The sequence below is a fragment of the Eleutherodactylus coqui genome, chromosome 10 (assembly GCF_035609145.1).
Source record: "Eleutherodactylus coqui strain aEleCoq1 chromosome 10, aEleCoq1.hap1, whole genome shotgun sequence".
NCBI lineage: Eukaryota > Metazoa > Chordata > Amphibia > Anura > Eleutherodactylidae > Eleutherodactylus > Eleutherodactylus coqui.
Window position 1 is genome coordinate 143335237 of NC_089846.1, and position 141398 is coordinate 143476634.

Consider the following 141398-nt stretch of genomic DNA (forward strand, 5'->3'; position numbering starts at 1 on the left):
GGCCAAGCTCCTGATCCAGGTGTATCGCAGCCGACTGCTGCGGGATTAGGAGAGAGGCATGTTTCTGGCGTCCCCACATTCATCTCACAATTAATGGGTCCACGCGGTAGACCTTTATTAGAAAATGAGCAATGTGAGCAGGTCCTGTCGTGGATGGCAGAAAGTGCATCCAGCAATCTATCGTCCACCCAGAGTTCAGCGCCGTCCACTGCTGCAACTCTGAATCCTCTGGCTGCTGCTCCTCCTTCCTCCCAGCCTCCTCATTCCATTACAATGACACATTCTGAGGAGCAGGCAGACTCCTAGGAACTGTTCCCAGGCCCCTGCCCAGAATGGCCAGCAATGGTTCCTCTCCCACCGGAGGAGTTTGTCGTGACCGATGCCCAACCTTTTGAAAGTTCCCGGGGTCCGGAAGATGAGGCTGGGGACTTCTGGCAACTGTCTCAAGACCTTTCAGTGGGTGAGGAGGACAATGACGATGAGACACAGTTGTCTATCACTCAGGTAGTAGTAATTGGAGTAAGTCTGAGGGAGGAGCGCACAGAGGATTCGGAGGAAGAGCAGCAGGACGATGAGGTGACTGACCCCACCTGGTTTGCTACGCCTACTGAGGACAGGTCTTCAGAGGGGGAGGAAAGGGCAGCAGCAGGGCAGGTTGCAAGAGGCAGTGCGGTGGCCATGGGTAGAGGCAGGGCCAGACCGAATAATCCACCAACTGTTTCCCAAAGCGCCCCCTCGCGCCATGCCACCCTGCAGAGGCCGAGGTGCTCAAAGGTCTGGCAGTTTTTCACTGAGAGTGCAGACGACCGACGAACAGTGGTGTGCAACCTTTGTCGCGCCAAGATCAGCCGGGGAGCCACTACCACCAGCCTCACCACCACCAGCATGCGCAGACATATGATGGCCAAGCACCCCACAAGGTGGGACGAAGGCCGTTCACCGCCTACGGTTTGCACCGCTGCCTCTCCCCCTGTGCCCCAACCTGCCACTGAGATCCAACCCCCCTCTCAGGGCACAGGCACTACCGTCTCCTGGCCTGCACCCACACCCTCACCTCCGCTGTCCTCGGCCCCATCCACCAATGTCTGTCAGCGCAGCCGTCGCTAGCGCAAGTGTTGAAGCGCAAGCGCAAGTACGCCGCCACACACCCGCACGCTCAAGCGTTAAACGTGCACATAGCCAAATTTATCAGCCTGGAGATGCTGCCGTACAGGGTTGTGGAAACAGAGGCTTTCAAAAGTATGATGGCGGCGGCGGCCCCGCGCTACTCAGTTCCCAGTCGCCACTACTTTTCCCGATGTGCCGTCTCAGCCCTGCACGACCACGTCTCCCGCAACATTGTACGCGCCCTCACCAACGCGGTTACTGCCAAGATCCACTTAACAACGGACACGTGGACAAGCACAGGCGGGCAGGGCCACTATATCTCCCTGACGGCACATTGGGTGAATTTAGTGGAGGCTGGGACCGAGTCAGAGCCTGGGACCGCTCACGTCCTACCCACCCCCAGAATTGCGGGCCCCAGCTCGGTGGTGGTATCTGCGGCGGTGTATGCTTCCTCCACTAAACCACCCTCCTCCTCCTCCTACGCAACCTCTGTCTCGCAATCAAGATGTGTCAGCAGCAGCACCTCTCCAGCAGTCAGTGTCGCGCGGCACGGCAGCACAGCGGTGGGCAAGCGTCAGCAGGCCGTGCTGAAACTACTCAGCTTAGGAGATAAGAGGCACACGGCCCACGAACTGCTGCAGGGTCTGACAGAGCAGACCGACCGCTGGCTTGCGCCGCTGAGCCTCCAACCGGGCATGGTCGTGTGTGACAACGGCCGTAACCTGGTGGCGGCTCTGCAGCTCGGCAGCCTCACGCACGTGCCATGCCTGGCCCATGTCTTTAATTTGGTGGTTCAGCGCTTTCTGAAAAGCTACCCACGCTTGTCAGACCTGCTCGGAAAGGTGCGCCGGCTCTGCGCACATTTCCGCAAGTCCCACACGGATGCTGCCACCCTGCGCACCCTGCAACTTCGGTTTAATCTGCCAGTGCACCGACTGCTGTGAGACGTGCCCACACGGTGGAACTCTATGCTCCACATGTTGGCCAGGCTCTATGAGCAGCGTAGAGCTATAGTGAATACCAACTCCAACATGGGCGGCGCAGTGGGAGTCAGCCTCCTCAATTCTTTACAGAAGAGTGGGCCTGGTTGGCAGACATCTGCCAGGTCCTTGGAAACTTTGAGGAGTCTACCCAGATGGTGAGCGGCGATGCTACAATCATTAGCGTCACCATTCCTCTGCTATGCCTCTTGAGAAGTTCCCTGCAAAGCATAAAGGCAGACGCTTTGCGCTCGGAAACAGAGCCGGGGGAAGACAGAATGTCGCTGGATAGTCAGAGCACCCTACTGTCTATATCTCAGCGCATTGAGGAGGAGGGGGAGGAGCATGAGGAGGATGAGGAGGAGGGGGAAGAGACAGCTTGGCCCACTGCTGAGGGTACCCATGCTGCTTGCCTGTCATCCTTTCAGCGTGTATGGCCTGAGGAGGAGGAGGAGGATCCTGAAAGTGATCTTCCTAGTGAGGACAGCCATGTGTTGCCTACAGGTACCCTGGCACACATGGCTGACTTCATGTTAGGATGCCTTTCTCGTGACCCTCGCGTTACACGCATTCTGGCCACTACGGATTACTGGGTGTACACACTGCTCGACCCACGGTATAAGGAGAACCTTTCCACTCTCATACCCGAAGAGGAAAGGGGTTCGAGAGTGATGCTATACCACAGGACCCTGGCGGACAAACTGATGGTAAAATTCCCATCCGACAACGCTAGTGGCCGAAGGCGCAGTTCCGAGGGCCAGGTAGCAGGGGAGGCGCAGAGATCAGGCAGCATGTACAGCACAGGCAGGGGAACACTCTCTAAGGCCTTTGACAGCTTTCTGGCTCCCCAGCAAGACTGTGTCACCGCTCCCCAGTCAAGGCTGAGTCGGCGGGAGCACTGTAAAAGGATGGTGAGGGAGTACGTAGCCGATCGCACGACCGTCCTCCGTGACGCCTCTGCCCCCTACAACTACTGGGTGTCGAAGCTGGACACGTGGCCTGAACTCGCGCTGTATGCCCTGGAGGTGCTTGCTTGTCCTGCGGCTAGCGTCTTGTCAGAGAGGGTGTTTAATGCGGCTGGGGGAATCATCACAGATAAGCGTACCCACTGTCAACCGACAGTGCCGACAGGCTTACACTCATCAAGATGAACAAAGCCTGGATTTCCCCAGACTTCTCTTCTCCACCAGCGGACAGCAGCGATACCTAAACTATACGTATGCTGCACCCGCGGATGGAAGCATCGGTCTCTATCACCATCAAAAACGTGGACCTTTAAGCTTCATCAATCTGTGTATAATATTCATCCTCCTCCTCCTGCTCCTCCTCCTGAAACCTGACATAATCACGCCGAACGGGCAATTTTTCTTAGGCCCACAAGGCTCAGTCATATAATTTTTGTAAACAATTTTTATACGTTTCCATGCTCATTAAAGCGTTGAAACTTTCACTTGAACCAATTTTTATTTTAACTGGGCTGCCTCCAGGCCTAGTTACCAATTAAGCCACATTAACCAAAGCGATTAATGGGTTTCACCTGCCCTCTTGGTTGGGCATGGGCAATTTTTCTGACGTACATTAGTACTGTTGGTACACCAATTTTTTGGGGCCCTCGCCTACAGTGTAATCCAATTAATTTTTTGCCCACCTGCATAAAAGCTGACGTTACATCAGCTGTGTTGGGCACTGCAATGGGATATATTTATGTACCGCCGGTGGGTTCCAGGGAGCCACCCATGCTGTCGGTCCTCACGGAGTTGTAACTGCATGTGTCCACTTCTAAAGAGCCCCAGTCTGACTGGGGCATGCAGTGTGGGCCGAAGCCCACTTGCATTAAACATGACATTACCTCAGCTGTGATGGGCAATGCAATGGGATATATTTATGTACCACCGGTGGCTTCCTGGCACCCACCCATGCTGTGGGTCCACACGGAGTTGTAACTGCATGTGTCCACTTCTAAAAAACCCCAGTCTGACTGGGGCATGTAGTGTGGGCCGAAGCCCACTTGCATTAAATATGACATTACCTCAGCTGTGATGGGCAATGCAATGGGATATATTTATGTACCGTCGGTGGCTTCCTGGCACCCACCCATGCTGTGGGTCCACACGGAGTTGTAACTGCATGTGTCCACTTCTAAAGAACCCCAGTCTGACTGGGGCATGCAGTGTGGGCCGAAGCCCACCTGCATTTAATCGGACGTTACCTCAGCTGTGATGGGCACTGCAATGGGATACATTAATGTACAGCCGGTGTGTTCCAGGGAGCCACCCATGCTGTGGGTGCACACGGAATTCCCATTGCGGAGTTGTACCTGTGTAGTGGAAACCCAATATTTCTATATTTTGGACTTTGAGCCTTTGGTAGTGGACATTTGTGAATTTAACATTCTGGATAACCAAATGTCATGTTTGCCTTCTGTCCTTACATTTACGCAATATGCAATACATCCTCTTATGAAACTTCTGTTCTCAAAACGCTGACAAGATAATATATAGTATAAACACGTTACATTTTCCATCTGTTTTGCAACTTTGGAAGACAGTATAACTCAGACATGGACAACCGCAGTCTGAAACAGCTACCGCAATAATTACTCAAGCAATTTTACTGGAAACGTATGCAAATAACATGGGAGGTCTATGCTATTACTAACTCATGATGTAACAGCCAACATTAAAGTTAGAATTGAGGAAGCTATACATGCTGAACCTTGTGTCAGTGTGAAAACTTCTTATGCGCATATAATCAATTCAGAATTAATATGGAAGGGTGTAAACATTCCAAATTGAGTAAGCCGTGGTTCCACAAAGGAATTCCACGTCAGTGGCACCCCAGATGGGACCGTGATCGATAGGCTCCAAAGAGTTCAGACACAAGGCACGGACATAGACAACCTTGGACTTAGTGGGCCCACTAAATCATCAGAACACGGTAAGATAAATTAATTATCTATACCTGTGTGGCTAACTCCGGGCTTGCCTATGTGCCGTGCCAGGCCGATAGATTTGGAACCGCACGACGACAGGTATTTATAAGTCTCGATCACGTGATAAGAACCTGTCATAAGATATAAAGGAATGTTTACATGCCTGTTGTTTTGAGAGTTCTGGTCGAGTGGCGAGGTCAAAAAGCTGCCTTAAGGGGGGGGGGGGGACCCTGCGCAGGCATCCCTACTTGGTCACAGGTTTGGTTACAGAAACCTAAGAGTAAGGGACCTGTCAGGGGGTTTGACTAGGTGTTCCTGCTCTGGTCCGGTTTGGTTACAAAGCCTAAGGGTCAGGAAGCCGTCAAACGTCTGGGCAGGTATCGCTACTTCGGTAAAGTCTGGTAAAAGGCTTCCGAAGAAAGGGAACTGACAGACCGGATCCCGAGGGGCAGTGAGACTAAAACCAGCCGTACCGGTACTCTGTCTATTTGTTTGTTTAGTTGTGTGGGTATACCACACATGTCTTGCCCAAATTGCCAAAAAGGATTGATATTGACGATAAGTACCCTCGGATGGGAGATCTGTAGTCAGAATAATCCCTACCCCGCCCACCGCTGTGGTTACGGTCCACTGTTTGAGGATGATGGTCCGCAAATATTTGTTTATCGTTTAAACGTGCACGAGTAGGTCCCTCCGTCTGAGGGTAGATCAATAAACTGTGTAGTGACAGAAATGCTAGAGACTCTAAGGCGGGACATACTGTGTTCTTACACCCTCCAGGAAAGTGTGGACGGGGTGGAGAGTCAAGTTACCATTGATTAATCAAGCAATCTTCCTGTGTGCTCAAAACGTCCTACCTGTCAGTTTTATAAAGTTAGTGTGCTTGTCTGTTGTGTAGACCTAATCCTGCTGAGTTGTTATATAGAAATAGTCTGTTTGTCTGTTATATAGAATTAGTATCAGTCCTGCTCAACTGTAAGAAGGGATTGTTAGCAATGAGAATGCATTGACTGGGTTATAGCCAAGATTAATGCACCGTACACAGCGGCGCGCTGTGGGTTTGGACTTTGTAGGTTGCATGTTCATTATTGGATCCCTTCTAGTAAGGCAGATTACTAGACTGTGTTGCTGTTGAATTGTTAAACGTTGAAAGTATAGGCTTGTGCCTGTAAGTGAATGTATAAAAAGGGTTAACTGAATGTGTTTAGAGGAGAAAAAAAAAAGGCTGCTAACTTCATTTAAAAAGAGGAAGTGCTGTAACTCTTAATAGAAGTGAAGCAATTCATGTGCTGTAATAAATAACTACTGTTGAATGTTAAAACTACTGCGGATGGCTTGTTATGTAATCTAATCCTTGTTATACATCCGTCAGACAAATGTAAAAAGTTATATGCCACCCACATCCTGAGGGGGCTCTTAAGAATACAAACTGTAACAAACTGCGTAGCCCACCATGCCCACAAGAAAATACATCTATGTTTGCCAAGTCCCCAATTCAATTGTAACCACATACAATGTTAGGTGGTCACCGCTGTGAACATAACATTTATGCATTAGACGTTAGAATTTCCCTGAGTGTCAGAAAGAGGAAGAGAAGGTGGGCTGAAATGGCATCTGTATCAGCACATGCCAAAGACACCAGCGTTCAATATAACAGTTTAGTAAATAGGAAGAATTGCAGAACATTACCAATCAGATGGAGATGCCTGGCATCTAAGACTGCATCTGCCCGGTCGCCGGAAGTCTGGGACAAAAACTGTTGTAAAAGTAAAAATTAGCCACGCTCTCCCTTGCAATCCTGTCGCTGGGCTGTCACGAGAGCGAGAGATTCTGAAAAGAGGAAGTTACTAGCCCTGACAACGTCCCAGCACCAGTAAAGTACATTCGCAGACAATATAAAATAAATAAATAAACTACAGGGAGTAAGAGAAACTGCAGAGAAGCCAAGGAATAGGAAACAAGCAGGTAACGATAAGGCCAGGTATCCACAGGAGGAACGGGGCAGATTGACCCGTAATTTGTAAAATGTAAATTGTGTGATGCATAAGACTTTATCTTTATTGGGTTGTGATGTGTATCCAAGGACTGCCAACCTTGAATGAGAGAATAAGGAAGTAAGGGATTAGCCTGATTCAGAGGGGTGGAGCTAGATGATGCAAGAACATGTCTCTTATCCAAGGAGGGGGTAAGAATCATAGATAGCCAGAAGAAAAAGTTTTGTTTTTTCCTCCTGTCTCAAACTCAGCTTTCCACGGTTCCTGACAGCTACAAGACAGACGTAGGGAAATTGAATGTACCGACCATGATAATATATACGAGACCCAGATACACATATATAAAAAAAAGTGGAAACCCAATATTTCTATATTTTGGACTTTGAGCCTTTGGTAGTGGACATTTGTGAATTTAACATTCTGGATAACCAAATGTCATGTTTGCCTTCTGTCCTTACATTTACGCAATATGCAATACATCCTCTTATGAAACTTCTGTTCTCAAAACGCTGACAAGATAATATATAGTATAAACACGTTACATTTTCCATCTGTTTTGCAACTTTGGAAGACAGTATAACTCAGACATGGACAACCGCAGTCTGAAACAGCTACCGCAATAATTACTCAAGCAATTTTACTGGAAACGTATGCAAATAACATGGGAGGTCTATGCTATTACTAACTCATGATGTAACAGCCAATTATATCGAAGGAACCACACGTGGGCCTAAGACAACCCAGTCATTTCATCCACCACCTGATGGCCAATCACAGATGACCGGAGGATGGAAGAATTGCAAGATGCTTATCCAATAATTAAACAATACGTTGTATCTATGTATCTATGTAATCTTTTGACCTGCCCAGATGTTAAACTCTTAAAAGAGGCTACACGCCCAACATTAAAGTTAGAATTGAGGAAGCTATACATGCTGAACCTTGTGTCAGTGTGAAAACTTCTTATGCGCATATAATCAATTCAGAATTAATATGGAAGGGTGTAAACATTCCAAATTGAGTAAGCCATGGTTCCACAAAGGAATTCCACGTCACCTGCCTGTGACTATAAAAAACCGCGGTCTGACTGGGGCATGCAGACACCTTGACAGAATGAATAGTGTGTGGCACATAGGTTCCCCATTGCTATGCCCACGTGTGCAGCTCCTGATGGCGGTGGCACAGGATTATATTTCTCATTGCTTCTGTACAGCATTGTTTAATATAAAAAGAAAAAAACTTTTCTATTCACTGCGCTACACTCCCAACCCAAATCGTCCTGTGGGAATAAGCTACTAAAAACTAATTTTATTCCCCATATTCCACATGACAGATATATTAAAAGCAACGCGTTTCTGCATCCACTGATAAGGGCTTGATAAAGGCGTCAGTGGACGCAGAAACGCGTTGCTTTTAATATATCTGTCATGTGGAATATGGGGAATAAAATTATAGCTTACAATTGACGTATGTTTTTAGTAGCTTATTCCCACAGGACGATTTGGGTTGGGAGTGTAGCGCAGTGAATAGAAAAGTTTTTTTCTTTTTATATTAATCTTTATTTCCCAATTTGTTCTTTGAAACTTTTTGGGGTACTTTTTGAGCTGCTGCTCTCTAGATCAGCTGAGTAGAACTATTAGATTTTATAGTTTTAGCCATTCTGGATTAAACTCCACCCATCGGCAAAGAAACCTTCTAAAGGTGAACTGGGATTCCCGGTGCAGGTGGGACACAAACTTATGTTTGTTGCCCCGCCTGACACCCGGTAAGTAGAATCCGATTTGGTTATTAATTTTTTCATTTTTGTGATGGCGCTCTCCCTAACTTTCGTTTCTGTACAGCATTGTGGGCTATTGCCCCGCCCTTTTTAAAGAGGGTCGCTGCCTAGCCGTGGCAACCCTCTGCAGTGTGTGCCTGCGGTTCCTCTGGCAGATGCACTTATAAATAGACATGAGGGTGGTGTGGCATGAGTGCAGCTGAAGGCTGCGCAGGGACACTTAGGTGTGCGCTGCGGACACTGCGTCGTGCGGGGGGGGGGGGGGGGGGGGGTTGGGCAGCATGTAACCCAGGAGAAGTGGCAGCGGAGTGTCATGCAGGCAGTGATTGTGCTTTGTTGGAGGTAGTGTGGTGCTTAGCTAAGGTATGCATTGCTAATGAGGGCTTTTCAGAAGTAAAAATTGTTGGGTGGGGGGGGGCGCCCACTCTTGCCACTATTGTGGCTTAATAGTGGGACCTGGGAACTTGAGATGCAGCCCAACATGTCGCCCCTCGCCTGCCCTATCCGTTGCTGTGTCGTTTCCATCACTTTCTTGAATTGCCCCGATTTTCACAAATGGAAACCTTAGCGAGCATCGGCGATATACAAAAATGCTCGGGTCGCCCATTGACTTCAATGGGGTTCGTTACTTGAAACGAACCCTCGAGCATCGCAATAATTTCGTCCCGAGTAACGAGCACCCGAGCATTTTGGTACTCGCTCATCTCTAGTATTCTACAAGATTTCTACCTGAATAAACCCTGGAATCTTCTCACATGCCTCTGCAGTGGAGTTGGATGCTGTCTGACAACATATACCTGCTGTGAGTACTGGTCCATAACTACAAGAGCCGTTACCTCAGCTGATACGCCTGCAGCCATGTTATTGAGTCAGAATAGCCCCACCAACTAACACTTATAAAGAAAGAGAGGGGGGAAGGTAGCTCTCTAGCCCCTGCCTTCATCCCCCAACCCAATTTGCTGACTCCCCAGGACCCTTTCCTTTTACGCTGCCATGACAATCCAAACTATCCCCCAAAATAGAAGGGTGGGCCGGTGGGACTCTTCACTCTTCTCCAAGTTCTCCGTCTTCTCCCTCTGGAAGATGGCTCCAACTGCCCAGACACGTGAAATTTTTCCTGAAGTCTCCACCCCTTCTCCCCTCCCTCCTTCCAGTAAAATCTCCCCCTGCTTAACCCTTTCATTCCCTGTTAACCCTGTCATGCCTGCCTACTTCTATTGCATTCCCGACTCCCGCTCCAGCATTCCTTGACATGCGTATAACAGAGTCCTTGTCGCTGTGACCTTACTCCCCCCTTACCAATAAAATGCCAACACACCATCTTGGATTAAATTGGCCACAGCAGACATTAAAAAAACAAAAAACAAAATATAACATTACAATAAAAACCTTGGGAGACCCACACCCACCAACTGGCCTCTAGTCACCTACCTCCCTACACTGAGGCCTGCTAGCCCTGCCCAGGCTAGCGACTCCACCCATCTTTGCAGGGCACCACCCTGTCAAAACCATGAGGCAACTGCTCCACCAACTAACACTTATAAAGAAAGAGAGGGGGAAGGTAGCTCTCTAGCCCCTGCCTTCACCCCCAACCCAATTTGCTGACTCTCCAGGAGCCTTCCTTTTATGCCACAACTAGCACGGCTTGACCCCCTCAAGCCTGTGCCACACCCCACAACACCAGGGCCCACTCTATACCCTCCTGAATTCCTTCCAACCAGAAATTTGTTCCAATGGCATTCAAATGTACCCCATCTGTTCTCCAATAGTTCCCCTCGCCTGACTCCAGATCTCTGTGCCTAACTGCCACACCACCATGCTTTCCCACAAAACGTGACACCTCTCTATTCAATTTAATTTGAGCTTTGTCCAGCCCTATAACGAACATGGCAAAGCACCAAATTTTCTGGGGTACTATCTTCGACCAAACAATAATTAAACCATTATATGACATCAGCAAACGTAAAATCTCATACCGAATATCTCGGGAAAGATCCTTAAAATGCCTTCTCCCAAGACTGTTACCTCCAAGGTGCAACAATAAAATGTCCGGTACCCTGTCAAGACTCACTAGCCTTTCCACTTCCTGCACCTTACACCATGACATTCCTCTCTTTCCTAATCCATTGTATCACCACCAAGTTCCTGTCAAAGTGCAACTGCCACCCTTCCTTTTTCACACTTCACCTTCCAGCCCCCCAATAAACAAACGAATGCCCCAATATCTAAGCTAACGCTAGTCTTTGCTCTGTAATATAAAACAAAACATGCAGTAAGTCCCGCCCATTTAACACTGGAACACATCACCCTCTACAATAACTGCGGTCTGACATATAACTTGTAACACCCCGACTCCCATCTTCCTATTCTCTTGACGCCTCATCTTTCATGCCATGCACCGCCACCTCAGTGGCTGCCCCAACTCTAAAAGAGTGCCTCCCGAACCTCACACTATCCAACCTGCCTTCTCTAATATCTTCTTAAATACCGCATGAAACTGGTAGCGAGATAAAAACTTATCATCAGCATGCCTCAACAACGGCTGGACTCCCACCCCCGAAACAGCAATACGTCTCCGCCACACCCTCACCAGGCACATCTCAGCTCTGGATACCTCACCTATACTACCCGCTGACCATGGCCCATCTGGTCAGTCTTAGACCTTCTCACATAAAACTCCACATTCCCATCCACCATCTAAAAATCCTCAGCCTGCAATCCTCCCCCTATCTTGCTACTAGGTGACACCAACTCCCCCACTCTTAACGCCCCAAAAAAGGCCAGCAAAAAAGCTGCCTTAAAAAGCAACTGCTCAAAATGTTCCCCACAAATACCCTCCAACGCTACTCCCAACTTTTCCAGTAAACGAAAGGAAACTGTCCTCCACACATCTCTCCTGCCTTTCCCCCCTTCTAAAACCTTTCAGCGCTTGTTTTACTAAAAAATTCTTAGTAATATTGCACTACCCCCTCAACTTACAATTGAAGGCCAAGCCAGCTATAAAACTATTCACCCGTCCTATCGTAAACCCCTGTTGCGACCCCTTTGCCCAACCAACTCAGTAACACTGCCACTCTGTCCTCCTCTAACACTCCAACCCCAAAATGTCCTAACCTCCCATTCCCACCATACCACTAAAGAAGATGCCCTAGTCCTCTGAGTCAGTGACCCTCAATTAAGTGTTTCACTGCTCGCTTAGCAAGCTCCAAAGCTGAACCAGACACATCTTCCCGTCTTCATCCGCTCCTGGAGCCAGACTCTTGGGGCCAGAGCATCCGCAATTGAGTTATCGACCCCTGGCAAATGTACTGCTACCAACCAGACATTTAGCAACAAAACTTCCAATACCAGGTAACGCACCAGATTCACTACCGGTGGTAAGGAAGTCGTCAGCGAGTTGATGACCTGAACCACTCCCATGTTATCACACAAGAACTTAACTTTCTTGTTCCTAAAACGGTCACTCCATAGCACCACTGCCACGACTATCGGAAACTATTCCAACAGTACCAGGTTCCGAACTGATCCGTTCTCCTTCCATGCCTCTGGCCAACTCCCCATGCACCACTGGCCCTGAAAGTAGGCCCCAAAAACCAAACTACCTGCCGCATCTGTAAACAGTTCCAAGTCCACATTTTCGCGTGCCTCCTCCATCACTACCGACCGCCCATTATATTTTTTCAAAAAGGAGGACCAGACCGCCAAATCGCCTTTATGGCTCCTTCCTAGATGAATAAAATGATGTGGTGCGTTCACTCCCGCCATAGCTGCTGCCAGCCTCCAGCAAAAAAGTTTCCTTATCTGCATTATTTGGCTAACAAAATTGAGCTTCCCTAATAATGACTTCAAATCACGTAGCGTGATTTTTGGCAATCCCCTGGCCTTCACATCCTCCGCTTTCAAAACCTTCAGTTTCTCATCTGGCAACCTGTATTTCATCGACTCTGTGTCGATGGTAATGCCCAGAAAACTCAGACATGTCATAGGACCTTCCATCTTCTCAGGGGCCAATGCCACCCCAAATCGACGAGCGACCCACTGCAACGTCCCTAATGAATCAACCAAAACTTATTCAGTTTTTTGGGGGGCACTACCCCTAGTGGTGAAATGGGATGGACTGCTTTTCCCTGTTCATCATAGCGCAGCTAGGTTTGCCCCCCATACACCCTATAGGCCTCCCCAATACAATCTAAATAGCAATTCTCCAGCGCTTTTCCCCGATCATGCTCGCCAAAATGGCAAATGCCTGAAACCATTTGGTGAATGTCTGCAGAATGAATCACCACCTCCGTTTTTCTTTCTTTTCTAATTTATACTCCATCCTTTTCCCCTTATCTAAACTGAACTTTTTCAGTGGGAGCAGGGAAAATATCTCCACGTATTCATCACCACAGATTTTTTACCTCACCTCCTTTTTCAAGTGTGCCCCTAAAGGCTCCTCAAAGCACACATATACCTCGCCCTAGGCTTTATCATCTAATCGCAACCCATCACCATCTTTCTTGGTCTGTAGGAAGACCACTACCCCCGACTGTTCTGTCCCAGTCACCCCAGTCACGTCCTGCTTGGACGCTCTCACTGCTAGTAGACGCTCATGACGGTGTGGTCCATGCTGACACCGGCGACAGACCCCCTCCTGACTCTGACAAAAATCCCACAGTTGGCTAATAAAATTCTGTGAAATTGCCACCCCCACCCCTCTTTTCTTACCACCAACTCTTCCCCCAGTTCGCTAACAAAACTCCCTCTCACAGGCACAAACTGCCCCTCTAAGGTTGACACAAAGCGAAAAAAAAGAGGTTAACTCACTCGGCTTCATAGGGGCTATAAACCCACCAGCCGCTGGTCCGTCTTCAAGTCGCTCAGGCTCATCTGCTCCCATGCCTCTCATCTGAACTGTCTACTCCCATACCGCTGTGGCTGCAGCCACTGCTGCTCCTCCTGGGTCTCCACCTCTTCTTTCCCTCTCAGGGCCAGCTGAATGCTGCCTCCTCACTTCACCCCTATGGTCATGTCTCCTGGGGCTCCCATTATTGATTTAACTCTATCCCTCTTCGCTGACCTGCTGCTGCTGCAGGGCTGCTCCCCGCACAGCCCCTCACTGGGTGAGCAGCCCCCACCTCTGCATTCTGTACTCATCTAGGCCCCGTCCCCGGCGGCACAGGGCCTAGCGCCGGATGCGGAACCGCGCTGCCTGATGGGAGTTCTCCCAGGCCTTTCTCCCCCTCTCTGCTCAGAGGAGGACATGCCCGGATCGACCGGAGATGGGCTCCTTATGTAGCAGCTGTGTGCAGGACCCTGCTCAGGGCTGAGGCGTGCAGGGGCACACGGCCTCCTGTCTCTTACTGCTCTGGCCACTGGCACCGATTCCTCCTCGTGCAGTTTTGGACATCTCCAGCCACTGCAGGCCCCTCTTGTCCACCGCCGCTCTGATCTTCTGCAGCAAGGCCTCCATCTCTGGTAAGTCTTGGGGCTTCTATCTTCCCCCGTCACACTGCCGTCCTCGGTCTTCTTACTGCAGTCTTGGGACTTCTCACTGCCACCTACAGACTACTTTCTTCCCTCTTCAGGCTGGTATCTTCAGGCTTTTTCTTTACTCTTCACTTTTCTCCAGGTTTACCGTCTTCTCCCTCTGGAAGATGACTCCAACTGCCCAGACACGTGACCTTTTTCCTGAAGTCTTCACCACTTCTCCCCTCCCTCCTTCCAGAAAAATCAACTCCCCTCCACCCCCCACTTAACCCTTTCATTCGCCATTAACCCTGTCATTCCTGCTTCCTCCTATTGCCTTCCAGGCTCTGGCTTCAGCATTGCTGTTACTGGCATAAATTATATGTAGATCTGTCGGCTGGGGCAGCCCCACACCTCCGAGTAGCCTATGCCAACTTTTAAAAAAAGCATCGTAAATTTAAAAAAAAAAAAAAATCACAATTTTTTTGTACAAGCAAGGATTGCACCAAAAATTGTTTGCGGCACTTTTATATGTCAGTTACAGCATGTTAAGTCCCCCCATATCTTTATAGAGTACATAGATCCTATGAAAAATGGCATCGGACATACGGTAGAGCAGTGTTTTGCAGTCTGTGGCACTCCAGCTTTCACCCAAATGTCTCAATTGTAGTCACGGTACTAAATGCTCAAAGTATATGGGAGCAGGGGTTTGAGTAGATGTTAATTATATCTTTTTGCAAAACCAAATGAAAACATAACGTGGTTCCTAGTTGGATGTAATTGTACTTCGATGAATAAATAACATTCATACTTGTGCGTACTCCTTTATTTATTCGCACTCATGTGTATTCATATTCTCATTATTTATTCACTCTTTATTCAATGCGTTTCCCCACTCATGTCGTAGTTCATCAGGAACATATAATGAGTTTAAGAACAGGATAGGTGTCCACCAGTGGGGTGTGAAGAAGCTGCGGTTACTAGAGGGTTTGAGAAGGGAGCTGTGTGTAGGTTATAGCAGAGAGCATCAGAACTGGCAGGACTGAATTATTAAGAATCCCTGAGTATTGCAGGTCTAAAGTGTCTGATAATGATATTCAGTACACTGTTTGAAAATGGGGAGAGATACCCCTTTGTGAGGTGGCGCAATAGGGCTAGGCCGCCTGCAGGCAGCCGGGTCGGATCCGGCAGCGAGAATTCTCGCCGCGGCACCCGACCCAAGCACCTGCAGAGAGCAGCGCGTACTCACCCGCGCCCCGCAGCTCCGGATCTTTTACGTGCTGGCTGCTGGGCAGCCGGCGCATGCGCAGCCCGGAGCAGGCGACCGATGAGTGACGGACAAACCGCAGACAAACTGCAGCCGTCTGCCTAGGATTGCGTTTGCTAACGCAATCCTATGGCAGCTTCCAAGGGCGGAAATCCCGCCGCGGAATTTCCGCCTGTCTGCAAGCGGCCTTACTGATACAAAAACTAGTGTGGAGACAGTGTTGGTGGTCAACAAAATAGTTTGTCGCCAGCTCACTATACCCCAGAATTAGTATCCCTAAAGTTTGCTTAGCGTACCCCACTCAACAATATCCAGTCAAGGTAGAGTTAACACTGCCAGTTCCTATGCTAGAAACCTATTAGTTCTCTACTTCTTCCCTCAGACAGCACAGTTGCTTATCTCTGACCAGTCATCAGATATGTTAAAATGACTATTCCTAGTCTGGATGAGATCTGATCCCTCCATTGTGGCAGCACAATCGCTTCCCTCTAGCTTTCTCATAAGTAACACACAAAATAACAAATGGAGACCCAACCCTGGTCAAGCCCTGCTTATATGTGCTTGTAATGACGCCCATTAGCGGGGTAACAAGACCAATAACTTTGCTTGTTGGGAGGTGCTGGCCAGTTGATTTAACCCCTTAGTGACTGGCGAAGCCTGTTTGCACCTTAGTGATGGAGCCAAATTTTTGGCATCTGACATTATAACTCCGTAAAGGTTTTGCATATCCAAGTGATTCTGACATTGTTTTTTCGCCACATGTTGTACTTCATTTAGGTGGTAAAAATATACCATTAGAACTTGTGTATATTTATTAAAAGTGCCAATATTGTGAAAATTTTGAAAAAATTTTCATTTTTTCACATTTTCAACTGTAATATCTCAAATATGTGCAAACATACTATACACATTTTTGCTAAGATATATATTTCTATCTGTTTACTTTAGGGCTCAGTCACACGGGCGTTTTTTTGCGTGATTTGCGGATGCGTATGCGATCTGTATATATATAGACCCAATGCTTTGCAATGGGAGCGGTCACATGTCCGTTTTTCATGCGGATGGGTGAAAAATTATATGACACAATGATTCGCAGAATGCGCCTATCTGCGTTTAATTGTGTGCACAAACAATTTTTCTCTGGTGAGCACGCCGCACTGTACTCCCGTCATCTGCGCGAGTGCATAGTCTTCTAGGAAGTGAATACTTGAATGAAATGGCAAAGGCTGACAAGGTGGTCGTAATATGGGGGCAGCAGGTTATCTAAACAAATCTTTGCAAATGTGTATTTGAAATGTACAAAATGTTAGAGCCGCTACTTTAGCTCACAATAGAAGATAAATAGCGTGTAACAACCCGGCCAAACCCGTCTGACCTGAGTGTGATCGCTTAGTGTTTTAACTTTTTTTTTTGGAGGGGGGGGGGGGGGGGGTATTTCAGAAGTTGCCCAAAAAGCATGGGAGTTATAATGCTCGTCGTGCATGTAATCATGCTGCAGCCCACTGCAAGGAGATATAAATTGCTACTGTGATAAGTAAAAATGCTTATTTGTCCCTTTTGCCACAGCAAACATACATGTACCCCAAATAAAATCACTTATTCACATTAAGGGCTATTTCAGACGACCGTATATGAGCTTGGTTTTCATGCCGAGCCGATATATGGTGTCCTTGTCTGGAGGGGAAGGAGGATGGAAGAGCCAGGAGCAGGAACTGAGCTCCCGCCCCTTGCCACTATTTGCAATAGGAGGGGGCGAGATGGGGGGGAGCTAAGTAATAGTGCTTAGCTCCGCCCCCGTCCCGTCCCTCCCATTGCAAATAGTGGGAAGGGACGGGAGCTCAGTTCCTGCTCCTGGCTCTTCCCTCCTCCCCCCCCTGCAGACAAGGACACCGTATATAGGCTCGGCGTAAAAACCGAACCGATATACAGTCGTCTAAATAAGCCCTTAAACATACTTGGGTTTCAAAAGGAGAATGGAAGTTCGCCTGCTGAATGCTGCAATCGTCTGTAATTATGTTGGAACTGGATTCATGTGTTTCACACCTGATGATGACGCTCCCCTTTGGTCAGGATTATGTAAATGCAGTCGATAGCATTCGCCAAAAGATCTGTCCTTCTAAGTTTCCACAACTGTTGGTGATTAATTAGGGGTGTATGTTCTCCGCCTCTAGCCCTTATAAAAATCTGCTTGTGGCGTGGGTGAAGTACGGCTGAATTTAACAATGGATAAGCGAGTCTTAATTGCCGCTGCTGCGGCACGTCCCGCCCCGCGCTGTGGGACACGCGCACCAGCGCTGCATAGGCAAAGCCAGGTTATGGCGTGAAGTTGCGCTGGAGACATTCCGCCGGAGCAGGCGGTCTTGGAGCGAAGGAACCAAGGATAATAAGAGTGAGTAGACTTTAGATTCCTGAATGCTCATACTATGTGATTGTGTATGTTCCAAACCTTTTGGGGTGAAAAATCGCTTTTAAAAGAATATTCGCCACACTATGCTTAATGAAAGTTGTATTCTGGCATTCCATGTATTTCATGTTTTGTGTGACTGGACTTGAGAAAGGTACCGAGGAGGTACTGAAACGCGTTGTCCGCTCTTCACGTGTGTGTTATACACATACGGTATCTGTGTTTGTCCGCCCCACACGTGTGTGTTGCACACATACGGTATCTGTGTTTGGAGGAGGAGAATAAACCTTTGAAGAATCTTTCTTATCCATTGGTCGTAAGAGGATTGGTTTGATCATTTGGAGTCTTCACTACAAGGAGGGGGATTCTGCATCACATACCCCCCTCCTATAGAGTAAGTGTTTGTTTACCACCTTACCTATGAAATAGAGGCAAATAATCTTTTTATGCTCACCATCTCTGGCAGCGCAGAGTGTTTTTAACAGTTCATTGTTTTTTAAATCAGCCTAGCGGGAGAGAAAGACCGCCAAAAGGGGTTGACAAGCCATTGACAAGCTCAGACTCAGAGCAGTCGCTAGGCAAGCTCTCAGAGGGGCAAATTATTTGACACCCCCCCCACCCCCCACCCCCCCGAGGCTAAAGATGAGAGCAAAAAATATTTTTTTTACGTCAGGTGATCTCGACAAGCTTCTAAAAGCGGTGAGACACCAGGAAAGTCGAGGATACGGTCGAGCCAAGGTCTGTCCAGGACGACATGTTTGGCAGACTACGGACAAGAAACAGGACCATTTTTCCAGTAAACACTACCTTGAAGAAAGTAATCTCTGATGAATGGGCCTGCGTGGACAAACACGTGTATCTGCCCCGAGAATATAAAGAGAGACGTGCGGGATTATGAGAACGTGCCGAAGGTAGATGCCCAGGTAGCCAGGATGGCTAGAAAAATGGGGCTTCCTTTGAGGACTCCTCCCACCCAAACGACTCCATGGACAATAAGGTCGATGTCCTCATGAAGCGGGCGTGGCAAGCATCAGCCTATACCCTAGAGTCGAACATCGCAGCCTCGTCCGTGGCAAGGTCTATGTTCCTTTGGCTGGGGGAATTGGAAGACCAAGTCAAGCAGAGAGCGTCCAGAGAGAAGATCCAAGAATGTATACCCCTGCTAAGGCTAGCAACAGCCTTTCTGGCGGATGCCTCCACCGAGTCAATCAGACTAGCGGTCAGAAATACGCCACTGTCCAATATGGCTAGGCGGGCGATCTGGCTGAAGACCTGGAAGGCGGACGCTACGTCTAAAAATAGCCTGTGCAACATCCCCTTTTACGGTCAATATATCTTCGGGGCGGATCTGGATGAAATCCTGAAAAAAGTGGCAGACAAGATGCAAGGTTTTCCAGACCAGGGGAGGACCCCGCTATCCTTCAAGCAGGGGCTACCTTCAGACCTTATCGGGGAAAAGGGAAAACGGGCCGCTGGTCTTACCCCAAAGGTGGCAGGGGTAAGATGGGGAAATTGCTACCCCAGTAGAGGATTCCCAGGTAGGGGGTAGATTGCTGAGGTTTAGTCAAGAGTGGCAGGGCGTCACAGAAAACCCGTGGGTTCTCCAGTTAGTGTCCCAGGGGTACAGAATAGAGTTTTTCGTCTGGCCTCCCAATAGATTCGCAGTTACTCCCACGCAATCCCCGGCCCTCCAAAAAGTTTTTAAAAATGAGATTGCTAACTTGCTACACATGGGGGCTATAGTGGAGCTCCCCGCGGTAGAGCAGGGATTGGGGTATTACTCTCCCCTCTTTCTTATAAAAAAAAAACAAATGGGTCGCACCAGATGATCTTTAACCTGAAAGGTTTAAACAAATATATTATCTATAAAAAGTTCAAGATGGAGTCCATCAGATCAGCAGTAACCCTAGTCAATAGGGGGGGATTACATGTGCACAATTGACTTGAAGGATGCGTACTATCATGTCTCGATTCTTCCAGAACATCATGAATATCTGTGTGTAGAAATTAGCAACTGCCTGTATCATTTCCAGTTCCAGTGCTTACAATTCGGCATAGCTACCGCGCCAAGAGTCTTCTCGAAGATCGTGGTCGAGATGGTAGTGCACCTTCATACATCAGGTATTAATATCGTTCCCTATCTGGACGATTTTCTACTGATGGGTCCCTCGGCAAAAGCCCTGAAGGAAGATACTGCTCGATCAATCACCCTATTCAAGAGACTGGGGTGGATCGTGAACTTCCAGAAGTCTAGTGTTCTTTCGGAAACACAGAAGATATTCCTGGGGGTTCAGATAGAGTCCCAGACCCTATCCTTGCCACCACCCAGGAAGGAGAGTTTAGGACAGACAGTCCGTAAATACACAGGGAAGAAACAGATATCGGTGAGAAAAGGAATGAGACTGTTGAGCCTTATGACATCATGTATCCAGATTATTCCATGGGCCCAGGCGCATTCAAGAACATTGCAAAGGGCTGTTCTGGGCAATTGTGATGGAGCGGCGACCTCATTAGATGCCAAGATGCCTCTGTCATCAACAGTCGCCCGGTCTCTTCGCTGGTGGCTGTTGGCGTGCAATCTAAACACAGAATCCCAGTGGGTTCCCGAACCCTTCATTATCGTAGTCACAGATGCTAGCCAACTTGGTTGGGGAGCACAGGTAGGACAGCATCTATTGCAAGGGAAATGGGGCCCAGAAATTAGAAGCCAGACCTCAAACTTCAGGGAGCTTATGGCCATCTGGAAAGCGCTGTGCAGGTCACAAGGCACCCTAAGACAAACACGTTAAGGTCTTCTCAGATAACATGACTGCGGTCTCCCTTGTTAATCATCAGGGAGGTACCAGGAACTTCCATCTCCTGAAACTGACAGCCCGAATCTACCAGTGGGCCGAAGTTATTGTTACCTGTGCTACTGGGATCTGTAGTTCTAGGCTTCCTAGCAGCACAGCTCCACAGGAGGGGGAGGGTTAACTGATTGAGCTGGCTGGGTGCGGTACTTCCTGCTAGCCAATCTCCTGGGTCTGTGCTCACATATAAACCCAGCTCTTGGTCAGTCTGTGTCTGGAGTTCAAGGTGAGCAGGAGTGAAAGTGTCATGAATCCTTGGCTGGTGACATTTGCAGTGTGATCTGGTTCATGTCCGTTTGTACGTTTAAATTCTGTCAGTTTTGTGTTAGTTTGCTGTGTGACCTGCAGTCTGTGTAATGTCCTGTTGCAGCATGTGGTGAACTGTGTCCGGTTCTGCTGGACTCCTGGCTAGTGTAGGGACTAGCAGTATAACCAGGAGCCGTGAAGTGGCCTGCTAGCTTTCAACATCTTGTACAAAATGTCAACCAATACCTGGTATTTATATTCCGCTTCCAATCTGTTACTAGAGGTTGCATGTTGTATGCGGTGTATTCTGGGTCTGTCATGTGGCATGTGAATGCATCCTGTTCTGGTGCGTGGCTCCTACGATCAGCTAGGGCCCAGATCCAAAGACCGCTGGGCTGCCCTTATTGGTGCAATGTCCCCGCTTAGGTAGGGCCACGTCTACCTCCTTATAGCCAGGGCCAGTTGCCTGAAACCACTGTGTATCCCGTGTGACCCTGGTGAAATCTATATGCATATTGAGTCCCTTTGGTCATGATCGTGTGGGCCCTGTGCTTTGTTAGATGCCCACACGATCGTAACATAATGCCCCCCCCCCCCCACTTACAAAAGGGGGTGCACGCTATGTTCAGGTGTGGATTATGTTCAGGTGTGGATAGTCATGTTCTGAGGATGTTGTGTGTGTGAACAGTGACAGGTCCAGTGTCTGTGCAGGTGGCCAGACATCAGGTGAGGATAGTCCTGTTCTGAGGATGTTGGTGTTCATATGTATGGTAGACATTCTGTGTTGTAGTGTCTGTTGCATGCGGTTGTTGGAGCAAGTTTCCCCGTACTTCCCAGCAGATGGTTTGGACACCTGCTGTTCCTTCCCTTCCTGGCGTTCTGGGGTGGTGCACTCAGTAGGTGTGGTACGGTGACCGCGCAAGTGCAGCCACTCACAGGTTTCTCCTTTCCCTTGGCAGGTGCGGCCTCCGAACATCTGATTTTGTGTGCGTAGAGCAAGCTGGTGACGCTGGCCATGATTTTCCTTATAGCCAGATAGGCGTTCTGGCGGTCCTTCCCCTTGTACGGTGGGTGTGGTGGCTCCATACAGCTTTGGTGGCATGCATGTTGTGCCTGAGTTCCATCTCAGTCTGTATTCCTGTTCCGGGTCCGTTTTGCGGCGAGGTGCGCCCTGCGGACATAATTTGCTGTAGACCCCTATTTGGTATGTACCTTATCCTTTTCCCTTCTCCTGCTGACTGGCTGGCGTCTGCACTAGGCCTATGGATAAGTCCTGTGCACGCTATGTCAGTAGAGTGGGTTGCCCTACTCTCTCCCATTTTGCCATCTTTGCCTTGGTGTCAGGTCCTTTTAAGATAAATCCTGTACACGTGCGCGGTTTGGAGGAGTTGCATAATTTTTTTTTTTATGTTATGCTTAAAGGGTCCAGGGGCCCCTTTTTTAAAGGGGAGGTACTGTTACATGTGCTGCTGGGATCTGTAGTTCTAGGCTTCCTAGCAGCCCAGCTCCACAGGAGGGGGAGGGTTAATTGATTGAGCTGGCTGGGTGCGGTACTTCCTGCTAGCCAATCTCCTGGGTCTGTGCTCACATATAAACCCAGCTCGTGGTCAGTCTGTGTCTGGGGTTCAAGGTGAGCAGGAGTGAAAGCGTCATGAATCCTTGTCTGGTGAAGTTTGCAGTGTGATCTGGTTCATGTCCGTTTGTACGTTTAAATTCTGTCAGTTTATTAGCTTGCTGTGTGACTTGCTATCTGTGTCCTGTCCTGTTGCAGCGTGTGGTTAACTGTGTCAGGTTCTGCTGGACTCCTGGTTAGTGTAGGGACTAGCAGTATAACCAGGAGCCATGAAGTGGCCTGCTAGCTTTCAACATCTTGTACAAAATGTCAACCAATACCTGGTATTTATATTCAGCTTCCAATCTGTTACTAGAGGTTGCATGTTGTATGCGGTGTATTCTGGGTCTGTCATGTGGCATGTGAATGCATCCTATTCTGGTGCGTGGCTCCAACGATCAGCTAGGGCCCAGATCCGAAGACTGCTGGTTAGCACAGGGTCAGTTGCATGAATCCCGTGTGTGTCCCCTTTGGTCACGATCGTAACAGTTATGTTGCGGTCCCTAACAGCAGTCCACCTCAGAGGATCTCAGAACGTGACGGCAGACTACCTCAGCTGAAGACGCCTGGACCCAGGAGAGTGGTCCCTGAACCAAGAAGAGATTTCCGACGCATCGTGGACATCTGGGGCAGGCCACAAGTGGACCTGTTTGTGAGCGGGTCAAACGCAAAATGCCCGAAATACTTCTCCCTCAATCCAAGAGACAGCGCCGAGGGGATGGACGCTTTTCTCAGACCTGGTACATGGGTCTGGCCTACGCCTTCCCTCCCATTCCCCTTATCTCAAGGGTCTTGCAGAAGATCCGGAGGAGTCATGTGACCGTCATTCTAGTCGTCCCGTACTGGGAAAAGCGCACATGGTTTCCCCTTCTTCTAAACCTGGCTATCGCGGATCCAATCCAGCTCTCAGCCAGAGATCTCCTGTCACAGGGCCCAGTTCTGTGTCCCAACGTGCAGAAGCTTAAACTAACAGCCTGGGTGTTGAGGAATAGATGTTGCTAAGGCAAGGTCTGTCCGCCAGGGTAGTATCGACGCTGTGTCAGAGCTGCAAGCCGGTAACCACCGCCATTTATAATAGGATATGGAAGAAGTTTACTTCCTGGAGGAAGGCGGAAGTTTCCGACTTCGACACCTCAGTGACGGAGATTTTGGACTTCCTGGACAAAAATCTAAGCCCAGGGACCCTTAAAGTCCAGATCTCAGCCCTCTCGTGCTTTCTGGATCAGCCATTAGCCGAGCACAAATTAATCCGCAGGTTTATGAAGGCGGCGAAGAGGGTAAGGCCAGTAGTCCGTAGCACAGTACCCCCATGGGACTTAAACCTAGTGCTTAAAAGCCTCTGTAGGCCCCCTTTGAACCTATAGAACAATCGTCGATTAAAACACTAACCCTTAAAACGATAGGGTTCAACCATGTTTTCATACCTACAGGCCAGTTTAAGTTAACATTTTTGCTGTCCAATTTCCAAAAAAGTGGGCTATGAAATGCCCATACAAGGAAATAAATACTTACACTAGTAACACACACAGTATGCTCCTAGACAACTCATGGATATAACTTTTAAATCTTGCGTGACCACTTATCCCTTCTCTTGGAAGGTACAAAGGCTCAACCAGAGATCCATAGTTAGAGGCTGCGTTGAGTGGTTTTTATTAAGTGGCACGGACAGCATTTCAACCCTCAATAGTCATTTTCAACACCTTACACAGTGGGCCAGGCGACAATAGTTAGCCAAATCCCAAAGTTAGGTGTTTGTAGTCTCTAATCTTCACATTGGGAAGTGAGCACAGTGTCCTACACAGGCTGCATACATAGGGCTCCTGATGTTTGACTTGTCTTAGCATCTGAAAAGCTAGTTAAGGGGCCACAAACATTCTGGCTACTAGGAACACATTTGCAGCCTCAGTCCCCGTCCCCCCGTCCCCACAAGGAAGCACAAATAATCAAAATTTAAAAAAAAAAAAAAGGTAAAGGGGTTCCCTTGGCTAAGGGCCCCAAACGAGGTATTGGTTTACTACATTGCCCACCTTGACCGAACTGTTTTAAAGAGTGCCTCAATTTGAAAGGGCGTTTCCTATATGGAGCTCAAGGTGGGCAAGGTAGTACAAGCTCGCAATCCACATCAAGGATCCTCGTTATTTGCGAGTCCCTAACTAAGAGAATGTGCCAATAATAATCTAATTACAAAAAAAAAGGGCACAGCCAGTTTAAAATAAAATTACAATCTTGAGAAACCAGCTCATCGGCCTCCTCGAGCATGTTACAACTGCCACAGAAGTGCTCCCTGTGGAGATAGGAAATACTCCGTGAAGAGGTCCCTGACTAGGATAGCAGATTGTGCTGGCCTATCATACTGCACAGCCTCCTCCAAAACTTCGCCCCCAAAAGCAGTGGGTAAAGGATGCGCAACATTCAAAACTGTATCATGTTGCCGACAGAAATTATGTAGAATCGCACAGGCCCTAATTACCGCAGCCACATTGTCAGAAGCCAGCTGAATGGTACTTAGTAAGACTCACCAACGATTAGCGAGAATACCAAATGCACACTCCACATAAGGCCGGGCACGTGTGAGGCGGCAATTAAACACCTGCCTCCTGGTGCTAATGTTCCTGCGAGCAAAGGGCCGCATGACATTATTAGACAGGCCAAATGCCTCATCCGCCACAAAGACAAATGGGGCTTCTGTACCGGACGAGTCAGGAAGGGCCTGGGGCGCAGGAATAGAAAGCTGCTGTTCCCTCAACCGCCTACCCATTCTGGAAGTGCTGAAAATGCAAGCATCAGCAGCACTTCCAAAGGATCCAATATCAACCAGCAGGAATCGATAGTTACTGTCAGCAACAGCAAGGAGGACCACCGAAAAGAGCTGCCGATAGTTGAAATATTCGAGTTGCTTTGAGAAAGTCCCGCAGCACACCTTAGAAATGCACAGCTCGTGCAGAGGTTCAACAAAGGAAATGCCAAGCCACCTGTGGGACCACAGACCTCCAGTCCCAAGTAAACTCCAAATGAAGCGGCAGCATCAATGGTGTAGAAAACATATCAATAAATTTATTGCTCCATAAAAAATGGCGACGTTTCGACTAGAAGAGTCTTTTTCAAGATAGTTGAAATATTGAGACCCCGAGTTAGGTGGCTTCTGGACACGAATATGCTTCCCGTCGAACGCCTCAATGCAGTTTGGGAACTGTGCAGCGCTCATAAATCCCTCTGTGACGTCCAGCCAATCTTGACGAGAGGGAGGAGCCATCACCAAAGGTACAAGACACTGCCAAAGGACGTCACAGGTCTCCCTGACGATTCCACCAAGGGTAGAGCGGCCAATCAAGAAAGTCACATGCTGCGAAGCATACGGATTCCCAGTAGCCAAAAATCTGTGGGAGGAGAAAACAAAAATTACTAAGAAGGTAATAACTTTGAAACATGAAAGTAACTTTCCATATATCGAACTGCATCATTAGCAAACATACTAAACATATACTCAGACGATTGGAAAACATTGTACATTTGCGCCCTGGCTTTTCGTATACCTCTTCGTTTGATCGAAAAACATGTTCACAATATTAACCATCTGTCCAAGGTAAGCTGATGGTCTGACAAAACAACTTAGGCGCAACATAAAGTATTTACCCAACACAAGGAGGTTTGATGCCCCCCCCCCCCTCCTCCCACACACACACACACACACAAAAAGGTGACAGAACAATGGTCGCACAGAAATGCCAAAAAAAAAAAAAAACACATACATTGTAACTGGAGATGAGCGAGCACCAAAATGCTCGGGTGCTCGTTACTCGGGACGAAATTATCGCGATGCTCGAGGGTTCGTTTCGAGTAACGAACTCCATTGAAGTCAATGGGCGACCCGAGCATTTTTGTATATCGCCGATGCTCGCTAAGGTTTTCATTTGTGAAAATCTGGGCAATTCAAGAAAGTGATGGGAACGACACAGAAACGGATAGGGCAGGCGAGGGGCTACATGTTGGGCTGCATATCAAGTTCCCAGGTCCCACTATTAAGCCACAATAGCGGCAAGAGTGGGAAACAACTTTTACTTCTGAAAAGCCCTCATTAGCAATGCATACCTTAGCTAAGCACCACACTACCTCCAACAAAGCACAATCACTGCCTGCATGACACTCTGCTGCCACTTCTCCTGGGTTACATGCTGCCCCCCCCCCCCCCCCCCCCCGCACGACCCAGTGTCCACAGCGCACACCAAACTGTCCCTGCCCAGCCTTCAGCTGCCCTCATGCCACGCCACCCTCATGTCTATTTATAAGTGCGTCTGCCAGAGGAAAAGCAGGCACACACTGCAGAGGGTTGGCACGGCTAGGCAGCGACCCTCTTTAAAAGGGGCGGGGCGATAGTCCATAATGCTGTACAGAAGCAATGAGAAATCCAATCCTGTGCCACCTCCATCTGGAGCTGCACACGTGGGCATAGCAATGGGGAAGCTATGTGCCACACACTATTCATTCTGTCAAGGTGTCTGCATGCCCCAGTCAGACCGCGTTTTTTTATAAATAGTCACAGGCAGGTACAACTCCGCAATGGGAATTCCATGTGCACCCACAGCATGGGTGGCTCCCTGGAACCCTCCGGCGGTACATAAATGTATCCCATTGCATTGCCCATGACAGCTGAGGTAACGTCGTGCTTAATGCAGGTGGGCTTCGGCCCACACTGCATGCCCCAGTCAGACTGGGGTTCTTTAGAAGTGGACACATGCAGTTACAACTCCGTGTGGACCGAAGCATGGGTGGGTGCCAGGAAGCCACCGGCGATACATAAATATATCCCATTGCAGTGCCCAACACAGCTGAGGTAATGTCGTGCTTAATGCAGGTGGGCTTCGGCCCACACTGCATGCCCCAGTCAAACTGGGGTTCTTTAGAAGTAGACACATGCAGTTACAACTCCCTGTGGACCCACAGCATGGGTGGCTCCCTGGAACCCACCGGCGGTACATAAATATATCCCATTGCAGTGCCCAACACAGCTGATGTAACGTCAGCTGTAATGCAGGTGGGCAAAAAATTAATTGGATTACACTGTAGGCGAGGCCCCCAAAAACTGGTGTACCAACAGTACTAATGTACCTCAGAAAAATTGCCCATGCCCAACCAAGAGGGCAGGTGAAATCCATTAATCGCTTTGGTTAATGTGGCTTAATTGGTAACTAGGCCTGGAGGCAGCCCAGTTAAAATAAAAATTGGTTGAGGTGAAAGTTTCAACGCTTTAATGAGCATTGAAATGTATAAAAATTGTTTAGAAAAATTATATGACTGAGCCTTGTGGGCCTAAGAAAAATTGCCCGTTCGGCGGGATTACGTGAGGTTTCAGGAGGAGGAGCAGGAGGAATATTATACACAGATTGATGAAGCAAAAAGGTCCCCGTTTTTGATGGTGATAGAGAACGATGCTTCCATCCGCGGGTGCAGCCTACGTATTGCTTAGGTATCGCTGCTGTCCGCTGGTGAAGAAGAGAAGTCTGGGGAAATCCAGGCTTTGTTCATCTTGATGAGTGTAAGCCTGTCGGCACTGTCGGTTGACAGGTGGGTATGCTTATCCGTGATGATTCCCCCAGCCACACTAAACACACTCTCTGACAAGATGCTAGCCGCAGGACAAGCAAGCACCTCCAGGGCATACAGCGCGAGTTCAGGCCACGTGTCCAGCTTCGACACCCAGTAGTTGTAGGGGGCAGAGGCGTCACCAAGGACGGTCGTGCGATCGGCTACGTACTCCCTCACCATCCTTTTATAGTGCTCCCGCCTATTCAGCCTTGACTGGGGACCGGTGACAGTCTTGCTGGGGAGCCAGAAAGCTGGCAAAGGCCTTGGAGAATGGTCCCCTGCCTGTGCTGTACATGCTGCCTGATCTCTGCGCCTCCCCTGCTACCTGGCCCTCGGAACTGCGCCTTCGGCCACTAGCGCTGTCGGATGGGACGTTTACCATCAGTTTGTCCACCAGCGCCCTGTGGTATAGCATCATTCTCGAACCCCTTTCCTCTTCGGGAATGAGAGTGGAAAGGTTCTCCTTATACCGTGGGTCGAGCAGTGTGTACACCCAATAATCCGTAGTGGCCAGAATGCGTGTAACGCGAGGCTCACGAGAAAGGCATCCTAACATGAAGTCAGCCATGTGTGCCAGGGTACCTGTACGCAACACATGGCTGTCCTCACTAGGAAGATCACTTGCAGGATCCTCCTCCTCCTCCTCCGGCCATACACGCTGAAAGGATGACAGGCAAGCAGCATGTGTACCCTCAGCAGTGGGCCAAGCTGTCTTTTCCCCCTTCTCCTCATGCTCCTCCCCCTCCTCCTCCTCCTCAACGTGCTGAGATATAGACATGAGGGTGCTCTGACTATCCAGCGACATACTGTCTTCCCCCGCCTCCGTTTCCGAGTGCAAAGCGTCTGCCTTTATGCTTTGCAGGGAACTTCTCAAGAGGCATAGCAGAGGAATGGTGACGCTAATGATTGCAGCATCCCCGCTCAGCATCTGGGTAGACTCCTCGAAGTTTCCAAGGACCTGGCAGATGGCTGCCAACCAGGCCCATTCTTCTGTAAATAATTGAGGAGGCTGACTCCCACTACGCCGCCCATGTTGGAGTTGGTATTCACTATAGCTCTACGCTGCTCATAGAGTCTGGCCAACATGTGGAGCGTAGAGTTCCACTGTGTGGGCACGTCGCTCAGCAATCGGTGCACTGGCAGATGAAACCGATGTTGCAGGGTCCGCAGGGTGGCAGCGTCCGTCTTGGAGTTGCGGAAATGTGCGCTGACCCGGCGCACCTTTCCGAGCAGGTATGACAAGTGTGGGTAGCTTTTCAGAAAGCGCTGAACCACCAAATTAAAGACATGGGCCAGGCATGGCTCGTGCGTGAGGCTGCCGAGCTGCAGAGCCGCCACCAGGTTACGGCCGTTGTCACACACAACCATGCCCGGTTGGAGGCTCAGCGGCGCAAGCCTGCGGTCGGTCTGCTCTGTCAGACCCTGCAGCAGTTCGTGGGCCGTCTGCCTCTTCTCTCCTAAGCTGAGTAGTTTCAGCACAGCCTGCTGACGCTTGCCCACCGCTGTGCTGCCATGCCGCGCCACACCGACTGCTGGCGATGTGCTGATGCCGATACATCTTGATTGCGAGACAGAGATTGCGTAGGAGGAGGAGGAGGGTGGTTTAGTGGAGGAAGCATACACCGCCGAAGATACCACCACCGAGCTGGGGCACGCAATTCTGGGGGTGGGTAGGACGTGAGCGGTCCCAGGCTCTGACTCTGTCCCAGCCTCCACTAAATTCACCCAATGTGCCGTCAGGGAGATATAGTGGCCCTGCCCGCCTGTGCTTGTCCACGTGTCTGTTGTTAAGTGGACCTTGGCAGTAACCGCGTTGGTGAGGGCGCGTACAATGTTGCGGGAGACGTGGTCGTGCAGGGCTGGGACGGCACATCGGGAAAAGTAGTGGCGACTGGGAACTGAGTAGCGCGGGGCCGCCGCCGCCATCATGCTTTTGAAAGCCTCAGTTTCCGCAAGCCTTTACGGCAGCATCTCCAGGCTGATCAATTTGGCAATGTGCACGTTTAACGCTTGAGCGTGCGGGTGCCTGGCTGCGTACTTGCGCTCGCGCTCAAACAGTGGCGCTAGCGACGTCTGGACGCTGCGCTGAGAGACATTGCTGGATGGGGCCGAGGACAGCGGAGGTGAGGGTGTGGGTGCAGGCCAGGAGACGGTAGTGCCTGTGTCCTCAGAGGGGGGTTGGATCTCAGTGGCAGGTTGGGGCACAGGGGGAGAGGCAGTGGTGCAAACCGGAGGCGGTGAACGGCCTTCGTCCCACCTTGTGGGGTGCTTGGCCATCATATGCCTGCGCATGCTGGTGGTGGTGGCTCCCCAACTGATCTTGGCGCGACAAAGGTTGCACACCACTGTTCGTCAGTCGTCAGGCGTCTCTGTGAAAAACTGCCACACCGTTGAGCACCTTGACCTCTGCAGGGTGCCATGGCGCGAGGGGGCGCTTTGGGAAACAGTTGGTGGATTATTCGGTCTGGCCCTGCCTCTACCCCTGGCCACCGCACTGGCTCGGCCTGTGCCCACACCCTGACTTGGGCCTCCGCGTCCTCGCCCGCGTCCACGTCCTCTAGGCCTACCCCTACCCCTCAGCATGGTGTATTACCAGTAGTGCAGGAACAGAACGCTGTAATTAAATGTGCCGCTTATTGGCCTGTGGTTGGAGGCTGACTTCGCTTACGGAACGCCAGGAAATAATTTTGCACAAGCCTGCTGTAACACTTAGCTGGCTGCGTATGAATTTGGAGAACTACTACACCCAGCAGAGACCCAGAACACTGAGGACAGTCACAGGCAGCCCAAATAGATTTTTTTCCCCAAATGTTTTTGCAAAGGCCCACTGCCTATATTCAATCAATATGTCTTCTGTCCCTGCCTAACCACCACTTCTGGCCCTGGAGTATTACTGCAGGGCGCAATGCTCTGCACGGCCGATATACCAAAAAAAAAATGTGCAACAGTGCAAAATGCAGCCTCCACACTACTGCACACGGTTAGATGTGGCCCTAAGAAGGACCGTTGGGGTTCTTGAAGCCTAAAATACTCCTAACACTCTCCCTATAGCAGCTCCACCAAGATAGCACTTTCCCTCCTCTATGTCAGAATGCATCTGTGGCGAGCCGCGGGAGGGGCCGATTTATATACTCGGGTGACACCTGATCTCCCCAGCCACTCACTGCAGGGGGGTGGTATAGGGCTTGAACGTCGCAGGGGGAAGTTGTAATGCCTTCCCTGTCTTTCTATTGGCCAGAAAAGCGCGCTAACGTCTCAGAGATGAAAGTGAAAGTAACCCGAACATCGCGTGGTACTCGTCACGAGTAACGAGCATCTCGAACACGCTAATACTCGAACGAGTATCAAGCTCGGACGAGTACGTTCGCTCATCTCTAATTGTAACTAAACAAAACCCGGTTGTATTACTGCTGTAAGATCGTGCAATTATCGCGAAGCCATCAACGCACTATTAATATTTGATGCATGGTCACAGATCCACCATCACTTTATGAGGAGCTCACAGCGGAACACAGATGAGACTATTTATTCTGCTGCATCACGCTCCCTTGATACAGACTACATCAAGTGCTGTCACACACCGCAGCAAGATGTGGCAAACAAAGGACACCAATACTAAAAAAGGCATCAGGAAGGGGTGGGGCCGCTGCAATGACCAAGGGCCTTCGCTAATAAAGGTGGCTTATAATTGGACTTTCAGGGCATTTCCAACAAAGATGAAAGCAGGTAGACATTTTGCGTTGGTAATGAAGGAAAGGCCAAACCAGATGTGCCCTCGCTATGGAGCTTGTGATGATGTATCAACTGTAGATACTAAGGTTTGCTAATGTGCAGGTACATCAAAGACGCAGACTAAGGGCAAACATGTATAGACAAAGCTACAAAGGCTACACAGGGGACTTACTGCTGAGTGACCAGGAGTCTTTCCTCAGCAGAGATACTGTCACGCATGTTGGTATCTGTGTGTGTGTAATCCCGGCACGCACCACCTCCAGAAGTTCATCGAACATGGTGACCGACAAACAACAAAAGGCAATGAACTTGTCCAGGTACTGCCTCAGGTACGCATACAGGGAGTGAAACAGCCCAATACGTTCACGCTGCTCCACCATCGGATGCACCCAGTACCTACTAGTCCTCCTCCTCCTCCTGACCTGCCCAGGACTATCGCTAGCCCTAGGATGGTCACTAGCAAGGTAGCCAAACACATCCTCTGGCAGGCAAGCAGTAAGCCTACATACATGCAACATCAACCAGGTAAAGAAAATATCATCATTCGACGACATCTCTCCAACTCCAGTAATGCCACGCACATCCAGGTCTAACCAGAAGCAGAATGAAGAACAGGCCTCATTAGCAGCTATTTATAACACCTTGGAGTGGGCTGCAGCATGATTACATGCACCACGCAAAAGTTCCGAAAAAGTTCCGGCCGATCAAAGATTCATGCGCATTTTGATTCGCACGGCGATTTTACTCAGGTCAGACGGACGTTTTGCTGATAAACGCTGCTAGGTGCAGATTTTTCGACAAAACGCAGGCCTCGGTCACGCGATTTTTTTGGAGCGCATCCGCAAATCGCGCAAAAAAAGCCCATGTGACTGAGCCCTTATACTGAATGCATGTTTGAAAAACTTTAATTTTTTTTAACCATTTAGGAGACGTACAAATTTAACATTACTTTTCCGCTATCCATCGGATAGCGCCAATTGCATTGCCGGGGGGGGGGAGGGGGGGGGGGACTTCCCGCTGCCCAAGATGACAGCTCCATGCTGTCGGCTACCTGCAGGCAACAACAGCATGGAGCTGTCACATCCTCAGCCAAGAGGGCTTTAATTCAAAGAGGATGTATGTTTTTATGTCCTTCAGGATTAAAGCCCACTTAGCTAGGATGTAAAAAGGCAATGGGGCCGTCACTAAGGGGTTAATTTGTTCACCAGTCGTATTTAGTGATTGGGCCATGATGTGTATGGTATATGTGGAGTTTGTAGTACTCCCAATGAAAAGACATCGTTCATATTAATCTGCCCAGAATAGTAGTTCAATATTACCCGCCTGCTTACCCAGCGGCATGCACGCCACCCGGTAACCACCGTGTGTCACATAGCTGTGACAGCATCAGGGGGCGTGTCACCGGGTGGAGTCACACTGTCCTCCTTGTGAGTGACATCTTCTTCACCTAATGGAGCACAGTTATATGCAATGGATGCCGTGCTGTGGACCCACAGGTGTCCCCACAGCAGCATATTGTTCACGCCGAGTGCACCAGTTCTGGATGTGCATTGCCTGTATTCAGCCAACCATGGTTGCGTCCCTGTATCCTGGCAACCAACATGTATCACATGATGGTAGCGGTAGCAGGAACGTGCGCTGCGGGCAGAGTCCACCACACCTCCGTGTGGACTTAGTGACCATTATTCCATTATGCAGGGGGCGTATCTAGGATAGTATGACTCCGTTGTGGATAAACATCCACCACTGGAGACCCTGGAATCTCATTTGTAACTCATACGGGAGATATCTGAGGCAATACATAGATCATGATCAGTAATACATCAGTGGTGGATAGAACGGATTCCCGTGGATCACCCTGTGCTTGGCACCTGTCCACGAGCAGAGAATCATTGCGATTCTCCACTCGCGGTGGGCAATTCGCAGCATGCTGCGAATTTCCCTGATTCTCCGTGGTCAGCCTATCTATTAGATAGGGCTGACCGGCGGAGATTCGCTCCTGCTCCGGAATACTGCATCGCTCGTGGACAGTCGGCCTAAGAGTCACTCAGTATCACCCCTTCTGATATTTGTTTTAATCAGCTCAATACCCTGGAAGCATATGGCCTCGGGATTGCTTCCACGTTTGTCTCATATGTGATCCGCAACAGGGGTAGTCTCCTTTCTTCGGATATTTCCAATATGGCCGAGTATGCGCCGTCGTAGTTGTTTTCTCGTCTTTCCCACGTAATTGCATGGGCAAGAGCAAGTTGTGGGGTATACCACATTCGTCGTGCGGCAATTGATAAAATCTCTGATTTGGAAATTTTCTCCCGTTGTTGCACTGGTAAATCTCAACCCTTTCAGTAGAAATATGCATGCTGCACAGCCTGAGCACTTAAAAGTTCCAGGGGGTTTCTTAAAGTTCAACCACGTAATTGTTTTATAATGACAAGCCAGTCTCGTCTTATTAGGCACTCACTCATGGCAGCTCTGGGAGCCTTTAGAAGGTCCGAGGCTACATAACACCTAGGTGGTACTTTAGGATCTCATTGCAGGAGGGCCGTTAGGGGAATTTTAAGGTTAACGGCCACAATCTGAGTTATCTCCATCTATGGCTGTTGTGGACAGGTGTCAGCTGTCAAAGATGGCTGAACCCACTGTCGGCTCGGCTCCCCAACCTGCTCGATACAGGCACCTGATGTGTACCGTATATGTACACATCTGGTGGGTTGGAAGAGTTGGGAACAGTTTAATGGGGTTTATCCAGGACTAGAATAAAAGGTCTCCTGTTTTCCCAGAAACAGATGTGATTGTTCTCAGTGTGAAAAACCAAGTAATCTTGTAGATATGATACCTTTTAATTGCTCTACTGGCTAAAACAGTAGCAAACCTTTTTAGTTTTTCCCAGAAACAGAGCCACATCTATCCATAAGATTGAATGAGATGCAGTACCACACACTGCCCGTGGATAGATGTGGCACTATTTCTGGAAAAATAGCAGACCCACTTTTTTTAGTCCTGTTTCATGAAGATAACCCCTTTTAATATGACCTGTTGAGGTAATTAGGACATATGCAGATCATGGACGGGGTCCTATGTTCAGGACCCTCTGTATGAGCCCAAGCAGCACCCTGGCTGGTCCAACCTGTCCATGTATGGCAAGGTCGGTCGGCCATCCATTAGAATATTTGGCATATAATACCACAAGGGAAGCATATATGACTGGCTGCAGCTTCCCGTGGCAGACCAGCATTAACCCCTTAAAGAACCCTTCCTGAGTATTCCCCTATATTAGTAGAACATCAAATAAGTGTTTCTCCAAATCCTTTTAGTCCAATTCCTCCAAGAAGTAAAGTAAGAATGACACGATGGCCATGAAGTAGGTCAGTCCTCCCTGGAGGTGGTGTGTGTGGGGTAACTGTAGCATGTTTCGGGGGGAATACACAGAAGTCTGCAGAACTACTGCGAATCGCTGAGTCTCAGCAGGGGGATGTATATTTTCTGATAGGACGCAAGTGGGATTAAGAGATCAGTCACATTGCTGCATCCCTGCGCTGCCCCCCTCTCCCATCTGTCTGTCTCTGTCTCTCATGGAAGATCTGATCGGAGATGGATTCGTCCCCCCTACACCAAGGCTACCTCAAGAAATATGGTGAGTGGGGTGGTGAGCAGACAATGGGGTAACGGTAGGGACAGACATCACATCGCTTCGTAGAATACAAGGAGATCAGGTTTCTGGAGCAGATGTTATATAACACAACATCTGGAGGATGGTGTCACAGTACAGGGGATTGTCAGTGTATATCTGTTAGAGAGGATGTATAGTCCTCCCGCGGGTATAAGTGTATCATATGGCTACATTTTCAAGAGCGGTTCGGAGGGGAGGATTGCCTGTTCCTAATGCTGGGAGTTGTAGTATTGCAGGGAGACTGTCTTTAGTTATATTCATATAGCAGTCTCCAGGGGAATGCTGGACCGATACCTTGCATTCGCACCTTTTACCGGTGGATATATTGCATAAAGGGCCTCTTTTAAGGGTTAAAATTTTGATTGCTGACATTAAATGCAACATATTATGTAACAGAGGAAATGTACTAATTTTAAGAGATTTCATCACGGCGTATGGGACTATGAAGCTGCGCAGAATTTCTGCAGAGAGAAGCACTGGACTTGTAGGAAATATATGTCAGAGCAACCTATGTTTCAACGCATTTACGCCAGAAATTTATTATTTTTATATTTTATTTTAAATTAGGCTTAGTTGCAATACCAGACACAACCTATGGACGAGAATGGCACTGTTTCTGGAGAAAAGCAGCCATTTTCTAATCTCATACAACCCATTTAATGTATCATGTTATTTTGTCTGCAAACATTACAGCGTATGTAGATAGATAGATAGTGCCCATAATTACTGCACAAATGCCAGCCTTAGGTTAGATGGCACCCAGTGTGAAATGCTTTTTGGTTATTATATATATTGCACGCATTTGCAGTCTGCCTTTTTTCTGCTTGGGCAGAAAGCAGCAAGATAAAGCATAACTATAACACAGCTAAGTGAATACTATACCAGAACCAATCTCACAACATAACTATAGCACCAGAACCAAGCTCATAACATAAGACCCCAACAAAGTTTATAACATAGATACAACAACAAAGCCAGGATTGGTACAGAAATATAGAACCAGAACCAAGTTAAAACATAAATACAACAGCAGAACTTAGTGATTGTGTTGGAGGGCAGCAATAGGCTGACAATGTCACCTCAGAACATCAGAGGAGGATGATTCATGTACCTCCACAAGACGCTGTCATATAGAGGAAGATCACCTCAGCCTACATAAGTCTAATGCCCCCCACCACGAGGTGAAGGCCCGTGTTCTGTGCGAACGCATAGGACGCATAAAGCTAAGGCAGCTGTGGTCATAATTTGCAAGTATCCTAACTACTTATTATTTAGAGGTAGGACATTAGTAGTCATATGTATAATATGATGAACTGGTACAGTATATGTTAGGCCCCCCTCACAGTAGCATATTTGTGGCCCTATGCTGTCTATGGCCCCAGGCCCCAGGGCTATGAGGACATACACATTGAAAAAACTCATTGCATGTCCTATTCCTGTCCGTATCATGGATAACCAATAGAACATGCCAATGTGATGTGTGCTTGTAAATCAGAGAGCACATAGACGGGTGTTTCTGTGCTGTCTAGGGATGAGCGAGTATACTCGCTAAGGCACTACTCGCTCGAGTAATGTGCCTTAGCAGAGTATCTCCCCGCTCGTCCCGAAAGATTCGGGTGCCGCCGCGGGGCGGGGAGCTGCGGGGGAGAGCAGGGAGGAACAGAGGGGAGATCTCTCTCTCCCTCTCTCCCGCCCGCTCTCCCCTGCTCCCCGCCGCAACTCACCTGTCAGCCGCAGCGGCACCCGAATCTTTAGAGACGAGCGGGGAGATACTCGTCTAAGGCACATTACTCGAGCGAGTAGTGCCTTAGCGAGTATACTCGCTCATCTCTAGTGCTGTCCCATGCGAGTTGCACTCAAGCCTCTCAAGTGCGACGTGCATTCACAGCTAGTGTGCACCTAACCTTGCACAAGTGATGCATGACTTAAAGGGCTGGTGCCAAGTTTTACACTTATCGCCTATTGACAGTGTAGGGAATAAGTGTCTGATCAGTGTGGGTCCAAATAGTGGGACCCCAGCTGACGATAAGAACAGGACTGCCATGTTTTCCCCTGTGTGAATGGAGCAGTGACCAAGCATGTCCGCTGCCACTTCATTAATCTCCATGGGACTAAGGGAGATTGATCAGTGTAGGGCAATTGAACACCTGCTGCCAAGTTTCCCTGTAGATTACATCTGATTGCTGTGGGTCTTAGCAACCAATGATAATCTTATGCGAGAAGGAACCTTTTAACAAAAAAGAGTTTTCAAAGTGGACAACCCCTTTAAATTCTCTGCTCTGTGACATACAGCAAGCAAGTTAAAATGTTCTGGACATTATGGTTGAATATTGCAGATAATATAAGATATTACTCTCCATTAAGTTTTAGAGACTCCTCAGAAGCTGCTGAGAAGGTTTAGAATGGTGGTGGTACGTGCCATTCAGAATGTCACCCCTTGCGACCACTCTATGGGTACATGGCATATAATCCGGTTTCGCCTCCCACTTTTGCTCAGTGCCTGGGTATATTATATGTTCTGTGGAAGATTAGTTTCACTGCTACAGATATAATTGCGTTTTAATCCATGGGAACTGCTTCTGAGCTCTGGGAATGTTTTGTAATCCACGGAGCACGTCCAAAGGCTTGGATTTAATATGAGAAAGAGATGTAGTGACAGACAGATGTGTTTGCAAATTCAGGCGCACAAATGTGATGATGTTCAGTGTGATGAGAACAAATTTAAAGGGACAGTGACAAAATCTTACTCCTAGAGGAAAAGTGCATAATGACTAGAGATGAGCGAACGTACTCGGTAAAGCACTACTCGTCCGAGTAATGTGCTTTATCCGAGTACCTCCCCGCTCGTCCTGAAAGATTCGGGGAGCGCCGCTGCTGACAGGTGAGTTGCGGCGGGGAGCGGGGCAGAGCGGGCGGGAGAGAAGGAGAGAGAGATCTCCCCTCCATTCCTCCCAGCTCTCCCCTGCATCTCCCCGCCCTGCGGCGCTCCCCGAATCTTTCAGGACGAGCGGGGAGATACTCGGATAAAGCACATTACTCGGACGAGTAGTGCTTATCCGAGTACGTTCGCTCATCTCTAATAATGACAGCTTTAACTCAATTGCTTTTATTCGCTCTTGTATTCATAACCATATCAAAGGATATGTGCACTTTTATAACCAATTTCCTTATTTCTAGAAGAAAAATTAAACAGCTTTTCAAATAGTCTAGATTAAATAACACATGCTGTTTATAGCTCCTATGCAATCTATGTGTTCCCATGATTACAGATAAACCTAGCCTTACATTAGATGATGCTCTGTTGGCATCTGGCCCTATATGGTGTAGGGGTCATAGAATGCTCCAGTAACGATATCATATAGTGCCTGATAATCAGCGCTATACTGTATTGTGCCCAATCAATCATATATTGCCACGTTGCCCAAAAGCAATTCCATACAGATGACTAAATAATAATGCCATATAGTGCTGCCACCACCATGCACAACAAAAATAACATGACCCGGGTATAGCAGAGTTGTTTCCAGCTGTAGCCTTCAAACCTTTTATGAACTACCAATCACCACCTCCTATGCCGAATAATGACGGACAGCTTATCTTTTTGGATAATTTGGCCACAGCAGCCATTTTATTCCAAACAAAATTTACATATAATTAGCATAGAATTAACCCAATTCAACCATCAACAATAATTAACATTCCCCACCAAAGAAGGGAGGTCCTTAGAGCCCCAAAATCTGTCACCTCACCATTTAAGGGAAATATCCTAATTGCCTCCAGCCGCACTCCAGCTAACTCAGGAGAACCAATATCCCAACTTCCTCCAGCCGCACAGCTATCGACTCAGAGACCCACTAGCCTTTACACAGCTAGACACACCACCATCTGTGCAAGGACTCTGCCCTGTCAGAGCCAAGAGGTGACAGACCCAACAGCAACGATTAATCAAAGGGAGGAAGTTGGCTATTCACCCCTTGCCTTTCCCCCCAACCAAATTTTATACTGACTCCAAGGACCCCCACACCCGCTATGCCAAGCACGGCTTGACAACCTCCAGCCTGCGCCGCACCCCACAAAACCACAGCTTCATTGATCCCCTCTTGGATTGCCAATGACCAAAGGTGAATGCCCACATCATTCAAATGCACACCATTACTCCTCCAAAAATTCCTGTGTCAGGATTGCAGATCCAAATACCGAACAGACACATCTCCATTACATATCACAAATCCCTAAATCTCCCTATTTTATTTTACTCGAGCCTTGTTCAACCTTCCTATCGACCACACATTGCGCCACGACTTACGCCGCACAATTGCCGACCAAACCACTATCAACCCCGGATATGACTTTAAAGTTAACAAAATATCATAACAAATGTCTCGCGACAGCTCCCGAAACGGCTTATGCAAATCATTCCCCTCAACAATACAGCACCAAAATATCCGGAAATCTATCCAAACTCACAAAATGCTGAAAATTTGGCGAAACCCTACACTATGCCATCCCGCGCAACCCAATCCACCTTTTCACTGCCACGTTCCTAGCAAACTTCAACTGTCTTCCATTAGGGCAGATGTCTGTCCTCTCACCGCCCCAATAAACGTAGGAATGGCCCATAATCCACACTAAGCTCGGGCGATGATCACGTCCTCCATATATAAGCCACCCCTATCCTTTTTCTGGGACAAACCAACTTTCCCAACCATAGAGCCCCAAAGAATGCCAGGAAAAAAGCAACTTTAAATATGTAAAGACTTTTCAAAACTCCTCTCACAAATTTTATCCAATACCAGCCCCAATTGCTCCAACAATTTGGACGACAAAGGTCTCTGTTTGTCCAGTCTCCCCTTTCCCTTGCTGAAACCTTTCGGGGTCTGACCTACTAAAAACTTTTTTGTCACATCCTTTTCCCCCCGTAATTTAAAGCCAAAAGCCAAGGCCGCAATACAATGGTGAACCTTAGCAACAGACCAGCCCGCTTTAGAAGCATTTCCCAACCAACAGAATAAGGCTCCCGCTCTATTGTCAGCCGCCATATGTCCCCCAATTCCAGTAACCCGAAGCATAATATTGTTAGCCCGCCGAGCCCTAAGTATCTCCTACTGCAAGGCCTGCAGTTTATCCTCTGGCAACCTGCATTCTATAGCCTCCGTGTCGATGGTGATGCCCAGAAAATTAAGACATGTTAAAGGGTCCTATGTCTTGTCAGAAACCAATGGAACCCCAAAACCTTGTGCCACCCACTTAACCGTTGTCAGAACGGCCCAACAAATCATAGTAAAACATCATCCAGGTAATGGATCACCGAACCAGCAAAGCTCATGATTAGAGATGAGCGAACACGTTCGGCCCCGCCCCTTTTTCGCCCGAACACCGAACTTTGCGAACACTTCAGTGTTCGGGCGAAAAAGTTCGGGGGCCGCCGTGGCAGCGCGGGGGGGTGCGGCGGGGAGTGGGGGGGAGAGGGAGAGAGAGAGGGCTCCCCCCTGTTCCCCGCTACTGCCGCCCGCGCCGCCGCGCATCTCCCCGCCCCCCGGCGGCACCCGGACCTTTACGCGCGAGCACTGCAGTGTTCGGCAAAGCCGGTGTCCGGGTGCGGATGTGTCCGTAACGGACATGTTCGCTCATCTCTACTCATGATCTATGCCATCATTGACCGATGCCCCCTTTGGGTATGATGAATGATAAATCAACTGAAATTTATTCAGCTCCTATTTGGGGACTACGCCTAACGGTGAAAATATAAAATCTGAAAAAGGAGGTTCCCTAAAAGGTCCATGCGACCCAAGATCACCTGCTTCCCCATTTTTTTTGTAATGATTGTCGGATATCTAAGGGCTGACTAAAGGGTTTTTTGTAAAAAAAAAGATGACAAAATGTCCCAGGGAAGAAATTGTAAAACCATCACGGAAGCCCAATAACAACAACTCGATTTTAACTTTATCCGGATATCTATTTAGAAATGGTACTATCTCTGCCAGCTTCACCGGTGTCCTCCCGTTTTTTTAGAACTAGCTGGCCCCTTCCTCTTCCTAAAACATCTTGTTGCCCCATGTGATCTTGCATTACACTGTGCACAGACGTGTTTAAACCTGCAATTCTCCCCAAACTTGCATTGGCCCTCATTAAATTGCCAACATAATCCCGGTTTGTGCCCCGATGATTGCCCAGATTGGCCTGAGGCCTGTGAACCATTGGTCAAGCCTGAAGACCCAGCTCAGCCCTAAAAAGGCTGCCCGTACCGCACCAGGGCCATTACCCTTAGCCAAAGGTCTATATTTTTCTAATATCATCTGATAGAAGGGTGAACCACTTTCTTCTGCCTGAACTGCTCGTCATACTGCAGCCAGATCTTCCCCTCCATACACTCTATACACCTCCCCGATTGAATCTATATAGCAAAAAAGCGGCCAGTTTGTAATCGTCTGCGGAATCAAGCTCCATCTTCTCTACTCCTCCTCCTCCTCCTCCTTTTTATATTCTGTCCTTCTCCCTGTGTCCAAATTGAATTTTTCCAAAGGGAGGAAAAAGAATATCTCCACGTATTCCTTGTGCCACATTTTTTCTCTAACCTACTTCTTAAAATGTGTTCCCAACGGATTCTCAAAAAAAACATAAACCTCTCCCTTTGCTCTGTTGTCTTACCGGATCTCATCCCCATCTTTTTCTGTCTACACCACGACCGTCACCCCCGAAGTCTGCTGCACCTCTAATGTCACCACTGCGCTCACACAGGAAACTTTACCCCTATACATTGCAGGAAGCGACAGGGACGTCCAGGCTGAAATAGGAGATGGGACAGGTCCCCTCTCCTGCCTGCTTAACAGCACACCCCAAAATTGCCCTGAAATCATGCACCGCACTGCGTGCATTCAAACCAGCTCCCTCGCCTCCAAAACCTCCACCTAAACTGTCCCCAGCGAGCGTTAGCTGACTGTCTAAATTAAATGGACAAGACATGAAATTATACTCACTTGGCTGCACAAGAGCTGTGATCCCACCAGCCACCGTCCCTGCATCCCAACTGGCCGTCTTCTTTTCCTCTTCACGTCCCTGCCAGACCATACGAAACCCAGACCGTCTGCGATGACTCTGCTGCTCCTGCAGCCGATCCCAACCTTCTTGAAAACAAATCCTTCCCCTATGCCGCTGGACCAACCGATTGCTGTCTGCTTTCACCGACTAACATCTGGGCTCCTAGCATATTCTCCTCGTGATCCTGGCCTGCAACAGGGACAGTCCACAACCGGTGCATCGCCAAGTGAGCTTCCCCTCGCCCATCCCCTGCCCCCTGGTGTCAGCCAAGTCCTAGACCCCGTCCCATTTTCGGAGCAAGACCTAGTACTCAGCTCTGAGCTGCACCTTCTCATGGGATTCCTCCCAAACCTGCTATCCCCACTGGCGAGTGGTGCGAGGGAAACCTGGCTTGGAGGGTCCTCACAAAGGCTCTCCAGATGGCGGCATGTGCTTCAGGCTTAGCTGCAGCGGAGCCTGCGCTTTCTGCGATCTCCTCTCACATATCCCTGCTGATTTGGTCACATTTGCAGTCATCCCCAGGGCTTTCTTTATAGTCTTCTGTAGCCATCTGACGCCTCGTACAGTCACAATCATGGCCTTCACATCCATTACAAGCAGGAAAAACTTCTCTTCAGAGCTTCTAACTTCCTTGTTCTCCTGTCTGGGTCCTCTTCTCCCCTGATGTCTTCCAACTGTCTTTCCCGCACTTTTGTAACTCCACCGGAGTTTTTCCCACACTTTTTTAGCTCCACCCATCCCCTTTTATTAACCCTTTCCTTCCCACTTCCCTGTTAACCCTGTCCTGCGGGCCTCCCCCCATGGCCCTGCAGTCCTATGCTATGGCGCTTACTGAACCGGAGTAGCTGTGCCACACATTGCCTAAGGGCCCTCTTAAACAGAACGATTATTGTTCAGTTTATCGCTGGATCATGCAAGACCAAACGATCTCTGCAAGTAACTGAACGAAGAATGATAATTTGTTAGCTTATCATTCGTCATTCAGTTTACGCAGGCATAAAAAATAAATGATAATCAGCCTGTGTAAACTGGCAGTTGTTCAACTATTAATGACTGTCTGTTTACTGTGAATGGAGGTGGGCGCCGGAAAAGATCTCTGGCCCGCTGTTCAGTGAAGATTATTGCTTCTGTGTGAAAGCACAGAAGCCTTAATGGTTGTACTCCACAATCATCCCATGTAACTGGACCCTAATAAATACTGCAATGGGCGACAAGCGGGAAGAGACCTGCACTCTCCAAGTGGTTTCTAAAATGTGGCAATGAGTGCACCACGCTCTTTGTAATCTCGTGTACCATTGAAGATATACAACAGGATCTGGATGACTAATTGAATTAGGTGATCGTGACTAACACATGTATGTAGGTAAATGACAGGCACACCATTTACTTTCAAGCTTGTGGTTGTCTGCATTATTTTTATGCTCCACAAATTACATATCCAACTTGCATATACACTGTTTAACACTTTATAGACGGATAAACAAACTTTGAGGAGCAGCATGTGAGCTAAGGAAGAGCTATATAGAAAGAACTGACAGGAAAATACCCTTTATAAACCCCACTAACAGTTTTGCCATTCCTGAAACACTGTGCTCAAGGTTTCTTCAGTACTCAAAAACTTTTATGAAGATTCTTCTACTTCTTGTTTGAAGTTGTCGTCTGGTAGAAAGCAGTGCTGGCTTGAACGGACATCATATTTGGAAAAACAAACACTCTCTCTCTCTGGGTGATTTATGGGCTGCTGCAGACAGGATTTCTTGAAAGTTTACATAACGAGTTTCTAATTACTGCAGAACAAAGAAGGAAGAAGCTGGGTTTTGACATGGCTGTAAGCCCTCTCCTTGCCCATTTTGGCTCCTCTCTCTCCGAGTGACTTCTACACTGCCCTACTCCATACTGCCTACTCTCTTTCACTACCATCTTCTAACACTGTAATGGTAGTTAGAAGAGTTGCTTTTAACTTGCAGGTACTTTTATCCTGTAGTGCCAGTCCAGGTCACAACAATACCACAATGCAGTGCACAAATAATATTAACATACAGTGACCAAATAACAATCTGATGCGATCTCAATATACTGTAATACCGTTAACTCCTTCATAAATTGAGTTGTACATGTGTGGTGTAGTGACACAGTAGTTCCTGCGTCCCACCATATATGTATGATGCTGCAGGAGGGCATTACCCGCATCCTGCCTTACATATATGGAGTTGGTTACGAGGGGGCTCAGGCACCCATCATCCCCCTTGTAACTAGAGCAGGTTTGCAGTTGTAACTGATAGCTGAGGTCTCACTGCAACAGAATTAACGGCAATTCTGATACTTAAGTGTTGTAGTTAGTGGTTTAAAGCCCCCCTTACTCCATCAGCCTCCTGCAATACAATCACAGGCATGGCAACCAGAAGCCAAAAAAAGGACTCTGGGTATGCCATCTATGGTGGCCAATTAGACCCTGCCTTACTGTCCGTAAAGCAAATGAGAGTTTGAGAAATTACACTGCACCACATGGCACCTGGTTAGAGCCTACAAATTTGTGCTGCTATATCACAGGAATAGGAATATCTCTGTACTACTCCTTCTGATGAAACATGCAACATTATTTTCGGTTGGATTCATACAGAATCTGAAAAAAGTTTTAGTACTGCTATATTAAATAATATAATATAATACTGTCTGCTATGGAGAAAGTATGATAATGCTTCCCCTTATGCTGATTAAATGGGATGTTTCAAAAAGTTCGAAATAATGGTTAACTAACTTCATTCTAAATTATTCTAAAAACATAGAGGGAAAACAGAATTATTTGTTCATTGTTAGGCAACCATCTGTGTAGAGAGACTTCTATCAAATAACAAAATTATTGAGTAAGCAGTTAGAGATTGCCTAATGTCACCTGATCTGGCTATCATAATATTTATCAGCATTGTACGTACTTGTGAAATGATCTGTAAAACTTTAGCTATTATTCTTAATACCCCGTTAGGGAATTTTGTATCAATAAACAGGGACCCCATCAAGGATCCTCATTTATTAGGCCCAATGTCTATGGGCAGATTTGATTTGCAGAATCCGTGCGGGGCACCCGCATGAGAGATCCGCCAATCAAACTGCCCATGGAGAAGCATGGGTGTCCATAAATGAATTGAAGCATGCAGATTTGTTTTCTGGAACTTTTGCTTCGGGAGAACAAATCGCATCTGTGCAGTTCTCACATGGATGGCTTCCATTGAAATCGATGGAAGCTGTCCGAACCACGGCCCGCTCGCAGCTGACACTGTGGATGGGCCGCCAATCCCGTTGGAAAGCAGGAGATAACCCGGAAGAAGAGAGGTCCGTGCGGACGCCGCTGACTTCCCACACAGATACGCAGGGTTCTCGGCCGAGGGCAGGGTGGGATTCCGCTGCGGGCTCCAGCACGCGTTATCCAACCTGCCAGTGGACATGAGGTCTTAGTCTGTCCCACTCTAGAGGACCAGATATGTCCAAACATGACACTGATAGCCGTCTCAATTCAATGAGCATTGTGTAATGCTTATGTTTTCCTGTGGGGGTGCTGCAGAAATCTGCTAGAGTTTATAGCTGAGGGCTGCAGATGTGGGAAACTGTATGATTAGTTTACTGTTGCAAAACTCTTCTAACAAGAATGGATTTTCCAAAATGATCCCCATATTTCAGAATGATACCCATCATAAATTATGGGTTTCAAACATTTATCTGCATTCTGCTGCGCTGTTTGTTTAAGTTAAAAAATTGAAGCAAACGGAATTCATATATATATATTTTTTTATTTTTTTTATTTTTTTTTAAACTCATTGAAATCAATGGGGAAAAAACTGATCAGTTTATTTCAGTTTCACTTCAGTTTCTCTGCTTTGGAAACGGAGCAGGGAGATGGAAACCCTGAACGGAGCCCTAACGCAGGTGTGAATTCACCCTTACAATATTTTATACAATAGTACTGCACATTCTTTAGTCCAAAAGTCTGTTCCTCCAAACAAGATTCAGTTTCCATGAAATTGGCATCTTATTGTCCATTCCTTATAAAAAATTGGGAGTACAATTATATGTAAAATATTTTGTCTTCTCGCTTTTAGGTGGGTTCCTTTTCAAGCAGTGGAAGGAACGATACTTGCAGCTTACACAGGAAGGTAGCCTTCTCTTGTCCAGAGATCCGGAGTCTTCAGCAGATCTAGAAATTCCCCTTCTTACTCGCTGCCAGGCAATACTCGAGGGCACTGAGCTTGGAGATATGCCCAAACTGCCTATTGGAATCCAGAGAAACAGCTGTCTAGGTCTCTCCTTAAGTGATGGGAGAACACTTTTGCTGCTTGCCCCAGATTCACAGGAATGCAGGTATCTTCTTATCAACTTCACGTGACGTCCATATTTCACAGTACAAAGCCAAATCCAGACTGATCATTGAAAAGTAAAATTTCTTGTGATTCTCTCAACCATTTGTGACCCCGTTGCTTATGTTTGTACATCTACTCATCTATTTTAACATCCCAACTGAGGGCAGATTGTGACGCTTCACTGCAGTGTATCTTAAGATCCATTAACCCATTAAGGACCAAGCACTATAAATTTATGGCGCTTGGTCCTGGGCTTAAAGCCCAGCCGTATGTAAATTTACGTCTGGGATTAAAGTCTCCTGCTTCTGCAATCAATCAATAGCAGGACAGGTTGTCAGCTGTAAGTCACAGCTATAACCTGGAGGAGGAGGGAGAAGTGGGTTTTAACACTTTCTGCCTCCTTCTTTGAGCGCTATGTACTAACAAGTGAAAGTGGTAATCTTTCTTCCACTACGTGAGTCAGTAACCGCCGGGTGACTTCTGGCACAGCAGAGCTACAGCGTCCCAGCAGAACCTGACCAGGTCTGCCAGTTATAATGTCACTGCAGGGGATGTTTTTCCCTGTAACTGGAGCTCCCATGGATACCTCAGCTACAGTGGAAAAATGTCAATTAAGAAAAAAAAAACACACGTGAATGTCCCCCAGAGGTCTTATATGACATCATGGGGGACATAGACAGTAAAAAACATAATTACATACATAAGTAAAAAAAATGACAGAATGAAACAACAATATATACATAACCAAGAAAATAACCCAGAACTGACGCCAACCAAAACCGTCGCCGTACGCGTCCTGTAATCCAAAATCATACATATTATATATCAAAATGTCAAAAACAAAATGAGGAACCCATTCCCATACTTTATTTTAACGTAAATATACTATCAAAAAAAACTATACAATATTTACAAAATCTTTCTTTAGCTGTTTACCTCCTATGAAACTGAAAAACGTCATTAAAAAAGATATTTAAAAAATAGCCCTATATGTCACGGGATAAAAATTCAGCAAAAATAATTTTGGTAGCTGAAAGGCAAAAAATAGGGCATTAAAACTACCAAATGGGTAAAATCCCTAAAAAGTGTCTCGCCCTAAAGGTACAAAACAGCTTGGTCCTTTAGGAGTTAAAGTTAGGGGAATCATAATTATTGGATTAATTACTTGATTTCATGGACATAACTACAATCAAGTTGGAACAGTATCTGCTATAGGGCCCAGGGCCTAAGGGGTAAAAACTAAATGGCGGCTTTCTGTTATGTGACATCATTACATGAGTTCTCCATTGGGTAGAATATGTCATATAATATTACTACTCATCACTACTGCTCAAGTAAAATAAATATTAGCAGGAAGAACATCCCTGGCTTTAACATGGGGCCCTATGATAGCTAGTTACCTCCTCATCATTTATGTGTTTTGTGTTTTGCTTGTGTTAGGAATCTGATTAAGCTCCCTTTTTCATATTTTGTTGCTCTTTTTTTGTAGCAAATGGATAAATATTCTACGGAAAGTAAAAGAGGTCAGTAAAACACATGCAAGATATTGTGAATGAATATTATGCATGTGTAATAGGTGTTTGGTGCCATTGTTCTCAGTTTTGTCTTTCGGTGAGAAGGAGATGTGACTTTCTCAGATCAAGAAGGATATGAGGCCTAAAAATTCCAACCTTTTCCCATTATGTCACTTCTTTTCTCTGCAACTAACACCATTGAGATTAAGGGCTCATGCACTTGGCTTTGTTTTCTATTAAGTCACAGTAGGATTTACATAGAGGAGAGTGAGGCCTGATCTGTACATATGACAGATGTCTTAAAAAAATATTGTGGCATCCTCCATCAGACTCCATATGTAGGAAAGTGTTCTCCTCTAGAAGTAATAAAATCTGGCAGAGCTACCGGTAGTATGACAGTGTATGAAAGTTGTATGGTCAAGTACTAAACCTGCCATGCCCCGCTTCACCCAATGTGCATAAACCCTTAAAGGGGTTGTGCCAAGTTAGACAGTTATTCTCTATCTACAGGCTAAGGGATAACTTTATGATCGTACCGATCCTGAGAATTGAGGTCCGGTTGGTCCCTGAGTGAATGAAGCATAGGTTGTGCAGGTATGACACCGTTCCATTGACTTAAGTGACATTGACGGAAGTTACTGTGTTAAAGTGCTTGAGCAATCTCCAATGCTGTCAAGGAAGTGAGTGGAGCAACAGTGCGCCTACGTGACCACCTCTCCATTCACTCAGGAACCAACTAGACTCCTATTCTTGGTATTGGTGGGGACCGAGTTATTGGACCCAATCATAAAGTTATCCCCTATCTTGTGGATATGGAAAAACTTTGTAAGTTGAGACAAGCCCTACAATTTCAACATGTCTTTGCCAAAATAGGAAGGAGAATGTCTGCTTGGTCTTCAATACTGCTAATGACCCTCTAGTTTCTACATTTTTTATTTCAAAATCTGAGACTAGGCTCCAAATCAGTACTCTGTCCCATCTGAAACTAAATTGCTTAGGCTATGTTCAACTTCACAGAGGCAGAACAAGTCCAAAAACAATTAACCAAGCTAACTAATTGGACCTACAGTCTAGTAATCCAAAAATGTAACTTTTATTAGAATCCATTTAAAACCTATGAATAAACAAACAAATATATATTTCTAAAGAAGTAGCAGATGATTGATACTTCAAAGGGAAAAGGTTACGTATGCTATCTGGATGTGTGTCCAGATTGGTAGCTCTAGCAACTCTTATATATTATTGCGTACCTGTGTACAGAGTTGCTACGCACAGGACAAACACATCCGTGACTGTCAGTCATGCATAACAGTGGGTTTTAGTCAACCAGAATTACGTATATCTATCGTGATACGTCACATAGGTGATGATGATATATATTGATGCATGCCCTTATCAATTCCCAACGCGTTTCGCCCAACAGGTGGGCTCCTCAGGGGCTAAGATTCACTCCAGGTATATTGTGCTGGAGGGTGGCTAATGATCATATCGCCATAATGGAAATAGCGGAGATCTAGAAATGTATACTGACACAAGCTGCATAAAATATGCTTGTGGATAATTTTAATATGTAGTCTGTTTAGGCTATGTAACATTAAATAAGCCACTCATGCTGCCAGTCCTCCATCAGGGCTGACATGCCGCCGTTTTTTTTGTTTTGTGTTACTTTGCTTTATATATCTGAATTTCTATCTTTGTAACAAACAGGGCCTTACTTAGAATCTCTGAGCTTGGCTTAGACAGAATAATACTCTTAATCTATCTAATTTTTAGTGGCTTATTTAAGTCTATTACAAAACAGCTCTATAATACAGCACTGATAGAATATTGGGGCCTTACATAGGAGTATAGAGCATTGGCCTAAATTGAGCTATCTACACAAATGCTCACGAAAATCTGAGGATTATTTCAAATTACTCCTTTGTTAAACTATCATCAAATGACATGAGAGAGAGTATGATATCGCCTCCATACTTAAAGGGATTTGGCCTATATCAGACATAGACCCTGGGTTACTGGGGTATTTTGATCAACCAGTCTTTTCCGTTTGGCCGTTGTTACATCAATCATCTGCTACTTCTTTAGAAATATATGTTTGTTTGTTTATTCATAGGTTTTAAATGGATTCTAATAAAAGTTAAATTTTAGGATTACTAGACTGTAGGTCCAATTAGTTAGCTTAGGCTATGTTCACATTCATGTTCTGAAACTCTGCCGCAGATCCGGAATGAAATGCTGAGCAAAGAAGTCTGTTAAATTCCAGATGGCCAAGCGTAAACTGAATGGACTCCATTATAGTTAATGGGGTCCATTTGGTGCCGCCTGTTTTTGCCATAAAATGGATCAATTTGGCCAGAGGATTGCCTTTTTCTGCTCCCACAATAGAGAAGGAAAATAGAATTCCCTAACGTAGATGTGAACATAGCCTTGAGGTGCGTTAGTTAAAGCTATAAACCTGGAAAGCCCTGATTGTTCATACATAACCCAAATCTCTCTCCATATCTTTTAGAGCTTGTCCCAGCCTCCACTCTCCCCAAACAGCTGTAGGCTTCACAATAAATCCCCTATCCAGAGATGCTGCTGGAGCGATATTTCCAATCAAACCAAGGACAAGGCTCAAGGCAAAGAAGGTAGGTGATGTCTATCTTATCTATTAAAATAGGAAATAACTCTGTTTTTTCATAAGATCAATAAGTGAGGCATGGTCAAAGATTAGATAAACATGGCTGCTGTCTTCCAAAAACAGCGCCAGACCTGTCTCCAGGAAGAGTGTGGTACTGCAGCTCAACTTCAATCACTTCAATAGAGCTGAGCTGCAATACCTGACATAACCCATGGGAGGCATTATTTTTGGGAGAAAGCAACGTTTTTTATGCGGGACCACCATTTTTGCATAGTTTAACCCCTTAAAGACCAAGCCTGTTTGTGCCTTAATGACCAACTAATTTTTCAGTTTTTTTCCTCGTCACATTCCAGGAGCCATAATGTTTTAATTTTTCCGTCGACCTAGCCGTATAAAGACTTGTTTTTTGCGGGGCAAGTTTTATTTTTTTCATGGCATCATTTTTTGGTACATGTAATACATTGTATAACTTTTATTCATTTTTTAGGGAGATTGGGGAAAAAATTAATTCTGCCTTTTGTTCTTTGGATTTCATTTTTCAAGTGTTCAGTGTGCAAAATAAATAATATGATAACATTATTCTTTCGGTCAACATGATTCCGATATGAATAAACAATACCAAGTTTATACAGTTCTTTTATGTTTTGCTATTTTTGTACACAAAAAAACAAAACATTTTTTTAAGATTAGTTATTAGTTGCAGCACTGTGAGAGCCATAGTATTTTTATATTTCAATCGATGGAGCTCTCTGAAGACTTGTGGGATGAACTCTAGTCTGCATGTATCCAATTTTTTGGAACATGTAACATTTTGATTGCTTTGTATTCCATTTTTTTCTACAGGCAAGATGAGTTGTTGATCCATGTGATGACTTTCCATTCCATTTTTAGTAAGGCATGATAGGTCCGTTTTTTGTATTTTCTTTTCATCACGTCACACTGCTATTTAAATAATGTACTAACTTTTTTCTCTGGGCCATTACGAATGTAGCAATACCACACGTGATTCTTTTAAACATTTTCTTTACATAGTAAAGGGGAAAGTTGTGGTTTTGGCATTTTTATTTTTACTACGTTTTTTTAATACTTTTTAAACTTTTTTCGTCCCAGTAGGGAACTTGAATGTCAGCATCTTTTATCATTCTTCTAATACACTATTATACATCAGTATAGTAGTGTATTAGAAAGCCTATGAAGCCCAGCTAGAGGCTGAGCCTCATGGGCCACCATTGCTGGCAGACCCGGAGGCTATATTGAAGCCTCCGGGTGCCATAGCATCCCATCGAGACCTCGCGATCACATTACAGGAATCCTATAGGTGAGAGAGGGAGTACAATGGTCAATTGTCATGCTACAATGCCATGTCATATAATGGCTGCTTCCACCTACAAGAGTCTATTTTTCCTTGTAGTCAGGTTCTGGGAAAGTCAGACTCATCCTCAGTTTAGGGTTGATATATTTTCACAGGCTATTTCAATTAAATCAACATTTACTGTTATGACTGTCTTAGGATAATGATTTTATTGTGCATTGGTGGCATTTATCACCATTATGTTACTCACTAGATATAGAGATATGTTTTTTTTATTTCAGATGGTGTTTCTTTAATCATGTTCTTTTCAGGTAAAGCAACTCACTGTAAGGAAAAGTGTCCTCCACACTGCCTCCGCCATGGTTCCCAGCTGCAGTGCGGGGTGAAGACGGCATGTGTGCTAATGGGAGGAGCTGCCGCGGGTCCTACCCTGGGCTACATGGTGACTTCAAGTTATGGTGCTCGTTCTATTGACACTGCTCCACCAGATTTCCGAGAGCTGGGATATCACCCATCAGCAGATGTAGAAGGCTGCCAGTATGACATGGATTTTGAAGGCATGGACCAGGATTTTAATGGTTTTGATTTTGGTGGCTATGCCTTTTAAGCATCTTCTATTGTGTACCTACTGCCCCAAAAGAAGACTGCAGTAACCTACTCTTACCTTAGTCAAAGACCAACTTCTGTGAAGGGCAGCTTGAAATAACATAATACCGTCCATGAAAATTCTCAGTAGTCGTTACCTTATGATCAACAAGTAGCCTGTAGATAACATTGTCTTATGTATTTGTGACTTTGCACTTGTGTTTGAGGGTTTTGTGACATCTACGGGCCAGTCTGTCAAAATGATTCATTTTGTGAAGTGGTTTTTATCCCCAGTTTGGGCAAATTGAATTCTACGTATGTTAACCAATTTGGCAAAATTGATTTTGCTTTAATTTGTGCAATGTGTTTAATAAGAATAAATTTTATACTGACTACTTCGTCATAGTGTGATGGGCTTCTAAGAACAACTCCAAACTACGTCGTTGAGTAAAAACATACAGAGAGGAAGCCTTGAAATGTATATTCTTCCAGTAAACACCATTGTGCATTTTGGGTGTGTCAGAGATTTTCTACCTTCCTTACAATGTCACCCTTCCTGTACACAAATAATGATAGGTAGCTTACAAATTATTTGCAAGTAAACGGCTATCCAAGGATGTCCATACATTAGCTGAATGGACGAAAATGCTGTTTACTTAATCATTAAAGGCAACAAAATCCATGTAATCATTAATTTGTAGAAACTCTAGATTGATTCCTTATGAATTGAGCAAAAATCTGTATCCCTAAAGCGACCCTCCAGTCAGGAACTCAAAATTGATATGTAAGCCACTACCTACTGGGGATAATTACTTGCTATTTATTTTTGACAGTTCTCCTTGGCTGCCCTTTGGCTCAGCTTTATAGGACAGAGCTGTGATCTGTGACTACAGTTTAGTTACAGTGTTTAATCTAAAGTAGTCTAGATTAAATGCAGTCCATGCACACTGTCTAAATAGTACAAGCTACAGTATAGACAGCCTTAAAGGGGTTGTCCCGCGCCGAAACGGCTTCTTTTTTTTTTCAATAGGCCCCCCGTTCGGCGCGAGACAAACACAAGGGATGGGTTAAAAAAAAAGAAGTTTAGTACTTACCCGAATCCCCGCTCTGCGGCGACTTCTTACTTACCTTACCAAGATGGCCGCCGGGATCTTCACCCACGATGCACCGCGGGTCTTCTCCCATGGTGCACCGTGGGCTCTGTGCGGTCCATTGCCGATTCCAGCCTCCTGATTGGCTGGAATCGGCACACGTGACGGGGCGGAGCTACGCGATGACGCGTAGAAGGGGGCGGAGCCAGAACGCCGCTCGTGCCGAGAAGGGAGAAGACCCTTCAGCGCAAGCGCGTCTAATCGAGAGATTAGACACTGAAATTAGACGGCACCATGGAGACGGGGACGCCAGCAACGGAGCAGGTAAGTGAATAACTTCTGTATGGCTCATATTTAATGCACGATGTATATTACAAAGTGCATTAATATGGCCATACAGAAGTGCTTACCCCCACTTGCTTTCTCGGGACAACCCCTTTAACCAATGATTAGACAAGGGGTGTGTTTTAGACTACTTCAGGTTAATCACTGTAGAAACTATAGTCACAAGTCACTGCTCTCGCCTCAAAAGCTGAGCTAAAAATCAGCCAAGGAGCAAGTTCTGAACCAAAAAAAAGATAGCAAGTAATCATCCCCTACAGGTATTGACTTGTGTATCAATTTTGAGTTTCTGACTGGAGGGTTGCTTTATAAATACAGATTTTGGGGTAATTACAATGTATGTCAACACCATGATTATTATAGATACTTCTCTACTTGTTTTTTTATTCTTATCGTTGTAGGTTGGGTGTTTTGGGTGGGTGTGGGTATATTTGAGATATTCTTCATACTTTGTGATATAATTCGTTGCTTTTTTGTATTAATAAAAAATGGAATTAAAAGAAAATTTTTGATTGTACTACTCTCTTTTGCCTACCTGATATCTGACACGTCAATGGTATTCTCTCCGACTCCTTGATGGGAGGTTCTCACAGCCCAAAGAGATCATATGTCAATATTCGGCACTACTAATCATTGATATAAAAGAGAGGTTTTCACAGCCCTACTGGGTCCTCCAGTGGTCAGCTGTAATGTATGGGAAAACCTGGCAGCAAGTGTTCAACACACTGTAGATAATAGCAATCATCTCCTTGGATGCTGCTTCACATTTGATCTATATTGGCAGCAAGTCTTCAATTTTCCTGCAACGCCACCACATAGGAAGTTAATTATTTTGCCGTTGCTATTCAAATTAATGGATTGTCTGTGTAATACAGGATAATTAGATACCATATATACTTGAGTCAATAAGTTTTACCATTTTTTTGTGGTAAAACCTATTGACTCGGGTCGGCTAATACTCAAGTATATACTAGGTAAAAATTAAAAAAAGCAATACTCGCCTATCAGCCGGCATCTGTGTCTCTGGCGCGATGCTCACTCCGGCGGTGCGGCCATCTGCTGCAGTCTTCTCCCCGCGGTCTTCTCCCTGGCTTCCTTTTGAAATCCCCGCCGTCAGCACTGTGATTGTATCAAGCACCGGCCAATCACAGTTGGCGCTCAATAAACCAATCACAGCCATTCAGAATGACATCACTGACAGCACGTGCTTTGCTGGAGGTGGGTTATTCAAAGCCCTGTCACCAGGAAGAAGCCCAGCTGTGAGACAGGTAGGACACAGTTTGCCGCAGCACCACCAGAGACCATCAGGAGGCATTGGGATGCCACAGACCAGGTGAGTATAGATTTTTTTTTCTATGCAGGTTAACTAGGTCTTATTTTCAGGGAGGCCTTATATTTCTGATCTCCCCTGAAAACCGGTGTAGGTCTTATAATCAGGGTAGGTCCTATTTTCCGGGAAACATGGTAGTATGTGGATGGGTGACAATATGTACAAAGAAGTATAAAACTATGAAAAAGTTTAAAAAGCCTCTGTGCTCATAACGTCCACTGAATAAATGGTGTTTTTTATATTTTCTTTAAATACAAAATAAAACAATACAAAAGGGGATCAAGGTGTGCAACACGTTTCTGCGCAGAAGCCGCGGGAGGCAGAGCAAGGTGATCGCATCACAGTGGCATCCTACACGGTCACATGATTGGGTGGAAACAGGATGGTCGACAAGTGGAACGCATAATGTGCTCGACAAGGAGACACAGCACGCATGCGCACGCTTTTCAGTGGGATTTTAGATATCTCTATGGGTACCGTAGCGTAACACAATTCAAATAAAGCTTTATCAGCACAATGTCAGAATGACAGTGCTGTTTAACAAATATATACTCAAAGCTAAGGCCTCATGTCCACAGGGAAATTCAGGCCAGCACGGATTCCCCGTGCAGAATCCTGCAGCGAGTGCCTCCTGCCCCACAGGCATGAGGCCAAGAAAATAGATTATAGTTACCTGTCCGGATGCTGCGGGTCTCCCCTCCGTCGCGGCCAGATCTTCTTTCTTCAGCCCTGTGGATGTGCTTGGCATGCTGGCTGCGCGCATGCGCCATGCACACTTTAAAAAAAAAAACTCCTGCTTTCTCCTGTGCCGTGGGATCGGATGGCTTCCATAGGCTTCAATTAAAGCTGCGGGAGCCGTCCGTGCGAGAAAAACGCACAAAATGGAGTATGCTGCAGGCGGTTTCCCGCATGTGCAATCTGCGCTTCAAGGAAAAATTACATTCGTAGGTATTTAATTACCTGCGGGTGTCCAATGCTTCCCTATGGGCGCGGATCACGCGTGCGGGGTTTTATTAATTCGATTTTGCCCATGGACATTGGGCCTAACTCAGAAATAATGCATAGTGGGAAATATACAAAACATATATATATATATAAAACTTAGCAAGCATAGAAAAAATATTGATTAATTAAATAATGCTTAAGAGAGAGAGAGAGTCTTAAAATATACAATAAATATTTAGAACATGGGCTAAAAAAATTCATGTGGTAATTCATATAGATAGCTCAACGGCATTGAATAAAAGTTAGAGATGAGCGAACACCAAAATGTTCGGGTGTTCGTTATTCGGAACGAACTTCCCGCGATGCTCGAGGGTTCGTTTCGAACAACGAACCCCATTGAAGTCAATGGGCGACCAGAACATTTTTGTATTTCGCCGATGCTCGCTAAGGTTTTCATGTGTGAAAATCTGGGCAATTCAAGAAAGTGATGGGAACAACACAGCAACGGATAGGGCAGGCGAGGGGCTACATGTTGGGCTGCATCTCAAGTTCCCAGGGCCCACTATTAAGCCACAATACCGGCAAGAGTGGGCCCCCCCCCCTCCCAACAACTTTTATGTTACCATGCAGGGCGGCGCTGGTTCCCACGGCCGGCGCGCGGCGCTCCGATGTCGGCTCCGGCGTCCCAGAGCTCTGCTGTCGGGGCTCTCCCGGCGGCGTGGAGCAGCCAGCGTGCAGCGGCGTGGAGCAGCCAGCGCGCAGCGGCGTGGGCGTGTCCGCCCGTAGGGTGCCGCCCGCTCTCCTCCACCTTCCTTATGCAACAGTGGGAGAGTCGGCTCCTCCCATTCTCCGCCCCTGGGCGGAGGCTTTTAGTTAAAAGGCTGGCAGTGACCTGAGCTCACTGCCAGTTATTGGTTCTGCTAGCCTCTAGTCAGGTCTGTCCCAGTCTGTGCTAGTTGCTCGTCAGTAGCCTGTCTGTTTACCTGTGAGCTCCATCTCCAGACTTACTCTGCTTGTAGGTTTTGTTGGTTTGTTCCACCTGCCTCTTCTGTCGGCACTCTGTCCCCTGTTTGTAGTTCCATCTAGGTAGTCGCCAGGTCCCTAGCCAGCGCAGGGACCGCCGCCCAGTTGTCCGCCTGGAGTTAGCCAGGACCGAGGCAAGTAGGCAGGGACAGTGGGGTGCGGGAAGATCAGGGCACCCCACCTGGCGCTCTGGGGGGCAGAGTGCCGTAACATTTTACTTCTGAAAAGCCCTCGTTTGCATGGCATACTTTGCTAAGCACCACACTAGCTACAACAAAGCACAATCACTGCCTGGATGACACTCCGCTGCCACTTCTCCTGGCTTACATGCTGCCCAACCGCCCCCCCCCCCCCCCCCACAGCGCACACCAAAGTGTCCCTGCGCAGCCTTCAGCTGCCCTCATGCCACGCCACACTCATGTCTATTTAGAAGTGCGTCTGCCATGAGGAGGAACCGCAGGCACACACTGCAGAGGGTTGGCACGGCTAGGCAGCGACCCTCTTTAAAAGGGGCGGGGCGATAGCCCACAATGCTGTACAGAAGCAATGAGAAATAGAATCCTGTGCCACCGCCATCAGGAGCTGCACACGTGGGCATAGCAATGGGGAACCTATGTGCCACACACTATTCATTCTGTCAAGGTGTCTGCATGCCCCAGTCAGACTGGTAATATGCACCTTAACAGTAACCGCGTTGGTGGTAATGTGGTGGTGACTGCGGACCTAGTAGCACGGTTGTATTTTGTTGGTTTTCGGAATGCGGCCAGGATTAAGTGGGCCGTGGCGGGGGGATGGTGTGGGGGCTCTCTTGTAGTGTCGGTAAAGGTGAAATTCTTGGACTGCCACCAGACGAACCAATGCAAAGGCATTTGCCAAGAATGTTTTCCCTGTTGGAGGAGGAGGGGGATGTTTTTGAGGCACTACGTGTCCTCTCCACGTGTCCGTGGTTATATGCACCTTAACAGTAACCGCGTTGGTGGTAATGTGGTGGTGACTGCGGACCTAGTAGCACGGTTGTATTTTGTTGGTTTTCGGAATGCGGCCAGGATTAAGTGGGCCGTGGCAGTAACCGCGTTGGTGAGGGCGCGTACAATGTTGCGGGATACGTGGTCGTGCAGGGCTGGGACGGCACATCGGGAAAAGTAGTGGCGACTGGGAACTGAGTAGCGCGGGGCCGCCGCCTCCATGATACTTTTGAAGGACTCCATTTCCACAACCCTATACGGCAGCATCTCAAGGCTGATGAATTTTGCTATGCGTACGGTTAACGTTTGAGCGTGCGGGTGCGTGGCGGCGTACTTGCGCTTGCGCTCGAACACTTGCACAAGCGACGGCTGGACGGTGCGCTGAACTACACTGCTGGATGGGGCCGAGGACAGCGGAGATGAGGGTGTGGGTGCAGGCCATGAGGCGGTAGTGCCTGTGTCCTGAGAGGGGGGTTGCATCTCAGTGGCAGGTTGGGGCACAGGGGGAGAGGCAGGGGTGCAAACCGGAGGCGCTGAACGGCCTTCGTCCCACCTTGTGGGGTGCTTGGCCATCATATGTCTGCGCATGGTGGTGGTGGTGAGGCTGTTGGTGTTGGCTCCCCGGCTGAGCTTTGCGCAACAAAGGTTGCACACCACTGTTCGTCGGTTGTCAGGCGTCTCTGTGAAAAACTGCCAGACCTTAGAGCACCTCGGCCTCTGCAGGGTGGAATGGCGCGAGGGGGCGCTTTGGGAAACACTTGGTGGATTATTCGGTCTGGCCCTGCCTCTACCCCTGGCCACCGCACTGCCTCTTGCAACCTGCCCTGCTGATGCCCTTGACTCCCCCTCTGAAGACCTGTCCTCCTGAGTAAGCGTTGCACACCAGGTGGGGTCAGTCACCTCATCGTCCTGCTGCTCTTCCTCCGAATCCTCTGTGCGCTGCTCCCTCGGACTTACTGCCCTTACTACTACCTCACTGCAAGACAACTGTGTCTGATCGTCATCGTCCTCCTCACCCACAGAAAGTTGTTGAGACAGTTGGCGGAAGTCCCCAGCCTCTTCCCTCGGACCCCGGGAACTTTCGAATGGTTGGGCATCAGTGACGATAAACTCCTCTGGTGGGAGAGGAACCGCTGCTGCCCAATCTAAGCAGGGGCCCGAGAACAGTTCCTGGGAGTGTTCCCGCTCCTGAGCAGGTGTCATTGTAGTGGAGTGAGGAGGCTGGGAGGAAGGAGGAGCAGCAGACAGAGGATTCGGATTTGCAGCAGTGGACGGCGCAGAACTGCGTGTTGACGATAGGTTGCTCGAAGCACTTTCTGCCATCCAGGACAGGACCTGCTCACACTGCTCATTTTCTAATAACTGTCTCCCGCGTGGACCCATTAATTGGGCGATGAATGTGGGGACGCCAGAAACGTGCCTCTCTCCTAATCGTGCAGCAGTCGGCTGCGACACACCTGGATCAGGAGCTCGGCCTGTGCCCACACCCTGACTTGGCCCTCCGCGTCCTCGGCCGTGTCCACGTCCTCTAGGCCTATCCCTACCCCTCAGCATGCTGTATTACCAGTGATTTGATTTCACAGGCAGGAAATAAATTGGCGCAAGACTGCAGCCAAATATAATTTTTTCCGTTTTTTGAAAACGAAAGGCCCCACTGCCTCTAGTGAATGAATAATCTAAGTTTAATAACTGTGCTGTGTCCCTGCTAATGTGTCACAGAACGTGAGGGTAGCAGAGTTATTAACTCTGGCAGAGCAGGTATTTTTTTTCCCAATTAAGGAAAGCAAATGGCGAAGCCAGCAGTAAAGCGTAGCTGGGTGCGTCTGATTTTTAAACGTTGCACACGCAGCCGACACGTGTCCACAGCCCTTAGGACGGACAGAGGCAGGACAAATAGTTTTTTTTTCAGTTTTTTTCCACCAAAAGGCAGCACTGCGTATATTCAATGAATAATAACTGTGTTGTGGCCCTGCCTACACAATTCTTTCCCTGCAGTATCAATGGAGGGTGCAATGCTCTGCAGAGGCGATTTTGAGAAGAAAAAACATATGCAGCACAGCTAACAGCAGCCAGCACAGTACTGCACACGGTTAAATATGGCCCTAGAAAGGACCGTTGAGGTTCTTGAAGGCTACACTCACTCCTAACACTCTCCCTGCCTATGCAACACTTCTGTCCCTAATGCCGGGTGCAACGCTCTGCAGAGACGATTTTGATAAGAAAAAAAAATTGCCACTGCTAACAGCAGCCAACACACAGCTATCAGTGGCCCTAATAAGGACCTTTGGGGGTCTTGAAGCCTACACTAACTACCAATTCTTTCCCTACAGCAGCTCCGGTACAAACAGCACAGTCCCTCATCTAACTCACCAGGCATCTGAGGCGAGCCGCGGGAGGGGCCGACTTTTATATTAGGCGGACACCTGATCTCCCCAGCCACTCACTGCAGGGGGGTGGTATAGGGCTTGAACGACGCAGGGGGAAGTTGTAATGCCTTCCCTGTCTTTCAATTGGCCAGAAAAGCGCGCAAACGTCTCAGGGAAGGAAGTGAAAGTAACCAGAACACCGCATGGTGTTCGTTACGAATAACGAACATCCCGAACACCCTAATATTCGCACGAATATCAAGCTCGGACGAACACGTTCGCTCATCTCTAATAAAAGTGCATCATATGTAGAGATGAGCGAACACACTGGTCCGAGCTTGATGCTCGCTCGAGTATTAGGGTACTCGAGATGTTCGTTACTCGAGATGAGCACCACGCGGTACTCGAGTCAATTCTATTTCCTTCCCTGCGTGTTTTGCGCCATTTTCTGGCCAATAGACATGCGGGGAAGGCATTACCACCTCCTGCTGTGACGTTCCAGCCCTATCCCACCCCCCTGCAGTGAGTGGCTGGGGAGATCAAGTGACCGCGGAGTACTTAAAGCGGTCCCGCCCGTGGCTCGCCTCAGACACACGCTGGCAGAGATTAGGGAGGGTGCTGCTGGTGCTATAGTTAGTGTTGGCGTCTTCAAGAACCCCAACGGTCCTTCTTAGGGCCACATCTGACCGTGTGCATTACTGTTGTGGCTGCTAGGAGCAGTTTTGCAGAATTTTTTTTTCCATCTTGGGCTCTGCAGACTATTGCGTTGTAAGTCTGCAGCCAATTATACAGAGTATAGGGGCAGTATTGGTGAGGCAGGGACAGTGGTAGTGTAGAATCCTGTCAACAAGTACCCCAAAAAAGCTCCTCCTTAGGGCTACCTGTGACCTTGTGCATTACTGTTGTAGTGGCTCACTGTTAGCCAGCTAGGCCTTTCTGCAGCCCAGCGTATATTTTTTTCGGCCCACAGTGTGCGTTACATAACCGCTGTGACCCTCCAAGTGCAGGCCAATAATTGCCTAATTTTTTACGCCACTCTGTGCGTCCCGTCAACTTCACGCACAGCATACGCCCACAGCCGCTGATAGAGGGAAAGACATATACACACTATCTAGGCTGTTTGCTTTTTCAAGAAAATTTGAAAAAAAGCTCCTTCTTAGGGCTACCTGTGACCGTGTGCATTTTACTGCGTGGCCGCTGGGAGTTGTAGTGGCTCACTATTACCCAGCTAGGCCTTTTTGCAGCCTAGCGTATAATTTTTTGCGGACTGCAGTGTGTGTAACATAACCGCTGTCAGCCTCCAACTGCATGCCACTAAATGCATAATTATTCAGACCGCTCTGTGTGTGCTCTATTCGTAATCCACCATGCTGAGGGGTAGCGGTAGGCCTAGAGGACGTGGCCGTGGACGCGGGCGAGAACGCGGAGGTCCAAGTGAGGGTGTGGGCACAGGCCGAGTTCCTGGTCCAGGTGAATCGCAGCCTGCTGATGCGGGATTAGGAGAGAGGCAAGTTTCTGGGGTCCCCAGCTTCATATCACAATTTTTGGGTCCACGTGGTAGACTTTCATTACAAAATGAGCAGTGTGAGCAGGTCCTGTCGTGGATGGCAGAAAATGCATCCAGCAATGTATCGACCACACAATCTTCTACGCCGTCCACTGCTGCAACTCTGAATCCTCTGGCTGCTGCTCCTCCTTCCTCCCAGCCTCCTCACTCCATGAAAATGACACATTCTGATGAGCAGGCAGACTCCCAGGAACTGTTCTCGGGCCCCAGCGCTGATTGGGCAGCAATGGTTCCTCTCCCACTGGGGGTGTTTGTCGTGACCGATGCCCAACCTTTGGAAAGCTCCCGGGGTCCAGGTGATGAGGCTGGGGACTTCTCCGGCAACTGTCTCAGCAGCTTTCAATGGGTGAGTAGGTCGATGATGATGAGACACAGTTGTCTATCTGTGAGGTAGTAGTAAGGGCAGTAAGTCCGAGGGAGGAGCGCACAGAGGATTTGGAGGAAGAGCCGCTGGACGATGAGGTGACAGACCCCACCTGGTTTGCTAAGCCAACTGAGGACAGGTCTTCAGAGGGGGAGGCAAGTGCAGCAGCAGAGCAGGTTGGAAGAGGCAGTGGGGTGGCCAGGGATAGAGGCAGGGCCAGAGCAAAGACTCCCCCAACTGTTTCTCAAAGCACCCCCTCGCGCCAAGCCACTGTGCAGAGGCCTAGGTTTTTTAAAGGTGTGGATGTTTTTCAGTGAGCGCGGACGACCAACGAACAGTGGTGTGCAACCTGTGTCGCGCCAAGATCAGCCCGGGAGCCACCACTACCAGCCCCACCACCACCAGCATGCGCAGGCATATGATGGCCAAGCACCCCACGGGGTGGGACGAAGGCCGTTCACCGCCTCCGGGTCGCACCACTGCCTCTCCCCCTGTGCCCCAACCTGCCACTCAGATCCAACCCCCCTCTCAGGACACAGGCACGAACGCCTCCCGGCCTGCACCCACACCCTCACCTCCGCTGTCCTCGGCCCCATCCAGCAATGTCTCTCAGCGCAGCATCCAGCTGTCGCTAGCGCAAGCGCAACTACGCTGCCACATACCCGGATGCTCAAGCTTTAAACGTGCACATTGTGAAATTGATCTGCCTGGAGATGCTGCCGTACAGGCTTGTGGAAACGGAGGCTTTCAAAAACATGATGGCGGCGCCGGTCCCACGCTACTCGGTCCCCAGTTGCCACTATTTTTCCCGGTGTGCCGTCCCAGCCCTAAACCAGCACGTCTCCTGCAACATCAATCGTGCTGTTACGTGTGCTGCTGAGACATGTTGTACTATTGTGATTCCAGCAGCACAGCACTCTCAGGGTTAATGATTGAGCTGGCTGGGTGTAGTACTTCCTGCAAGCCAATCCCCTGGATCTGTGCTCACATATAAACCCAGCCCCTGGTCAGTCACTGCATGGCCCCTCAGGTGTGCAGCCATGAATGCTTGTCTGGTGAAGTTTGCAGTGTGACTTGGTTCATGTCCGTTTGTACGTTTAAATTCTGTCAGTTTTGTGTTACCTTGCTGTGTGACCTGCTATCTGTGTCCTGTCCTGTTGCAGCGTGCAGTGTGAATGGTGTCCGGTTCTGCTGGACTCCTGGTTAGTGTAGGGACTAGCAGTATAACCAGGAGCCATGAAGTGGCCTGCTAGCTTTCAACATCTTGTACAAAATGTCAACCAATACCTGGTATTTATATTCAGCTTCCAATCTGTTACTAGTGGTTGCATGTTGTATGCGGTGTATTCTGGGTCTGTCATGTGGCATGTGAATAAATCCTGTTCTGGTGCGTGGCTCCTAGGATCAGCTAGGGCCCTGATCCGAAGACCGCTGGGCTGCCCTTATTGGGGCAATGTCCCCGCTCAGGTAGGGCACTCTCATTCCTCCTTGTAGCACAGGGTCAGTTGCCTGAAACCCGTGTGCGTCCCCTTTGGTCACGATCGTGTGGGTCCCGTGCTTTGCCTGCCCACACGATCGTAACATGTGCCCTCACCAACGCGGTTACTGGAAAATTCCACTTAACCACGGACACGTGGACAGCTACTGGCGGGCTGGGCCACTATATCTCCCTGACGGCACATTGGGTGAATTTGGTGGCGGCTGGGACCGAGTCAGAGCCTGGGACTGCACACGTCCTACCCACACCCAGAATAGCGGATCCTTCCTTGGTTCTAGTATCTGCAGCGGTCTATGCCACCTCCTCTAAACCCTCCCCCTCCTCCTCCTATGCAACCTCTACCTCTCAATTAGGAAATGTGAGCAGCACGTCGCCAGCAGTCGGTGTGGCACGGCAGCACAGTGGTGGGCAAGCGTCAGCAGGCTGTGCTGAAACTACTCAGCCTAGGTGACAAGAGGCACACAGCCCCTGAGCTGTTGCAGGGTCTGATTGAGCAGACCGACCTCTGGCTTTCGCCGCTGAGCCTCCAACCGGACGTGTGTGACAACGGCCGTAACTTGGTGGTGGCTCTGCAGCTCGACAGCCTCACACACGTGCCATGCCTGGCCCACGTCTCCAATCTGGTGGTTCAGCGGTTTCTGAAAAACTACCCGCACTTGTCAGACCTGCTCGGCAAGGTGCGCCGCGTCTGCGCACATTTCCGCAAGTCCACCACGAATGCTGCCACCCTGCGGACCCTGCAACATCGGTTAAATCTGCCAGAGCACCGGCTGCTGTGCGACGGGCCCACACGGTGGAATTCTACGCTCCACATGTTGGCCAGGCTCTATAAGCAGCGTAGAGCTATAGTGGAATACCAACTCCAACATGGGCAGCGTAGTGAGAGTCAGCCTCTCCAATTCTTTACCGAAGAAGCAGTGGGCATGGATGGCAGATATCTGCCAGGTCCTTGGAAGCTTTGAGGAGTCTACCCAGATGGTGAGCGGCGATGCTGCAATCATTAGCATCACCATTCCTCTGCAATGCCTGCTGAGAAGTTCGCTGCAAAGCATAAAAGCTGATGCTTTGCGGTCAGAACAGGAGATGGGGGAAGAGAGTATGTCGCTTGATAGTCAGAGCACCCTCATGTCTATATCTCAGCGCGTTTTGGAGGAGGAGGAGGAGGGGGAGGAGCATGAGGAGGAGGGGGAAGAGACAGCTGGGCCCACTGCAGAGAGTATCCATGCTGCTTGCCTCCCATCTGTTCAGTGTGTATGGCCTGTGGACGAGGAGGAGGAGGAGGATCCTGAAAGTGATCTTCCTAGTGAGGACAGCCATGTCTTGCGTACTGGCACCCTGGCACACATGGCTGACTTCATGTTAGGCTGCCTTTCTCGTGACCCTCGCGTTAGACGCATTCTGGCCACTACGGATTACTGGGTATACACCCTTTTCGACCTCCGGTATAAGGAGAACCTTTCCACTCTCATTCCCGAAGAGGAAAGGGGTTCGAGAGTGATGCAATACCACAGGGCCCTGGTGGACAAACTGATGGTAAACTTCCCATCTGACAGTGCTAGCGGCAGAAGGCACAGTTCCGAGGGCCAAGTAGCAGGGGAGGCGCGGAGATCAGGCAGCATGTTCAGCGCAGGCAGGGGAACACTCTCCAAGGCCTTTAATAGCTTTATGGCTCCCCAGCAAGACAGCGTCACCACTCCCCAGTCAAGGGTGAGTCGGAACGAGCACTGTAAAAAGATGGTGAGGGAGTACGTAGCCGATCGTACCACCGTCCTCCGTGATGCCTCAGCTCCATACAACTATTGGGTGTCAAAGCTGGACACGTGACACAAACTTGCGCTGTATGCCCTGGAGGTGAGGGTGTTTAGTGCAGCTGGGGGAATCATCATGGACAAGCGTACCCGCCTGTCAACTGCCTGTGCCGACATGCTTACATTCATAAAGATGAACAAAGCCTGGATTTCCCCAGACGTCTCTTCTCCACCGGCGGAGAGCAGCGGAACCTAAAGATTCTTATTGCTGCAACCGCAGATAAAAGCACTCTTCTCTATCACCGGTAAAACGAGGCATTGATCTTTGTCAATCTATCACAGACATAAGTCCTCCTCCTGCTACTCCTCCTCCAGAAACAACATGTCATCGCGCTGAACAGCCAATTTTTCTGCGGCCCAAAAGGCTCATTTACATCTATCAAAGTTTTTACAATTTTTCTAAGTTTCAAAAGTATTGATACTTTAACATGAACCAATTTTTTCAACAGGGCTGCCTCCAGGCTCTGTTACAAATTAAGCAACAGTGAGCTGTATTATTAAAAAAATGTTTATGGGTTTCATCTGCCCTCTCAGTTGATACATTTTTCAGAGGTACACTTGTACTCTTGGTACACTAATTTTTGGGGCCCACACCTACACTCTTATCCAACAAATTTTTCCAGCCTTCGCCGACGAACATGGTATCCCAATGTTTCTGAAGTTGGCCTATACTATTACAACAGAAATTTTACTGGGGTCTGCCTGCCTGCCTATACTTCTGCTACGAGAAAGTTACAGGGGTCTGCCTACACTGCTGCCACTTACATGTTACAGGGGTCTGCCTATACTGCTGCCACTTGAATGTTTCAGGGGTCTGCCTATACTTCTGCTACAGGAATGTTACAGGGGTCTGCCTATACTGCTGCTACAGAAATGATACTGGGGTCTGCCTATACTGCTGCTACATAACTGTTACTGGGGTCTGCCTATACTTCTGCCACATAAATGTTACAGGGGTCTGCTATACTGCTGCCCCTTAAATGTTACAGGAGTCTGCCTATACTTCTACTACAGACATGTTTCAGGGGTCTGCCTATGCATCTGCTACATAAATGTTACAGGGGTATGCTTATACTGCTGCTACATACCTACTACTGGGGTCTGCCTATACTTCTGCCACATAAATGTTACAGGGGGTCTGCGTATACTTCTGCTACAAAAATGGTACTGGGGTCTGTCTATACTTCTACTACAGACATGTTTCAGGGGTCTGCCTATGCATCTGCTACATAAATGTTACAGGGGTCTGCTCATACTGCTGCTACATAACTACTACTGGGGTCTGCCTATACTTCTGCCACATAAATGTTACAGGGGGTCTGCCTATACTGCTGCCACTTAAATGTTACAGGAGTCTGCCGATACTTCTGCTACAATTATGTTACTTGGGTCTGCCTATACTTCTGCCACGTAAATGTTACAGGGTGTCTGCATATACTTCTGCTACAAAAATGGATAAAAAGAGAAAAAGGCCCTCAGCGCTCACACCATAAGGACTGGAAAGTGTATATATGGAAATCTCAATAATGTTACTTACTTCGAGGAGGCGCCCTTGGTATAGGTGCCTTCTGATCCAAGTTGGCGTATCAAGGCATGGCAACAACCCGCAATGATGGAAGGTTCCACGGTTTAATGTATAAATTTAAAATGCAATACACAACGCGTTTCGGCCACACGGCCTTTTTCAAGTTAACAAGGCCGTGCGGCCGAAACGCGTTTTGTATTGCATTTTAAATTTATACACTAAACCGTGGAACCTTCCATCATTCCGGGTTGTTGCCATCCCTTGATACGCCAACTTGGATCAGGAGGCGCCTATACCAAGGGCGCCTCCTCGAAGTAAGTAACATTATTGAGATTTCCATATATACACTTTCCAGTCCTTATGGTGTGAGCGCTGAGGGCCTTTTTCTCTTTTTATCCATTTCTCCTCCTTCATGCCATGATCGGAGTACTCCTCTAGCCGCTCTCTCATATTTATATGAGATTGTCTTCAGCACCTATGAGCTTCTGTCCCCCATCAGAGATTGGGACCATTTACCAACTATATCCCTGAGTATCCTTCAAGTGAGCGCTTTTCCTCTATTTTTCTGCTACAAAAATGGTACAGGGGTCTGCCTATGCTTCTGCTACAGAAATGTTACAGGGGTCTGCTTATACTGCGGCAACAGACATGTTACTGGGGTCTGCCTTTACTTCTACAGAAATGGTACTGGGGTCTGCCTATACTGCTGCTAAAAAAATGTTACAGGGGTTTGCCTATGCTTCTGCTACATAAATGTTTCAGGGGTCTGCTTATACTGCTGCTACAGAAATGTTACAGGGGTCTGCCTATACTGCTGCTACAGAAATGTTACAGGGGTCTGCCTATACTGCTGCTACAGAAACGTTACAGGGGTCTGCCTATACTGTTACTACAGAAATGTTACTCGGCTCTGTCTATAGTGTTACAACAGAAATGTTACTGGCGTCTGTCTATACTGTTACTACTAAAATGTTACAAATACTGGGCTCTGCCTGTACTGCTGCTACTGAAATGTTACAGGGGTCTGCATATACTGCTGCTACATTAATGTTTCAGGGGTCCGCTTATACTGCTGCTACAGAAATGTTACAGGGATCTGCCTCTACTGCTGCTACAGAAATGTTACTGGGGTCTGTCTATACTGTTACTACAGAAATGTTACTCGGCTCTGTCTATACTGTTACAACAGAAATGTTACTGGGGTCTGTCTATACTGGTACTACTGAAATGTTACAAATACAGGGCTCTGCCTATACTGCTGCTACTGAAATGTTACTCGGCTCTGTCTATACTGTTACAACAGAAATGTTACTGGGGTCTGTCTATACTGTTACTACTGAAATGTTACAAATACTAGGCTCTGCCTGTACTGCTGTTACTGAAATGTTACAGGGGTCTGCATATACTGCTGCTACTGAAATGTTACTCGGCTCTGTCTATACTGTTACAACAGAAATGTTACTGGGGTCTGTCTATACTGTTACTACTGAAATGTTACAAATACTGGGCTCTGCCTGTACTGCTGCTACTGAAATGTTACAGGGGTCTGCATATACTGCTGCTACATTAATGTAACTTTTGTGTGCGCTGTGGTCGCAGGGTCGTGCGGAGGGGTTGGGCAGCATGTAACCCAGGAGAAAAGGCAGCGGTGTGTCCCGCAGGCAGTGATTGTGCTTGGTTGGAGATAGTGTGGTGCTTAGCTAAGGTGTGCCTTGCTAATGAGGGTTTGTCGGAAGTAAAAATTCTTTGGGGGGGGGGCACTCTTGTCGCTATTGTGGCTTAATAGTGAGACCTGGAAACCTGAGATGCAGCCCTGCATGTTGCCCCTCGCCTGCCCTATCCGTTTCTGTGTCGTTTCCATCACTTTCATAGGTTTTGCAGATTTTCACAAGTGAAAACCTTAGTGAGCATCGGTCATATACAAAAATGCTCGAGTCGCCTATTGACTTCAATGGGGTTCGTTACTCGAAATGAACTCTCGAGCATCACTGAAAGCTCGACTCGAGCAACGAGCACCCGAGCATTTTGGTGCTCGCTCATCTCTAATCATATGTTTAATAGAGATGAGCGAACGTACTCGTCCGAGTATTAGCGTGTTCGAGATGCTCATTACTCGAGTTACTTTCACTTTAATCTCTGAGACATTAGCGCGCTTTTCTGGCCAATAGAAAGACAGGGAAGGCATTACAACTTCCTCCTGTGATGTTCCAGCCCATGTCACCCCCCTGCAGTGAGTGGCTGGGGAGATCAGGTGACACCGGAGTATTAAAATCTGCCCCGCCCGTGGATGCATTCTGACAGAGATCAGGGACAGTGCTGCTGCTGCTGCTATAGGGAGAGCGTTAGGAGTTATATTAGGCTTGAAGAACCCCAACGGTCCTTCTTAGGGCCACATCTGACCGTGTGCAGTACTGTTGAGGCTGCTGTGAGCAGTGTTGCACAATTTTTTTTTTTTTTGTATATCGGGCGTGCAGAGCATTGCGTCCTCAGTCTGCAGTAATTTTACATAGTATAGGGCCAGTACTAGTGAGGCAGGGACAGTGGGAAAGGTGAAAGAAATATACTGTCTATATAGGCAGTGGGCTTTTTCAAACAAATTTGGGAAAAATACTATCTTTGGGCTGCCTGTAACCGTCTTGAGTGTACTGCGTCTCTGCTGGGTGTAGTAGTCGTAATTATTACGCAGCTAAGTGTTACAGCAGGCTTGCGCAAAATTGTTTCCTGGCTCTGCGTTGCCCGTTACATCACCGCCATCATCCCGTCCAGAGGGAAACAGTCTGCAGTAATTTTACATAGTATAGGGCCAGTACTAGTGAGGCAGGGACAGTGGGAAAGGTGAAAGAGATATACTGTCTATATAGGCAGTGGGCTTTTTCAAACAAATTTGGGAAAAATACCATCTTTGGGCTGCCTGTAACCATCTTGAGTGTACTGCGTCTCTGCTGGGGGTAGTAGTCCTAATTATTACGCAGCTAAGTGTTACAGCAGGCTTGCGCAAAATTGTTTCCTGGCTCTGCGTTGCCCGTTACATCACCGCCGTCATCCCGTCCAGAGGGAAACAGTATACATATATATGCTGCCTACAGTATCTGTCTGCTGTCTCAGCTCAGCCTTTAAAAAAATAGAAGCAAAATACTTAAGGCCTACTAGTGGCCTTTGGACACTTCACTGCTTCTGCGCTGTGAATTCCACTAGCTCAGTCATACGCACCTACGTCTCACTACAGGCTTGCGCAAAATTCTTTCCTGGCTCTGCTGTGCGTTCCGTAAGCGAAGTCAGCCTCCAACCACAGGCCAATAAGCGGCACATTTAATTACAGCGTTCTGTTTCTGCACTACTGGTAATACCCATGCTGAGGGGTAGGGGTAGGCCTAGAGGACGTGGACGCAGGCGAGGACACGGAGGCCCAAGTCAGGGTGTGGGCACAGGCCGAGCTCCTGATCCAGGTGTATCGCAGCCGACTGCTGCGGGATTAGGAGAGAGGCACGTTTCTGGCGTCCCCAGATTAATCTCACAATTAATGGGTCCATGTGGTAGACCTTTATTAGAAAATGAGCAGTGTGAGCAGGTCCTGTCGTGGATGGCAGAAAGTGCATCCAGCAATCTATCGACCACCCAGAGTTCTACGCCGTCCAGTGCTGCAACTCTGAATCCTTTGGCTGCTGCTCCTCCTTCCTCCCAGCCTCCTCACTCCATTACAATGACACATTCTGAGGAGCAGGCAGACTCCCAGGAACTGTTCTCTGGCCCCTGCCCAGAATGGGCAGCAATGGTTCCTCTCCCACCGGAGGAGTTTGTCGTGACCGATGCCCAACCTTTGGAAAGTTCCCGGGGTCCGGGGAATGAGGCTGGGGACTTCTGGCAACTGTCTCAAGAGCTTTCAGTGGGTGAGGAGGACGACGACGATGAGACACAGTTGTCTATCACTCAGGTAGTAGTAGTTGCAGTAAGTCCGAGGGAGGAGCGCACAGAGGATTCGGAGGAAGAGCAGCAGGACGATGAAGTGACTGACCCCACCTAGTTTGCTAAGCCTACTGAGGACAGGTCTTCAGAGGGGGAGGCAAGTGCAGCAGCAGGGCAGGTTGGAAGAGCCAGTGCGGTGGCCAGGGGTAGAGGCAGGGCCAGACCAAATAATCCACCAACTGTTTCCCAAAGCGCCCCCTCGCGCCATTCCACCCTTCAGAGGCCGAGGTGCCCAAAAGTGTGGCAGTTTTTCTCTGAGAGTGCAGACGACCGACGAACTGTGCTGTGCAAGGTTTGTCGCGCCAAGATCAGCCGTGGAGCCACCACCACCAGCCTCACCACCACCAGCATGCGCAGACATATGATGGCCAAGCACCCCACAAGGTGGGACGAAGGCCGTTCACCGCCTCCAGTTTGCACCACTGCCTCTCCCCCTGTGCCTCAACCTGCCACTGAGATCCAACCCCCCTCTCAGGACACAGGCACTACCGTCTCCTGGCCTGCACCCACACCCTCACCTCCACTGTCCTCGGCCCCATCCAGCAATGTCTCTCAGCGCACCGTCCAGCCGTCGCTAGCGCAAGTGTTTGAGGGCAAGCACAAGTACGCAGCCACGCACTCGCACGCGCAAGCGTTAAACGTGCACATAGCCAAATTGATCAGCCTGGAGATGCTGCCGTACAGGCTTGCGGAAACGGAGGCTTTCAAAAACATGATGGCGGCGGCGGCCCCGTGCTACTCGGTTCCCAGTCGCCACTACTTTTCCCGATGTGCCATCCCAGCCCTGCACGACCACGTCTCCCGCAACATTGTACGCGCCCTCACCAACGCGGTTACTGCCAAGGTCCACTTAACAACGGACACGTGGACAAGCACAGGCGGGCAGGGCCACTACATCTCCCTGACGGCACATTGGGTGAATTTAGTGGAGGCTGGGACAGAGTCAGAGCCTGGGACCGCTCACGTCCTACCCACCCCCAGAATTGCGGGCCCCAGCTCGGTGGTGGTATCTTCGGCGGTGTATTCTTCCTCCACTAAACCACCCTCCTCCTCCTCCTATGCAACCTCTGTCTCGCAATCAAGATGTGTCAGCAGCAGCACGTCGCCAGCAGTCGGTGTCGCGCGGCGTGGCAGCACAGCAGTGGCCCTGCCTCAGCAGGCCGTGCTGAAACTACTCAGCTTAGGAGAGAAGAGGCACATGGTCCACGAACTGCTGCAGGGTCTGACAGAGCAGACCGACCGCAGGCTTTCGCCGCTGAGCCTCCAACCGGGCATGGTCGTGTGTGACAACGGCCGTAACCTGGTGGCGGCTCTGCAGCTCGGGAGCCTCACGCACGTGCCATGCCTGGCCCACATCTTTAATTTGGTGGTTCAGCGCTTTCTGAAAAGCTACCCACATTTCCGCAAGTCCAAGACGGACGCTGCCACCCTGCGCACCCTGCAACATCGGTTTAATCTGCCAGTGCACCGACTGCTGAGCGACGTGCCCACATGGTGGAACTCTACGCTCCACATGTTGGCCAGGCTCTATGAGCAGCGTAGAGCTATAGTGGAATACCAACTCCAACATGGGCAGCGTAGTTGGAGTCAGCCTCCTCAATTCTTTACAGAAGAGTGGGCCTGGTTGGCAGACATCTGCCAGGTCCTTGGAAACTTTGATGAGTCTACCCAGATGGTGAGCGGCGATGCTGCAATCATTAGCATCACCATTCCTCTGCTATGCCTCTTGAGAAGTTCCCTGCAAAGCATAAAGGCAGACGCTTTGCGCTCGGAAACAGAGGCGGGGGAAGACAGTATGTCACTGGATAGTCAGAGCACCCTCATGTCTATATCTCAGCGCGTTGAGGAGGAGGAGGAGGAGGGGGAGGAGCATAAGGAGGAGGAGGAAGAGACAGCTTGGCCCACTGCTGAGGGTACCCATGCTGCTTGCCTGTCATCCTTTCAGCGTGTATGGCCGGAGGAGGGGGAGGATCCTGAAGGTGATCTTCCTAGTGAGGACAGCCATGTGTTGCATACAGGTACCCTGGCACACATGGCTGACTTCATGTTAGGATGCCTTTCTCGTGACCCTCGTGTTACATGCATTCTGGCCACTACGGATTACTGGGTGTACACACTGCTCGACCCACGGTATAAGGAGAACCTTTCCACTCTCATACCCGAAGAGGAAAGGGGTTCGAGAGTGATGCTATACCACAGGACCCTGGCGGACAAACTGATGGTAAAATTCCCATCCGACAGCGCTAGTGGCCGAAGGCGCAGTTCTGAGGGCCAGGTAGCAGGGGAGGCGCAGAGATCAGGCAGCATGTACAGCACATGCAGGGGAACACTATCCAAGGCCTTTGCCAGCTTTATGGCTCCCCAGCAAGACTGTTTCACCGCTCCCCAGTCAAGGCTGAGTTGGCGGGAGCACTGTAAAAGGATGGTGAGCGAGTACGTAGCCGATCGCACGACCGTCCTTGGTGACGCCTCTGCCCCCTACAACTACTGGGTGTTGAAGCTGGACACGTGGCCTGAACTCGCGCTGTATGCCCTGGAGGTGCTTGCTTGTCCTGCGGCTAGCGTCTTGTCAGAGAGGGTGTTTAGTGCGGCTGGGGGAATAATCACGGATAAGCGTATCCGCCTGTCAACCGACAGTGCTGACAGGCTTACAATCATAAAGATGAACAAAGCCTGGATTTCCCCAGAGTTCTCTTCTCCACCAGCGGACAGCAGCGATACCTAAACAATGCGTATGCTGCACCCGCAGATGGAAGCATCGTTCTCTATCACCATCAAAAACGGGGAGCTTTTAGCTTCATCAATCTGTGTATAGTATTCATCCTCCTCCTCCTGCTCCTCCTCTTGAAACCTGACGTAATCACGCCGAACGGGCAATTTTTCTTAGGCCCACAAGGCTCACTCATATAATTTTTGTAAACAATGTTTATTCGTTTCAATTCTCAATTCAATAAAGCGTTGAAACTTGCACCTGAACCAATTTTTATTTTAACTGGGCTGCCTCCAGGCCTAGTTACAAATTAAGCCACATTAACCAAAGCAATACATGGCTTTCACCTGCCCTCTTGGTTGGGCATGGGCAATTTTTCTGAGGTACATTTGCACTCTTGGTACACCAATTTTTTTGGGCCCTCGCCTACATTGTAATCCTAGTAATTTTTAGCCCACCTGCATTAAAGCTGACGTTACCTCAGCTGTGCTGGGCACTGCAATGGGATGTATTTATGTACCGCCGGTGGGTTCCAGGGAGCCACCCATGCTGTCGGTCCACACGGAGTTGTAACTGCATGTGTCCACTTCTAAAGAACCCCAGTCTGACTGGGGCATGCAGTGTGGGCCGAAGCCCACCTGCATTAAACCTGACGTTACCTCAGCTGTGTTGGGCAATGCAATGGGATACATTTATGTACAGCCGGTCGGCTCCAGGGAGCCACCCATGCTGTGGGTGCACACGGAATTCCCATTGCGGAATTGTACCTGCCTGTGACTATTTATAAAAAACCCCGGTCTGACTGGGGCATGCAGACACCTTGACAGAATAAATAGTGTGTGGCACATGGGTTCCCCATTGCTATGCCCACGTTTGCAGCTCCTGATGGAGGTGGCACAGGATTGGATTTCTCATTGCTTCTGTACAGCATTATGGGCTATCGCCCCACCCCTTTTGAAGAGAGTTGCTGCCTGGCCGTGCCAACCCTCTGCAGTGTGTGCCTGCGGTTCCTCCTCATGGCAGACGCACTTATAAATAGACATGAGGGTGGTGTGGCTATGAGGCCAGCGTGTGGCATGAGGGCAGCTGAAGGCTACGCAGGGACACTTTGGTGTGCGCTGTGGACACTGGGTCGTGCGGGGGGGGGGGGGGGTTGGGCAGCATGTAACCCAGGAGAAGTGGCAGCGGAGTGTCATGCAGGCAGTGATTGTGCTTTGTTGGAGGTATTGTGGTGCTTAGCTAAGGTATGCCTTGCTAATGAGGGTTTTTCAGAAGTAAAAATTGTTGGGAGGGGGAGCCCACTCTTGCCGCTATTGTGGCTTAATAGTGGGACCTGAGAACCTGAAATGCAGCCCAACATGTAGCCCCTCGCCTGCCCTATCCGTTGCTGTGTCGTTCCCATCACTTTCTTGAATTGCCTAGATTTTTACAAATGAAAACCTTAGCGAGCATCGGCGATATACAAAAATGCTCGGGTCGCCCATTGACTTCAATGGGGTTTGTTAGTGGAAACGAACCCTCGAGCATCGCGAAAAGTTCGTCTCGAGTAACGAGCACCCGAGCATTTTGGTGCTCGCTCATCTCTACTGGCCATACTTGTATGTAACCTATTTCTAGGATCATTAATTAATTAGTACATATACATTCGGCAGGGTTTAGTAATTATTAATCAGTTAAGCCTACATAAAGGATAAAAAAATTATGTGTATAAAGTACATTTTTTATAAGGATTTACATGGTTAAATTCATATGGGTATAAAGTATTATATGGAGAGATATATACACACATACACAGACACAGAATACATTCGCCCTAACATGTATGTGAAGATAAATCCACACACAAACACACACACACATATATATATATATATATAAGTTTTACATTTCAAATAGAAAACAATGTGTCTTTTGCTGTAATTATGCAAACATATCTTTTTCTCAAAACAAAATCCAACTTCTAATTATTTTTTGCATTTCTCCCAGTTCCACCTTCTACCTATACATTTGATTCAGACCCAAGCTAATTGGGCTCTTCATGGGAAATTGTAAGGAAAGGAGACCTGGCTAAACAACCAATTACCAAGAAAAATGCTAGAGGCAGGGGATAGCCTAATCGTTATATCTTCACAAACACAAAATAATTAATTGTATACTTTATTAACATACATGTGCTCAAAAAGACACTTTAAAATAAAGGAGTAGGTGGCTGAACTAGATCTGGAGTATGTCCAGAGAGGGACTATGTGTATGTTAGCTAGGCAAGCTGAAAGGGTATGATACAAAAGTGTGAGTTAATAGAGGTACTATGCAAGCAGTCCGCTTATAAGTTTCCTAGGCAAGCTAAAATGGCAGTCATTTATAGGCACTATCATATTCACAGAGCATGTTGTCCTCAGAGAAATGACATAATTGCAGTTGGCAATACTGGGACACACAGGGTGTTAGTTGATAGAGGTGCTATAAGAAGCAACCAAAATATAAGATTCAGTACATTGCTATGCTAATTATGTCTTAATCACAGTTGCGCCATAGGCTGGAAATATCAAAGAGATCTCTATATATTCATACAGAATTTGAGCTGCTGTGCTAGTATGCTGTGCTGCTGTGTTATCCAGTAAACTGCTATGCTGATTGTGCATTGAACACAGTTGTGATAGAGAGTAGCAGTGTCAGAGTGGTCTCTAGTACACACACAGCATGCAGTGTATTGGGAAATGGTGTGACTTTTGGCAGACAGGAAGTCTCTATTAAACCACAAAGGGACTACCTAGATGCCTAGCTATCTATAAACATATATTTTATAGTGGAGCCATCCCTAAACCTAATCTAAAAAACATATAACACATGCCCTCCCAACATGTTTAGCCACAAGGCTTTATCAAGGGAGTTCAGGTAGGCTACCTATGAATGCTTGCCATTTCCTAAAAAAAACATGAAGCCCATGACTCCACCCTATGTTCTAATTTGAATCTTTCCATACACAAAAATTGCTTTAGTTGGTGTGTTATGTCTGTGTGTTTTGGAGTTAGAAGTAGTAACCATTGTGTTAATAGGCAATGTTTGCTTGTAATAAGAGCAGCATGGATCCGCTGTCTTGATCGTATTTCAGCAGGGAGAAAATGGAGTATAAAGACCTAGGGTGTCAATGGTAGTAACCTTTTTTTTCGACCTTGTGTATTAGTAATCTTATCTCTGCCCAATATTTTGGAGCCTTTGGACAGTTTCATAAGCTATGAAACATGTTTGCTTTTGGCTTATTACATTTAGGGTAGGCCAACAGTGTATTGGGTGCATTCAGATGTAGTGGGATATTAAAACCATATATGGCCTTATGTATGATTTTAAACTGAGTTTCTTTCCATCTTTCGTTGGAATTGGCTTTGCACATTGCTATACAGCCATCCATGATTTCCTTTTCAATTTTTGGGTCATTGACTTCTTCTGACCATTTTTTTAACCTGAAGTCTTGAGGCAGTGTTTTTGTGAAGGGGAGGTGATTAGGAGATCTAGTAGGTTAGAGATACGCTCTCTATCTATTCGTCGTAAGTTGGTAAGTAGAAAACCCCTCAATTGCACATAAGAGAGTAAGTGCATGCTTGGGAGCTCAAAGGCTTCTCGGAATTCTGGGAAAGTTTGTAGTCCATGCTCTTGGGGATGTAATATATGTTGGATGGTCTCTATTCCTTTGGTTTGCCACTGTGTAAATAATTTGCTTTCCTGCCCCTCTTGGAATTCTGGGTGTCTCTCTATCTTCATGTACTTTAAAACTTTAAAGGGTAGCCTATACGCCTTTCTCACAATCTTCTTGGTTGCAATCGTGTCTTTTGGCATAAGTGCTTGTCTGACCAAGGGTGGAAGATTTGAAAAGCTAGTTTGCAGAAGAGCACTTAGATCCCATGGAGAGAGAAGGTCGGCCTCCAAGGAGAAATTAAAAAATAATTATTTCCCTGTAGCCAGTCCAGGGAGTGTTGGAACAGACTAGTCAGGTTGTAGGTTCTTATGTTAGGAAATTCAATACTGCCTCTATCCTCAGAAGCATCAGTTTTATCAATGCTATTCTCGAATGCTTATAGTTCCATATAAATGAGCAATAAGCTGCATGGAGCTTCCTAATGTCTTTGTGCTTCAAAAGCAGAGGAATCATTTGGAGAGGGTATAAGAGTTTAGGTTGCCGGGGGGGGCGTGGCTAGGCATGGGAGAGTGAGGACGCATACCTCGGAGTTCCACTGTCGCTTAACTACAGCCGACCGGGAAGACTATCCAGCGAGACACCCGTAGATGATGACCAGAGTGGGGAAACGCCGGACGGAGCAGCCACAAGTCCTCGGCTCCCCGCTGAGCAGATTTCTGCAGGGGACGAGCGCCGGAGGTATGAGCAGGAGACTCTCCAAGATGGCGCCGAGCGTGCACAAGACCCAGGCGGGGTGCTCATCCACAGACTCCCCACCCCCAGCCTCGGGTGGAGAGGAGAAGCTGCCAGCAGCAGGAACTACTAAACAGCAGGGGAAGCCAGCGGAGCGCCGCAGCAGAGAAGCAGACACCCTGCCCCAGCGTTCTATGAGTGCAGGGAAGAGCACCCACAACATGGCGCCGGGACCACGTGCAGAGCCCACACAAAGACCGCCGGACTACCCAGAAGCTCACGTGCGGCGCCTCAGCGGACCAGGGGGCACCTCAGCCGACAGAGCGCCGAAAAGCAGCCAGGAGCTCACCTCCCTGCAGCCCAGTAACACAGGAGCTCAGGCCACAAGCTCGAGAAAACCAAAGGGACAGCCCACTGACACAGAGCGGGAGGACAGAGAGGAGTCGGGACAGCTAATGACCGGAACCGCAGGCGCTTCACTTTGGAGGGGACTCCACACACAGGACACGGTCAGTAAAGGGTTTGGGACAAACGACCGAGGGTCCCCCATGACACCCCCTGCCCACCTAACTCCTCTCCAAAAGGACAGAGAGACACATAAACCCCCAAGCAGAGCCATATCTCTAATAATACAGCCAGCCAGGAGGCAGATTACTGCACACACTGGGAGGAAATGAAAAACATGGAGGAAGTAGGGCAGGAGGGTACAACAACCCCACTTACACACTCTCCAACCTCTAAAGGGGCACACCCAGAGATCGATTTCGTGGCCCCGAATATCTGCGCCACACAGCTTTCCGCCACGACGGCAGCGGCTCAGTTAACAGCACCACCAGCAGATGACTCCCAAACATTACAAGCGCTTTGGATCATGATCCATGCTTTACCTACTAAAACAGACCTAGAGATGCATCTACAGTGTATGGAAGAAAAACATGACAGAGCTATTGCTACAGTCAGTCAATCAGTACAGGCCCTCACAGAACGGGTCACGGCCCTAGAAGAGAAACCTGAGACTTCATCTACAGACTTTCAACAGCTCTCATCTATAGTAGAAAAACAACAGAAACAGATTAGAGACCTAACCTTCCACCTTGACGATGTCGAGAACAGAGGCCGACGTAACAACCCGAAGCTGCGAGGCTTCCCAGAGGACGTACCCCCTGATGCACTGCATGACTGTGTCACAGCGATATTTAACAGACTTCTCCAACGTCCAGAAGACAGAATAATAGAACTAGACAGGGTCCACAGAGTACTAGGAGGGAGATCGCGGAATCATAACCTACCCAGAGACATCATATGCCCTGTACATTTCTACAGGCAAAAAGAAGACATCCAACGACTAGCCTGGGAAAACGGCCCAGTTAAATTTAATGGAACAGAGATCTCCATCCTACCTGACGTCTCTAGATTGACTCTCAACTGCAGAAGGATGATCCGCCCGCTACTAGAGGCCACACGCCAAGCAGAAGCGACCTATAAATGGGGTCACCCATTCCACCTGATCCTCAGAAAGCGGGGTCATCTATACACAGTCAGAACACCAGCGGATCTTGAGGGAGCTTTTAAGTTCCTGGAAGTCCCAGCAGTCACAGTACCAAACTGGACCGAGCCCATGGACACCACCCCAACAAACTTCTAACCTATAGTCTCTCCCTGAGTGAGTCCCCCCAAGTACAAAGAAGAAAAGGGGACTCCGACCACTCGACCAGGGCTCTCCGGAAAGTTTGTTCCCCCCATTAGAACCGCTTTACAAGATGGACTACCACGAACCAATCATCCTCCCCAACCTACTGGACATATTCCATTCACCTCACCCTCTGAGAAATTCCCATAACACGAGCTTCAACACAAGCGGCAAATCGGAGTGATACACCGAGGATCCACACAAAAGCCGCGAAAGATCTAAAAACAGAATTTTTCTGTTTCCCCGAACTAGCGACCACTGGAGTCCGGCTACGGCCCCTCCGATCCGGTGTACTTTCGCGTACCCCCCTATAGGATATCAGGGTACCGAGTTCTACCCCCCAGGTTTGGGGGAACGGGCACCCTGATTAATAGTTTAAATTATAGCACAGTAGTTAACCACAAGACTAGTCTTGGGTTCTGATTGCTATTGTTCTTGTCCTCCCTAGTGTGTCGTCACTTGTTCTTACTCCAAAATCCCTTTGAGTTTTTTTTTTCCCTCCCCCTCTTTAGCTTTCACCCTCTCACACCTCGTCCCCTCACTCCTCTCCCATCCACACTTACATATCTCAACTTTTTAGCCTTCAGCAACGAGAAGTACCATGTCGGCTGACCTCGCTAACCTCTCAGTAACTTCAATCATTGCACAGGGCCTGAACATCCCTGAGAAACGGTCCTCCATCCTCCATCTTCTATGGAAAAGGAAAGCACAAGTGGCCTTCATCCAGGAGACCCACTTCCTCACAAACGCATGCCCCAGACTCTCGGACGCCAGGTTTCCAAACGCCTACCACAGCACGAATGCAGACTCTAAATCCAAGGGGGCCTCGATCCTCATAGCCAGCTCCATCCCATGCGAGATGAAGGAGATCCGATGTGATCCCGGAGGTAGATACCTGCTCCTCAAAGGTAAGCTCGCCTGTACACCAGTCACACTTGCGGCAGTATACTCCCCCAACTCCAATCAGGTGACCTTCTTAGAGGGGATCCTGGAGGAGCTGGAGGAATTTAAAGAGGGCACTTTGATACTTGGAGGAGACCTCAACATCACCTTAGATCCAAGGATAGATACATCCAGGGGGAGCAATAGCCTTTCCATGTCAGCACACCGTAGGATTAAAAGAACACTTCACAAACACCAATTAGTAGAGTCCTACACCCTACAACTAAGGACTACACATTTTATTCCCAACCACATAACACATACTCCAGAATCGACTATTTCCTCCTTCAGCACTCGTCACTGCAGACATTAGTCGCGGCATCCATAGACAACATCACATTCTCAGACCACACTTTGATCACAAAGCTAAAACTCCCCACCCTGCACTGAAGAGAGTGGCACTGGAGACTTAACGAGTCACTAGTTCACGATCCGACAACATCAGATGAAATACACAAAGCACTAAAAGAATACTTTTAGAACAAAACGATACACCTAAGGTAGACCCACTAACAGTCTGGGAGGCCCATAAATGCGTAATCCGAGGACAGTGTGTGGAGCTTGGCTCCCGCATCAAAAAAGAGCAGGGCGCACACCTAAAAGGGCTGCTAGACCAAATCTAAGTGCTAGAATCATTACACAAAACCACCCAAGACAATGCGAGAGGATCAGAACTGCTCCAACTAAGGGAGAAAGTACGCACATATTGTCTGGGACAAGCCAAAGGTAACATAGTAAAGTGCAGATGACACTTTTACGAATTTGGCGACAAACCTAGTCGCGCACTAGCTCGGGCACTGCGCACCACAAGAGCCAACACCTATATCTCACACATCAATGCCCCCAACGGCCAAGCGCCACACCTACCTTAACAAATAACCGAGGCATTCTGAGAATACTACAACTCCCTCTACAATCTTACACCACCACAATCAGAACAGGAGAAGGTACACAGGAGGGCCCTGATCAGGGATTATTTACAATGGGCCAATTCCAGTAGATTTACCCAAGAAGCAATTGACTCAATGGAAGAACCAATATCCCCGATTGAACTAGCAAATGCGCTAACAGACTCTCAGACAGGGAAAGCGCTAGGCCCGGACGGTCTCACCCTAACTTATTATAAGAAATACGCGGAGACCCTCTCCCCCCATCTTCGTAAAAGCCTTTAATTCCATAACATCGGGAAACAAAATACCTAGAGATACTCTAACAGCACACATAGCTGTCATCCATAAAGAAGGAAAAGACCCATCACAATGTCAGCGCTACCGCCCTATTTCCCTATTAAATACAGACTTGAAATTGTTTGCTAAAATTCTCGCGAACAGGATTTCCCCCTACCTGCAAACTACTATCCACAAAGACCAAGTCGGATTTGTGCCGCTAAGAGAAGCGAGAGACAACACAACAAAAGCCATTAATTTAATACATCTGGCAAGAAAACAGTTCCTGCCGACATGCCTTCTATCAACAGATGCGGACAAGGCATTTGACAGAGTAGAGTGGGATTTCCTGTTCGTGACGATGACACACATGGGAATGGGAACTAACATGTCACAATGGATTACAAGCCTATACTCCGGCCCAACAGCTTCAGTCAGGGCAAACGGACAGTTTTCAACACCATTCCGTATCTCTAACGGTACGAGGCAAGGCTGCCCCCTGTCCCCCTTGATATTCATTCTATGCCTAGAGCTCCTGCTAACACAGATTAGGTCCAACTCAAATATCCATGGTATCAAAATAGGTGGTACAGAACACAAGATCGCGGCATACGCGGACGATCTTCTGTTCTTCGTCTCTAAGCCACAAATCTCACTTAATGATGAAAATAAACAAATACTCCACACTATCCAAATTCAAGATACATTACCATAAATCAGCAGCACTGAACGTCTCTCTACCACAACATTTGGTCGAGGAACTAAAAGGTCACTTTTCGTTCTCATGGGCAAGGGGCCACATTCAATACCTGGGCATTCACGTAACACCAAATGTAGAAGATTTATATGCAGCCAACTTTCCAATATTACTAATCAAGATCAGACAGGACCTCAATAAGTGGACGAAGGGCACATTCTCCTGGTTTGGCAGAGGAGCAATCATTAAAATGAATATCCTTCCTAGACTCATATACCTACTCCAGGCCTTCCCTATCCACGTACCGAAACAATTCCTCATGACCCTACAAGCACAAATAGCAACCTTTGTCTGGGCAGGCAGGGCCCCACGGATAGCTAAGAACACACTGTCCAGACCCAAAAAGCGAGGGGGGAATGGGAATGGGACTACCGGACTTCGGAAAATACCATCAGGCAGTTCACCTAGTAAGGATCATCGATTGGCACTGTCACTCAGAGCTTAAACAGTGGATCACCATAGAGCAGGCAGCATCCCCCACACCATTAGTAGTCCTCCCCTGGATTGACAACCCAGCCGTCACAGACCTCACTCAACACCCCACTATCAAACCCACACTAAGGGTATACACCAAAATCTCAAACAGAACAGACATATCCCCCAGACCCTCCCCAATGCTACCAATCCTGAATAACTCAAGATTCCCACCCGGATGTGAAAACAAAGTTTTTCGCACCTGGTTCTCTGAAGGCAAATATAGGGCAGAACACTTTCTACAGGACGGACAGTGGCACCCAATAGAAACGCTAAGAGAAAATGGGGACTCAGCTCCATTACCAATTTGGCAGACACTACAATTAAGACATTTCCTCCTTTCACTACCACATCCTAGCGAATTTAGGAGACACAAAACACAATTCTAACTTACATGTAGCACAGAAGGCTCCTCCAGACACACACTGTCTAGAATGTATAACATCCTCAACACCCAAACGGAGACATCACCACCAAGATACATAGCAAAATGGGAGGAGGAGCTGAGAATCCAACTAACTCCAGAAGACAGAAACAGAATATTTACCTTGACACATTCTGCTTCAATCTCGAGCAGAATACAAGATACTAACCAGGTGGTACAGAGTGCCTTCACATCTACACAAACTATTCCCATCAGTCTCCCCCCTATGCTGGAGATGTGGAACAGACCAGGGGACTATGCTGCACGTCTTCTGGGACTGCCCAGCGCTGGCAAGCTTCTGGTCAGAGGTTTGGCGGATCACCTCGAAATTTACCCAGTACTCACTACCAAAAACAACATCCTTTTTCCTGCTACACTATTGTGATATACCACTAACGGTATACAAAAAAATCGATGGTATGCTTCCTGGTAGGCGCGGCGAGATCATGCATAGCCAGGCTGTGGAGAAAACCAACCCCGCTTTCAATGGCGATGTGGTTTAATAAAGTAAGACGGATAATGGAGATGGAGGACCTTTCCGCAACACTTAAGGGCACACAAAAGTTTAGAAAAACATGGTATCACTGGATAGAGTTCCAAGACTCAGTTGAATACCGTTCGCTACTTAGTCCCCAATCTTCCTGAATTAACCTCAAGATCACAAGCACATTTCGTTGTCCCCCCACCCTCCCCCCGCCTCCTCTCTCTATACCTCTTTCTTCCATTTCTTTTTCCTTCCCCTTTCTCTCTCCTTATCCCCCCGCATACATAACCCAAGCGTCTACCCCCAATGTGTCTTGTAAGTCTGTTAGATAACCCGGTTAACCTGGTTCAATATAAGACAACCTAGCTGTATCTGAAAGCACTTCAAATGGCTATACAAGAAGACTATTAGCCTGGTTTCATGTGTTCCAAATCAGTTTATTTTAGACGATATATTTCGAAAAAGTTTTCAAATCTTCAGTTATTAAAATTTATATGCAGCTTGACATATTCAGAATACCGAAAATAACAACACAGCTGTAAATGTATATGTACATGCAATAAATAAAGAATTTATATTAAAAAAAGAGTTTAGGTTGCTGATCGTTTTAACTAAGTTGCAACGATGTAGGAAAGAAAGCGGTAGATTATACCATTTATGCAGCTCCTTAATGATTTTAAGTATTAAAGGAGGGTAATTAAGAGTATATATTGATTCTGAGTTTTTCCCTTTTAATGATGTTTTAATAAAAATGGGGATATATTGCACTTTGGAAGCAGACTCACTTTGCATGAAGGAAATGAAAACTTTGGTATGACAAGGCTGACTGATGAATGAGCCGCTGAACTACAATTGCATGTTTTCACATCAGCATAAGTGAATACTTGCCATGAGTGAAATCAAACCCCCTAGATTCATCCCTGAGTGTAAAAAAATACTATTGTCGGGGAACAACAGACATTTCATAGTAACGGGGCAGATGTCCCGCACTGCTAAATTCAGCACTCAAGTCTAAGTTATCTGTAGAAATTGATGTAGTTAGGGTAAACTTCTGGAGGAGTGTAGTCAGGAACAGGAAGAGTTCCATACGGGCTAAACCTTCTCCCGGACACATTCGTTTTCCTACAAAGGAAGGAGATATTATAATGAGGAGATCAACCATGGAAAAAGATCTGTATATTGGTCATGGGGCAGAGCGGCAGATTTTATAGCTACTTTTATGGGTGCAGCGCATTACAAAAAAGTGCAAAATAAAGAACAAAATGGGGGATTTATCAAAGCTAATGCAAGAGTATCACATCGTGAGAGTTTGTGCTTCAGGGTCTTGTAGTACTATGTACTTCCAGAAGCAGGTTGCTGCAGGTGTGGTTGATTTCGCTGGCTGATGGTGTGCATTGTTTCAGCCAGCCAACCATCTGGGGTCTGTGCCTTTTAAATATCAGACCCTCTTGCTAGAGAGTGCTGGTCATTATATACATTGACATCTCCTAACTGTAACTAGGTGTTAGCGTGCATTCTGTGCTGATCGTCGCATCTGGTTTGTGGTCAGAATTCATGTGGCTCTGTTTGGTTTATGTTCCAAAGGTGTGCAGACGCCTGTGTGTGAACTATGTTCTGTCTGTAGATGGGCAGATGCCTGGTGTGAACTATGTCCTGTTTGTGTTTGCTGTGTCTATAGCTGCTCTCTCATTGTTCCCTGCCTCTTTCCCTTATCCACCTAGGGTGAGTGATGTTTACCCTAGGCTCCTGTGTGGGGCCGTCCTTATCAGGACGATCCCCTAGCTTTTATGCAGGGTTCCCTGATGTAAGGACCGGCGGCGCGCGGGTCCCTCGTGCCCTCACCGCCGGCCCTGTCACACGGGCTGCTGCTGTGCAGCACAGGGGAGCCCCAGTCCTCGTCATCTCCCCTGGCCGCCCGGCTCCTCCTCGCTGCCGGGTTGCTAGGGACACAGTGGGTGTTGCTCCGCGTCGCGTCCTCGGTACCATGGCAACCTGGCATGCATCTCCTTCTCTGCCTCCTGCAGGGCTGGGGGTGGGTTCCCCAGTGCTGCTGGATGCACTCAGCTGCTGTCAGGCTCCCCGCCCCAATCAGCTGCTGGGACGGGAGCTCTGAGAGCATTTAAACCTGCTTGTATCTGCAGACCAGTGCCAGTGTTAGTTTGGTCTTCCTGCTACACCAGCGTACTTCTTGTTGAGACTCCTGACTTTTGACTCCCTATTTTTGGACCTGACCCTCTTGTACCACGTACCCTCTCATTGCCGATCCGGATAGTCTGACTCTCCTTGCTGTTGTTTGTTCCAGTGTCTGTCTGTTTGTTAATCCCAGTGTTCCCCTTCCTTAGTGAGTGTAGGGACCGTCGCCCAGTTGTCGCCCTGGGGCCTAGTCTCGGGGGGCAAGTAGGTAGGACAGGGGGTGCGGGTATTTTCAGGGACCTCCAGTTTCCCGGACCCCGAGTCCTGACATCTGACTTCTGTGATGTAGGGTCAGACTTCCCTCTTTCCCTTAGGCCTATTTCACATGAGTGTTTTATCGTGGGTATTTTGTCACAATAAATGTTGGCCGAAAATTGCGACCATCTGAAGCATTGGATTCCAATGCATTCATTCAAATGGCCGCTTTTTAGCCGCGTCAAAACATTACAGCCGCGATAATAGGACATTGTGGCTGAATATTCTGGCCAATGTTTTGATGCAGCCAGAAAAGACATGTCTTTCCCTATCTTTTGGCCGCGATCAGCTAGCAATTCCCATAGGCTCCTAAGGGAGCTGCCAGCAAAGGGGGGGGGGGGCAGTTTAGCAGCAGCTCGCAATGCTAAACTATGTTAGCTGGCTCTATTGAGTCAATAGAAGTATTTAGGTCGGCCAAAGGAATTCCAGGCTGGGGCATGTGAATGGGCGAGAAAACGTGGGAGTTAAGTGCAACTTGGTCACGGCATTTACTCGCCACTGCGGTTTTTGGCCGCGATGCGTCTGGCCGAAAGACGCATTGTGTGTGAAAGAGGCCTAAGGGTAGCTTCAGAATACCATAAGCACAAAAGTGCTCATAATAACACCACTCTTAATGATGTTGCGTGTATTTCAGCACATTTTACTGTACTGCCAGGGACCATTTACATTAGAGTGGGACACACATACACCATGATTGAAAAGGCTGTGCAGCCTAATTAGTCCCCAGTGTTATCGATTACCCTGCAAAATCGGTGATTTAGGTGCACAAATGCGCACAAAAATAGTTGCTATAGGGATGGGGTGCTACGTCTTCCCCAGTTGCTGATTTCATGTGTATATGTGTGCGGATGGATAAATAGGTTGATAAAGAGGTTGGCCTTGTCCCCTGTTAGAAAAGAGGATAAGGCCACCCTCTTTATCAGGGCCCTATAGCAGCCACAAGGGCTGTTTATATGGATTACATGCCTTAGCCTTCATTAGTTTAGTTTTCATACATTTCCTCAATTATGTAGTATACCTGCAGAGAATGGCATGAGAGCAATATGTTTCTTTATTGCACCCTTATCATCCAGGAACCGTTCCGGAGAAAACACCTTTGGGCATGGAAACTGGTCAGGATCCTGAAGAACAGTGGTCAGCACAGGGAATACATCTGTGCCCTGGGAAATAGAGGATTAGAACAATTATTTCCCAAGAACATTCCTTGTAGACATCTTTATAATTCCTAATACTTATTTTTCTGCTGACCTAAATGTTATGTAGGTTAATCTATTAATATTGAAGGAGAAAAATGATAATTAAAGGCTCCATGTTGTACTATATCCGAAAATTCTCAGTTTATACTGTTGGCCACATTCCAATGGTGGGGTTAAGGCCCTTTTACTGAAAACGATTATCATTCAAAAAATAGTTCAAACGAGAAAAAGGGAACAATAATCATTAAGTCTAAACGCAGCAAACGACCGAACGACGAGCGCTAATCCTTCACTTTGCATTTGTTGTTCATTTTCTGCAGGCATAAAAACCATTGTTGGTTCATTCACTTACCATTCAGTTTAAATAGCACTCGGGCAGTCGTTCTCATTTACTTATACAGCGAATGTGAGCGACTGAACGATTTCTTGTACAAACAAGCCAACGATGTATCTGCCAGTATAAATAGGCTGCCCGAGCAAATGAACTAAGTCTGATGTTATTCGCATGTTCAAACGATAATCATTTGGTGTAAAAGGACCCTAAGGGCGGCTTCACATGGGTGTATGCGCAACAGCCCGACCTTCATAGCGCAAAAAGTTGCACAATCATGCACATTTTAGTGCATTTCACTGTACTTTTTGAACTGCCCAGGACCGCTCATGATTTTAAAGGCTGTGCAACCTAATTAGTTCCCAGTGTTTCGAATTACCCACAAAATTGCATACCCCTTTAGACTCCTATGGTGCCTTTGGTGCACAAATGCGCACTAATATAGCATGTCACTTTTTTTTTCTGCACCCGCAAAAGCAAAAATGTGAATCAACCCATTGAAAACAAAGGATTCTATTCTCTGCACATAGTGCATGCTCGTGTGAAGTCCTCCTAAGTTACACACTCATTTAGGGGCAATAAATGAACTCTGACCAGACAAAACTTGCTTCATACAGGCGTACTTGCGCAAGCAATGCACAGAGAATTTAACCCATTGATGTCAGTGGGCTTGTACACATTTCCAGATTTTGCGTGCGCAAAAAAAAAATCGAACAAAAAAAGTTTGGTACTATGTTAGCCAGTAGAGCAATGTGTGATTATTCTCAGTAAGGCCTCCTGTCCACGGGAAATATGTCACTGCATTATCTGTGGCGATAATCCGTCCACGGATAAAGCAGTGAACGCTTTCCATAGACTTAACTATGGAAAGCGCAGCCCGACATCCACAAGTGGAGAATCATAGCGATTCTCTGCTTGAGGGATTCAAATTGCGGCATGCTGCGATTTTCCGTGATCCTCCACGGTGATCCTATCTATCAGATAGGCTCACTGCTGAGGCCTGTCAGTTCTCCCCCCTGCTCCCCCGCAGCAGAATATCGCTAATAATATTCCGCCTCGCCTGTGGACAGGCAGCCTAAGAGAAACCAAGTCATCTTGTAGATATGATACCTTTTAATGGCTAACAAAAATACATGATGTTATAGCGAACTTTCAAACCTACTCAGGGTTCTTCCTCAGGTATAATGAAACAGATCCAAAGATGCATTCATATAAAAAAAATGTGTCTTTAGATCTGTTGCATTATGCCTGAGAAAGAAATTCTCCATGAATTTACACGGCTGGCTGCGGCATATTGCAGTGCACTGATGCCACACCCCCAAACTCCCCTGGCCGCCAGAACAATGAAAGACGTCCCCACAGGAATGAAGGGGTATCCCCACGGCAGGGGATTCCCTTCATCATTGCGGTGGGGGATTCCCTTCATTATTGCGGTGGGGGATTCTCTTCATCATTGCAGTGTGGGATTCCCTCCATCCTTTTGGCAGGGAACTCCGTTCTTCACCGTGGCGGGGTACCATTGAAAAAATGCAATTCATCTTGCAAAAAGCAAACCCTCTTGTAGCTATCATGGAAAAACAAAAACAATAGATCACAGGTGCAACCTTTAGAATAGAAAGCTCATTAAAGCAAGGGTATTAACCCGATTCTACTATTTTAATTAACTGACAGTACGACGCGTTCAGGAACACAGCAACTTCCCCATACAAGGTATTCTTCAAAGACCACAGGTACAGCTCAGTCAGGCAGAACGACATTGAAGGCTCTACACTCCGGCTCCTCCGGTTGTGGGTACAGGTGGTGATTGCCTTATGTATAGTGAGGGCAGACTGCATACATGGTCTTCCCTCCATAAGACGTCACCGCAAAAATCTAGCCAGGAACAGACTGTCCCTCTTACTGTCTGGGGAAGGCGGAGAGGGGTTGCTAGAAGACGTTGCGAGGCCTTTTTAGACCACTGTAGCAAAAGAAGCAGTACCGCTGACAACATAGTGTGCCCTGCCCCCATTTTTCCTGTTCTTTTTGTGTGTATATTGTAAACCGCATTACACGCCTCGATCGTTCAGATATTCGCTGGATTGCAAGAATTTGAACAATAAACGTTCAGTGTAAATGCTTGAAGTGACTGAACAACAAATGATAATTCATTCACTTGTCATTCGTAGTTCAGTTTCTATAGGCATAAAAACTGAATGATGTTCGGCCTGTGTAAACTGGCAGTTGCTCATCTATGTGAATGCAGAATGGTGGCTGAAATAGATCTACAGCCTGCTACACGCTCAGGGTGGCTTCACACGAGTGCGTTTTTCCGCGTACATAGGTGCGCACCCATGTACGTGCAAAAACACGGTGAATGCAGGTCCGTGCATTGTTTTCAATGGAGCCGCAGCTGCTGCCGGCGGCTCCGTTGAAAACAATGGTCTGCCGGCATCACTGCATTCTTTTTCAGGGAAGGGCTTAACATATAAGCCCTTCCCTGAAAAAAAAAATTTTAGTGTAAAAAAAAAATGTATATACTTACCTCTCCGCCGCTGCCGTGACCCCCGCGGGGATGAAAAAACACATCTGCCAACATTGAATGACGGCATTCATTTGGTGAGAGCTGCCTGTGATTGGATGAGCACGTCAGCCAATCACAAACAGCTCTTTCAGCAGGTAGGAATTTTAAATCCCCGCCTGCTGATAGATCGGCACTAGAGAGCCAGGGACAGCCAGGAGAAGATGCGACTGAGCCCCGGCAGCCGAAGGGAGGTAAGTATGTTTTTTTTTTTGGTTTTTTACAGCACTTTTACTTGATTTTCAGGGAAGGACTTACATTTAAAGCCCTTTCCTGAAATCAATTGGCAGCAGAATCCTCTACCGCAGCTGGCATGTATGATAGCTGCGGTAGAGAATTGCAGCAGATGTGTTCTTCATCCATGCAGGGGTCACGGCAGCGGCGGAGAGGTAAGTGTATATATATATATTTTTATTTTTTTAATTTTTTTATTTTTTACACTAAAAATTTCTTTTTCAGGGAAGGGCTTATATGTAAAGCCCTTCCCTGAAAAAGAATGCATGGGTGCCGACAGAGCATTGTTTTAATGGAGCCGCCGGCAGCAGCCACGGCTCCATTGAAAACAATGCGTGCATTCCCAATGGTGCACGCATGTTCTATCTTTGCAGGCACACGCCTGCAATCCACGGACATTGGCACACACCATAGGGAATGCAATGTTGCAAATATAAGTGCGTTTTTGTGCGTGCGTAGGCACGCACAAATACACGCTCGTGTGAAGCCACCCTCATTGAGCAGTCATTGCTTCTCGGTGAAAGCTAGAGATGGCAAGATCTGAAAAAAAACCTGGAAAAATTGTGGAAAAAAAAGGTTTTTTTCAGGGTTTTTTTTCCAAAGCCAGTTTGAATACCATGTCATAGATATGTTATTTATTATTGGAAAAGAACATATTCAACACACATTTTTTTCAATTTTCAGAAGTTTTTTTCCCCCAACTTTTCCATTTTTTTAGACCTTCCCATCTCTAGTGAAAGCACAGGAGCAATCATTGCTGGGACAACTGTTGGGACAAGCGTCCGTTGTAAAACGACCCTAAATGGGTAATTGGGGAGAAGTGGCAACTACTGTCTTATTTTGCTAAGATCATATCTCAGGATTGCAACATCTAATCAAGGAGATGAAGGTACTATTTTAGGGCTCAGTCAGATGAGTCTCATAACTTTCAGTTTCATCCCATTGCTTTTAGTCTTTCCTTGTGCAAATGAGAATAGGGCTGATCCCTCTGCACTGTAGCAGCCCTTCAGATATTTGTAGACAGCTATTATGTCTCCTCCCAGCCTTCTTTTTTGCAAGCTAAACCTTCCCAGATCCTTTAACCGTTCTTCGTAGGACATGATTTGCAGACCGCTTACCATCTTCGTAACTCTTCTCTGTACTTGCTTCAGTTTGTTTATGTCTTTTTTAAAGTGGGGTGCCCAGAACTGGACACAGTATTCCAGATGAGGTCTGACTAAGGAAGAGTAGAGGAGGATAATGACCGCTTGTGATCTAGACTCTATGCTTCACTTAATACATCCCAGAATTGTGTTTGCCTTTTTGGCTGCTGCATCACACTGTTGACTCATGTTCAGTCTATGATCTATTAGTATACCCAAGTCTTTTTCACATGTGCTGCTTAGCCCAATTCCTCCCATTCTGTATGTGCTTTCTTCATTTTTCTTGCCCAGATGTAGGACTTTGCATTTCTCCTTGTTAAAGGAGATGTCCCGAGGCAGCAAGTGGGTCTATACACTTCTGCATGGCCATAATAATGCACTTTGTAATGTACATTGTGCATTAATTATGAGCCATACAGAAGTTATAAAAAGTTTTATACTTACCTGCTCCGTTGCTGGCGTCCTCGTCTCCATGGAGCCGACTAATTTTTGGCCTCCGATGGCCAAATTAGCCGCGCTTGCGCAGTCCGGGTCTTCAGCAGTCTTCTATGGAGCCGCTCGTGCCAGAGAGCGGCTCCGTGTAGCTCCGCCCCGTCACGTGCCGATTCCAGCCAATCAGGAGGCTGGAATCGGCAGTGGACCGCACAGAAGAGCTGCGGTCCACGAAGGTAGAAGATCCCGGCGGCCATCTTCAGCAGGTGAGTATGAAGACGCCGGACCGCCGGGATTCAGGTAAGCGCTGTGCGGGTGGTTTTTTTAACCCCTGCATCGGGGTTGTCTCGCGCCGAACGGGGGGGGGGGTTAAAAAAAAAAAACCCGTTTCGGCGCGGGACATCTCCTTTAAATACCATTCTGTTAGTCGCCACCCACTGTACAAGCTTTTCTAGATCTTTTTGAATACTCTCTCTCTCTCTTCCCCAGTGTTAGCTGTCCCTCCTAGCTTTGTGTCATCAGCAAATTTGATCAGTTTCCCATCAATTCTCTTCTCCAGATCATTTATAAAAATGTTGAACAACACTACGCCTAGGACAGAGCCTTGTGGTACCCCACTTGATACATTCTTCCACTTGGATGTGCTGCTATTTATGACCACTCTTTGAGTACGATCACTCAGCCAGTTCTGAAACCAACAGTTGCCTTGTCAATCCCATATTTGGTCATTTTTTCAGTAAGTATAGTATGAGATACTTTGTCAAATGCTTTACTAAGGTCAAGAAAAACTATATCCACCGCATGTCCCTGATCAACCCCGTCAGTGATACTATCATAGAAGGAAATTAGATTTGCCTGGCATGACTTGTTTGTAACAAACCCATGCTGGCTCTGGTTAATTACTCCATTCTCATCCAAGTACTTGCATACATGCTGCTTAAAAATTTGTTCAAAGATCTTGCCCGGTATAGAAGTCAGGTTCACAGGCCTGTAGTTTCCTGGATCCACCTTCTTCTCTTTTTTGAAGATAGGGACAACATCTGCCCCTTTTCCAATCTTCTGGGACGTCTCCTGTTCTCCAGGAATTTTCAAAAATTATGGCGAGTGGTTCAGCAATTACCTCTGCTGCTTCCTTTAGTATCCTAGCATGTAATTCATCTGGACCTTGAGACTTGAATTCATTTAAGTTAGCTAAGTGTTCCCTCACCATCTCTCTGCTTACAGATAGCCTGCATTCTTTTATTCCCCCAATAGCACAGGGAAGATCAGTTGATGTTACATTTACTTTCTGAGAGAAAACAGATGCAAAATAGGAATTTAAAAGTTTGGCCTTCTCAGCATCATTCTTAACCAATTCATCATTTTCATCTTGTAAGCATCCAATAGCATCTTTGACTTTTCTTTTGCTTTTGACATACGCCCCAAATCCTTTTTTATTGCTTTTGGCCTCTGTTCCAAGCCTCAATTCATTATTAGCTTTAGCTTTTCTGACACTTGCCCTACAGTTTCTGCAGACCACATTATATTCTTCTTTAGATATTCCCCACTTTTTCCATTTGATAAACATATTTTTCTTTGTTTTTTAACATGTGTGCAAGTTCTGTGTTCATCCATCCTGGTTTCTTTAAATGCTTCCCATTCTTTCTTCTTTTAGGGATTGTTAACCATTGTGCTTTGAGAATCTCATTTCACAATATTTCACAACCTTCTTGGGCATTTCTGTCCTTAAGAACATCCAGCCATTGGATTCTTCCTCTTTCTGAGTTCATTGAAATCTGCCTTTCTAAAATCCAACCTTGAAGTCTGAGTTTTCTCAGGTCTTCCTCCCACTTTATCCAAAATTCAAGGATAGCATGATCACTGCCTCCTAAGGACCCAGCCACGCTTACTCCCTCAACCATTTCCTCCCTGTTGGTAAGAATTAAGTCCAAGATAGCAGATCCCCTTTTTTTCTCTTCGACCTTTTGGAAGATAAAGCTGTCAGCAAGAGCGGATAAGAATTTGTTGGATCCATTACTTTTACCTGAGAGAGATTCCCAACAAATGTCTGGATAGTTAAAATCTCCCATGATCAGTATGTCATGCTTTTTTGAGAGCTTGGCCATCTGATGTAGAAAGAGTTCATCAAAATCTTCTGCTTGTCCAGGTGGCCTATAGTAAATGCCTACAATGGTGTCCTTTCTGTTGTTCTTGCCTTGTAATCTTACTCAAAAAGTTTCTGCAGAACTCCCAGCTCTGAAGCCTAAATTTCTGTGGAGATGAATGTTTTCCTAACATACAATACAACGCCTCCTCCCCTTTTATTATGTCTGTTTCTTATAAATAAGTTGTATCCTTCAAGCCTTGTGTTCCAATCATGTGTATCATTCCACCAAGTTTCCGTGATGTCTATGACATCATATTTCTCTTCCTGTGTTAGGAGCTCCAATTTTCCTTGTTTGTTTTCCATGCTCTGTGCATTTGTATAAAAACATTTCAGTTTGTGATCGGTGTCTCTTGCTCCTCTACTTGCCTTCTGAATTTTTTGTCTTTGTTCTTTCTTTCCACTTCTAATAGCTAGGGTCTCAAATGTATTAATTAGCTGTATATTTTTACCTGTCTTTTCACTTCCCTTCCCATATTGTTCTAGTTTAAAGCTCTCCTAATGAGTAAAGCAAGGCGCCCACCAAAAATGTGCTTACCTGTTTTTGTAAGGTGCAACCCGTCTCTAGCAAGCAGTCCATCATATAGGTAATTCACTCCATGGTCTAGGAATCCAAATCTTTGCTGACGGCAACATCGACCTAGCCAGTTGTTGACCTCTAGAATCCTGTTTCATTTTCTTATTCCATGGCTATCCACTGGGAAGATGGATGAGAAGACCACTTGTGCTCCTAGTTCCTTCACCTTCTTTCCGAGGTCTTCAAAGTCTCTACAGATAGTTGCAAAGTCCTTTTTTGCAGTGTCATATTCCCTACATTTGTCCCTTTTTTGCAGTGTCATTTTGCAGTGTCATTTGTCCCTATTAGTAGGAATGAGTGGTGTTCTGTAGGACTGAAGAGTCTTGACAACCTATCAGACAAATCTTTGATTTGTGCACCTGGAAGTCAGCACACCTCTCGTGATGTTTCAGATTTACAGACAGCGGCCTCTGTCCCTCTCAATAGGGAATCCCCTACAACCACTACTCTCCTCTTCTTCTTCACAACAGCACTTCTTTTTCTCCATTCAAGAGGACTCTGTGCACTTCCTACACAGTTCTTTGTGGGTAGAGTCATTTCTTGTTGTACCTCTTTCTCCTCTGTTCTTTGTGGGTAGAGTCATTTCTTGTTGTACCTCTTTGTGCTTCTGCTCAGGAACCAGTACCAGCTCCCCCTGCGTGAGAACCTTGTACCGGTTCCCAAGCAGTTTGGGTGCTGGCTGACTCATGTTCTTTCTGCTTCTTTGGGTCACATGCTTCCATTCTTCGGCTTCTGCAGGTACACTGGACATTACTTTTCCTTTAGCATTTTGAAGACTTTCTTCTACTCTGTCCAGGAAATCCTCATCTTCCTTAATACGTTTTAATGTAGCTATTCTCTCCTGAAGACTACGCGCCTTTTCCTTCAGTAGAGACACAAGCTTGCATTTCTGGCAGGTGAAGTTTAGCTTTTCCTCTAGTCGGTCTGTAAACATATAGCATACGTTGCAGCTCACCAAATGGCTCCTCTCCTTTTCTATGTTGTTAGTTGATGTCCACTTCCAAACTTCTAAAAGTCAAGAATTGCAGTGAAGATATTCCTCCACGCGGGAAATCTTTATGCGCAGCATGAACCTTCCCATGTCTTATCTTTTGCAGGTGCAAAGATTGTGCGCCTGTAAAAGACGGCTATGTGACCACATCATAGGGAACCAATAGTCCTATTAGATAGGCTTTTTTTTGCACACATAGGCACGCACAAAAAAAACCCGCTCGTCTGACATCACTCTTAGGGCGAGCACCCACTGGCGTTTTTTTACCTGCGTTTTGTGTTTTGCGTTTTTCCTGCACAGGCATAGAGATAACATGTGTTCCTGTCCACTGGCGTTTTTTTTGCGTTGCGTTTGCGTTTTTAACATAGGAGCTGTCAGTTGCATATGTGTCCTTATTTTTCTCCATGGAAATTAATGGAAAAGCCGCGAAAACGCCGCGAAAACGCCGCGAAAAACGCCGCGGAAAACGCAAACGCCAGTGGGTGCTCGCCCTTAAACAGCAACAGGCCGCAAATGTAAAGACCCTTTTACCTGGAACGATTATCGTTCAAAAAATTGTTCAAAGAAGCACAAATGAACGATAATATTGCAGTGTAAGTGCAGCCAACGATGGCATTACAGATGATAAATCATTCGCTTTTCGTTCATCATTCATTGTATGTAGGCATAAAAATCATCATTGCCTCGTTCACTCTTTGTTCAGTTTAAATATCAATCATTCAGTCGTCTTATTCACTTATACGGCGAACTACTGAACGATTTCTCCTATGAAGAAGCCAAAGATGTATCTGCCCGAGCGAACACGGATACCTAAACAGACCTCTACACTACATTTTGTCTAGATAGCAAAAAGTTTTTTATAGATTTCCTTTAATGTGAATATTACTTAGAGCTTTTACCTTGGGGATAAAATAGCCTCTGAATAAGATGTCCTCTGTGGTGGAATGGGGTAAGCCAGTTGGGACAATATCACTGAATCGCTGGATCTCATGGATTACCGCCTCAGTATAAGGCATCTTGTTTCGATCATCTGCTGAAGGGTGATGATGTCCAATCACGTGGTCTATCTCTTGTTGGATCTTTGCTAAGCAATACAGAGATAATCGTTAGCTGCATCATCAAGCAACATGAAGTATGAATATATATTATGGAACTATAAGGAAAGGCCATGGATTTTATGCATGGAAGATCTGCAGTACTTATAGAACAAGCCGTTTGCAGGAAATTTAAAAAAAATCTCTTCCACATGGGGCAAAAAATTCTTTACAGAATCTGCAGCGGAATTGACATATGTTGCGGATTTTAAATCAATTATTTGCTTTGAATTTGAGTGTGTAGCTAAACCTTTACAAAGCACTTCAACTGAAAAGGTGAAATCTGCTGCAGATTTCCACAAACAAAGCGTATCAAAATCCACACTAAATCGCACGTATTTTGACATGGATTTTGGTGCAGATCTGTTCCAAATCTGCTACGTGTGAATGTTCTCTAATGGATTAAACTAAAAGCAAATCAACACCATTATGTGTGAATTTGTCCGATGCGATCCAGCTGCATATTCTCTGTGGATTTTCAGCTACAGAAAGCATATATCAAATGCACCGCATATGAACATACTCGAATACTGTGTAAGGAGTAGGGCCGATTTATAGGGAGGGAATAAGAGGTGCATAACCTTGGGTCTCTGCCACCTTGGGCAACTAGATGGCCCTCACTGTCCAAGCCGGTGCTATTTATCTGCAGTATCTGTCTCTATGGCAGTCAGGTCCCCACTTGGCCTCTGATGGAAGGCATGTGGCCATAGTTGTGCATCAACAGCTTTCATTCAATAACACGGTGTATGGCCAGGGAAACTAGAACATGTTGGTTGACGTGTACAGTGTTATTCAGTGGGGGCTGCTGATAAATGGATCTGGTCACATTCACTTTAATTAACATGTAGTGAAGAGAAATATAAAGTTCAATAACAATACAAGAAGTAAGCTCAGCTTCTCCATCTTATTTTATACCAGGTATATGCTAGTACAAGATAAAATGGAGAAGCTGAGCTTACTTCTCGTAATGTTATTGAACTTTCTATTTCAATCAGTTGCACCTATACCCATCACATTTGTCTCTTCACTAATCTACCAGAATAGTTTCACCTGCCAGTGCGCCTATCATTGGGTTGGCTGCACCTGAACAACTAGGTCTTTTCCCCAACCCACCATCTTAACGAGAGAGATAAATGAGATCTTCTGCACGTTCCTCTACCTATATTTATCCAATTACTCACTCATTCAGGTAGCTCCACCCCTATTATTTTTCTACTTTCAATTAACAGTTATGTTGGGACCAGAGAACAATTAGTGGTGAAGATTGGCTTAATAGTGGGTCGGCATTTTACAAATGAAGATATTGGCACAGATCATCATCTAATATTTTATGCACAGTTTCCAGCATCTCTGGTAATCACTAGAGATGAGCGAACGTACTCGTCCGAGCTTGATACTCGTTCGAGTATTAGCGTGTTCGAGATGCTCGTTACTCGTAACGAGTACCACGCGATGTTCGGGTTACTTTCACTTTCATCTCTGAGACGTTAGCGCGCTTTTCTGGCCAATTGAAAGACAGGGAAGGCATTACAACTTCCCCCTGCGACGTTCAAGCCCTATACCACCCCCCTGCAGTGAGTGGCTGGCGAGATCAGGTGTCACCCGAGTATAAAAATCAGCCCCTCCCGCGGCTCGCCTCAGATGCATTCTGACAGAGATCAGGGAAAGTGCTGCTGGTGCCGGAGCTGCTATAGGGAGAGTGTTAGGAGTATTTTAGGCTTCAAGAACCCCAACGGTCCTTCTTAGGGCCACATCTAACCGTGTGCAGTACTGTGGAGGCTGCTTTTAGCAGTGTTGCACAATTTATTTTTTTTTGGTATATCGGCCGTGCAGAGCATTGCGCCCTGCAGTAATACTCCAGGGCCAGAAGTGCTTAGGCAGGGACAGAAGACATATTATTGATTGAATATAGGCAGTGGGCCTTTGCAAAAATATTTGTGGGAAAAAATCTATTTGGGCTGCCTGTGAGTGTCCTCAGTGTTCTGGGTCTCTGCTGGGTGTAGTAGTTCTCCAAATTCATACGCAGCCAGCTAAGTGTTACAGCAGGCTTGCGCCAAATTATTTCCTGGCTCTGTCTGGGCTCTGAAATCACTGCTGTGTTGCAGTTCACAGTGCAACACTCTGCAGTTCTGTGACATACCCTAGGGCCAGAAGTGCTTAGGCAGGGACAGAAGACATATTGATTGAATATAGGCAGTGGGCCTTTGCTAAAAAATTTGGGGCAAAAAATCTATTTGGCCTGCCTGTGAGTGTCCTCAGTGTTCTGGGTCTCTGCTGGGTGTAGTAGTTCTCCAAATTCATACGCAGCCAGCTAAGTGTTACAGCAGGCTTGCGCAAAATTATTTCCTGGCTCTGTCTGGGCTGTTAAATCACCGCTGTATTGCAGTCCACAGTGCAACACTCTGCAGTTCTTTGACATGCTCCATGGACAGAAGTGCGTAGGCAGGGACAGAAGACATATTGATTGAATATAGGCAGTGGGCCTTTGCTAAAAAATTTGGGGCAAAAAATCTATTTGGCCTGCCTGTGACTGTGCTCAGTGTTCTGGGTCTGTCTGTGCTGGGTGTAGTAGTTCTACAAAATCATACGCAGCCAGCTAAGTGTTACAGCAGGCTTGCGCCAAATTATTTCCTGGCGTTCCGTAAGCGAAGTCAGCCTCCAACCACAGGCCAATAAGCGGCACATCTAATTACAGCGTTCTGTTTCTGCATTACTGGTAATACAGCATGCTGAGGGGTAGGGGTAGGCCTAGAGGACGTGGACGCGGCCGAGGACGCGAAGGCCCAAGTCAGGGTGTGGGCACAGGCTGAGCTCCTGATCCAGGTGTATCGCAGCCGACTGCTGCAGGATTAGGAGAGAGGCACGTTTCTGGCGTCCCCACATTCATCGCACAATTAATGGGTTCACGCGGTAGACCTTTATTAGAAAATGAGCAGTGTGAGCAGGTCCTGTCGTGGATGGCAGAAAGTGCTTCCAGCAATCTATCGTCCACCCACAGTTCTGCGCCGTCCACTGCTGCAACTCAGAATCCTCTGGCTGCTGCTCCTCCTTCCTCCCAGCCTCCTCACTCCATTACAATGAGACATTCTGAGGAGCGGGCAGACTCCCAGGAACTGTTCTCGGGCCCCTGCTCAGATTGGGCAGCAGTGGTTCCTCTCCCACCAGAGGAGTTTATCGTCACTGATGCCCAACCATTGGAAAGTTCCCGGGGTCCGGGGGATGAGGCTGGGGACTTCCGGCAACTGTCTCAAGACCTTTCAGTGGGTGAGGAGGCCGATGACGATGAGACACAGTTGTCTATCAGTGAGGTAGTAGTAAGGGCAGTAAGTCCGAGGGAGGAGCGCACAGAGGATTCAGAGGAAGAGCAGTAGGACAATGAGGTGACTGACCCCACCTGGTTTGCTACGCCTACTGAGGACAGGTCTTCAGAGGGGGAGGCAAGGGCAGCAGCAGGGCAGGTTGCAAGAGGCAGTACAGTGTCCAGGGGTAGAGGCAGGGCCAGACCGAATAATCCACCAACTGTTTCCCAAAGCGCCCCCTCGCGCCATGCCACCCTGCAGAGGCCGAGGTGCTCAAAGGTCTGGCAGTTTTTCACTGAGAGTGCCTGACGACCGACGAACAGTGGTGTGCAACCTTTGTCGCGCCAAGATCAGCCGGGGAGCGACCACCACCAGCCTCACCACCACCAGCATGCGCAGACATATGATGGCCAAGCACCCCACAAGGTGGGACGAAGGCCGTTCACCGCCTCCGGTTTGCACCGCTGCCTCTCCCCCTGTGCCCCAACCTGCCACTGAGATCCAACCCCGCTCTGAGGACACAGGCACTACCGTCTCCTGGCCTGCACCCACATCCTCACCTCCGCTGTCCTCGGCCCCATCTAGCAATGTCTGTCAGCGCAGCGTCCAGCCGTCGCTAGCGCAAGTGTTTGAGCGCAAGCGCAAGTACGCTGCCACGCACCCGCACGCTCAAGCGTTAAACGTGCACATAGCCAAATTTATCAGCCTGGAGATGCTGCCGTATAGGGTTGTGGAAACGGAGTCCTTCAAAAGTATGATGGCGGCGGCGGCCCCGCGCTACTCAGTTCCCAGTCGCCACTACTTTTCCCTATGTGCCGTCCCAGCCCTGCACGACCACGTCTCCCGCAACATTGTACGCGCCCTGACCAACGCGGTTACTGCCAAGGTCCACTTAACAACTGACACGTGGACAAGCACAGGCGGGCAGGGCCACTATATCTCCCTGACGGCACATTGCGTGCATTTAGTGGAGGCTGGGACAGAGTCAGAGCCTGGGACCGCTCATGTCCTACCCACCCCCAGAATTGCGGGCCCCAGCTCGGTGGTGGTATCTGCGGCGGTGTATGCTTCCTCCACTAAAGCACCCTGCTCCTCCTCCTCCAACGCAACCTCTGTCTCGCAATCAAGATGTGTCAGCAGCAGCAGCACGTCGCCAGCAGTCGTTGTCGCGCGGCGTGGCAGCACAGCGGTGGGCAAGCGGTAGCAGGCCGTGCTGAAACTACTCAGCTTAGGAGATAAGAGGCACACGGCCCACGAACTGCTGCAGGGTCTGACACAGCAGACCGACCGCTGGCTTGCGCCACTGAGCCTCCAACCGGGCATGGTCGTGTGTGACAATGGCCGTAACCTGGTGGCGGCTCTGCAGCTCGGCAGCCTCACGCACGTGCCATGCCTGGCCCACGTCTTTAATTTGGTGGTTCAGCGCTTTCTGAAAAGCTACCCACGCTTGTCAGACCTGCTCGGAAAGGTGCGCCAGCTCTGCGCACATTTCCGCAAGTCCCACACGGACGCTGCCACCCTGCCCACCCTGCAACATCGGTTTAATCTGCCAGTGCACCGACTGCTGTGCGACATACCCACACGGTGGAACTCTACGCTCCACATGTTGGCCAGGCTCTATGAGCAGCGTAGAGCTATAGTGGAATACTAACTCCAACATGGGCGGCGCAGTGGGAGTCAGCCTCCTCAATTCTCTTCAGAAGAGTGGGCCTGGTTGGCAGACATCTGCCAGGTCCTTAGAAAGTTTGAGAAGTCTACCCAGGTGGTGAGCGGCGATGCTGCAATCATGAGCATCACCATTCCTCTGCTATGCCTCTTGAGAAGTTCCCTGCAAAGCATAAAGGCAGACGCTTTGCGCTCGGAAACAGAGCCGGGGGAAGACAGTATGTCGCTGGATAGTCAGAGCACCCTCCTGTCTATATCTCAGCGCGGTGAGGAGGAGGAGGAGGAAGATGAGGAGGAGGGGGAAGAGACAGCTTGGCCCACTGCTGAGGGTACACATGCTGCTTGCCTGTCATCCTTTCAGCGTGTATGGCCTGAGGAGGAGGAGGATCCTGAAAGTGATCTTCCTAGTGAGGACAGCCATGTGTTGCGTACAGGTACCCTGGCACACATGGCTGACTTCATGTTAGGATGCCTTTCTCGTGACCCTCGAGTTACACGCATTCTGGCCACTACGGATTACTGGGTGTACACACTGCTTGACCCACAGTATAAGGAGAACCTTTCCACTCTCATACCCGAAGAGGAAAGGGGTTCGAGAGTGTTGCTATACCACAGGACCCTGGCGGACAAACTGATGGTAAAATTCCCATACGACAGCGCTAGTGGCCGAAGGCGCAGTTCCGAGGGTCAGGTAGCAGGGGAGGCGCGGAGATCAGGCAGCATGTACAGCACAGGCAGGGCAACACTCTCTAAGGCCCTGGACAGCTTTATGGCTCCCCAGCAAGACTGTGTCACCGCTCCCCAGTCACGGCTGAGTCGGCGGGAGCACTGTAAAAGGATGGTAAGGGAGTACGTAGCCGATCACATGACCGTCCTCCGTGACGCCTCTGCCCCCTACAACTACTGGGTGTTGAAGCTGGACACGTGGCCTGAACTCGCGCTGTATGCCCTGGAGGTGCTTGCTTGTCCTGCGGCTAGCGTCTTGTCAGAGAGGGTGTTTAGTGCGGCTGGGGGAATCATCACAGATAAGCGTACCCGCCTGTCAACCGACAGTGCCGACAGGCTAACACTCATCATGATGAACAAAGCCTGGATTTCCCCAGACTTCTCTTCTCCACCAGCGGACAGCAGCGATACCTAAACAATACGTAGGCTGCACCCGCGGATGGAAGCATCGTTCTCTATCCCCATCAAAAACGGGGACCTTTTTGCTTCATCAATCTGTGTATAATATTCCTCCTCCTCCTCCTCCTGCTCCTCCTCCTGAAACCTCATGTAATCACGCCGAATGGGCAATTTTTCTTAGGCCCACAAGGCTCAGTCATATAATTTTTCTAAACAATTTTTAGACGTTTCAATGCTCATTAAAGCGTTGAAACTTTCACCTCAACCAATTTTTATTTTAACTGGGCTGCCTCCTGGCCTAGTTACCAATTAAGCCACATTAACCAAAGCGATTAATGGGTTTCACCTGCCCTCTTGGTTGGGCATGGGCAATTTTTCTGAGGTACATTAGTACTGTTGGTACACCAATTTTGGGGGCCCCTCGCCTACAGTGTAATCAAATTAATTTTTAGCCCACCTGCATTACAGCTGACGTTACATCAGCTGTGTTGGGCACTGCAATGGGATGTATTTATGTACCGCCGGTGGGTTCCAGGGAGCCACCCATGCTGTGGGTACACGGAGTTGTAACTGCATGTGTCCACTTCTAAAGAACCCCAGTCTGACTGGGGCATGCAGTGTGGGCCGAAGCCCACCTGCATTAAACATGACATTATTACCTCAGCTGTGATGGGCAATGCAATGGGATATATTTATGTACCGCCGGTGGCTTCCTGGCACCCACCCATGCTGTCGGTCCACACGGAGTTGTAACTACATGTGTCCACTTCTAAAGAACCCCAGTCTGACTGGGGCATGCAGTGTGGGCCGAAGCCCACCTGCATTAAACATGACATTATTACCTCAGCTGTGATGGGCAATGCAATGGGATATATTTATGTACCGCCGGTGGGTTCCAGGGAGCCACCCATGCTGTGGGTCCACAGGGAGTTGTAACTGCATCTGTCCACTTCTAAAGAACCCCAGTCTGACTGGGGCATGCAGTGTGGGCCGAAGCCCACCTGCATTAAACATGACATTACCTCAGCTGTGATGGGCACTGCAATGGGATATATTTATGTACCGCCGATGGCTTCCTAGCACCCACCCATGCTGTCGGTCCACAGGGACTTCACAATAGGGAGTTGTGCCTGCCTGTGTCTATGAATTAAAAACCCTGGTCCGGTTGGGGCATGCAGTGTGGGCCGAAGCCCACCTGCATTTAATCTGACGTTAGCTCTGCTGTCCAGGGCACTGCAATGGGATACATTTATGTACAGCCGGTGGGTTCCAGGGAGCCACCCATGCTGTGGGTGCACACGGAATTCCCATTGCGGAGTTGTACCTGCCTGTGACTATTTATAAAAAACCGCGGTCTGACTGGGGCATGCAGACACCTTGACAGAATGAATAGTGTGTGGCACATAGGTTCCCCATTGCTATGCCCACGTGTGCAGCTCCAGATGGAGGTGGCACAGGATTGGATTTCTCATTGCTTCTGTACAGCATTGTGGACTATCGCCCCGCCCCTTTTAAAGAGGGTCGCTGCCTAGCCGTGCCAACCCTCTGCAGTGTGTGCCTGCGGTTCCTCTGGCAGACGCACTTATAAATAGACATGAGGGTGGCGTGGCATGAGGGCAGCTGAAGGCTGGGCAGGGACAGTTTGGTGTGCGCTGTGGACACTGGGTCGTGGGGGGGGGGGTGGTTGGGCAGCATGTTACCCAGGAGAAGTGGCAGCGGAGTGTCATGCAGGCAGTGATTGTGCTTTGTTGGAGATAGTGTGGTGCTTAGCAAAGGTATGCATTGCTAATGAGGGCTTTTCAGAAGTAAAAGTTGTTTGGAGCGGGGCGGCCCACTCTTGCCGCTATTGTGGCTTAATAGTGGGACCTGTGAACTTGAGATGCAGCCCAACATGTAGCCCCTCGCCTGCCCTATCTGTTGCTGTGTCGTTCCCATCACTTTCTTGAATTGCCCAGATTTTCACAAACGAAAACCTTAGCGAGCATCGGCGATATACAAAAATGCTCGGGTCGCCCATTGACTTCAATGGGGTTCGTTACTCGAAACGAACCCTCGAGCATCGTGAAAAGTTCGTCTCGAGTAACGAGCACCCGAGCATTTTGGTGCTCGCTCATCTCTAGTAATCACTATTTATATGGGTAATATACAGACTTTTCACATCTTGCACCTTCACCTCATAGAAAAGTGGTGATTCTCTACTTGTTGTTTGGCAATCCTATCCAGGCAAAATGAGGTGGAGTCATGTGTAGCCCTCTCTGGAAGTCTAGGAAGTCACTGACTTAGATATATGTGCATGTGGGGTCTGGTGGATTGTGTATTCCAGAGTTGGGTTGGGTTTCCTGCTGACCTTAATTTGGCCCTTAACTTTTTCTTACAAACACACACAGGAATTTACCTTGAATTTCTGGATGTTTCAGTAGAATGAGGAACCCGTAGCGAAGGGTTGTGTTGGTGGTCTCAGTGCCTGCAAAGAAGAGGTTCATTGTAGAACCCACAAGATTCTCCTTATGAAATTCTGTGTCTGGATTTTCTTTTTCCTGAAAGAGACTGATACATTGTCATACAAAGAGGAACATTCTGGTTTAATGTTTCCCAATTACATCTACAAGGATGTGGCTTTATAGAATGAAATAAAATAGTGCCCACCATCTTGTTCTAGTTCATTTCTCCAAACATGAGCCCCTTCACAAAGCCTTATGCTTGTTCATGGTTTTGCAGCATACTCCACAAACGATTGTGAAGACAGCTCCAGTTCCTTGCTTTTTAATGTTTTACCCCTTCCCGCTATAGTACATACATTTATGTCCTGCAGTGTCGGGGTATTCATGAAGAGAGATCGCGGGGCAATCCTTCTTCATACAGTGCGGCAGTCGGCTGTCTATCACAGATGACACCCGGTGGCAACAGCTTTGATCAGCCATGAGGCTGATCGGAGCTGTTAACCCTTTAAATGCCAGTCAATCCTGACAGCGACATTTAAATCCCACGAATGATGTTCAGGGGTCCTGTATGGTCCCTTGCCATGAGATTGCAGGGAGCCGTGCGGGTGTCATGGCAGCCGGGGGCTGTCTTGGCAGAATGCCTATCAAGCCCATGGGGTAGCTTGATAGACTGCCTGCCCGATAGCAGTATGATATAATCATACTGCAGGAGCGATCAAAGTTGTTGTCTTCTCTGGCAATTAAAATAAAGTTAAAATAAGAGCAATAAAGTTTTACTAATTGTTTTTAAAAAGTTATAAAAGTTAAAAAAAAAACCTTTTTGCAATATTTACAAAAAAAAATTAAGTAATAAAATGAAAATACATATTTGGTATCTCTGTGTCTGTAAAAGTACGATCTATCAAAGTAATGTACTATTTACCGCGCACGGTGAAAGTGAAAAAAAAAAATAGAACGCCAGAAATGCTCTTTTTTGGTCACCCTGTCTCCAAAAAAAAAAGGCGATAAAAAGCGATCAAAATGTCGTATGTATTCAAAAATGGTACCAAAGCAAACTACAGGACGTCCCACAAAAAATGAGCTCTCACACAACTATGTCGATGGAAAAATAAAAAAAAGTTATTGCGAGCAGATGATGGCGGCAGAAAATAATTTTAAAAAATCTTTGAAAACAAATAAAAGTAGTACAGCAAAAAAAGCTATAAGTTTGGTATCATAGTAAACGTACTGACCCATAGAATAAAGTTATCAGGTCATTTTTGTTGCAGTTTGTGCACTGTAGAAACAAGACGCACAAAAAGATGGTGGAATGACTTTTTAAAAAATTTTTTTTCATTTAACTCCACTTGGAATTTTTAAAAATTTTGTCTGTACATTATATGGTGCATTTAATAGTACCATTGAAAAATAAAACTCGTCCGGCAAAAAACAAGCTTTCATGCACCTACGTCTATTGATAAATAAAGGAGTTACATTTTTTTTTAAAGTGCGGAGGAAAAAACTAAATTGGGGGAAAAAAAGGCCACGTCATTGAGGGGTTTGGTTTCATAGAAGAGAACAGCCTGTTGAGGGAGACATTACTTGTGAAAATATGAATGGGAACTATCTGAGAAACTCTAAGTACCCCATATGAGATGATGTCTCTGTGGTATCTATGACCTGAATTCTTACTAAACACTCAAGATCTATTCTTGTCATCACCAATTAAGACAAAAAGACACAATGATTATAAAGTCTTGACTAGAGATGAGTGAGCACACTCGTCCGAGCTTGATAGTCGTTCGAGTATTGGGGTATTCGAGATGCTTGTTACTCGAGACGAACACCACGCGGTACTCGAGTCAATTGCATTTCCCTTCCCCGCATGTTTTCTAGCAAATAAACATGCGGGGAAGGCATTACCACTTCCTGCTGTGACGTGCCAGCCCTCTGCCCGCCAACAGCAGTGAGTGGCTGGGCCGATCAGGTGACCGCCGAGTACTTAAACTGGTCCCACTCGCGGCTCGCCTCAGACGCATGCTGGCAGAGGTCAGGGAAAGTGCTGTTGCTGATATAAGGAAAGTGTTAGAGTAGGATCCTCTCTTCAAGAACCCCAATGGTCCTTCTTAGGGCTACTCCTCATCATGTGCATTACTGTTGTGGCTGGCTGGGAGCAGTAGTGCACCAATATTTTTGTAAGCATCTAGGCCTGTGCAGGCCATTTCAGTTAGGGCGAGCACCCACTGGCGTTTGCGTTTTCCGCGGGAAAAAAACGTTTCCCGCGATTTTTCCGCGCGTTTTTCGCGGCGTTTTCGCGGCTTTTCCATTAATTTCCATTGACTTTCATGGGTGCATTGGGAGAAAAATAAGGACACATATGCAACTGACAGTTCCTATGTTAAAAACGCAACGCAAAAAAAAACGCCAGTGGACAGGAACACATGTTATCTCTATGCCTGTGCAGGAGAAACGCAAAACGCAGGTAAAAAAACGCCAGTGGGTGCTCGCCCTTATACTGTTCTTTGTGTGCAGTGAATTAGGCAGAGATCTCATCACTAAATAGAATGCAAATATTTCTTGGGCCACTGCAGAACAGCATTTCTGTTATACCGTTCCATGTGTGCAGTGCATTAGGCAGAGGCCTCATCGCTAAATAGTATGCAAATATTTCCTGGGCCACTGCAGACCATTTCAGCTATACCATTCTATGTGTGCAGTGCATTAGGCAGAGGTCTCATCGCTAAATAGAACACAAATATTTCCTGAGCCACTGCAGAACAGCATTTCACAGATTCCATTTTCTGTGTTGGGTGAAGTAGGCGCAGTTATTCGCACTATCCACTGGCTGTATTGAGAAGGAAATATATATATCCTTGTAGGTAGAAAAGAAAACCCTGGAATATATACATTTATATAGATATAGTTATGTGCCTTTCTTTTTATATGTATACTAACTTTATTCTTATATGTACTAACTCTATGAAAAACTTAATTCTTCGCCTTATACCAGATATTCCAAAGGCCTTGCCAGGCGAAGACAAAATGTATTTTAAACACAGCCAAGAAGAATCGGACAAGGCCGTGTACTTGGCTGTTTTTCCAGAGGCGCCATAGCAAGATAACGACTGTTCAACTACGTTCATAACTTTCACTGTCTCAGGCCGGAAATCCGGACTTTACATATATGGTTATGCGGTGAATTTGAGCCAATGAGCCCATCACCCATTTCTAGTGATGAGACCAAAGGGTATAAGATCTCATGTAATTTGTAATAAAGCGCGCGGCGCAGTCATGTCCCCGTGTGAGGAACTATACCAGACCTCCGTGTGGTGTTTTCTTCTTTACCGCCGGCAGCGGGGCAAGTGGGGTGGGCCTGATTGGTGCTGTACTTAGAAATTTCTCTGACAGTATAGCTTTCTGACCCTGTGCAGAGCGTCTCACAATACCCTTTCCTTGGGTGCGGTGAAGTAGCCGCAGTTATTCGCACTATCCACTAGCTGTATAGCTTTCTGCCCCTGTGCAGAGCGTTGCACAATACCCTTTCCTTGGGGGTGTTGAGGTAGCCGCAGTTACCAGCACTATCCACTGGCTTTAGAATTTTCTCCCACTCCACACAGCCTCTCTTATCTACAAGTCTCTGTGAGCGGTAAATGATCCCTATGTATTAGCGCAAGACAGCGGTTTATTTTTTTCCAGTCACAGCATAGAGCCTCCCCTATCTACAAGTCTCTGTGTGTGGGCAGGGGAACACTCTCCACCCCCAAAAAAGGGAGAAGTAGCTTGGTCTATCCCTCTCGGATATTACTCCTCCTCCTCAAATAGCATGTCATCACGCTGAACCGCCAAGTTTTCTGTGGGCCAAAAGACTTTGTTAAAACCAATGTTTTTAGAGGGCTACCTCCAGGCTCTGTTACAAATCAAGCAACAACGAATTGTATCTTTAAAAAATGTATACTCCTGGTAAAAAAAAAAAATTCAGGTGTTCGCCTATACTCTTGGTACACCAATGTTTGAGGGGTTCGCCTATAGTCTTGCTACAGAAATCTTTCCGGGGTTCGCCTATACTCTTGCTACAGGAAGATTTAAGGGATTTGCTTATACTCTTGCTACAGAAATGTTCCCGGGGTCTGCCCATACTCTTGCTACTGAAAGGTTTGAGGAGTTCGCCTATACTTTTGCTACAGAAAAGTTTCAGGGGTTCGCCTATACTCTTGGTACACCAATGTTTGAGGGGTTCGCCTATAGTCTTGCTACAGAAATCTTTCCGGGGTTCGCCTATACTCTTGCTACAGGAAGATTTAAGGGATTTGCTTATACTCTTGCTACAGAAATGTTCCCGGGGTCTGCCCATACTCTTGCTACTGAAAGGTTTGAGGAGTTCGCCTATACTTTTGCTACAGAAAAGTTTCAGGGGTTCGCCTATACACTTGCTACTGAAAGTTTGAGGGGTCCGCCCATACTCTTGCTACTGAAAGGTTTGAGGGGTTTTGCCTATACTCTTGTTACAGAAAAGTTATAGGGGTCCGCCTATACTCTTGCTACAGAAATGTTTCCTGGGTTCGCCTATACTCTTGCTACAGGAAGGTTTGAGGGGTTCGCCTATACTCTTGCTACAGAAATGTTTCAGGAATCCGCCTATACTGTGGGTGCACAAAGGTTTCTCATAGCGGTGTTCAGCTGTCTGGCACAAATACACTGAATGACTTGGACAGAAGTGTGGGCCAAGGCCGAGGTCCTGGGCGAGGTGAAACTCTGCCATGTTTGGGCACTCTCATTTCTTCATGTGTAATACTGTCTTTGTTTTTCATGGGATCGCCTATGCTGTTGGTGCACAAAGGTTTCCCAGCGCGGTGTTCAGCTATCTGGCACAAATACACTGAATGACTTGGGTAGGGCACAGAGTGCAGATAGCTTTCCCATCGCGTTGTTCAGCTATCTGACACATACACTGAATGAATTGTGTGGGGACAGATGGATTTCCCATAGCTATGTAACACACGGCACATTGGGTCAACCAGGTGGAGGCTGGGACTGAGCCTGACCCTGGGCCCACTCACGTGCTTCCCACACAGAGTATTGCGGGTCCTACCTCGGTCATGGTTTTTCGGGCCTATTATGTCACCTCCTCCTCCTGCTTGGGGTCTGGGGTTCAGCGCTGGGTGACATGTATTTGCTCTCGTGTTACCACAGTTATCTGAGACACTGGGTTGGACCAATCAAAAGAAGCGTAACTGAATTAATGAGATGTTCACTGCTGTACTAACATCCGAGTCCGCTTTAAGCCCATGATTGCTGAGGGTGTGGGCAGAGGCCAAAGTCCTGGGTGGGGTGAAACTCTGCCATGTTTGGGCACTCTGATTTCTTCATATTTAATACTGTCTCTGGGTTGCAGGGGCTCGCATATGCTGTGGATGCACAAAGATTTCCCATTGTGGTGTTTTAGCTATCTGGCACAAATACACTGAATGACTTGGGTAGGGCGCAGAAGGCTTCCCCCATTGCGGTGTTTTGCTATCTTACACCTACACAGAATGAAGTGTGTGGGGACACATGGATTTCCCATTGCTATGTAACTCATGGCACCTTGGGTCACACAAGGTGGAGGCTGGGACCGAGCCTGACCCTGGGCCCGCTCACATGCTTCCCACACAGAGTATTGTGGGTCCTACCTCGGTAATGGTTTCTCGGGCTTATTATGCCACCTCCTCCTCCTGCTTGGGGTCTGGGGATCAGCGCTTGGTGACATGTATTATCTCTCATGCTACAAATTACCACAGTTATCCGAGATACTGGATTGGAGCATTCAGAGGAAGCGTTAGTGATTTAATGAGACTTTCACAGGGTCACTGTATGCCTGTGGTGCGCTACTTTTGCGACACCTCCTGCTTCAAACCAATCTTTGGTGTTAGTATGAGCTGCTGCATTTTGGAGATGTGTAGAAGTGATGGCACCTGAGTCCCCGTTATGCCCACGTTTGCAGCTCCTGACAACTTTGTGACGGAGGTGGCACGGGATTGAAATTATGATCGTACGTCAATTTACCATCAATACTCAGGAGCATTGTGGGCTATTGCCCACACTTTCAAAGAGGGTCGCTGCCTGTCCCTGCCAACCCTCTGCAGTGTGTGTTTCTGGTTTCTCCTCATCGCAGATGCACTTATAAAGCGACATGAGGTTGGTGTGACTATCAAGCAAGCGTGTGGCATGAGGGCAGCTGAACGCTGTGCAGGGAAATTTTTGTGTGCCCTGTGGACGCAGGCTCGTGCAGGGGGATTGGACAGCAATGCCGGCATGTAACCCAGGAGAAGAGGCAGCGGTCTCACCTGTAGGCGGTGATTTTCTTGGTTGCAGCTAGTCTGGTGCTTAGCTAAGATGTGCCAGTGCGTGTGCCTTGCTGCTTATGGTCTGTCCCAAGTAAATTGCTAGGGGGGTGACCGCCAGGTTCTTGCCCCAATTTGGCTTAATAGTGGGACCTGGGAGCCTCAGATGCACCCATGCATGCTGCCCCTGCCATCCCCTTAACGTTTCTGTGGTGTTTCCATGACTTTCTCATATTTTCAGGTGTTTCACACAACCTCCCCCATTCGGAGCATCGGTCAGCTTGAAAAATGCTCGAGTCTCCCATTGACTTCAATGGGGTTCGTTACTCGAAACGAGCTCTCGAGCATTACAAAAAGTTTGACTCGAGTAACGAGCACCCGAGCATTTTGGTGCTCGCTCATCTCTAGTCTTGACACTTACCTTCTGCATCTTAATGAGAAAGCAATCAATGAAGTGCTGTGGAGAGTCCACATTCAGCACCTTTAAACTTTCGTTCACCCTTTCATGAACAAACGTTTTGAGGTCTGTGAAATGTTGGAACCCTTTCTGATGAGGACCAGGAATGTGGTTTAGGATTCCATGAAAGTAGTAGAAAATCTGCAACAATTAAAAATCACCTGTCAGTGACTGCAGACCTGGTGCACTGAAAGACATTATAGTAGGTTCAGAGCCAAAGAATGTAATCAAGAGAGGCAGGAAATGGGTTTTGATTATATACAATCAAGGATTCAGTCAACATGGAACTTTTGATCTTTAGTAACTATAGTAGTATTGAGCAGAACTTAGGGTGTTTTTAGATTATTACTCAAAAAATCATTTAAACGAGCGAAAGGGAATGAAAATCATTGGGTACAAACAAGAGCCAACAACAAACAAGAATCATTCGCTTTTCGTTTGTCGTTCATTTTATGCAGGCATAAAAACTATTGTGGCTCGTTAGCTTATCGTTTGGTTTAAGCAGCAATCGTTTGCTCATATACTGAGCTGATTTCTACAAGAAGCATACTGTATCCAATGCAGTGGTGAGGGTTGGTATTGCAAGCCGAGTTCCCATTCATTTCAATGCCTGCAGTACTGAGCTTGGCCACTGCAGTGGGAATGAAGCCATCCACTTCCTGCAGAAATCAACTCAGTGCAGCAAAAAAATAATCTAATCCTTACTCATCAACTGTCTTCAAATCTTAATCCAACTTTATTAAGACCATAACCCAGGAACTATTTTCCTATAAACCTCAAAGAAGAGGCCCTAAAATTTAAGGCTATTGTGAATCCATCATAAAAAATGTAGCTTATATCCTGAATCTTCTGAAAGAGATGGCTTTTTAAAAAGATTTCATTGTATTTATATTGGAAGAGATTTACCAGCTAATATCATTTGATTTGTATAGAGAGCACAATAAAGAGAATTAGCTACTTGGGACTGTGAGAAATTGTGATGGACCTTCTACTATGACTCGGCTCAAGAAAGAATGAAGTGTTCTAGGAAGACGGTAAGTGCTTACTACATAATATTTTAAACCCTTACAAGCATTTTTTTTTGCACAGGGCATAATACCCAACACTTCATGCATATAAAAGGGGCCTGATCGTACCAGGTCTCCTCTCCTTTTTCTAAATTTAAGGTGCCCATACATATTTGAAGAATGTTGGCCAAACCCACTAATCTAAAGTACAGATGTATTATTTTTAAATTGAACGTTTAGCACACCAAAGATATTTACTTGGTGCACTGAACGTTTGTTCGGCACTTTACACTATTTGCATAGCCCGTTGCAGTCTACTGACTACCTGCTACACATAGGCGTGCTACAATAATGGCATACCACACCTTGCCAGTCATGCTGGTGCTAGATATATAGGTATATGGTGGCATCTTGACTCTCCCTGGGTGGCAAAGGGGAAAAGCAGGATTGGGTATGCTGGATTTCAAAAAGCCTGACCCTTTGTTCTCACAGAAGATAAATTACCACCAAATGGATCCAAGAGCAACGTATTCCCCTCTATCCCTTGAGAACACTGAGTGTGCATGTGTGACAGCTATCTATGCCACCTGTAGAGTAATAACTGATGCTTATAAAGACTTTATTGTATAGAAGACAGTTCAAGAAGGCAGCAGTATGCAGATAATTTTAAATTTTGCCTTACATACCCAATAAATTTACTAGATTTCTCTGATGCCCCAGAGATTATGCCTAGTGCTACTCACCATCCCCCATCCAGAATTCATGAAACGTAGACCCCCAGTGATATTACTGAGAAGAGACAAAAAACGTTCATCATTATAACTGAATCTCTTCCCAAATACAATGGAACAGATGATGTTGGATACGGCACAACCAAGGAGGAAGGTGGGGTCAAACATCTTCCCTGTAATGAAAAAGGAGATGTAATGATGAAGATACTGTAATAGTCGCCATAATACAGAATGTTTCTCAAAATGGTTCCATGGCTGCACTATGTCATGAAACACATACAGTAGAGTTGCTGATCACCAAAGTGAAGGCAATCTATGGAGGAACCATGAATTATCTAGAGAGCAAAGAGCATTTCAAGACGAAGGCTATGGCTGCATTCATGAAGATTGCATGTTCTCCACAAAGTGCTCTTCAGCAATCTTAAAATATGCTTCTAATGAAATTCTTTGAGGATATTTGTGAATGCTGGTAAGTGGCATGTGGTTGGTCGTATTAGGGTATAACCAATCCAATTTTTGAAAGCAGACAGATGCTATGGGGCATGAAAAATGTTCTCACCTTTAGTTCTGACAAATTCCTTCATGAGAAACTGAGCCTCCTCCTGAATTCTCTCTTCTATACTCCTCTTACCCATCCCAAAATTTCTAAGGGTGGTAAGAGCAAACCGACGCATTATCTTCCAGCGCTGCCCACTGCTTCCTGTGATCCCTGGAGGTAAAAATGTTTACAAGAGTCTACAAACATATAGATAGGACGTGTGTCCTTTATAACAAAGGGGAGATTAAAACTATGGTGAATATTCTTTCACATTTCCTATATTTCAGACCCTTTGAATAAAAGTACCAAACAAATATTTTCAATGAGTGAACTCAGCATTTACACATTATATATGGGGAAACAAACCACCACATCTAAAGGCCCTTTTACACACAACGATTATCACTCAAAGTTCACTCAAAAGCCATTTTTTGAGCGATAATCCTGTGTAAATGTGCCCATCATGCACTTACCATGCACTTTTCATCCATCACTAACTTCAGGTCCGCATGAAATCCTCGTACCTCAGGACAATAAGATAAGATGGACTGCACACTGTGTTTCTGATGATAGCTGATAACATTCTTTAACAGTTGTTAACAGCTACTGTCCTGCTGGAGAACAATAGCAATGTATTTAGAGAACAGACCACCCTCTGTTCTCTAAGTACATGCAATGAAATACTAAAGCGCTGATTTAGCCTATTAGTATCCATGCAAAATGATCGCTCAAAACTGTCAGTTTCTGATGAATTTTGAGCGATAATCTGTGGGTGTAAATGCACCATAAATTGCTCTCTCCTATTCCTCCCTAAAACACAGGTGGTTTAGGTCTCCCAGACATTAAAAAATATTATGAGGCATCTCTCCTTTAAAGAGTACTAGATTGGTGTTGTCATGCTGATCTCAAGTTGTGGGTCCATATGGGGCAAGATATTACTTAGATCACCCTGAACCTATTGCCCTGGCTCCCAGGAACCTTACCACATCGGGTCACCCTACGATAGAGCAACCCTCCATACCTGCAGACATCTCTTCGGTCAGCCAACCCCATATCCATTACTGCAGGTGCTTGGTAATATTTCTAATGGGGTTAGAGAAGGAACCCTAACTCTCACATTTCCTCGCTACCCTTTTCCCACCCGTAGACTTTACCAGGGAACTAACTTACTTTGAGTCTGTATGCATGGGTTCAGGACCTATACGCCTTGACTGCACATTTTCTCCATCCCAGGTAGACAAAATATTCAAATTCACTCTTAAATCTTCCATCACCAACAGATATTAAGAAGCTGGTTACAAAATACACTCTCACTGGTACCATGTGCCTACCAAGTTGTATAAAATGCTGGCGATATCATGGGGACATGGGCTCCTTCCTCCATATCTTTTGGGTTGTCCACAAATGGAGACCTTCTGGCAGGTTGTCCATAAGACAATCTGTAAAGTTTTACATCTAGCAATACCAAAATCACTGCTCCTGTATCTCCTGCACCTTACGGGCATACCACCAAAGGCATGTCATAAATCTGTATTTAAATATTTTAGCAACGCTGCTAGAGCAGGTTTACCCATTCTTTGAAAATTGGTCACGATTCTAACACTGTACCACTTGATACACAGGGTGGATCAGATAATGGAGATGGAGGATCTCACCACGTTGCTCTGGTATACTCACAAATCTTTCATCTCATCATGGGCTCCATGGATAGCATTTCAATATGCAGCTCAGTATAATCTCTCTTAAGCGACCAGAATTATCATACCTCTCGCCCCTATCCTCTGGTTCCCCTCACCCATCCCCCTTTTTCTTTTGTTTATATACTGTTGCCCTCTCCTACTTCATTCATATCTTCCTGTCCCTCAGTCTATAACCCACCCAGATCCACCTTAAGGCCCATTTACACGGAATGATGATCACTCAAAATGCTCAAAACTGTCACTCAAACTGTTGTTTCAGCAAAATCATCTTTGCATAATTCTAAGTAGCTAATTAGCTACTTACGAGCTAATGCAGGCAAAGCAGGATACCGCCACGGTAGCTCAGAGAACAAAGCAGCTGTTTTGTATATGCAAACAGCTGCATTGTTCTCAGAATTTTCAGCTGAACCGATGAACGAATAGTGCACGGACAGTGCACGATGGGCACACGTTTAGACGCAACCATTATCACTCAAAAGATGGCTTTTGAGCTAATTTTGAGTGATAATCGTTGTGTCTAAATGGGCCTTTACTCCTTCTACCCTTTAATTACAATTGTATGTACATTGTTAAATTATTATGCCAGTTCTAATTAATTGAGCCAGAGATACACAATCAGAGCTCTATTAGCATATTACCACTTATTACCATAAGTCCCTCTTTACATAGCCACAAATGGTGAACCAAGGGATATTTATCGAAGCAGAAAGTATCTGCAATACCCTCTAATTTGTGTATCATATTTTTGAAACGTTTGATTTTTCTGATGTTTAAAACCAAACTAAAGAATTTATTTTAAAAAAACCTATCGTTATTAAAAGCACATCTTACCGTATCCTTTTAGGACATACTTGGCCAATGGCATTGTCCCTCTTCCACTGAATACATCCTTGTTGTCTACTAAGGCCTCTTTTACTACCTCATAGCCACAAAGCATCACAGCAGGCCGAGATCCAAAATATACAGTGAATATGGGTCCATATTTTTTCTGGAACTGCACATACAAGCCATAGTGAGGTCAAAAATCAGTAAATGCGCCACTTGTCTTATGTGAAAGAAGCTATATTTTTCAATGTATATATTTTGAGCATTTTGAAGCAATTTCCAAATATATACCTGACAGTTAAAGGATAATTTGAGAGATCAGGTTGCAGTCTAATTTTTATTGACGTTGTCAGAACTTTTTCCTTTTCTATTGACACGTAGCGGCCGTCATGTGCGATCGCAAACCACTCCCTTATGCAGTGACAAATGAGCGCATGATTTTGTAGTAATTACTGGCTATTTGCCACCGCATGCCCACCATTCTAGCATTCTCTACAAGATGAGTAGAAGTCTTTTATATCTTAAACTTGTCAATATCAGATTGTGAGTGGTATTGTAGCTTGGCTCCATTCACTTCAATGGAAAAGAATTAAGTCCCTGTTTGTGACATAGAGTTGGGGCAAGCGCCCCTTTGCTTTTAGGCACACTTCACAAATAGCCTAGGTAAGCTGCAATCCCCTTGAATAGTTGGTGTGCTATGGCAAAAGCAGATTATCTGTAGTAACAGAATATTCTGTGCACGCTATAGAAATTGCATTACTGATGTCAGTCCTAGTCCACAGAACTGCTCACAATCTAATTCCACTATCATAGGCATACACATACCCACTAGGGACAATTTCATAGTAAGTTAATGTTTTGGAATGGGGATGTGTCTGGAGAAATCCTCCTAAACATATGGAGAATATGCAAACTTCATGCAGATGTTATGCTTGATCAGCATTAGGCCGCTTCCACACTGATGACAAAATCGCACGATTTTCTCGTGATGCAACTCTGCTACAAATCGCATGTATGTAGAGCTCATGCTTTCCAGTGGGTTCTTCCATATGAGCAATGTTTTGTAGCCTGCGACATTGCGAGAATACAAAAATTGTGACATGCTCTACTGTATATAGCCGCAAATTGCTATGTTTTGTAGTTCATGTTTCTCATGAAGCCTTCATTTGTGTTGCATCACATTGCACAAAAACAAAATCCTACTGTAAAAGCCCTAAAATAAACCCTAGTTGCATCAAAAAAAATAATAATACATCACCTAACAGGCGCTGTCAGCTCCCCCGCGCGTCCCCTCTGCAGCTCTGGCACACTTTCTATAGTCTTCAGGCAGCCCTTCCTGGATTGGAGGTTTAAAATCCCCGCCTCCAGGAAGCTCTGGCTGTAATTGGTTCTCGATTGCCGCTGCTCAGCCAATCAGAGCCAGCGCTCGATGGACAAATCACAGCCATTCGTTGAATGGCTGTGATTGGTTCATCGAGTACTTGCTCTGATTGGGATTTTAAATTTTTAATTACAGCGCCTGATAGGTGATGTATTATAAATTTTTTATGCAGATAGGGCTTATTTTCGGGGCAGGTTTACCACTAGGACCTTCCAAACTGATAAAATTAAAAAATACCTTTTATTAAATTACTTAAAAGAAAAGAAGAACAAAACACACACAAACAATCACAAGAGGAGTTATGATGTAAATAGACACCTATAACTAGTAATCAGTCTACTTATGGAGACCACATAGACGTCCACCACAAGGACTGACATGCCGCCGTTTTTTTCTTTTATTTGATTTCAGTTTTGGGTCCTGATTTAGGGGCGAGTTCCCCGTTACTACTTACTTTGGTTGCACTTATCCATGTATCTAGCAACCTAAGCTAGTTTATATCTGCTAGGTACTTTTGTTCTATCTTTAGGACCATAGGGACTGCAGATCGTGTTTCTATCTAACGGCTTTAGGGCTTGGGATATATCTCCCTGCCCTTTTCTTGTACTAAGAGGATAGTTATGCTCTTTTTATGACCACAGTGGTGACAAAATAAAATTTTTTTTTTTTTTTTTGTCACGCTTAGGGTCAATTATTATTTTTTTTTTTGGTCTGTTTTTACCTACAACGCACCTTTATCTTTTCGGTGCTTAGCATCCGTAAATGGACGCAAACAGACCATTTTTTGGCGACCACTAGCGTGCCTTCTATATTCGGGACGTCTATGTGGTCTCCATAAGTAGACTTTGGCCACGACCTGACACATCAGTTGGGATTAGCGTACTGTAACCCCTGAAGAACCCACTAGGTGGGGGAAACGCGTTGGGTGACGCGCTCTTGATGAGCTAATTTTTTCACGTATTAGTCATTTCCATCCTTTGACGCAGGGTGTTATACCTGACCAAGTATGGGATTCGTCCTCCTATTAGACTGAATCACCTTCACTTGGACTATGACCAATGATTTACATCAACAGAGTCTTATCGTATGACTCTAATCTGTCATTGTTCATATTACACGAGTGGCAAGTGTTTTTGCTCTACAAGTCGAGCGTAAAATTTACGTTTCGAACATCCTTCTGATTACTAGTTATAGGTGTCTATTTACATCATAACTCCTCTTGTGATTGTTTGTGTGTGTTTTGTTCTTCTTTTCTTTTAAGTAATTTAATAAAAGGTATTTTTTAATTTTATCAGTTTGGAAGGTCCTAGTGGTAAACTTTCCATAGGTCTAACTGGGACCCTATTGCCCTTGTAAACTTATTTTCGGGGCAGGGCTTATATTTGAAGCCCCCCTTCCCCTGAAAATTGCGGCAAAAGCACACTATGAAGTCGTGCAACTTTGTAGCGACCAAAATCTGTGACATTGCTGCGAGAAAATGCCGCAATATCACACAGAACAAAGGTGCGATATCGCTGCGATTTTCTTGCGGCAATATTGTGTCGCCCATGTGAAAGCAGCGTCAAACCTAAGACCCTAAAGCTAACCACCGTGTTGTTTAACATGTATGTTCAAATGAATGTCCGTGTCAAAGATGTTCTTATATACAGACAAGCACTCCTAAGAATAAAGCTGCTCAGGCGACCAGCCGATCAACATGAAAAACTCTATTTCGATCCAGATGGGACAACCCTTTTAATGGGGGAGATGTAGAGTCTATAATGATGTAAAGCTTATCTGCCACATAGGAGAACACCAGTATTAAAAATGGTGTACGATATAACAAAGCTTTTGATTTTGATTGATCCCCAGGAGCTTTAAGTTATGTCTCTGACTTTAGGCCTTTTGATATTTTTATTTATGGTGAAAAAAAAAATCTTATCTAATTCATGTAAATGTCACTTGGAACACTTATCTCCATTACTCCAAATATTACTTCATATAGTGGCTCCTATGGTCTTACTTACCTTATCGAGTGAGACCAGTAGCTCCCTAGGTTTCACTTGAAGAATGTTGCCAAGCACTGGAAGTGGACGAGGACCTGGTGGCAGTAGTAGTTGACTCTTGGATTTTGCTTTCAGCTGTACAGTGCCGACCAGACATATTAGAACGAGAATGAGAAGAGCAGTGGCAAAGAGCATGTTTACTCTTGGATTCTCCTAATCCACTGAAAGGTATTGCTGCTGCAGACTAGAAATCCCTTTTTATACAATGCCATTAGTGATGTGAGCCAAACCTGGGTGACCTTGTGCTCATGGTCATCCAATCAGACGTCAAGGACATGATCATTTTACATCAACAAAACTGGCATTGAAAATTGTAAGCTTTTTGGGGATGGGTAGAGTGTGTCTGATTGTATTATACTACATATACTGTATGTAGACATAAAAAGGAGATTATATGGATAATATGCAGGTAACTGTAAATAGCATGTATTTAATGGTATTTAAAACATTCTACTAGCACATAATAAATACATGTATTTCCAATTATGATTATGGTCATTGTAAAGAAACGTTTTGAATGCAAAGTGTGACAAGTCGGGGTTCACTCGCCTCTTGATCGCCGTCCACACGGTTAGGAAGTGGCACATCTCACACGAAAATTGGCTCCAGCAGACTGAAGCTTCTCTAAATCTCTGGCTCCTGCCAGCCTTTATTCACAGCACATTAAACAGGTATCTCATACACAGCATAGACAGTCCATAAACACCCCACCTGGGTGTGAGTTTAGGGTTGTCGTCCATGTCAACCTCGGGGCCTTTGCTGGTCCCCAGTGGAGCCCAGCTTGCAGCCTGTCCTGCACTGCCAAGCTGTAACTTCCCCCATATAGCTTTAGGGTTCACAACGCACAGTGTCCAGTCACTAACCACTCCTGAGGCATCTGGAGGGCGTTTTCCTCTGTCAGACAGCATAACAGACCCAACTGGTCCACACCGGACCTCAGGTTTCAACTCCCTGATGCGGATCCCTTCACCGCCTCTCTGGCTCTCTCAGCCAACGTCTCTCTCAGCCAATGTCTCTCTGGTTTCAGGCAGGAACTGGCTCTTTTAGAACCGCTTTTTGCTACACCCATCAGGTGTTAACCTTTACTTTCCCTTTCTCTAGCTACCAGACTGCCTATCTAGCCCCCTCTATAGGCCATTCTGATACTGCACCACTACTTATTCACCCCCCTTTGATAAATGCTGTAGGCTGCATCACACTTTTTCTTCTTCCTTTGGCCCTCAAGGGTCCAAACTGCAGGCTCGGGGGTCTCTCGCCCAGCTGGCACTTTTGTAAGCTCAATTTCTTTATGTTCTCTAACACTAAGAATCTTTCCATTTGCTTGAGCCTGAACTACCTTCACGATTTCTTCAGTGTGTACATTATTTGTAGTAGGAACTTCACTCTGGCCCTCACTTACAGCAACACTGGCTTTTCCCTTATCCTGCATCTCAACTGATACAGCAACCTTCCCAGCTTCCACATTTGATACTTCACATTGCACATCACTCATCTGTTCATCTGTTGCAGGATCCATTTTTTCAGTCTGCACTTCAGTAGCGGCATGTGCACTTATTTCCACATGTGTGCCGTCTATCACAGAGACACTTTCATTCATTTGCATGACTTCCTTTTCCAGGACAGGAGTAATTTCCCCAATCTCTGCTGCCTTAGTGGCCTTCTCTGCTTCAGCAGTTTCACCTTCTGTCTTCTAAAGAGAAGGGTCACTTGAACTTCAGAGGATTGCTCACCCTCCATCTGAAGCTCAGCTCTCGCTTTCCTAATGACTTTTCTCTCGTTTACAGAGGGAATTTCTTCCCTCCAGACTTTCCCAGCCTCTATAAACTGTTCACCTGTAGCGCCCAGGTCACCTTTGCATAATTTGGCATGCTTCAGTGCTTGTGTCTCATTTTCACAATTTTTTTAGCAAGGATTATTCTTTTCTTTCCTGTCTGAACTGGGTCCTAGACCTCTCTAGTCTTTGAATCTCACTTTCAGCAACACAGCTATTTGACTCCCAGAGCTTCACCTTTGGATTTAACTTCTTAACAGACTTTTGAAACAATGCTTTTTCTTCTGACCCTACCTTCATGTTGCATGTCAAGGTTACCGCTTCAGTCTCTTTCTTAATATTCTCCAACAAGGTCTCCATTACTTCTACCGGTTGTTGGAACACACCTTTTAGCTTTTCCTGAATCAGGGTTCTCTTTCCAGCATCTGTCTTGGCGCTAATCAAGTCTTGCATTTCAGTGCGCACCCGCTTGTTAACCCATTCTTTCGCACCTTTAGGAGACACTGATTTCTCCTCAGTAAGCCACTGTTAACACATCTTTTGTTTCTTCTCCCAGTTAGACACCATCTGACATTGGTGACCAAGCTCCACACTAATGTCTTTTACTTCCTGCTGAAGACTCACTGTAAACTTCTCAAGTTCATCATAGACATCAATTTGAAGACAAAACAGCTGATTCATCACTTCCACTCCTTCTAGGACTTCACTGTCTTGCTCTTCAACCGTGACCCAGCATGCAGGGTTCTCATCCAGTTTCTCTTTCAAAACTGACACCTGCGCCTAAAGTGTCGCAATCTGCTCTGACAGATTCCTCTTAGCTTCTGCATCGTCCTCTAACTGCTTGAGGAACACATTTATCTCATCTTGCATAGTCTTCAGGTGTGCACTAAGACCAAGCCTTTGCTGCCTCTCTTCTTGCATCAGCCTCTGAGACTCTTCAATCTGGGCTTCTAGCTCCAGCTGCAGTCTATTCACTTTCTCAGATAGCGCTGTCTGCACTCAGTGACTTTTACTTGTAGCTCTTGAAGCTGCATCTCTACTGCATTTTTCTTGCATTCAGATTCATGTTTTTCTTTCAACAATACCTTCACCTTTTTGGTCAGCTCAATACACTCACTTTTTAATGTTTCTTTCACCCTTTCAGTTTGCTTAAACTGCTTGGACAGTTCCCCCATTACTACAGCATGACTCCGTTCCAGCTCCTGGATCTGGGCTTCATGTAGTTCAGCTTTCTCATGCAAGCTCATCTGTAGCTGGGACACCAGTCTCTCATGCAGTGCTTCCTGGTTTTCCTTGTACCCCAGTCTGTCTTTCAAGATCTCTGCTTGCTTCTCTGCCTGACTGCAAGCACCTTTCTCCATCTCCAATTTTCCTTAAGCTGACTTATCTGGAACTCCAATTCACCTTTTTTCTTTGCTAAATGCATTTTCAACTCTGCAACTTGATTCTGCAAACCTGTAGCTTGATTCCATGCATCTGTAGAATCTCTTTCTAACTTGCAGCACATCATCTCCAGCTCTTGGGTTTTCATTTGCAGTTTCCTACAGTCCTGTTTATACTGTACCTCCAGGCATACTCTGCGATCAGCCTCATTTGGGCTTTTTACCACAGCTTGCAGCTTGTGTTGCTCCTCAACAACCAGAGTTTTCAGCCTCCTGGCCCTTCAATCTCAGCCTGCAGCTTTTGTCACTCCTCAGCAACTATACATTCAGCCTCCTGGCTCTTTGCTTTGTGCGCCACTCAGTTTTGTGCCCGCATCCTTCACCATATGTGAAAAGTCGGAGTTCACTTGCCTCTGGATCTCCGTCCACATGGTTAGGAAGTTGCACACCTCACACAGAAACAGGCTCCAGCAGACTGAAGCTTCTTTAAATCTCTGGCTCGTGCCAGCCTTTATTCACAGCACATCAAACAGGTATCTCATACATAGCATATACAGTCCATAAACACCCCACCTGGGTTATTGTTGTCATGCCTGTCAACCTTGGGGCCTTTGCTGGTCCTCACTGGACCCCAGCTTGCAGCCTGTCTGCACTGCCAAGCTGTAACTTCCTCATATAGCTTCAGGGTTCACAACCCACAGGGTCCTGTCACAAACCCCTCCTGGGGTGTCTGGAGGGTGTCTTCCTGTATTACCTGCAATTGTTCTTCTCTGCCACCCATCTGCCATCAATCCCGTGACTGTGAGCGTCATCCACTTATTCATTCATAGAAATTAGATCGGTTTCATTTAAACTGACCCCTTTTTATGAATGGATTTTGTTTAATGACGTGGCAGATCACGTGGTTTGAGTGACATGGTGCGTCACGTGGGGTGACCCCATGACACCAAGATGGCACCCGCACCGGCATCCACCGAAAGCAGGTAATGTAAGTTAATTCTTTTAAATTGTATCTATTTATAGTTGTGTTGTCTTTGTAAACTTTATCATTGCTTGAGAAAGGCGGGTGTTCTCTGCCGAAACGCGTTGCAATAAATGTATGAATAATACAGCTGGCCACTAATTTTTTCTGTGCTCCGGAGAGCGGGGGTATTTTTATATTTTGGATTGGATCTATTTGGATAGCAAAGTCTGCAACCTCGGGACGACTCTCTATCGGTTGGATCTTGGAGTCCGGATTGTTACTTGACGTTATTGTGGATATTGAGTGCCAGTGGCTTCTCTGTTCAGGGAAGTCCACTGAGCACCAGGTGAGTTGTTACTCACTTACTTATTTATATGTTGGAATGTCATTCATTATGATATGAGGCGCTGAGTAATTGATTTTTATAAGTTCTACAAACTAACATTTATGGCTGAAAATGCTTGGAGCGCATTATTTTTAATGGGAATCAACTACAGGCATCTGTTTAAGGGCTCCCACCCACTGGCGTTTTTTTCTCCACTGCGATGCGATTCTAAAGTTAAAGTCTCGCATCGCAGTGCAAGAAAAACGCAGGCAGATATCCCAAAATCGCTGGGATATCGCTGCGACATCGCCAGTCTTCTCAATGGGGCCAGCGGCAGCAGCGCTAGCCCCATTGAAAAGATATGGAGAATGTCGCGGACCTCTGCCACAGCTGTGACCGCTGTCACAGCTGCGACAGGAGTTTCCTTCATCCCCGTGGGGACCGCGGGGATGAAGGAATCCTCTGTCACAGCGGCAGAAGTCCGTGGCATGCTATCCCATTGCTTTCAATGGGATCGGCACTGCTGCCGATCCCATTGAAAGCAGTGGTTTCTGACAAGCCCTGCAGAATGATTATCAGAGAAGGGCTTGAAATATAAGCCCTTCCCCGATAATCATAAAAAAGTGGTTAAAAAAATAATAAAAAAGTTACTCACCTCTCCTGCTGTCAGCCGCGTCCTCCGGCTGGCTCCCCGACACTGCTACTGAGCTCTTTCAGCAGACGGGGATTTAAAAATCCCTGCCTCCTGAAAGGGCTGTGCAGATTGGCTGAGGACTCAGCCAATAGCAGCTACTGCTTAGCTATTGGCTGAGCGCTCAGCCAATGACAGATAGCTCTTAGCTATTCATTCATAAATAGCTAAGATATTGCTATTCATAAATGAATAGCTAAGATCTATCTGCCATTGGCTGAGCGCTCAGCCAATAGCTAAGCAGTAGCTGCTATTGGCTGAGCCCTCAGCCAATCTGCACAGCCCTTTCAGGAGGCGGGGATTTTTAAATCCCCGTCTGCTGAAAGAGCTCAGTAGCAGTGACGGGGAGCCAGCTGGAGAACGCGGCTGACAGCAGGAGGGGTGAGTAACTTTTTTATTATTTTTTTAACCACTTTTTTATGATTATCGGGGAAGGGCTTATATTTCAAGCCCTTCTCCGATAATCATTCTGCAGGGCTTGTCAGAAACCACTGCTTTCAATGGGATCGGCAGCAGTGCCGATCCCATTGAAAGCAATGGAATAACATGCCGTGGACTTCTGCCACAGCTGTGACAGCTGTGATAGCTGTGACAGAGGGTTCCTTCATCCCCGCGGTCCCCTAGACTTAGAGAGAGCAAACCCAAAGTTTTTACCTTTGGAATAGTATAACCTCGAAATGAGATTGAACAAGTTAATTGGTCTGTATGATTACTAGAGGGAAATTTTGATCAATGGTTGAGGCCATATATTTGTGCAAGATCTGATTCTATAATTACCATCAGGGATCAGTAATACATGATCATAAAAATGAATGGTGAAAGTTACAACCAATATAATTCTCTATCAATACAGCATACAATCCAAATGTAAGTGTCATCTTAAATTTTATACTTTAAATTTTAGGATATTTTATTAAAGCAAGGAAACCATATTGAACGGTGGTACTGCTAGTCTCTGTCCCGGCAAAGAACAAGTTCAATTATGACATTACAAAATTTTTATTATAGAATTCTGAAGCTGGATTTTGTTGCTTCTGTACAAGAAGAATAAGAAATGGAGAATGTTTTGAATAAGTGAAGTCTACTAAACAAGATGGGTGGCTAGTAGAGATGAGCGAACGTACTCGTCCGAACTTGATGCTCGCTCGAGTATTAGGGTACTCGAGAGGCTCGTTACTCGAGACGAGCACCACGTGGTACTCGAGTCAATTCCATTTCCTTCCCTGCATATTTTGCGCCATTTTCTGGCCAATAGACATGCAGGGAAGGCATTACAACTTCCTCCTGTGACGTTCCAGCCCTATCCCACCCCCCTGCAGTGAGTGGCTGGCGAGATCAAGTGACCGCCGAGTATATAAAGCAGTCCCGCCCGCTGCTCGCCTCAGACACACGCTGGCAGATTGGGGAGAGTGCTACTGGTGCTATAGGGAGAGTGTTAGCATCTTCAAGAACCCCAACGGTCCTTCTTAGGGCCACATATAACCGTGTGCATTACTGTTGTGGCAGCTGGGAGCAGTTTTGCACAATTTTTTTTTTTTTCATCTCGGGCTGTGCAGGCCATTACAGCTATAGCGTTCTCAGTCTGCAGTCTATTATACAGAGTATAGGGAAAGTACTGCTGCTGATATAAGGAAAGTGGTAGTGTAGGATCCTGTCTACAAGAACCCCAACGGTCCTTCTTAGGGCCACATCTGACCGTGTGCATTACTGTTGTGGCAGCTGGGAGCAGTTTTGCTGTTTTTTTTTTTTTTCATCTTGGGTTCTGCAGACTATTGCGTTTTCAGTCTGCAGCCAATTATACAGAGTATAGGGGCAGTACTGGTCAGGCAGGGACAGTGGTAGTGTAGAATCCTGTCAACAAGTACCCCAAAAAAGCTCCTCCTTAGGGCTACCTGTGAGCGTGTACATTACTGTTGTAGTGGCTCACTATTAGCCAGCTAGGCCTTTCTGCAACACAGCGTATATTTTATTTCGGCCTACAGTGTGCGTTACATAACCGCTGTGACCCTCCAAGTGCAGGCCAATAATTGCCTAATCTACACCGCTCTGTGCGCCCCCTCAACTTCACGCACAGCGTATGCCCACAGCCGCTGATAGAGGGAAAGACAGATACACGCTATCTAGGCTCCTGGTTTTTTCAAAAACATCTGAAAAAAAAATCCTCCTTAGGGCTACTTTACTGCGCGGCTGCTAGGAGTTGTAGTGGCTCACTATTAGCCAGCTTGGCTTTTCTGCAGCCTAGCGTATAATTTTTTTGGCCTACAGTGTGCGTAACATAACCGCTGTCAGCCTCCAAGTGCAGGCAAATAATTGCCTAATCTTTTACAACGCTCTGTGTCTGCTGTATTCGAAATACACCATGCTGAGGGGTAGGGGTAGGCCTAGAGGACGTGGCCGCGGGCGAGGAAGCGGACGTCCATGTGAGGGTGTGGGCACAGGCCAAGTTCCTGGTCCAGGTGAATCGCAGCCGGTTGCTGCGGGATTAGAAGAGAGGCAAGTTTCTGGGGTCCCCAGCTTCATATCACAATTTATGGGTCCACGTGGTAGACCTTTATTACAAAATGAGCAGTGTAAGCAGGTCCTGTCGTGGATAGCAGAAAATGCATCCAGCAAACTATCGACCACCCAGTCTTCTACGCCGTCCACTGCTGCAACTCTGAATCCTCTTGCTGCTGCTCCTCCTTCCTCCCAGCCTCCTCACTCCATGAAAATGACACATTCTGATGAGCAGGCAGACTCCCAGGAACTGTTCTCGGTCCCCTGCCTTGATCGTGAAAAAATGGTTCCTCTCCCACCTGAGGTGTTTGTCGTGACCGATACCCAACCTTTGGAAAGCTCCCGGGGTCCAGGTGATGAGGCTGGGGACTTCCGGCAACTGTTTCAAAAGCTTTCAGTGGGTGAGAGGGTCGATGATGATGAGACACAGTTGTCAATCTGTGAGGTAGTAGTAAGGGCAGTAAGTCCGAGGGAGGAGCGCACAAAGGATTCGGAGGAAGAGCCACTGGATGATTAGGTGACTGACCCCACCTGGTTCGCTAAGCCAACTGAGGACTGGTCTTCAGAGGGGGAGGCAAGTGCAGCAGCAGGACAGGTTGGAAGAGGCAGTGGGGTGGCCAGGGGTAGAGGCAGGGCCAGAGCGAAGACTCCCCCAACTGTTTCTCAAAGCACCCCCTCGCGCCAAGCCACCCTGCAGAGGCCAAGGTGCTCTAAGGTGTGGATGTTTTTCAGTGAGAGCGCGGACGACCGACGAACAGTGGTGTGCAACCTGTGTCGCGCCAAGATCAGCCGGGGAGCCAACAGTACCAGCCTCACCACCACCAGCATGCACAGGCATATGATGGCCAAGCACCCCATGAGGTGGTACGAAGGCCGTTCACCACCTCCGGGTCGCACCACTGCCTCTCCCCCTGTGTCCCAACCTGCCACTCAGATCCAACCCCCCTCTCGGGACACAGGCATGAGCGCCTCCCGGCCTGCACCCACACCCTCACCTCCGCTGTCCTCAGCCCCATCCAGCAATGTCTCTCTGTCGCTAGCGCAAGCCTTGGAGCGCAAGCGCAAATACGCCGCCACACTCCCGCACGCTCAAGCTTTAAACGTGCGCATTGCCAAATTGATCAGCCTAGAGATGCTGCCGTACAGGCTTGTGGAAACAGAGGCTTTCAAAAACATGATGGCGGCGGCGGTCCCACGATTTATGTTGCGGGAGACGTGCTGGTGCAGGGCGGGGACGGCACACCGGGAAAAATAGTGGCGACTGGGAACCGAGTAGCGCGGGACCACCGCCACCATCATGTTTTTGAAAGCCTCCATTTTCACAAGCCTGTATGGCAGCATTTGCAGGCTGATTAATTTGGCAATGTGCACGTTTAAAGCTTGCGCATGCGGGTGGGTGGCGGCGTATTTCTGCTTTTGATCCAACGCTTGTGTTAGCGACAGCTGAAAGCTGCACTGAAAGACATTGCTGGATGGAGTGGAGGACCATGGAGGTGAGGGTGTGGGTGCAGGCCGGGAGGCGCTCATGCCTGCGTCCTGGGAGGGGGATTGGATCTGTGTGCCAGGTTGTGGCACAGGGGAAGAGGGAATGGTGTGACCCAGAGGTGGTGAATGTCCTTAATCCTACCATCATATGCCTGCGCATGCTGGTTGTGGTCAGGCTGGTAGTGGTGGCTCCCTGGCTGATCTTGGTGCGACACCGGTAGCACACCACTGTTCGTTGGTTGTCTGTGCTCTCACTAAAAAACGTCCACACCTTTGAACACCTAGCCTTCTGCATGGAGGCTTGCCACGAGGGGGTGTTTTGGGAAACAGTTGGGGGATTCTTCGCTCTGGCCCTGCCTCTACCCCTGGCCACTCTACTGACTCTTCCAACCTGTCTTGCTGCTTCACTTGCCTCCCCCTCTGAAGCCCTGTAATCAGTAGGCTTAGCAAACCAGGTGGGGTCAGTCACCTCATCGTCCAGCAGCTCTTTTTCCGAATCCTCTGTGCACACCTTCACTTGGACGCCCGCGTCCGTGTCCTCGACCCTTTTTTCCTACTCCTAATCATGGCGGATTAAGAATAGAGCAGGGCCCAAATAAATTACCCCACTGCACAGCGCTGAGAACTGTGACTAATTCACCACACACAGAGACTTGTAGATAGCGGAGGCTCTATGCTGTGACTTGAAAAAATTAACCCGCTGTCTTGCTCTGATACCTAGGGGTAATTTACCGCTCGCAGAGACTTGTAGATAAGAGAGGCTGTATGGAGTGGGAGAAGACTCCAAAGCCAGTAAATAGTGCTGGTAACGGCGGCTATCTCAACCCCACCAAGGAAAGGGTATTGTGAGATGCTCTGCACAGTGGCAGAGCTGAACTAGTTTGCAGTGGCCCAGGAAATATTACAGTACTGTTTAGGGGTGAGACCTCTGTCTAATGCACTGCAGACATAGAACAATATAACTGAAATAGTTTGCAGTGGCCTAGGAAATTTTAGAGTGCAGTTTCACGGTGAGAGCTCGTTGTAAGGCACTGCAGACATGCTGAGAATGCTATAACTGCAAGGCTGGAAATAGGCCTAGATGCGTAATACAAAAGTTGGTGCACTACTGCTCCCAGCCAGCCACAAGTATAATGCACACGGTGAGATGTAGCCCTAAGAAGGAGCGTTGGGGTTCTTGCACAGAGGATCAGGAGTCCTGTAAAACTTTCCCTATATAGGAAGCTCTGTCCCTAAACTCTGCATAATACACTGCAGACTAAGGGCGCCCACCCACTGGCCGTTTTCGGCGCATTTTTCGCGGCGTTTTCGCGGCTTTTTCGCGCCTTTTCCATTAATTTCCATTGACATTCATGGGTGCATTAAGAGAAAAATAAGGACACATATGCAACTGACAGTTCCTATGTTAAAAATCGCAACGGACCGAGAAAAAAAAACGCCAGTGGACAGGAGTACATTCAATTCTAATTGCTCTTGAGAAAAAACGCAAAGAAAAAAAAATCGCCAGTGGGTGGGCGCCCTAAGAATGCTGTAGCTGAAATGGCCTGCACAGCCTGAGATGCTTAAAAAAAAAAAATGGTGCACTACTACTCCAAGCCATCCACAACAATAATGCACACTATGAAGAGTAGCCCTAAGAAGGACCATTAGGGTTCTTGAAGACAGGATCCAACGCTAACACTGTCCCAGTATAAGCAGCAGCACTTTCCCTGACCTCTGCCAGCATGCGTCTGAGGCGAGCGGCGGGCAGGACCAGTTTAAGTACTCGGCGGTCACCTGATCGGCCCAGCCACTCACTGCTGTTGGCGGGCAGAGGGTTGGCACGTCACAGCAGGAAGTGGTAATGCCTTCCCCGCATGTTTTTTAGCTAGAAAATGGCGCTAAACATGCGGGGAAGGAAATGCAATTGACTTGAGTACCGCGTGGTGTTCGTCTCGAGTAACGAGCATCTCGAGTACCCTAATACTCAAACGCGCATCAAGCTCAGATAAGTGTGCTCGCTCATCTCTAGTTACTATTTTTCTACAATAAAAACACCTTAAAAAATTTACATCGCCATCAATTTAGCCCATACACATAGAATATTTATCCTTGGATTTTTTTTTGTTCGTTTGTTTTCATCATTCACCATGTGAGATAACAGACATAATATTTTTATTATAGATCCTTATGAACGTAGTGATGTATGTTTTTTTGCTACAAGCGTTACCCTGATTATAATAAGTAATCATCTATAATCTTTGGGACAACCTGGCAGTAAGGCCTCGTTCACACAAGCGTTGTTTTGTACGCACGTATGTGCGTGCAAAACAGTACTGCACGGACGTGCAGAAAAAGAGGGTGAACGAACCTGCGTGCCCATTGCTTTCAATGGCGCCGCCGTTGCTGCCTGGCGGCCCCATTGGAAGCCATAGGATGCCAGCAACCCCTGCAGTGATTTTTGGGGACGGGCTTTAAATATAAGCCCCTCCCTAGAAATTATCCCTAGCTTGTATAAAATATATATATCTCCACCGCTCTTAGGACTCAGTTCGTCTAGCCGCTTGGCTCGCCGGCACTGTAGTGAAGCTCTTTCAGCAGGTGGGGGATTTAAAATCCATGCCTCTTGAAAGGGCTGCATCTGATTGGCTGAGCGCTGTGACCAATCACAGGCAGCGCTCAGCTGTCATTCAATGAATGAAAGCAATGGGCACGCAGCTTCATTCATGCACTTTTAGAACACATCCGTGTAGCGCTGTTTTGCACGCACATACGCATTTCTGTTTATCTCACTTCTGCAAAACAGAAATGAAAAGTAATCAAAAAGTCATTAATGCTTCAAAATGGTACCAAGAAAACTGCAAGACCTCATACGGCTCTGTTGAAGGAAAAATAAAAATGCTGCGATCCTGGAATGTGGTCACACACAAAAAGCATTATAGTTATTAAAGTTATATCCCTAAGGGTTTAAGAATACTCTAAAGACGACTGAGTTCTGTGCCAAATATACTGTATTTACATGAGACATTCAAAATTTCCAATTAAAAAGTGACATTTTTGGGAGGGTTTTCCTAGTTTTAATGTGACAGTTAGGGGTTTAAACTCAGCATTGTCCTACTCACAAAATGTTGCATGAAGAAACACAAGGGTAATTTTACATTTATCTCCTAATGTGTTTACCAATATATATATATACAAAGTCCATGGTGCACCACATGTATCAGAATAGTCTGGCACTTTGTATCTACTCTGTGTAGGAGTATACAGCAAACAGCCATCCCCCTCTATATTAGGAGGTTGTGTGAGTGGCTGTCTCATTGGTGTCCTCCACAGGTGTAACTGGCTCCCTCATTTGGTAGTTTGGCAGCCTGCATGCTGAGGTGGTGCACATATTTGCCCTTCTGTATCAGTAAGTTTATGGTCATTTTCAGGGATTATTTATTTTTAGATTTCCCTTTCTGTGATACATATCTCCTAATGTATGTAGCAATATATAGAAAGTCCATGGTGCAGCTGAGTACATTGGTTAGGAGGCTTGTCGGAATCTGAGTGTGGCTTATGAAGATCATTCCACTACTGAGAGAGTCTGAAGTGATCGATCAGCTGCTTTTACCATGGGACAACCTCCTTTGGCCTGACACCATACAACCAGCTCTGCCAAGTTTCCTGACTACATGCTGAATGTTGTTTGGGATTTCCTATCCTTCTGTGAGATGGGAGCATACTATATCCCATTCATCCCCAAGCTGTGGCTCTTCAGCTATTGTGAAATTATAACTCCCAGCATACCCTAAAGCCAGAGACTGGTTTGAGGCGATTATGATTTATGGACAACAATGCAAAATGCAATAAGCATGCAGATCCTTTTGCTGCTCCAGAACCCCCATGACAACACTTCCTGCCTAAGCTATAGCTTGTGATTGGGCTATTGTGTGAATCCATTTCCCTATTTTCTTCACTTTCCGCATGTACTGTATACACTCAACATGTCTACTATTGAAAACAAACTTGACTCCAAATTGTAACACACATATATAGATGTCCAGTTTGTAAAGTTTTAGTTCAAGAGAAAATGTGGGTAAAAATGTACATCCGATACAGACCATATAGATGCTGTATGGGGTTTGCAGTATGTAAATATGACATGAACATTGAATATACCCAGAAAGCAAAAAGAACAGCATACAATCCCACTGGGTTCCCGACACATATCTGTTACTGCCCGATGAAGGGTTACTATGTCTAAAACATTCCATGAAAATTCTATGCACTGGTCTTCTTTGGGTACAATAAAATCACTCTAAGCATTTTATCCCATGGATGTGCTTTACTGCTTCTTGCTTTCTTTGGATTTTCTGGTTTGGCAGCGGTCAGCTGATGAAGAACGTGCACCCACACATCCTGCAGGAATGAGCTGTGCTGCCTGAACCCCCATTACGGATTGGCAATATATGTTGAATTTATTCCTGGCAAACATTTACGTAGGTGAACTTCCTTCTGCTCTGGCGGACACTTTGTTTGACTACAGCAGTACATTGTGTCTATTTGCTTAATCTTTGGTCATAGGTCATATCACATATTTCAAAGCTTAGTCCTGTATGACTGTATTCCATTTCTCAATATACCTGGAAACAGTTAGCACATTTGTGCTTCATCCCTAAAGCCAAAGTCTCACCATAAACACCATTATTATTATTATTTTTCTATGTTAAATAGGTTCACAATTCTGTGACTATGTTATGTATTTTTTTATAGTGGTCAAAGCTCCTTTTTGTCATACAACGCTGATTTTATAGCTATTTTATGCTGTTATGCGTCTTACACATTTTCTTCCTTTGCAGATGGTGTCGATGGGATGATATATTTATATATTTGTAGTCTATATTCTTCCTTTTACTATCTTCTTAATATGACCATGATAAATATTGCATTGCAAGGTGCAGTATGGTTCTCTGGTGAATTAGTTGTCCAAAATGGGGAGTAATGGCCCTAAACACCATAATCGACAGGGAACTTCACAATAATTATTCCACAACCAGCATGGCATACATTATGTGAAGGGATTGTCCTCCAGAGTGTGTAGAAGTCTGTGGAGCAAGTTAGGAGGGTTAGCTGATTCTGTAATTGGTGTATGCTTTGCCTACGTGTACCTTTGTACCTTTGTAATGGAGGTGCAATGCTGTTAAACCAACACCTTGATGCTATCTCTCCATTATTGAAACCATGTTGAATTTGCTGCTTCTATTACTTGAATATAACTTTGTGTATAATGTCGTTTACTAGTGACCTCTAGTGTTAGCAATGCTACATTACTGTGTGAGGGGCTGTGTATGCAAATAAAGAAGATGGAACAATACCTCTGTAATGCCACATATTGGATGGCAGCATTCCATATGTCAAGAATCAAACTGGGGTCCTCCTGCACTTCAGCCAGTGGCACTCACTACTGAGCTATGCAGCCTGTAGACAGTTCCCTTGCATGACTCTTAACCCTAGTCCCTGATCCCAGTTACTTAGTTCCTGTCCCCTGGTCCTGACCCCACCTCTGTTCTTGATTACACTTCCTATAAACGCCTGGCCCTGCCACTCCCTCGGTGCATTATTATTCTGCTCCACAGCACCATTTGATCAAGCTCCACTTGCCTGTTCCTCTGCCATTTCTGCAAGACCTCCTGATTGTCGTGGATTTATTTCGGGGTCCACGGCGTAATCAATAGGAATGTTTAGACCCTTGGAAGAGATCACAAGGAGACAAGACTGTCAGTGCAAAAAGTCTTCCTGACTCTGTTTATTAGTAGGCGTAAAGCATCTTTTATAGCATTAAGGGTTAATTGCCCTTTATGGGCAGCAGGAAGCAATACGTGGTTGGAAATCGAAGTATGGGATTGGGTGGTCAAAATATGGTCTTTTTGCATCCGGTCCTACGTGAGTTGCTGTTGTCATGGACGTCCGACATCACGTGTTTTCAGATGAAGAGCCAGCGCCATCTTTCTGAGTTTGATGGAGGGGGCAGGGGCGGGAATGAGCAATGTGTTGTCAAATGACACCTGAGGGTTATGTGCGGGTAAAAAATGTGCCCTGAGGTTATGAGCGTGTGTTTCTATCAAGCTGCATATTCTGATAACGGTTAGCAGTACAGGCACATTCCACTGGCTCAGATAGTGAAATAGACATTTCACCTTGCATACACATAAATACATATATATAAATATATATATATATATATATATATATATATATATATATATATATATATATAAATATATATATATATATATCCTCCACAACCCCCCCTTGAAACTGTCTGTTTTACTAACTGTCCCCACACTACCCTGGAGTCCTCAACGGTTGACCCTCCTCGACGTCCCAGATCGAGGCAGGCCCTTCGAGCCAACCAAGGCAAGCTCTCCGGGGCTACCACAGCGTTTTTCATTGCCCTTGCGACTGGACCACACCTGAGTCCCCCGTAGCCACTGACTCGTTTCAAGGAGGGTGATCTGGCCCTAAGGGGAGTCTTTTGTAGACAGGGTCAGAGGCTTCAACAGGGTGTGAGGCTTGTTCACATTCTCTGAAGACACATTCAGCAGGTTTATGGTGGTGGGAGCAGCACTGGCAGCAGCGGTTTTACAAGTCCTCTGGATACAGGGGATTACACAGCAAGCTACAATGATAAAGACAATTAATACACACAGGACAGCGATCCCTACTTGGGCCCTGCTTCCATGGGTCCTGGCTGGTCAGCAATTCCCTCTAAGGCATCTCTGATGTAATTTACGAATCTCTCTTGGTTATAATAGATGTAGTTTAACCAATCTACGTTTTTATTAACAGGGACAATGGTGAATAACGACTCTCGTCCTGCTTTAACCTGATCCCTGGCTTTATATTCATCTGATACCCCCTAGGCACCCCTATGGCATCTATGTACACATGAGGGTCAAAGCTACCACCTGCAGTCTCGACTTCTCTTTTTGTGTGGGTGTTTGTTCTCTGCGGCATTGTTAGGTAGTATGTGCAAGGGCATTAAGGCTTTTCAGAGGGCACATTCTCCAATCCAGTCCCCTTTGAGTCTGGTGCGTATCTTCCTGTCACCACCCACCCACCAATAGACATCTCCTAGGGACTGGACTTGTCTCCGTGCTGGGGTGCCATCCTTCCGAACAGCACAGTACCCATCTGTGAAGTTCCCTAGGAATCTACCATTGCCATAATGGTAAAAGCAGGTGTAGTCTCCTGGGTATATCACAATCCCCTCCCCTGGGTGTGGTACTTTAGTAATAATGGGGTACTCTTCCTTCCATCTTTTACAGCCTGTCCTATTGGTGGTGGTGTTAGTATAGAGGCTGAGAGAATAGGGAAGAACTGTTGTATTTGGACTTAAATGGGTGTTTTCTAGCAATTTTCTTCACATAAACCCAATCTCCGGGGAGCAGGTCATGGGTCCCTGTGTCAGACTCTGGATCTGGAAGGGAAGTAAACACTCGAGAATATACATTAGTTAAGTATTTTGTGAGAGCAATAACAATTTGTCAAGCTACCATGCTACATCTGGAGTTATCTTGGTAAATAGCCTTGCCTTGAGGTCGACCCAAAAGTACACCATATGGGCTGAGGCCAATTCAGTCAGATGTGTACCTTCCGGAAAAGAGTACCAAGGGGAGGCACTCGGTCCATGGTCTACTGAGCTCTGCCATGGCCTTCTGAATCGTGGTTATTAAGGTGCCATTTAAACTTTCTGCTCTACCTGTTACGGTACCCGTGGGGTGCTTAGGTATGCACGGTGTGGGGTTCCCTGATCTACCCCCACACCACTGGCCCTTCCTGGAGATAGCCCTGATGGTGGACACGTCCAGGCCGCCAACTCTGACCCTACGCTTACTAGGGGGGACAGGCAGGGACTGCAGTACCTATGCAAGAGACAACTACCCACTAGCACCGACAGGAAAGGCAGATGACACGAACCAACACAAAACAATACAAACAGAACAGAGGCAAATGGTAAGGCCTGGCTGATAACAGTGAGGTCTAGTAGATAAACTGACAGAAGCAGGACACCAAACGAGGCAGATAGGCTAGAAGACTGAGGGAATGGCACAAAGTACCAGGGCCAGATTACCAGCAGGTCAGAGTAGCTGGACAACTCAGCAGACACTGAAAACTGAAAATAAAAACAAGGTCTAGCGGACAGGCCTGGCAGATAACAGAAAGTAAAGCAGACAATAGCACGGTCAAACGGACAAGAGAATCAGAACATCAGAACATAAAAGCAAGGGCTTGTGGACAGGAAAATCAGAACAATAATCGGCAACTCCCAAGCAGCATGAGCTGGATCTTATAGGGAGGCGGAAGGAGCCGATAGGTGGATAGACCTGTCAATCACCAGCACACATCTCAGACACCTAGGAGGGTAATTCACCTGACTGAAAGGCACAGGAGATGTTAACCCTGGCTCGTCTGGACACAAAGAGGTGTACTGTCAAGGTTAACTATGAGTAGACAGGAGTAACACTACCACTGCTTTGTGGATGGTAGAGAGTATAAAAGGCCAGTTCTATCCGCAACATTTTCATTACTTTCTGCAACACTTCTCCCGTGGAGGGAGTCCCTTGGTCACTCTCAGTTGTCTCTGGTACTCTGTACCTGTATTTCACCTCAGAGGTCAGTTTTTGTTGGTGGCATTTGTGGGCAAGTATGTCAGACTGGCTACCCTGAGAACAGGTCTAGGCAGACCAGACCGAACTTGTACCTGCGCGCCCTTGGCAGTTGGAAGTAGTCTACTTGAAGACGCTGGAACGGGTAGTCAGGACGAGGGGTGCACTGCATGGGAACCTGTACAGACCTAGCCACGTTGTTCTGTGCAGAAATCAGGCAGCCCTGTGTGTGTGTGGCTGCCGTGATGCTAAATTCTGGTGCAGACCAGGGACTAGCGGCCACAGCTGTTTGTGACAGGTGTGTATTTTCATGGGAGGCCGAAGCCATGGCCATGACAGGATAGGGGCCTGTGGGAGACAAGGCTTGTGGGATACCATCCATTTATCCACAGGTGTCTCTTTGCCCCTCTTTAGTCGCCTTTTGTAATTGAATCAACAGGTCATAATCCACCGGGGGTGTCATCTGAGGGGGTAGCTGTACCGCCCCAATCCCTGAAGGATCAAGTCTGGGCTTCTGTGTGGCTGTCTTCACAGCCTGATCAGCTGGGTGATTTATGGTTGCCTCAGGTGCCATCCATGGAGTTGCCTTTTGTTGCACTTTTAGGCCACTCTCTTGGGCAGCAAGAGGGCTTCCATCGGTGCTGGTACACCTTTACTGTTTCTAATTTATTTACTGTTTATTTACTCAAGAATGACCTGACTCTCCAGATGTGTCCGTAGTCATGAGCAATGCCATAGGCATAGCGGGAGTCTGTGTAGACATTAGGTTAGAAGAGGTACGGCTTTGACTACATCCTGTGAAGAGAGCTCAACATAACTTGTGTAGAACCTGCTTTCTTGACCATACCTCGATCCATCCACAAAGAGTGCAAAATCAGGGTTATCTAATGACTGATCAACATGACTGAATCCTCTGTCTCCTGGGCCATTAGCTAGTACATAGTCATGTCTATCAATCTGAAAGAAAAAACTATCAGGTGATTATTCCCACTTCCGCCCCTTTCTCCAGTGGCAGCAAGGTAGATGGACTGAGAGCGCTGTAACACTGGCAAGTTCAGTGACATGAACAGGGTGCACTGTAGGTAAAAGTGAAGCAAAATTTTAGCGAAAACCTATGACAGTGTTCTAAATACACAGTGTTCTAAACTTACTTATTTATTCCTCTGCTGCTAGGTCTGTACCTAACTGAGAAAAAGGGCTAATGGAAGGCACTCAGTCCAAGGTTTGCTGTTTCCTCCATTGCCTTTTGTATCTTAAATTTCAGAGTACCGTTCATCCTTTCTACTTTCCCACTACTCTGTGAATAGTAGGGTGTGTGAAAGGCCTGGGATATACCCAGAGCAGACATGATGTATTGCATTATTTCACCTGTGAAGTGTGTACTTTTGTTTGACTCAATCACTTCCGGTACCCCGTATCTGCAGATTACCTTGTTCATGAACTTCTGTGTGGTTACCTGCTTATTTACCTTGGTAACAGGGTAGGCCTCCAACCTGAAAAGACATCAACAACAGCAAGCACATATTCATATTTCCCAACAAGTGGAAGCTGAATGTAGTAAATTTTCACTCTCTGAAACGGTTAGAGAGGTCTAGGCAAGTTTTATGTGGCCAATTTACTTCTGCCCTGCTCCCTTATGGCACAGATCATGCAAGATTGGACAAATAATGCAGCAGCTGCAGAGAACCCATGAGCCACCCATCCTCGTTCAAGCATTGACGTCATTGTTGCTTTCCGTGCATCAGCTGGGCCATCATGGGACATAGGGACCGTGGTAGGCAAGTTCTGTTGACTGTTCGCCATACGCCGTCCTGTTCTGCTTCTCTCAATTTTAGTCTATTTTTCCTTTTCTTCCTTGCTAGCTTGTAACTGTAAAGTCCTTAGCCTATCAATGTGCAAAGTTTTGTCAATGTCCAAAGTTTGTCAGTATCTTATTTTATTCCACGGCTTGAGGGCCGCTGTCTTTGCTGTGCTTTCTATGATCACGTTGCCTCTTGCTTCTCCAGTGTAGGAATTGGTGTGAGCTCTCCACTTTATCAGGTAGGAGTAGGGCCTCCATGAGACTCTGCACCGCTGCACCATTCTTAATTGGCTGTCCTGTTGAGGTAAGAAACTGTCTGGCCTTCCATATTGGGCCATAATTATGAGCTATGCCAAATGCATACCGG

General features: G+C 46.9%; 2 protein-coding genes across 3 annotated transcripts; one reads left to right on the top strand and one right to left on the bottom strand.

Annotated features, from left to right (window-relative positions):
• The first annotated feature begins 35477 nt into the window (after nt 1-35477).
• LOC136579856 (uncharacterized) lies at nt 35478-53269 on the top strand. 2 transcript variants are annotated; one of them, XM_066579916.1, is made up of 5 exons: nt 35478-35568; nt 46737-46995; nt 48484-48517; nt 51018-51138; nt 52725-53269. In XM_066579916.1, the coding sequence occupies exons 1-5, from the start codon at nt 35526-35528 to the stop codon at nt 53048-53050; spliced, it is 783 nt and encodes a 260-aa protein (XP_066436013.1). In that variant the 5' UTR covers nt 35478-35525; the 3' UTR covers nt 53051-53269. The 2 variants fall into 2 exon arrangements, with proteins under 2 accessions (XP_066436013.1, XP_066436014.1); XM_066579917.1 differs by having other exon boundaries at nt 52755-53269.
• A 32019-nt stretch (nt 53270-85288) lies between these two features.
• LOC136579857 (cytochrome P450 2C20-like) lies at nt 85289-121640 on the bottom strand. The gene is made up of 9 exons (XM_066579918.1): nt 121448-121640; nt 118067-118229; nt 115557-115706; nt 115010-115170; nt 113224-113400; nt 106458-106599; nt 97779-97963; nt 88295-88436; nt 85289-85950 (listed from the first exon to the last, which is right to left on the bottom strand). Exons 1-9 carry the CDS (start codon nt 121619-121621, stop codon nt 85766-85768), a joined length of 1479 nt encoding a protein of 492 aa, XP_066436015.1. The 5' UTR covers nt 121622-121640; the 3' UTR covers nt 85289-85765.
• Nucleotides 121641-141398: the final 19758 nt, after the last annotated feature.

Excerpts from the sequence above, each read along its gene's own strand:
- LOC136579856 (XM_066579916.1), top strand. The coding sequence starts at position 35,526 with ATGGATTCGTCCCCCCTACACCAAGGCTACCTCAAGAAATATG. Across the intron at positions 48,518-51,017 it reads TTCTACGGAAAGTAAAAGAG|AGCTTGTCCCAGCCTCCACT; the intron begins GTCAGTAAAACA and ends CATATCTTTTAG. Across the intron at positions 51,139-52,724 it reads CAAGGCTCAAGGCAAAGAAG|ATGGTGTTTCTTTAATCATG; the intron begins GTAGGTGATGTC and ends TTTTTATTTCAG.
- LOC136579857 (XM_066579918.1), bottom strand. The coding sequence starts at position 121,621 with ATGCTCTTTGCCACTGCTCTTCTCATTCTCGTTCTAATATGTCTGGTC. Across the intron at positions 115,707-118,066 it reads GTATGTCCTAAAAGGATACG|GGATCACAGGAAGCAGTGGG; the intron begins GTAAGATGTGCT and ends TTTTACCTCCAG. Across the intron at positions 106,600-113,223 it reads TTCTCATTAAGATGCAGAAG|GAAAAAGAAAATCCAGACAC; the intron begins GTAAGTGTCAAG and ends AGTCTCTTTCAG.